The sequence below is a fragment of the Pelobates fuscus genome, chromosome 7, assembly GCF_036172605.1.
Source record: "Pelobates fuscus isolate aPelFus1 chromosome 7, aPelFus1.pri, whole genome shotgun sequence".
NCBI classification, from domain to species: domain Eukaryota; kingdom Metazoa; phylum Chordata; class Amphibia; order Anura; family Pelobatidae; genus Pelobates; species Pelobates fuscus.
In genome coordinates this window covers 77,041,871-77,173,059 of record NC_086323.1, presented here as the reverse complement: position 1 = coordinate 77,173,059, position 131,189 = coordinate 77,041,871, and the positions used below count along the sequence as shown (strand labels likewise).

General features: G+C 41.1%; 3 protein-coding genes across 5 annotated transcripts; 1 reads left to right on the top strand and 2 right to left on the bottom strand.

The window, feature by feature from the left end:
- The first annotated feature begins 14,770 nt into the window (after positions 1-14,770).
- On the top strand, positions 14,771-50,870 carry EEIG2 (EEIG family member 2). 3 transcript variants are annotated; one of them, XM_063426091.1, is made up of 12 exons: positions 14,771-15,172; positions 16,255-16,406; positions 28,510-28,630; positions 29,207-29,236; positions 31,100-31,216; positions 38,132-38,178; positions 43,648-43,751; positions 43,920-44,015; positions 44,291-44,477; positions 44,684-44,811; positions 46,968-47,037; positions 49,266-50,870. In XM_063426091.1, the coding sequence occupies exons 1-12, from the start codon at positions 15,170-15,172 to the stop codon at positions 49,306-49,308; spliced, it is 1,098 nt and encodes a 365-aa protein (XP_063282161.1). In that variant the 5' UTR covers positions 14,771-15,169; the 3' UTR covers positions 49,309-50,870. The 3 variants fall into 3 exon arrangements, with proteins under 3 accessions (XP_063282161.1, XP_063282162.1, XP_063282163.1); XM_063426092.1 differs by having other exon boundaries at positions 14,771-15,246; XM_063426093.1 differs by lacking the exon at positions 14,771-15,172 and adding an exon at positions 15,574-15,653.
- A 9,318-nt stretch (positions 50,871-60,188) lies between these two features.
- ASPM (assembly factor for spindle microtubules) lies at positions 60,189-103,510 on the bottom strand. Its single transcript, XM_063428065.1, has 30 exons — positions 103,220-103,510; positions 101,664-101,807; positions 99,656-101,096; positions 98,920-99,021; positions 90,318-90,425; positions 89,805-89,951; positions 89,273-89,515; positions 86,585-86,652; positions 85,802-85,943; positions 84,707-84,837; positions 84,339-84,514; positions 84,121-84,266; positions 82,838-82,923; positions 81,906-82,124; positions 80,852-81,056; positions 80,563-80,708; positions 79,731-79,859; positions 79,233-79,415; positions 74,175-78,527; positions 72,690-72,839; positions 72,040-72,206; positions 71,569-71,728; positions 70,816-71,025; positions 68,892-69,041; positions 68,618-68,809; positions 64,507-64,699; positions 63,977-64,131; positions 61,517-61,693; positions 60,640-60,815; positions 60,189-60,443 (listed from the first exon to the last, which is right to left on the bottom strand). The coding sequence occupies exons 1-30, from the start codon at positions 103,466-103,468 to the stop codon at positions 60,341-60,343; spliced, it is 10,251 nt and encodes a 3,416-aa protein (XP_063284135.1). The 5' UTR covers positions 103,469-103,510; the 3' UTR covers positions 60,189-60,340.
- An 11,138-nt stretch (positions 103,511-114,648) lies between these two features.
- On the bottom strand, positions 114,649-128,124 carry ZBTB41 (zinc finger and BTB domain containing 41). The gene is made up of 11 exons (XM_063426088.1): positions 128,058-128,124; positions 124,992-126,178; positions 124,653-124,860; positions 123,835-123,904; positions 123,134-123,281; positions 121,174-121,303; positions 120,939-121,034; positions 120,396-120,502; positions 119,227-119,332; positions 117,468-117,556; positions 114,649-115,859 (listed from the first exon to the last, which is right to left on the bottom strand). Exons 2-11 carry the CDS (start codon positions 126,058-126,060, stop codon positions 115,333-115,335), a joined length of 2,550 nt encoding a protein of 849 aa, XP_063282158.1. The 5' UTR covers positions 126,061-126,178; positions 128,058-128,124; the 3' UTR covers positions 114,649-115,332.
- Between the last annotated feature and the right edge of the window lie 3,065 nt (positions 128,125-131,189).

Below are 131,189 nucleotides of genomic sequence, written 5' to 3'. Positions count from 1 at the left end.
GTACCAGTGGGAAAGCAGCTTGAAGTTGACCTCCTGGTAGTTGGTGCTGATGGAGCTCTTGTGCTGCAGAATCAATATCTGTTCCCATTGTGTGTCAGTGAACGTCCTATCCGTCAGCTCTTCCCATCTTCTTTTGAACGCCGTGTTCCTGGAGCGTTCTCCCGTTATTAGTCGTTGATATATGACTGAGACTCTGCCATCGGCATCCGAGTCAGTCGTGCAGAAATGTTCAAACCACGTTTGTTCCCTATGTATTGCTACCCTGTTGGGAAGGTTATAGTAAAAATGTCGTAGTTGCGCATAATGAAATCTATGCATGAGTGTTGGATGTGGTATTCCACTCCAGTCTCGAAGGTTCTGTATACCCGCGTTACTGAGGACTTCGGATATCGGGACAAAGTCTTCATTTCCTACAACTGGCCAGGAAGAGCGGGGAAGTCCTCCTCCTATATCAGAATTGAAGGTGATCGGTATCAGGGGGCTCGGCTGCGGGGAGATGTGTTGGTTACGTCTCAGGTGGGACCATGTCTTCAATGTTTGAGCGACGGGTGATTCAACACCTAGCATTGACGTTGCGTCCACCGAAGTATGCCACGTGAGTCTGTGGAGGGCTTTGTTACTACCCTCTCTATTCAGCGCCACCCACAGTTTGGTGTCAGGTGCCACATGCCAATCCCTAATCCGCTGCAGTACCGTGGCATGATAGTATTTGCGAATATCTGGCAAAGCCAGGCCTCCCCAATTCTTGGGTAGGCATAGCTTGTCAAAGCTGAGCCGAGCCCTTTCTCCCTTCCAGACGTATTGTATCACCGCTGACTTAAGAGATGCAAAAAATCCCGTCGGGATGTGCCAGGGGATGGTGTGAAAGTAGTAAAGGAGCCGCGGGAGGACGTTCATCTTTATTACCGATATACGTCCCTGCCAGGAGATGTGGTCGTAGTTCCATCTTTTGAGATCATTTAGGATTGTGCGCAAAAGGGGGATGTAATTCGTGGCATACATTTCTTTCGGGTTCCTGGGTATCCAGATTCCTAGGTATCGCATCTGGTCCCGACACCAATGAAAGGGGTATTCACGTTGAATTTGCTCTCCTACGTCCATCGGGGTCGAGAGAAAAGGCAGAAATGTTAAATAACTTGCATATAACTTGCGATTGGATGACTTGAGACAAGGTGCTACAGCAGTTAAAGAAAATTAATGTAAATAAAGCTCCGGGGCCTGACGGTATTCACCCACGAGTACTTAAGGAGCTAAGTGGGGAAATAAGTGAACCTCTGTATTTAATCTTTCAAGATTCTTTTTGTTTCAGGTATTGTACCGGAATATTGGAGGAAGGCAGATGTCGTTCCTATATTTAAAAAGGGCTCAAAATCCTTGCCTGGAAATTATAGACCTGTGAGCTTAACTTCTGTGACTGGGAAAATATTTGAAGGGCTATTAAGGGATAATATTCAGGAATTCATTGGGAAGAACTTTGTTATTAGCAATAATCTGCATGGTTTTATGAAACATAGGTCATGTCAAACTAACCTAATTGCATTCTACAAAGAAGTAAGTAGAAGTATAGATCAGGGTGTTACAGTGGATGTGATCTACTTGGATTTTGCCAAGGCATTTGATATACGGTTCCTCACAATAGGTTAGCCTTCAAACTAAAAGAAATTGGTCTAGATGAATATTCTTGTTCTTGGGTAGAACATTGGCTTAAGGATAGAGTACAACGAGTTGTCATTAATGGTAAATTTTCAAGCTGGACAAAAGTGGTAAGTGGTGTCCCTCAGGGTTCTGTTTTGGGTCCGCTTCTGTTTAACATATTTATAAATGATCTTGCAATAGGCATTGAAAGCCATGTTTCAGTGTTTGCAGATGACACAAAACTTTGTAAAGTAATAAAATGTGAGCAGGATATTGCTTTTCTGCAGAGGGATATAGATAGATTGGGGGCCTAGGCACTAAAATGGCAGATGAATGGGGCGGGGCCTAATCACTGAGCTGAGAGGACGCTTGCCTCACCAGCTACTACTACTTGGGGCAAAAAAAAGCGGATTCCAGACACCAAAACGGCACTAAAATGACACACAAAGGCCACCAAGTGACAGGTGATACTGGGGCACACGCACAGACACCACCCAATCGACGATGTAACGCAGGCGCACCCAAAATTACAGGAAGGCCTACCAGCATGGCGGGCGCGGGGAAGTCGGCCGCTTTCCTGCTGCCTCGACCAGCCAGATACATGACTCAGGTCCCTCTTTTTTACCCCCCCTGGACCGGCAGGGGTTATCCCGGTCTACCCCCACTTGATCCCCCTGCTAGGTGGCGAGACCGCAACACAGACACAATGTCCTGTGGATCCTGGTGAGGCATATAAACTGCAGAGGCCTCCCACGCCTCAACCCTGTGCAGCGCCAGGACAGAAACAGAGCTCAGACTAGCTGTAATTTTCAGCTCCTTCTGGGTGAAACTAGAGGCCTGTATGCGACCTTCCGACCAGGACATCCAGCCAGAGGGTCACACGGCGGGAAGCAGACACTCCCACAGGCTCCACACATGTGAAAGGCCGGCGCTGTAGAGGTGCCATCTCAAGACCAGGCTCCTGGAGTCTCATCAACAGCGGCGGCAGCCAGAAATCGTCTCTCAGGGCCACAGGAGCGACCAAGACAAAGTGCCCAAGACTACATCACCGGCAAGCAGTGACTCAGAACGGGCCCTGTAAGAGCACAGCGTCACCGAATCATGTGAGGAGATGGAGGGGCGCGAGGGCCAAAATGGCGGCAACACCCGGTCAAACCAGCAACAGCCCACAACTTAAAGCTGCTGATAGACTTAAGCATCCACCTGCTATTAGCCTCCCATCCCTGGGTATAGGCTGAACTTTCCTACACGTGGACTGCATTTAAGCTTCAGGTTTTATAGACCAACAGCTTATATATATTCTCTCATATTACAGATGGCAATGCAAACCTATTATTTTGGCTTATGTCTTAGTTTAACCTTATATTTGCTCTGCTAGGCTAAAGCAGGGCTTACTCATCCAGTTCTTAGCATGTGTTATCCCATCTGTTAGCATACCTTACTGCCACACCTGCCTGGCGATTGATTCAACTCACCCAGTGGTATAACCTCTTGCCCTCATTCACAGCTCTCTTATCACTATCACTGCTAGGCTTTTCCATAACATAGTAGCTGTGGTTTTATACAAGCCTGTAACCTAATCTTAACTGATCTATCCTACTTCGACAGGTATACTGAATATAGCTCTGTTATATCAAGTGCAGGATTCTGTCTTATGGTCACTATCCTATATACAGGGCTCGAGTCCTGCAGGAACGCATGGGAACGGCGTTCCTGCACTTTTTCCAAAGCAGGAACGCCGTTCCCGTTCCTGCAGGACCTGCCCTGCTACCTGCACACAGGGGCCATCACACGCTGTGTTTCCTCTCCAGCTCTAACTCTCGCGAGACCCGCGGCTGTCAGAGCATTGCCACAGCAACGCTCCGCACAGGCGAGTCTCGCGAGAGTTAGAGCTGGAGAGGAAACACAGCGTGTGATGGGCCCTGTGTGCAGCGGCTGGCTGCCCCCACCGGACCACCAGGCGATCTCCCCCCTCCCTGACAAGGTAAGAAGCTGGGAGGGGGGAATAATACAAAAAAAAAAAATGTAGACACATAAAGTTTTTTAAAAAAATGCTTCTTCCCTATCATCCTGCACACACACATCATCCAGCACACACACAAACACACACACATCATCCAGCACACACACACACACATCATCCAGCAAACACACACACATCATCCAGCACACACACACACATCACCCAGCACATACACACACACACACACATCATCCAGCACACACACACACACACACACACATCATCCAGCACACACACACACACACATCATCCAGCACACACACACACACATCACCCAGCACATACACACACACACACATCATCCAGCACACACACACACATCATCCAGCACACACACACACACATCATCCAGCGCACACACACAAACACACACACATCATCCAGCAAACACACACACATCATCCAGCACACACACACATCATCCAGCGCACACACAAACACACACACACATCATCCAGCAAACACACACACACACACATCATCCAGCGCACACACACAAACACACACACATCATCCAGCAAACACACACACACACATCATCCAGCGCACACACACAAACACACACACATCATCCAGCAAACACACACACACACACATCATCCAGCGCACACACACAAACACACACAGATCATCCAGCACACACACAAACACACACACATCATCAAGCAAACACACACACAACATCCAACACACACACACACATCATCCAGCACACACACACACACATCATCCAGCACACACACACACATCATCCAGCGCACACACATCATCCAGCACACACACAAACATCATCCAGCACACACACAAACATCATCCAGCACACACACACACATATCATCCAGCACACACACAAACACACACACACACATCATCCAGCACACACACACACCTCATCCATCACACACACACACACATCATCCAGCGCACACACACACCTCATCCATCACACACACACACACACATCATCCAGCACACACACACACACCATTCAACACACACACACACATCATCCAGCGAGCACACACACACACACACACACATCATCCAACACACACACACACACATCATCCAACACACACAAATCATCCAACACACACACATCATCCAACACACACACACACACACACAATCCAACACACACACACATCATCCAACACACACACACACACACACACACATCATCCAACACAAACACACACACACACACACACATCATCCAACACAAACACACACACACATCATCCAACACTCACACACTGCATTCATTATACACAATCTGCACTCATTACAAACACACTACATTCACTATACACACTCTGCACTCACTACAAACACACTACATTCATTATACACACTCTGCACTCACTACAAACGCACTACATTCACTATACACACTCCACTCACTACACACACTGAATTCATTATACACACTCTTCACTCATTACAAATACACTGCATTCATTATACACACTCTGCACTCACTACAAACACACCACATTCATTATACACACTCTGCACTCACTACAAACACACTGCATTCATTATACACACTCTGCACTCACTACAAACACACTACATTCATTATACTTACTCTGCACTTACTACAAACACACTACATTCATTATACACACTCTGCACTTACTACAAACACACTACATTCAGTATACACACTTTGCACTCACTACAAACACACTACATTCATTATACACATTGCACCTACTACACACACTACATTCATTATACACATTCTGCACTCACTACAAAAACACTGCACTCACTACAAATACACTACATTCATTATACACACTCTGCACTCACTACAAACACACTACATTTATTATACACAATCTGCACTCACTACAAACACACTGTATTCATTATACACAATCTGCACTCACTACAAACACACTGCATTCATTATACACAATGCACTCACTACAAACACACTGCATTCATTATCCACACTCTGCACTCACTACAAACACACTGCATTAATTATACACACACTGCACTCACAACAAACACACTACATTCATTATACACACTCTGCACTCACTACAAACACACTACATTCATTATACACACTCTGCACTCACTACAAACACACTACATTCACTATACACACTGCACTCACTACACACACTGAATTCACTATACACACTCTGCATTCATTATACACACTCTGCACTCACTACAAACACACTACATTCATTATACACACTCTGCATTCACTACAAACACACTACATTCATTATACACACTCTGCACTCACTACAAACACACTACATTCATTATACACACTCTGCACTCACTACAAACACATTACATTCATTATACACACTCTGCACTCACTACAAACACACTACATTAATTATACACACTCTGCACTCACTACAAACACACTACATTCATTATACACACTCTGCACTTACTACAAACACACTACATTAACTTTACACACTTTGCACTCACTACAAACACACTACATTCATTATACACACTGCACTTACTACACACACACTACATTAACTTTACACACTTTGCACTCACTACAAACACACTACATTCATTATACACACTGCACTTACTACACACACTACATTCATTATACACATTCTGCACTCACTACAAAAACACTGCACTCACTAAAAATACACTACATTCATTATACACATTCTGCACTCACTACAAATACACTACATTCATTATACACATTCTGCACTCACTACAAACACACTACATTTATTATACACAATCTGCACTCACTACAAACACACTGCATTCATTATACACAATCTGCACTCACTACAAACACACTGCATTCATTATACACACTGCACTCACTACAAACACACTGCATTCATTATACACACACTGCACTCATTATACACACACTGCATTCATTATCCACACTCTGCACTCGTTACAAACACACTGCATTCATTATACACACACTGCACTCATTATACACACACTGCATTCATTATCCACACTCTGCACTCACTACAAACACACTGCATTCATTATACACACACTGCATTCATTATACACACACTGCATTCATTATCCACACTCTGCACTCGTTACAAACACACTGCATTCATTATACACACACTGCACTCACAACAAACACACTACATTCATTATCCACACTCTGCACTCACTACAAACACACTGCATTCATTATACACACACTGCATTAATTATACACACACTGCACTCATTATACACACACTGCATTCATTATACACACACTGCATTCATTACCCACACTCTGCACTCGTTACAAACACACTGCATTCATTATACACACACTGCACTCATTATACACACACTGCATTCATTATCCACACTCTACACTCACTACAAACACACTGCACTCATTATACACACACTGCACTCATTATACACACACTGCATTCATTATACACACTCTGCACTCGTTACAAACACACTGCACTCACAACAAACACACTACATTCATTATACACACACTGCACTCACTACAAACACACTACATTTATTACACACAGCACTCACTACAAACACACTACATTCATTATACACACCCTGTACTGCACTATATGCATAGGAGTGTAAAAACATTTTTTTAAGGGGGAGGGGTGGGAATCTTGGGTGAGTTCCCACACTTTTTTCCCCAGGACTTGACCCCTGCCTATATACTAATAATCAATGCCTGTTCGTGCTTAGCCAACAGAGTATTCGAGTTTGTCTTCAAGCTACTTTTAGGCCTGTCTGACACTTCTTGTTTACCTATCATTTATTTTACATTTTAGACTCTGTCTGACACTTCTTGTTTAACAATTAAGCATTCCTGACAAACCAATCATGTCCACCAAACCCTCCACACCTAAAATAGCTAAACTCACACAATACATTTCTAACCCTTAACCCTCCTAAGCACACCTACAATTCTCACAGCTCTTAAAACACAGCATCTATTCTGCTACTAATGTTCTCACTTCTATTTTTCACTTTCTTTCTCATTTCCCTCATTATTGAAATCTCTCTATTGTTTTACTTACCTGTTCCTGCTGACACCGTCTTCATTGCTCCCTCTCTGGTTCCCTCATCTCTGTATTCATTTCTGTAAATGCAAACTCTCATCCCCAACATTTAAATCTTACTCCCACCTTCCCTTCCATCCTACTGCTACTAGCAGCTGGTGATGTCTCTCCAAACCCTGGTCCCTCTGATACTAAGCCACCTGGTACTAACACCTGAAACCACAACAACCTAATACCCATTCCATGTAATTCTCACTATAATTCCTCCTTTAAAGCAAGCTCTGTGTGCAGCACCTTTAAATCAACTTCCATGACCTATTTACCTCACACTCCCTAAACCTACTTTCACTAACGGAAACATGGCTCTCTCCCTCTGATACTGCTACCCATGCCTCACTATCCTTTGGTGGTCTTCACTTTACCCACAATCCAAGACAAGCAGGTGGCGGTGTAAGTTTTCTCCTTTCACCCCACTGCTCCTTTAAAACTCTGCCCACCCCCCTTCCCTCTCTTTCCCATCATTTGAAATTCATTCAACTCGCCTTTTCAAATCCTTCTCTGCTAACATAGCTATTATCTATCATCCCCCTGATTCCCCTCTCCTCTTCCTTGATCACTTTGCTGCCTGGCTAACCTACTTCCTCTCTTCTAATATTCCATTCCTAATTCTTGGAGACTCCAATATTCCCATTAACCCACCTTTGACTTCAGCAGCCTCTAAACTACTTTCAATAACTTCCTCCCTCCGACTATCACAGTGGGCTAATTTTCCCACCCACGTAGCTGGCAATAGCCTCAACCTTATTTTCTCTTATGCATGTACAGTATCTAATATCTGCAACACTCCATTTCCTCTCTCTGATCACCACCTCTTATCGTTTGCTCTCGAGTACCCCCTCACCCAACAACCTCAGCCTGACCCCTCTCAACTCAAGAGGAACATTAATTCTATTGACTTCCAGCAGCTGTCAGCTGAAATTGATTCACAACTACTATCCATCCCTTCCCTCTCCTGTCCCTCACTGGCCATCTCCACATATAACACTACCCTCACCTCTGCCTTAACGCTGCAGCCCTGCTGCAAACATGCACCTCGAGGAGGACACGCCTCCAACCTTGGCATACTAAATCAACACGCTATCTGCAGAGCTGCTCCCGGTGTGCTGAACTTTCCTGGAGGAAGTCCCGCACCCAGGCAAACTATCTTCATTATAGATTCATATTGTGTTCATACAGCGCAGCCCTTGCCCTCGCCAAACAGTCATACTTTCCTCTCTCATTAGTTAATGCTCCCGCAATCCCAGACATCTCTATGACACCTTTAACTGTCTTCTCTGTCCTGCTGTGGCCACCCCCCCAAACTAACCTTAAAGTCGATAGCTTTGCATGCTACTTTACCGACAAGATTGAACAGCTAAGGAAAGAATTCTCCCCTCCATGCCATTCTCTTTTTCAACCACACAAAGATCATGCCTTTCCTACCCTTCAGACTTTCTCCCCGGATACCGGACAAGAGGTGGCTGTGCTTCTCCTTTCCTCTCGCTCCACCACTTGCCCACTCGATCCTGTCCCGTCTCACCTCATCAGATCTCTCTCCCCTTGTCTTGTGCCTTCCTTAACACACATCTTCAACTGCTCTCTCTCTTCTGGCGTTATCCCTGCGGACCTTAAACATGCCACTGTAGTACCTATCGTGAAAAATACATCTCTTGACCCATCCTCACCTTCTAACTATCATCCCATATCCCTGCTTCCTTTTTTCCTCCTTTTACCTGTGTGTCTCGCTTCCTCAATTCCATCTTTCTCCTTGACCCTCTTCAGTCTGGCTTCCGCCTTCTCCACTCTACTGAGACTGCTCTTATCAAAGTTACTAATGACCTAATCACAGCTAAATCCAAAGACCATTACGCCATATTAATTCTTCTTGACCTCTCTGCTGCCTTTGATCCGTTGATCATGCTCTCCTCCTTCAAACTCTTCAATCGCTTGGTCTCTGTGACTCTGTCCTCTCGTGGTTTTCCTCTTACCTCTCCCAACGCTCATTCAGTGTCTCCTTTTCCAAGGATACCTCCTACCCTTGTCCTGTCTCGGTTGGAGTTCCCCAAGGCTCTGTCCTTGGTCCCCTTCTATTTTCTCTTCATACTGCCTCTCTTGGCAAACTTGTTGCCTCTTTTGGATTCCACTACCACCTGGAAATATTTTGATGACACCCAAATATATCTCTCCTCCCCGGACCTCTCCCCTGCCATCCTGCAACGTGTCACTGCTTGCCTTTCTTCCATCTCTGACTGGATGTCCTCCCACTTTCTGAAACTCAGTCTCTCTAAAACTGAACTCCTTGTCTTTCTTCCTAATAATGATCCTTCTCTCTCATTCTCCCTTCAAGTCAGTGGTATCCACATAAGTCCATCCTTGCAAGCGCGCTGTCTTGGCGTCATACTTGACTCTAACCTCACCTTTGAACCTCACATCCAGTTTGATGCCAAATCCTGTAGATTCCAACTTAAAAACATAGCCCGCATCTGCCCCTTTCTTACAAAAGATGCTACCAAGGAGCTTGTCCATGCTCTAGTAATTTCCTGCATGGATTATTGTAACCCTCTCCTGAGTGGTCTTCCCAAAAGCCATATCGCCACGCTACAGTCTGTAATAAATGCCGCCACCAGACTGATTTACCTCTCTAGTCGGTCCTCTCACACCTCACCCCTCTGTCAGTCCTTACATTGGCTTCCTGTATCCTATAGGAGTCAATTCACAGAGCTAACCCATACATTTAAAGCACTGAACAATTCTAGCCCCACTTATATCTCTTCACAGATCCATAGGTATGCCCCTTCTCGTTTTCTCTGCTCTGCCCTTAACCACCACCCGTACAGCCAACTTGCGCTTGCAGGACTTCTCGCGGGCGGCTCCCTTCCTATGGAATAGCCTGCCTACCCCCATCAGACTCTCCCCTAGTCTTCAATACTGTAAGAAGTGCCTTAAACCCCATCTCTTTAGGAAAGCTTTTGGCCTCCCAGAGTAACCTCTACCTTACACACCTGTCTCTTGCTCTCTCCTATAGGGCAGCACTTTACTATCTCCTCCAGCTCTGCTTCACTCCCACCTTATTTAATTGATATTTCCAGACCTAATGTGTTTTATACCCCACCTCCTATAGACTGTCAGCTCGTTTGAGAAGGGTCCTCTTCAACCTATTGTTCCTGTAAGTTTTCTTGTATATTGTCCAATTTATAGTTACATCCCCCCTCTCACAATATTGTAAAGCTCTACGGAATCTGCTGGCGGTATATAAATTGCAATAATAATAATAATAATCTTACCTTACAAAAAAAAAAAAAGTGCAAAGTATTTACATGCCATGCTAATGTACCAATATGTATGATACTGAATGCTTGTAAATGCTGTCATGGCACCACAAGCCTGTTTGTAATTACCTGCACTACAAAAATAAAGAAAACGGCAGATGAAATTTAATGTAGAGAAATGCAAAGTTATGTACTTCGGGGTCAAGAATGCACAATCGACTTACACCCTAAATGGTAGTGAATTAAGAATAACCACACATGAGAAGGATCTGAGAATTGCTATATACATCAAATTAGGCAGCAATATGCAATGTCAATCTGCAGTTGCAAAGGCCATTATGGTTTTGTCAAGTATAAATAGGGGCATAAATTCTCGGGATGGAAATATCATTTTGCCTCTTTATAAATCGCTGGTAAGACCACACCTTGAATATGCTGTGCAGTTTTGGGTACCTGTTCTAAAGAAGGATATCATGGCACCAGAAAAAGTGCATAGACGAGCTACAAAATTGATAAAAGGAATGGAGCATTTTAGTTACAAAGAAAGGTTAAAAAGTTTAAATCTCTTTAGTTTGGAAAAACGGTGCCTCAGAGAGAATATGATAACATTATACAATTATATTTGTGGGCCAGTACATAAACAGGGCTATACATAGAACACGAGGTCACGCATTTAGGCTGGAAGAAAGGAGATTTCATCTAAGGCAAAGAAAATGTTTTTTGTTTTTTTTTACAGTAAGAGCAAAAAAGGATATGGAATTCTCTGCCTGAAGAGGTGGTTTTATCAGAGTCCATACAGATGTTTAAACAGCAATTGGGTATATACTTGCAAAACAGGGATATAATTTCTAAATAGTGGGTTAATAGCCCCTTGATGCAAGGAGAAATCTGACTGCTATTTTGGGGTCAAGAAGAAATATTTTCCTAGTTTGTTGCAAAATTGGAAGCACTTCAGACTGGGTTTTTTGCCTTCTTTTGGATCAACAGCAAAAACAGATGTGAAGAAGGCTGAACTTGATGAACACGAGTCTCTTTTCAGCTATGTGACTATGTAACAACTACATTAAGCCAGGGCTTGACAAATTATTTGGGAATCTAATATTCTGAGCATCCTGCACCTCCCTTTGCAGAAAAGGAAAAAAATACTTTTGAGATGTAGCTCACTTACTCAGTTCTTATCTATATTGGGGGGAGGGGGTGATGGCAATGGGGGAACTTTCGCTCCTTTGCAAAACAAACTGTTTTAACATTCTCATTCTGTTAGCATTTAAATCCTTCTTTTGACCATTAACTCTCAACCTGCGGTAATAGAATCTTCAACATCACATACAGTTTTCCAGTAACATTTAAACATTCTTTACCAATTAGTCTTGTTAGCGTTATAATTCACATGTTATCACCCTCCTCTTTTAACTCTACCCCGGAGGACATTTCAGAGAGATAATCTAATCTGAAGAGGGGAGGAAATGGTTTATTTTCAAATCTTTGTTTTGCAACCAATGGACATTTATTACTCAAAAACAACGCATTGTTGTTTATTTGCTCATTTTGTTTTAGCGTTCATTATGCATGCATCTGTCAGTACCTTAAATGAAGCATTCAACCAAATATTGAACAACGTAAAGTCAAGTTCCCTTTTCTCCTTAATTCTTAGTAACTGCCAGAGAGCCAAAATGTCATGTGCTTGGTGGCCAGCCAGAACAACGTATGACCAGAACATTGCTTTACCTGCAGTGAAAACTAAACATGAACCCCTTTCCTAACCTGAAAGAGTTTCCGTACAAATATAATGCATACCCCTTCTTTTACCTGGAAGAGTTCCTACAGGAGCCCCCCTTCCTGAAGAGTTCCTGCACAAGCATAACTTGTAGCTCTTCATTTACCTGGAAGAGTTGCCGCACAGGTCCAACTTGAACCCCTTTCTGAAGAGTTACCGCACAAGCACAACTTGTATCTCTTCATTTACCTCGAAGAGTTGCAGCGCAGGTCCAACTTGTACCCGTTCCGGAAGAGTTCAAGCATAAGCACAACCTTCTCTTAGCTGGAAGAGTCTCCGTACAAGCCCAAGCTGTACCCCTTCGTGAAGAGTTATTGCATAATCATATTTGTATCCCTTCTTTATATAATAACTCAATATAATAAAAAATAGTTCATATTAGCTGTAGTCTTGAGCACAGGTCAGTCTGATCCTATTTCCACTGATCTGAACAAAACCCGTCACTTGAGTTTGTGGATTCCGTTCAAGATCGGTGTATGTAAACTACAAGGTTGGACACAATGGACCACAAGCTGGCATTCTTGTTTGTGTGTGTGTGTGTGAATGACTGCCTGTGACTGACTATGTAGCTGTCTGCCTGTAACTGTGTTGTGTGACTGTCTGCCTGTAACTGTATGTGTGACTGTCTACCTGTAACTGTATATGTGACTGTCTGCCTGTACGTGTGTGTGTGTGTGACTGTCTGCGTGTGACTGTCTGCGTGTAACTGTGACTGTCTGCCTGTAACTGTGAATATGACTGTCTGTGACTGTCTGTAACTCTGTGTGTGACTGTCACAGTTTCACAGTTAGCTGTGTGTGACTGTCACACACACTGGGTGACTATGTGTCTTGGACTGTGTGCACATTGCTGTTTTTGACAGTATATGTGCATAACCATATGCATCTGACTGTGGGTCTGCGTGCATGTGGGACTGCAAAAATACACACATTTTTTAAAATCTGAATGAAATACCCATAACAAATATCACACACAATCAATACACCCATAACAAATATCACACACGGAGGCAGAGGTACAAACCAGATTACCACCTGCAGACTGGACCACCAGAGATAAGAACAGCGAAGGGGGGATTTATTTATATATATATATATATATATATATATATATATATCCTTCTTTAATACCTATTGATTTCATAATGCCCCTATAAACACTATACATGGATGAGCGAGTGTTACCAGGGAGGGGTGCTGTGAACATTTTTTGACACAGGGCACCTAGAGGCCTAAGGCCAGCTCTGGGTTGGACACCAGGAAACAAAATCCAGATGACACAACCAGCACTTGAAATCGGGATAGTTCCACCCAAATCAGGACAACTGGGGGACATGCAATTTGAGTGTTATAAGTATCAAGTTTATATGGGAGTGTTCTTTGCCAGGTGTACCCAATGAACTTCTCTAAAACACCCAGCACACGTTCACTCATCAAAGGGCATCATGTCTGCACAGGACATCTTGAGAAACATCAATAAAAATGCCTGCTGTCAAACAGACCTAGTAGCAGGAAGTAGACCTAGTAGAATGCTGCACAGTCTGGGCTCCTAACATAATAAGCTAGCCAGTTTGGGAATCAATTATATTTCCAGTTTGGCTATCTTGACCTGATTTTTTAAATTTACTTTGAACCCATTGTGCAGTGCTTCGGAATCTGATGGCGCTATATAAATAATAAAATAATAATAATAATTCCAACAAATCACACTTGATGGAATAATCAATAACATAACCCTGACTGGTATCAATATTCCTTACACTACCGGCTTTGTCCACTAGGTGCCTCCATCTCACCCTGACCAACCCAATGCCATTTACATACCATTATACTCAATGTCTCCGGTTGTGTGCTATGCCAGTCTTTTCCGCTGGGTGTCACTGCACCTAAGTATTACCGCTTGCCTGCGTTAACCAACGTTCTCTCCCATCCATCCCATGCCAAAAGCTGAGATCACTCCTCCCAGCTTACTCAGTGCGAAGTACGGAAGCCCCGAGGTGTCAGAAAGAGAGCAATCCGGGCGGGACGCGAAAAGAGAGAGAGCGAGAGAGAGCTGGGCATGTATTGGGGACGGAGATACATAACAGCTGGCAGCATATAATCAGCAAGAGACCGCTCCTGGACTGTCCATAACCGGAGAGACTGCTGTAGGATTGAGAGCAGAGTTCTGGAGGACATCCCCAGGGACTATGGACATCTGAGACCCTCTGTAGGGGAGACCACAGCTTATTATATACACAGACCCCATAGACTGCTGTAACATGACATCTATAATTCTATATTAATTCACACTACAGGAGAGACATTATTACCCTGCAGCATCCCCAGATGGGCTCTGTGTCATCACATCCAAAATAAACCATAAGAGGATAACATGAGGTCGCATGCACTAGTTAATAATGGTAATTGAAGGAATTTGGAGTGATTAAAGCCTTAATCATATTGTGACATTCAGCAGAAAATTGGCAGCATTAGTGTAAGTGCAGAGTAATTGCATTAATTGATATGTATCATGAGAATCATCTATAAATGCAGAATAGAGAGGATTGGAAAATGAAATATCTGAGGGCTGATTGCACAGCCTTCACATTAATATTTCAACTGTGAGGAATGTTTTATGTACAGTAAGATTTATTTTATATCGCGTTTGGACATTAGATTTTATGGTGCCTTTATGTGAACAGAAATGCAAGTTCTAAAATTGCAGTGACTGGATACAAAATAGAGAGTAGCATTCTTCTAAGCTGAGCAACAGGATAAATAAACTGTTTTGTGTTATGTGAAACATCAGAAGAGGGGGAACAGTTATGGAGGGTATCTGAAGTCTGCACTGAAGACCTTACACCATGCTGATTTTAGACATTTCATGACTTATCTGCAGTGGTAGGTATTACATTTCCACCCTACCTGGAATATTGCAGAGGATTTAAAAATGAGTGCTCCCCCAACATGCTACAGTAGGAAGGTTGGGTAATGGTAAATTCAGGAAATCGAGACAGATTGGTATCACCCAATGTACAGCGCTACGGAATGTGATGGCGCTATATAAATAATAAAATTAATGATAATAATCCATGTATTGCTGGACAATCTACTTGTGGGAGTAGCTGGTGGGTGAGGCCTAAGCTTATTGGCACAGCTCTTTCAGAGTGATGTCATTTAATAATGTTTTTTGTCTGATAACAATCTGGTTATTTTTCAGACATGTTTTTCTATATCTGCAGCAGGCCCTGATAATTTTCTACTTGGATTTCTTTTTTAAACCACATCCATTTGGTACAATATACCAGGATCTTTTTTAGCTTTACTATTTGTTATCACACTAAATGTCCAGTGATTCATAGTTGCTCCATCACACTACACCCAGTATCCAGTAGCAACCACAATCTCTCTTAAATCTTAGTATTGTGCACTTTCTCTGCCCATCTTTTCTACCTTTTGATAGTAGTAACCCTTTTAATACCCTGTTGCCTCCTGACTTCAGTTTATGGCGTTCATCATGATGAAAAAAAAGAAGTTTAAGTTTCGGGTGGACTTTGAGTTGGATGAATTGTCATCTGTCCCTTTCGTTAATGGAATACTGTTCTGTAAAATTCGTCTGTTGGATGGTGGAAGTTTCAGCGTGGAAACATCAAGGTAAGAGATAAAAAAACAAAAACACATGAGAAATAAAATTATATATATTTATTCTATCACCATATGAACTCATTATTTGAAGAAGAAAAAAAATGTTGTTTTCTGTGTTTGTTTAATGTGACCACACATAAGGGGTAACAAAATAAATACAATAGAATTGCCTCTTTTTGTAATAAAATATACTGATGTCTTTTAATTGCCACCAGCAGAAAATTGATTTCTTTCAGTGCCCCTCGCATTAAACAATTTTGTTATGGTTAACCGTAAATCAAGTGTTTTGTGTGCTGTTTAAAGTAGAAATCAGACTGTTTCCACTTTGTTATATTTTCATATAAGACATTAAAGCATATCATTTCAATGAACGATTAAAACAATTTGACCTAAAAGGGCGAGTATCAGATGATGACAAATATCCACAGATTGATATATACAAAAATCTAAAATATGTATGTAGAAATGAAGGATAGTGTGTGCCACCCAATACACACTGCATTCCTTTAAATCCTGAACTATGTTATACATGGTTCTAGTCTGTTTAATGGGAGGCAGTGTGTGCGTGGGGGTGGTAGGTTGCAGGCAGTTTAGCTATATGTTCCCACTCCGCAGTTGTAGAAATGTTTCACTGCCAACAGTACCGACATAAAACCATTAAATGCAGTCTTATTATTTTATTGCAAGATGCCAGAAATTGCCAAATAGATCTAGCACTAGAACACCTTACCCCCTGCTCCCCCTCTTCGAACAAGAATAAAGATTTGTATATACAGTTCGTTTCACAAAACAACTGAATGTACAAGTACGCGTGTACTTCTGTGTCCTTTACTTGAGTAGACATTAGTTGTTTTTTTTTTTAAAGGAAATTTAGGCATTTCAAGGAATTTTGGTTAAAGTGGCCCTACTGGTTTTTGGCTTATCTTTAGACAAATATTAGAAATTTAGTGTAAGAATGTGTGCCATTCCACACCCACTCACGAGCAGCTAAATGGGATTGCCAGTGTAGCCCAGCCTGTTTCTGAATGCTGTAAAGCGATCAGAAGGTATTGCAGAAATCGGGAAAGACTGCAAAAGGGAAATATTCTGAGAAAAGTGTATACTTGAAATTATCCTTTTTCATGCAAATTTTAAAACACTATTAAGATGTATTAACTACAATGACCCCTATAAGCTGTGGCTTTAGCTTTAAAGACCTATACTTATAAAACCCTAGGTGTCCATATAGTATATAATCTCTAAGCTACAAGTTTCATAGTTAGTCTTTTGATTTCTAGGGAACATCAAGTCACATGCATGACTTGGTATTTTTAACCCCTTAAGGACACGTGACATGTCATGATTCCCTTTTATTCCAGAAGTTTGGTCCTTAAGGGGTTAAATTGGCATTCCACGACTGGTTTACCACATTATTCTCGTATCCTTATTGTTCTTTTATCCCCTTACATACCTCACGCAAGTCATGTATTTGCTTCTGTCAACTGACTATGGAAATTGTTCCTTACCCTGACCTAGTCACATTCCAGGCTTCATGGTTCACTCCTCTTCACCTTACCCATAATGACAATGATAAGCCAGTCCTTACGCTTCAAAACCTGACACACCAGTCTTACTTAAAAAGGTTTTAGGTTGTATCTACTTTCCCTCGTCTCTTTTGTCATATACCCACTTGCGTTAGAGGGACACTATAGTGTTGGGAACACAAACCTGTATTGCTAATACTATAGTTCCATTGAAGGCTTAACCACACTTAATTCACTTACCTGAATCCAGTTTTTCACTTACTTGACGCCTCACCGCTGGATTGCCGCTCTGTCTCCTCCGACGTCATCCGACAGGGGAAAATGCGTGGCGAGCACCTCAAGCATATTAGGTCTTCCCCATAGGAATGAATTGAATCAATGCTTTCCTATGCAGTTTTTACTGAAGCTGGGCCTCCTTGTGCAAAGTGTGAGGACGTCTGGTGACCAAAATCCCGGATGTGCCTCTAGTGGCCACTAGAGGCTGACTTAGTGATGCAATGTAAAAAGTGCAATTTAGGACTAAGGGGGACAGGGACACTTTACCCAGGCCACTTCCATTAACTGAAGTAGTCTGGGTGACTGTAGTGTCCCTTTAAGTGTAATAAAAGGCAGGCTTCGTTTGTAAGGACAACTTCTAATTAAGCAGGGAATTCTGATAATTTGACAAAAGAATTGTAGAACTTTGCAAGATACCTACAATAATTCTCCAACTCATACGTTTTCATAGTTCTTCTCTATCCTAAATGTTGCAGTTCGGTCATTAATTGAGCTTGGTTTAGTGAGACACACTGTTAACATTTAGGAGTATTAATACTTTTTATATAAATTCTTGTTCATAGACCGATGGCGATGTGAGATCCTGTCTCTTGGTTATGACCTGACTGGCCTTTTGTCTATGCAGCCTTTTATATATTTATATCCTGCTCTGCTGTAATAAGATCTTTCTTTTATGGGTTTGATTTCATTTCCTGCAGAGCTATCATTGTGAAACTTGTTCTCAGGCCCAGAACGGGTATCTCTTGTCTCTGCATTTTAACCAAAATGATGATGGAAGATTTTATACCAAAATGTTTTTTGTTGTTGTTTGTTTTTAAGGGAAACTATAGTGCTAGGGATACAAAGTTGCATTCGTAGCACTATAGTACCTTATAGTGCCCCTCGCTCGTGCCCCCCATAGTGATGAAAGGGTTAGAAACCCTTTTGTCAATTACCTGATTCCAGCGACGATGGCTGAGGCTCTGCCTCTGTACCTCCTCTGCCGGCGGGGACAACTTAAAGCGCATATGGTATGTGCGCTGCGCTCACATTAGAACTACCCAATAAGAAAGCATTTTATCAATGCTTTCCTATAGGGTTTTAGAGGACTGTGGATGTCCTCATGAATAGCGTGAGGAAGTCCAGCACAGGTGACCAAAAGTCGTCTAAGCACCCGGAAGCACCTCTAGTGGCTGACTGGTAGGCAGCCCCTAGAGGTGGAGTTAATCCTGCAATGTAATTATTGCATTGTATCAATAACTGCAATAATTACATTTGCAGGGTTAAACTGACAGGGGTACTACACCCAGACAACGTCAATGAGCTGAAGTGGTCTTGATGTCTATAGTGTCACTGTATTGTTGGGCCCAGGGCTGGTGCAAGGATTTTTGCTGCCCAAGGCAAGCAAAAATTTGCCGCCCCCCCATATGTTCTGCCCACCATGTGACATCACAATGCCCCACCCATATGATCTGCCATATGGGCCAACGCCAGTTCTGCACACAGTGTCTTTTATCTGAAAAGGGTGTGTGTTTACATTAAAAGGCCTGCAGGGACAGGCTATAGACACCAGAACCACTACATTAAGCTGCAGTGGTTCTGGTAACTATAGTGGCCCTTTAATGTGAGGTAAATTAGAGATTAGTGCCACTGATAATATACTGGATTGCCTACTTACCACCAGAGGAGGACAAGAGGATGATGATGCCCTCAGGCTGCAGTCTGGCTCCACTGATCTGGTGTAGAAGAGGCTCTCTGGAGATTTTTGTGAGCACTGTTACAAACAAACAGGAAGCAGCTCCATTTTTTGGAGCCCCTTACACAGCTCAAGGTCTGGGCCTCCAGGGCCTGACTGTGAGAGTGCCTACAAGGGCCGCCCATAAGTCCACCTACATGGTCCACCCATGAGTTTGCTCACAGGGAGTGGAGTGTATGTGTATAGGTGATGTGTTATTGTAGCGGATGTAATGTGTGTTTGTTCTTATAGAATGTAGTGTATAGGGGTACCAACTTGTGTATGGGATGTAGCACGTGTATAGGGGATGCAGTGTGTGTTTGTGTGTAAGGAATGCATTGTGTGAATCTGTGTTTGTACGTGTAAGGAATGCAAGGTGTGTTTCTGTGTATGTAATGTAATGCAGTGTGTGTCTGTAAAGGGTACATTGAGTGTTTGTAAGAGATGCATTTTGTTTCTGTGTGTGTGTGCGTAAGGGATGCATTGTGTGTTTCTGTGTGTGTGCGCGCGTAAGGCATCCAATGTGTGTTTCGGGGTGTGTGTGTGTGTGTGTGTGTGTGTGTGAGTAGGGATGCATTGTATGGTTCTGTGTATGTGTAAGGATGCATTGTGTATATGTGTAGTTTGAAAGAGAGGATTTGTGGGGTAGGATAGGGGCTAAGAGGGGGAGCAGCTCTTTATTTATTTTTTTATCGTGCTCTCCCCTCCCCGCCTGCCTTTTAGGGCTGTCCCCTCCTGTTCCTTAGTGCTCTCCCTTTCCCTTAGTGATTTCCCCTCCAGTCCATTAGTGATTTCCCCTCCAGTCCATTAGTGCTCTCCCCACCTGTCCCTTAGTGCTCTCCCTTGCCTCCCTCTCCGTTAGTGATATCCCCTCCAGTCCATTAGTGCTCTCTCCACCCGTCTCTCAGAGCTCCCCACTCCTGTCCCTTAGTGATCTCCCCTGTTCCTTAGTGATCTCTCCTACCCCTCTGTCCCTTAGGCCCTCTCATAGAGATGCCCCCTCCATCCTTGGTGCTCTCCTTTGCCCCCTGTCCCTTAGTGGTTTCTCCCCTCTCCTTCCTGTCCCTGAGTATACCACTCCCCTCCCTGTCCCTTAGTAGTTCTCTCCACTCCTCCCTCTCCCCCTTAGTGGTCTTCTCTCCCCCACCCCTCTTAGTGGGTCCTCCATCTCCCCCATTCCCTTAGTGGTCCTCCCTCCCCCTCCCTCTCCACCACCATCTTGGTAATCCTCCCCTCCCTCTCCCCTTGTGGTCCTCTTCCCCCCCCCCCCCCATCCTCCCTCTTAGTGATCCTCCCTGTCCTACTTCTCCTCCTCCCCCATTGGTGTTTTTTCCTCTCCCCCTTTAGTGTTATCCCCCACTCCCTTCAGAAGTTCCTGTACCACGGTCCTCACCGCCCGGCCACGCTACATTGAGTGACTGGCAGGAGGGAGCGCTGTGCCCTCCCTCTTAGTAATCCTTCCCCTCCCCCGCCCTTAGTGGTCCTCCTTCTCCTCCTCTCCCCCCTCCACCCCCCTTTGGTGGTCTTTTGTTCTCCCCCTTAGTGTTATTCCCCCCCCCCCCCCCGTTGTGCCTTCTACCTAGCTTTGTAGCGTGGCCAGGTGGCGCGGACCGCGGTACAGCAGCTTCTGTTTTCTGTTTCTGGCTGGCCAGTTACAGAAAACAAAAGTTCCTGTACCACGGTCTGCAGCCGCACGGCCACACTTCACCTGTGCGCTTCCGTTCTGCCAGGTCACCCAGATCTGGTGCACCCTAGATGACAGCCTAAGTCGCCTATAGGACGTGCCAGCCCTGGTTGGGCCATTGGTAGTTCAGTTGTATGTCAAGCGTCTGTTACACTAGAATTAATAGGTCTTTTTATTTAACAAATTTACATTTAAAACCATTTATCTATAGTGGAAAGATTAAAAAAAGAAAAAATCTCTCCCTAGAGTTTTAGAGTTGTAACTACACGCTGTACTGTAAGTACGCTGACCCACGCTGATTACAGTCTGCCACTATAATGAGCTTGGTCACAGACTAACATATACATTAGATGCAAAGTGCAGTGATGGCACCAATAATTTAGCCACACCCACACGAGTGTTTTAGAGCTGCTTTTATCACCACTAAACAATCTGAAAAGTGCCAAAGGACACTTTGTTTAATAATTTATGCAGTTTGTCTGTAGGGCAAGTGATTTTGTGAGGCCATCAGCTATTTTGGGCACATAGACCACAAAAGCTCCTGATTACTAGCCTAAAAAAAAACATACTACCCCCACGTGCTGTTTTTCCATGTGGCATTTTTTGCATTTTTTTATGGTATACAGTGTATTGCAAACATTTTCACGTCTGTTTAAGCTTTTTTTTTTTTTTTTTTTAAATGAATTGCCATAGTCCCTTTCCGAAAATTCCAGCATTTAACACAATTTATTTTATGACGAAGTGTTCTATTCTTACTATTTTTTTCCTAGCTCTGTTATTCAGAACGTCTTTCTTAAATTACAACTCACAATGTGTACTCCCTGTTTATTTGCAAGATGTGAAGTGGGAAAATGTACAAATGTTATCGGTTACCACAATTGGATTTTGTTTAGAATTGAAAAGAAACAAATACGCATTATACTAGTCATTTGTTTGTGTACTTACATTTTGTTCTGTAATTTACTTATCCCAGCATTGACAATCTAGAGACAGTTTATTTAATTAAAATGTTTTGTACTTTTTAAATGAGGAAAAAAAAAAATGTCTTTTTGAAAGGGCTTGTCCCTCGTTGTACAAATATTTACCAGAGGCAGCAAGATTATTGGGTCAATCCTTCCAAAAAAATGTTGCTGGTTTTAACTGTTTTTCTGCAGTGTTTACTCAATGTGAAGGGAGTTGTGATGAAAAACACATTATGGTGTACATGGAAAAAAAAGCCTATAAGGAACATATTTATATAAGAAGGGATAATCTATGTAGAGGTGATCTAGTTAGTGGATACAAATACTCTTACAAACTCTTGGAGAGTGTATAAATCTGTCTTAAAGAACATATACGGTAATTATTGAAGGTCTGGACAGATGTTTTTTCCGAACTGTATTTGCATCACTTGATATTCCGTGAATTCGAGTTTGACATGTCCTATTTACATAGCGCCTTTTCAGCTGCCTCCATTTACAAATGTTGCTGTGTCTAGGAAATTTCTGCTTAATATTCACTGTTACGTGGCAAAGTTTGATGCAGCAAACTCCACTTAACACCACCATTTTTTGTAAATACTTGTTGCACATCAGTAACCGTTAAAATTCAGGATACTGACTATTTGATAGATATCTTCTTAACCCTTGGGGAATCATAACCTAATCGGATTAATTGCATATAAATTCGCACACTGAACATATGATATGATTACAAAAACTATAATAAGATTTCAGTGACGCCCCCCCCCTTTTTATCCTTTGTTGTTAAAGCAGTTACAGAGTCCGTCTAAATGTGCTTTTATTCAAAATTCCAGATGCTTTGAAATTGCACCCTGCCTGAAACCTTCACTAATCAGCATCATCTTCCAATTCAATTAACGTCTGCGCCGTATTGTCTGCCCAACATTTGGAATAATTGTTTTCGAGTTCCAGAATAAATATCCAGCTGAATTTAAAGGAGCAGCACAACTTTAAAAAAATAAATAAAATGATTACTGGTCCTTTAACATCTTATAGTTGCACAAATTCAGAACTTATGAGTTCCTTGTGATGAGGCGTGATAGCAAACAGTTAAGTACGTCTCGTTGGAAAGGCTGGATTTTTATTTCAATTTTATTGCAGTAAAGTAGTTTTAGTTTTTTATTTTATTTTTTTAGAAAATTGGACCTTCTTAATTTGAGGATGAAACTATACTGGATGGTTTTAATATTTAAAACAGACTCTAAATTCATACTGAATTAAACATTTTTTGAGGATTTGTCATCTCTAGCTGAAAGCAGAAAAAATACTTTTACTGCTGGGTAGATTTGTGGTAGAACCAGTTTTGTGCTTTACTTCCCTGTGGGCAAATGTGAATCAATTACTGTAATGTTGAACCGTGTAGTAAAAGTACAAACTGTGATTTCTTCAACAAACACAGATATTCGGACAAAGTAGCCAATTTGGAAAAATTCTCCAGCTTGGCTACAGTGACAGCTGGCCTCTTTGTCTAGATTTTGCCATTTTCCTTTCCAGTTTATTACAATTTGGTGAATTCCCCCTATTGTGAGTAGGTGGTACTTTACTGAAGACCTTCCCCCAGTACATGGTGCAGTGGACCAGTGGCAGACAAGCTATGCTGTGAAACCACTAGATAGGGCTGGAATTATTAATTGCCGTCTGCTGAATAGCCTTTATATGTTTCACACATGTATTGTTTTCAGTATTAAAGACCTGTATATCCTACTGTTGTAAAAACACCATGTTTGTATTCCGCCACGTCCACAAGAAAAACCCCAAAAGGGGTTTAGACAAACAAGATGGGTCCAGGCACTGAGCGTGTTAAGGCTAGACAGCCATTTTAATGCAGGATAACACAAGGCTTGGAGCAACATGTGCATATTGCGAGCTACCTCTTAAGAAAATGCACTTTATGAAAGCAGTGCTTTCTTGGCAAACCACTGAGGATTTAAACCTATTCAGGACATTATAGGGTTATACGCTAAAGTGAGAATTCAAATTTAAGATCAAAGTAGCCGAACTGGAAGCATTGATGACTTACTCTTTTTTTCGATTTCGCTTATTTTAAAGGGACACACTGTAGGCACCCAGACCACTTCTGGGTCTGGGTGCCAACTCCCACTACTCTTAACCCTGCAAGTGTAATTATTGCAGTTTTTTATAAAATGCAATAATTACCTTGCAGGGTTAACTCCACCTCTAGTGGCTGTCTACTAGACAGCCACTAGAGGGCACTTCCTGCATCATAGCACAGAAAACTTGTGCTAGAGCGTCGCTGGACGTCCTCATGCTGTGTGAGGACCTCAAGCGTCGCTCAATTCCCCATAGGAAAGCATTGCAAAGCATTTTCAATGCTTTCCTATGCGGAGCTCTAATGCTCGTGCGCGGCATTTCGCATTAGGTCTACCCGGCCGTTGGGCGGGATCAGTCTCGCCCACCGGCCGACGTAATATAGAGGAGGAGCGGCGGCGGAGGAAGAAGCAGCGATGTGGGACATGTCGCTGCCTCTGGTAAGTTACTGAAGGGGTTTTCACCCCTTCAGCAACCGGGGGTTGGGAGGTGGGAGGAAGAGGGTCCTGCAGTGCCAGGAAAACAGATTGTTTTCTTGGCACTGGAGTTTCCCTTTTAAGTGGACACTATAGACACCCAGACCATTTAATTTCAGTAAAGTGACCTGGGCACAATGTCCCTGTCCCCATTAGTCCTGCAATGTAAAACAGAAACAACAGTATAGTGTTAGGAATACAGATTTGTATAAAATCCCTTTATCTTGAATTCAACATTCAGTATGAATTCTCGCTTTAGTTAATAACACTGTTAAATGTTTGTCTCTAGGGGGCTTGCATCATTGAGTCAATGTAATGGTGGATCTAAGGATGAATAGAATTTCAACACTTACAATTTTGCTTTAAGGGGCACTCGGAGGTGGATTCAACAACTGTTCATTAGCAAATAGAGCTAATAATTTATAATCTAACTATCAGTATATGTACGGGTGACAATTACATAAATGTTTGTGTGTGTGTCTTGGATGTAACAAAGAAGGCTGTGGCGTTAATGTGCAAGAGGGTTTGGGAAACAACCTTGCATCTGGGATCAGTTTAAAGAAGCATTCCAGAACCCTAGAGCACTTTAGCTTGCTGAAAAGCTTTGTGTGAAGAGAGAGAATCAACACATATAAGGCCAGGGACTAATTAAACTATTTAGAAAAATTGGACAGACTAGATGGGTCGAATGGTTCTTATCTGCCGTCACATTCTATGTTTCTATGAGAGTGTCCTATTTTTTTAATTTTGCAAAAAGTGCAGATTTTAATAGAAATTTACACTTTTTTATAAATTAAATCTGATTACAACCTGGCTTTCAAGCAAACAACAGGTCCTGTTACTTCCTGTTTGGTTTTCTCATTTATCAAAACGTGCAGATTTCAATAGAAACTGACAGTTGCATACATTGAAATAGTCACACCAGGTTCTGTTACTTCCTGGTTTGGTTAGCTCAGTGAGCTAAATTTAAGAGGCAGCCATTGTTTAGAGCACCTGCATTTGCAAAAAACATCTCAATGAGCTGCTTTGGGAAGTCTGATTGGACAGCCACAGAAAGATTACAAAATGAGCAGACAAGAGAGGCAGATTTTGCAAGCTGTTTTTAGATCTACACAAATGAAAAAATATATAATTAAATGCATTTTAGTTTTTATTTAGAGTATATCTGCTTAACAGTTATTTTGTATTTGGGATGTGGCGTGTCCCTTTAATGGTAAAAAAAAATAAATCAAAGGAATTTTGTAAGATGCTCATATTTGTGAACATTCTTCATGGAGTGTGCCTCTTTAAGGTTAAAAGTGAACAGTGTATCATCATTTCTTAACCCTTTTGTGTATGGAGTGCACAATGATGATTGTTTTGGATTCTTGCCTTGGAGTTAACTGAACATATTGACAGCGTTTCCTTCTATGACTCAGTCATGGAAGTTATGAGTCAAAATGGCATGGTTTGTGGCATTGTGCTGTGTCCTGTAGTTCCACATAGTAAAATATTTATATTGACTGGTTACTAAGGCCACCACAAGCAGTTAGAATTACATCTGCATCCAGAAAGTAGAAGTGCATAAGGGAAGTGACCCGTGATCAAATTAATCATACAAATGAACTATAAAACTTCAAATAGAACAGGCAACCATTTCACCCACCACTGACTCGGTATGAGCTTAAAGGGAAACTATAGTGCTAGTAAAACAGTCTTTTTTTTCATAGCACAATAGCTCCCTATAGTGCCCCCCTCCATCGCACCCCCCACGTCAGGGGGAGACCTAATACGCATGCACGGTGATGGCCACGCTCACATTAGTGTTCCCCCCCATATTAAAGCTAGTATAATGCTTCCCTATGGGGTTTTTCATGAAGTAGTCTGGGTGCCTATAACGTCCCTTTAAAAAAACACAGTGTGCTATAAATTATCGGAGGAACCAAGTCTGCTCGAAAAACTAGTTTAGTGAATTTAGTATCTCTCTTACCCCAATCACCATAACCCACTATGTTTTGAAGTGGTGACTGTGCTTGGAATCTTGCAGAGTATGAAACACTGAACATACACATATACTTAATTCTGCTGCTGGGAGGTGTAACTCCACTTCATGGTACACGTGTTTTTCCATTTAAAATTAATCTATACATTATGGTAGGAAAGACTGCAAGCAAAAAATATATATGATTTTTTTTATTTTATTTATGTGTGTTCTTACTGGTTAACCCCATATATCGCCATATAGCTCCACATTTTTATCAACGCAGTTTCTAGTGCGTAGTATGGTTGCGCATCTTCTTTGCCATTAATTAAAGGAAACAACAACACATTATAAAATGTATAACTTTTACAGCCCTATTTAACACAGGAGAAGTAGGTTAAACCCTGGATTATGTCTGGAGGCAGGCAAGAAAGGACTTTCTAATATATAAACACAGTTGCATAATGTCCGCAAACGGCACACCAATACAAATCTACACACCTTCCTGATTATTCTTTATTGTTCCTTGATTTAATACGTGTTCCAAATTATTCAATACGGTTAAATAATTAGTGATGTGCTTTTTTTTTTTTTTTTAATCTACGGTAGTTACCTTTAAAGTCTATAGTAGTTTTTGAAGGTAAATTGTTGGTCAGAAGCACCACTTATTTGCAAAGACTGCACAGTTTGAATGGCTGAAACCTTTTGCGTCGTGACATGAACACACAGTGTGCAATTTTTGGGGGATATGCTGGAATTGTGACCAAAAGACTGCTTATAGGTTTTTGCCTCAAACGAACAAGGGGGAGATGGGGTGAAAAGATTTTATAAACACCCATAATAATAGTAGTGATAAGGCTGTAGCTGTGTGCACAATGACCCACTGGCTGTGGCTCATTCTATTCCCTCTCGAGTGTGTGAGTGAATGAAACGCGGCAACATTTTTTTTCATATAGGAAAAACAGCCAGTGGATGATTGCACGCGTCCTCAGTGCTCTACGTTATGTGATAGAACTCTTACGGGTGTGATAGGTTTCCCAGAATCCACTGTATGAAAAGGTGGAAAACAAGAGAATGGAGATATGGTACTAATGGCGGTTTATTTTTTCACTAAAAACATATACAAATATTTTTTTTCTACTTATGTTTATTTTATAACCACTAAAATGTGTGATGTTTAGTAACATGTCTGTAGGATGATTGCTAATTTAATGCAAAACAGACTGTAATAGTGTACTTTGCTGCTTGTTACCTAATTACTTTGATCTGTGAAATGAACATCTGGTTCCATAAACAAAATGTCTCATCCATGATTGCAAATCTTTAAATGAAGTACCAAGTGCATATATTGGTAACTGCATTATGTTGTCCATAAGTAATAAAGTTCCTTGTGTATATTTTATTGTAACAGTTTCCTCTCTTCATACAGGGAGGTTGTTCAAGCAAACTGCGTCCATTGGAAGAAGAAATTCTCCTTCATGTGCAAGATGAGCGCTAGTGCAGCGTCAGGGATCCTAGATCCATGTGTTTGCCGAGTTTCTGTGCGCAAGGTGAGAGAATGCCATATATGAGTTGGTTCATCCAAACTCCATTTTGTCACATTTCTGGCTTGACGTAAAAGCGTAAATAAAATGGTATCTTGCTGGAATCTGTAGGAAACCTGTACACATTTTACTTTATTTAAAAAAAAAAAAAAAAAATGGCAGCACAATGAAAAACATTTGACTGTGTGTGCACATTTCCTCCCTAACTTCCATTTGTTGCAGTCCATCATGGATGCAATCCAGGAGACCTATAAGCCGTGAGCTATGTAGGCTCCGGTACATGTATTACCTGTGCAGGGCCGAAGGTGTGCTGGAGCTCTGGCTAATTTGTTCATTTGCTGGGTTGAAGACAAACTATGTTGATACAATATTTTGTGATATTTTGCAAAACAAAATGAATGATGTGTATACACATTGATATTGACGATGCTAATAAAAGGGGGAACCTAGCATGCATCGTCCTGTGTTCAGAACCATTTAGACTCCACTCTTGAGTTCATTGCATTCTGTACATTCTTTCTTTTAATAGGTAAAATGTAACAAAGTCTCTCTCTCTCTCTTTTTTTTCTTTTCCCTTTTTAGGAGTTAAAAGGAGGAAAAGCGTATGCCAAGGTAAAGATCACTGCAAAAAAGAAAAACAGCTGTCTTTATTTTTATGTTGTTCCCCCGTCCCTTAATTTTACAAAATGGACATCCATAATCCTACCCATCTTATCAGGAAAACCTAATAATAAAAAAAAAGTGTCTAGAAGAAAATACAACTCTTCAGATAAAAAGGCTAGATTTGCTAGATGTTTGCTGATGTTGCACACTTTTTATGTACATTGTTTTTTTTTTTTTTTTTTTTGGTCACCCTTTAGCTTTTAACGGTTGTTGAGGGGTTTCTGAATGGAGTTAATGAAATCATTTTAACAGCAGAGTATTTTTGTTCTACGATTTCAGTATATCCCTGGCAAAGAATGGGGAGAGGGGGGGGGGGGGGGGATTTTAACAATTCAAGGGTCCAAGAAGTCTGTTTTATCACTCTAATCTAGTCATTAAAGACACCATGGTAATCTAGAATGTCTTGGTGCTATGTAGTGCAGCAGATTCTGAATTAGCAGTGTTCCCAGTTGGCATAGGGTCTATAAAGAGAAGATTATCCTCTCCACAAAAATGTCATTGGTCATTGAGGGGCTAATTAGTCTCCTTAAGAGCAGGCTCATGTCATTCCTTCTCAACAAAAATCAATTAGAACAGATAACTGTTAGAATTCAGGATACTGAAACTTTCTGTACTCCTGGGATTAGCAATGGACAGCATGATAAACCTTTGTGACTACAGGTCCCATAATCCTATGTATATATGGCATAGAGCCTGGTAGAAAATGACAGGAGGGTTGCATGTTGCCTGGCCCTACCCACTGTGACTACAGCCACTGTCAGTGTCACTTTCTGGTGGCATGTTTGTTATGACACTGAAATGTATCTTCAGATGGAATCTGTCTTGCAAGCCGAAGACTAACAAGATGGTTCAGTATTGTTGAGGATAGACAGAGTTTATATGGGTTTCAGCAAAGTCTGTGTTGGTAAACATCTGCATCTGACATATGACTCAGCATGCTCTGGGTCAGAAGCCAGGATATATCTTTTTGACCCAGACAACTCCTGCTGTACTGCCTTTTAGTCATCTGTCTGCCAATTTTCTCTTATCATGATTAATTGTAAGAAGCTATTTTTAACTAGCAAGGTTCTCATTCCAAAGTGACTGAATATGGCTTTTACCCCTCCTCGTAACATCTGCATGTGTATATATATATATATATATATATATATATATATATATATATATATATATATATATATATATATTGATAGATAGATACAGCTACCCAGGCTTCAGTACACCTTTAATTACTTTACTATCTTTGCAAAAAATCTTTATAAAGAACTTTATATTTATAGTATTCTATTAGGAAATGTGTTATTGCTTTGTATGTAAATCCATTTTGTGGCAGGGCCGCCCCATGCATTGTAATTACTCTGTAAGATTGCCTGGATGCTCTGCTCCTTTGTAGCTGGCTACTTTGCTTGCATACCGGCTTTATTCCCTGAACAGCAAAGTCATTCAGCTGCCGACACAGGACTTACCTGTGATATATCATTATTTTGCATGGAATATAAAAATGTATAAATTGCATATGCATACACTGAGATTTTGTTTAAGGTTTCCCTTTTTACATCTAATCATGTATGTAGGCATAGCAGCACCACGCCCCCCTTCCAGTGAGTTTAATACATCAATATGCCAACACGTTGCACAATTTGCAGCACCATAATGCATTCTGACTGCAGATAAGTGTGTTAGGTGTGCCTACATTTGTCTACTATTCACAAAAACAATTGGCACGTGATGTCCTTTGACTGGATAAATGATCTCTTTTGACAGTCCTTGTTTAGAAGTAATGAAGTAGTGACCTAATGTTTGTATTCTCAGCTGGGTTTTGCAGACTTGAACCTTGCAGAGTTTGCTGGCTCTGGTAACACCATCAGACGCTGCCTTCTGGAGGGGTACGACACAAAAAACACCAGGCAGGATAACTCAATACTTAAGGTAACTTGCTTCTTATACACCCAACCCTTGCTTTATCACTATAGTTAGTTTTTCAGTTTAAAAATGCTTCATCAGGTTTTCAGCTACAAGTTTGGAAAGAAGTTATATTTGTCTTTTCTTAACCCCTTAAGGACCAAACTTCTGGAATAAAAGAGAATCATGACATATCACACATGTCATGTGTCCTTAAGGGGTTAAAGGATCACCGTAGGGTCAGTATTACAAGCCTGTATTCCTGACCCTATAGTGTTAAAAACACTATTTAGGTGGCTGGCCCCCACTTGCTTAAATAGAGTAAAAACTTTATTCCAGCACCACGCGGGCCCGCCAAAGCTGGCCCCGCCCTGACCTGCCTCCTTGACTGAGATCATCAGAATTGACAATCTCATCCAATCCATAGGAAAGCTTTGGATTGGATGAGAATGTCAATTCCGATGATCTCAGCCAAGGTGTGGTTGTGTGGGGGGGCAGAGCCAAATGCCGCCCTGGCAATCAACATCTCCTCATAGAGATGTATTGAATCAACGCAGAGCGTGGATAGGCGGAACGTCAGTGCTGCATGTTGTGCAGCATTTACATGAAAATGCCTGCAAGGACATATTATGCTCACCAGAACAACTACATCAAGGTGTCCCTTTCAGCATATCCTTGATCTTGCAATGTCTTGTGAATATCAAATCTATGTGATTTTATGCCGTATTTTAGTGACCTACTCCCAATTCTTTATTTTATTATGATTTTAGTAGTAGTTTGATATTGACTTCCAAGTTTTCTTCCAATGTTTTTGTCTAACTACCTGTTCTGTTTTTGTCTGATATGCAATTAGGGGGGTGTTGTAGTTCAAAAACTGCCCCTGGATCTGTAATCTAGAAAAAAAACAAAACCTTATCACTTCAGTAGCACTTGTATATCTTGGCTTTGCTGGCTTCTGAAGCATGTTTTTTTTATTTGTCAATCTTTCTTTTATTGAGGCAGGAGTTCAATGGGGTACAGAATGAAGAAGAGGGGATGCATGGTATTTGTACAGGATGGGATCACGTTAACACAGTAGTACATCTCCTACGAATGGCAGCCTCATTTTATATTAAGCAAGCTTTCCAGAAAATTAATAACACGTATAATAATATTTGTTGCAAGCCATGAATCATAGAGCTATACAGACTTAGGGAATATGCAACACTAGGCTATTGGTTAAGTAGAGTTGAAATGTTAGACCGTTGCATCTTGGTTACCTAAAGGCGGATAGTATTGATAATAAAACATAAAAAGTACAATTGAATTGCTAAGGCAAGCTGGCAATGTAGTATACATCTATCTTGTAGGCGGCATTCATAGATCAGCAAGGGCATGTTGACTAGCCTGTCAATCTAATAAAAGGTCTGTCTAGTGGCATATGCTAGATCGTTGTTAATCTATGTTCTCAAGACCGGAAATATGTCCACAGTGAAGGCTAAGCTTTTCTCCAAGAGTGTTATACATGCTAAACCAGCTAATCGGGTCAATATACGTAGCACATACATGCTAAGGCTGGCCTGAGGGGACTGGGTGGTGTTTTATTGGGATCTATGTAAGGCTGTCTGTGATGGTGCCTTCCGTCAATAATACCTGTAGAGGCGTTGTAATTAAGTCGAATAACCCAGACTGCTAGATAGGTGCCGTTAGCAATAAAAAGCATGTAAGTTGAACAATGCAAGTTTTGGCTGGTTATGAGTCTCTAATTAAGATTAACCACAGACTATTGTCGGCCCCGCCATCCAATTAGCTATACCAGTATTAACTGCAGAAAACATTACGGTGCATGTGAAAGAAACCTTATGGGTAAAACCCTCCGGGTATGACAGTGTCTCTCTCTCGGCTACTTGGAGCAGTCCAAAGCACCGAGTGCAGCAAGCGTCCATGCATTTATTCAGCCCACCCCACATGGAGGAATCGTACTGTAGTATGCGGGGTCTAGTCCACTTGGTTGTGGGGGGCTGCCTCCTTGGTCCGTCGCTCTATTACGGTTTGGGCCTGTTTCTCTAGGGTGTATGTTTTGACCCGCCGGGTGCTTGGCCCTCTGAGTTGTGGTTCCCTTGGTGCACCTCCCAGTTCCTTTTCGCTTGAGTGTCCTGTGTCTTCGACCCGAGGCCTTAGCGGGGGCCCTTTCCACAAGTCCATTAACCCCATCTTCAGGGTCGTGGGCCCAAGGTTTCGCCGAATTCCGGTTGTTCCCCTGGGTGTATGGGTGGCGGTGAGGAGTAACCCTCTGGTGGGCTCCCTGCTCGGAAGAAGAGTGGGGAGAGCTCTTGGGAGCACAAGGGGTCCTCAGCACTCTGTGGCTGTGCTCCGGTGCTTGAATTCCTCCTATGAGTTTGCCTGCAGGCAGGGGATCTCTCCTCCTGCGGCGCCATCTTGGGGCCCTGTGCCATTTAGGAGTAATGCGTTGGCAGCTGTGTTGCTTAAATTGCTCTTTGCTCCGGCATGTGCTCTGTTTATTTAGCCATGCCCGGTGCTCCAGCCGTGCCCAGAAGGCGTTGAAGATAGCGGTGAGTTTGGCTTCGAAGTCTGGCATGGCTGTGTGGCGTTCAGATATTTCGCCTGGTGCGCTTACTGTCGCCATTTTAGTTGCTCGCCTGTCTCGTTGTTGTGTTGCACCATGTTGTAGGCTCGGCCTGTAGCCGCTTCTCCAGTCGCTTGTTATGGTCTGAGATGACCCCCATCGGTCCAGGGAGGGGGGTAGGAGGTGATTCCCCCAAGGTATGCCCGACCAGGTCAGTCAGCACGGGAAGCGGCCGTCTCCCCGGCGCTCGATCTCCGGTAGGCCTCAGGGTTTCTTGTCGGGTTCCCGGTGTGGTAGAATCTTGAGTTTGGTGTCGGGCTATTCTCCCGGGTATCCCGACATGATTTCTTGTCTCTGGTGTGCGACTGTGCTGTGTTTTTGGGGGTTTACCCCCTCGAGGTACAATAAGTAGCAGGAGCTGAAGTGTAGCACAGTGCCAGGCTCCGCCCCCCTGAAGCATGTTTAATTGCCAAATCCAGCAATCTTTTTTTCTGGTCTATCCTTTCTATGACAAATAGCAAGCATTTGGCAAGTTGCCTTAATAATCAAATTCTGAGAAAAATTAACAGCAGCTCTGCAATGTGATTACACCATAGTCAGGAAACCAGTTGTACAACTACAGAGTGTTACAAAACTGAATTATTCCCCATCCTTTTATCTATATTCAAATCTTGGGGGCATGCAAAACTGAAGCTTTTTTGGAAGCGATTCATGGAAAAAACCCTATTGGTGTATCATTTCCATCTACATTAGCTCGGATTGAGTTCTAATAATAATGGTCTTAAAATGGTATAAAATGCAGTCTCAACCAGTAAACCATTTAGAACTGTTTATATTGTTGCGGTTCTGAGACCTATGTTCCATTTGACCACTAGGTGAGCGCCTGCCTGCTCTGTCACCTTTGGGGGATCTCTGCACATTTTACAAAGATCTGGATGATGACATTCCTGCTTGAATTGCACGTCAGTGTTGTACTCTTGCTTGTGCACTAGAGTACAACACTGATGTCTGTGGAGGATCCTGGAAGCTAACATAAATTAATTCTTGCGATGAGGTAATTGGCAAAACGTGACAGTGGATGCTTCACCTTTTGTCATGTTTTGGCAGCTTAGGTATTAACTGGAAGACAATATATTCCCTACTTTGCCTTATGATATCTTTAGACTGTGTTCATATTCTTGTGAAATTCCAGCGCAGTCAATGAGAACATTTGCTTGGGAAATGCCATAAGAACACATGCATGCTGCGACTCTTCACCATAATGCTGTATAGCCCTCACGATGCCCACACAAAGCACTATGAGGGTCATATTTATCTGGAGGGCCCGGCATACAATGCTAATGAAATAATAAAGATGTGTTATTTAAAAAAAAAAGGAAATATCTCAATCTAGTTAGCGGTTTGGTGATATGCAAAGTGATCATTCCACTTTAATATAGATAACAATCACAAATAATACCAATGTGCTTTCTCTAGCAAAACAGAAAAAAGATCAAATCATTGTTTAAAGTTTTTGTTACAGTAAATGTATAAAACTATAGTTATCTGCACGAACTATGAAGAAAGGTTAACAAATTTAAACCTATTTAGTTTAGAAAAACGTTGCCTGAGAGGGGATATGATAACATTATACAAATATATTCGGGGCCAATACAAACCATTGTGTGGAAATCTATTCACAAACCGTACTTTACATAGGACACAAGGCCATGCGTTTAGACTGGAAGAAAGAAGATTTTGTCTAAGGCAAAGGAAAGGTTTTTTTACTGTAAGAACAATCAGGATGTGGAATTCTCTGCCTGAAGAAGTGGTTTTATCAGAGTCCATACAGATGTTCAAACAGCTACTAGATGCATACTTGCAAAACCAGAATATTCAAGGATATAATCTTTCAATGTAGGGTAATAACTGCTTGATCCAAGGATAAATCTGGCTGCCATTCTGGGGTCAAGAAGGAATTTTGTTCCTAGCTTGTTGCAAAATTGTGCTTCAAACTGGGTTTTTTTTGCCTTCTTTTGGATCAACCGCAAAAAACAAATGTGAGGAAGGCTGAACTTGGACGCAAGTCTCTTTTCAGCTATGTAACTATGTAAAACCGTCACAGTATGAGAACATAGTCTCCAAAATATGCCCCTTGTTGTTCTCGTGTATAAAACCCATTCATACAGTCACCCTGCATAGAAGACATTATGGCATTACTGGAAGAATAATCAGGGCCCATTTAGGTAGAGCACTAGTGAATTATTAAATCTGTTTCTTCCTGGCAAACATTTTCAAGTGCTTTGGGATATGAACACATCTGAGCTCCCGCTCCTAATGTCTAATTTATTTCATTCCCATTACAGATCACATGCGTGGCCGAGCTCGAGTGCAAAGAATATTTATCTAGGGTGGGATTTGCTTAGAAAAAGATGATATTATTTCCCATTGTTTAATTATCTTTTGACTGTTTGAGGAAGTGGAAATAGAGTGTTTTTTTTTTTTTTTATGAATTGGGCTTGGCAGGTTCTCGGGGTTGTGCATAAAATAGCTTTTACATTTATTTTGATTCTTAGAACATTTATATGGATCAGATGCAGCATAGAAACCTGTTTGAGTGTAAACATTACACTGCAGAATTAAAAATATATTATGCTGCCAGCAAAAAAAAAAAAAAAAAAGTTTATTTGAAAACCAGGTTTTTAGTGCAGATGCTACAGAAGTAATCCTAATCTGTCGGCCTTAATCAATGGATGTGCTATAAGGTTGCAGTAGGTGTGGTGTGATCCATAATGAGACATTCTATAAGTCATTAAGAAGACATGCAGATAGTCCGTATGTGGAGTACGGTATATGATGAAAAACTATTTTGCATAAGATGAAGTTATGACTAAGGCAGAAATAGAAGATCACAAAAAATGTTATGGGGAGAAATTACGCAGCATTAGTTCGCAATATTCCTGCCTTTCTCCACTTTCCCATCTTTCCAAGCAGAAAAGCTTGTATCCTCTCTCTTTCTTGCAAGGTTCTCTTCTTTAATATGTTTAAAAACACTCACCTCTCTACTCCTCCTCCTGTATTTCTCCTGCAACCTTTGCAGTTTTTTTTTGGGGGGGGGGGGGGGTTGAGGTGGGGTTCTTTTCCTCTTCAGCCTTTCTATTCTTTCCATTCATGAAGTGCTACAGAGCCTTTATCTCTCTAGGCCCCCAGTCTCATGCCCCCATCTTCTCCCCCTTCTAGTCCCTTATCTGTAGGTGATATTGGTCTCTCTCTTCAGACCATTTCCTCCCGTTTTGCTCTCACTCTGTCCCAGCAACATAAAATGTGAACCCAACTTTTAAAGGGTCTTGCTTGTCGCTTAATCAAGGTAGCTTGAGATCTTGTCATTTTCCTTTTGAAAGCTGCGTTATTACCAGTCCTACTGTGATATAACATTGTATCCAAGCATTTTCTAACCCGAGGCCTAGTGCAATGTATAGAACAGGTAACATATGGATTCAGACTGACAGTCATTAGTATAGGGGAAAAGACCCTCTCATTTTTAATAGACTACATAGATAATGCTTAAAAAGTGCAAAATAATAATGAAAAGGGAACATGCTGGTTTAGTCTGTGGGTCTCTTCTAATCCAGTAAATCTTTGGACAGCAGTTTATTGGTTATAGAGTTTATCCACAATTCCAACCACCACTTAATAATTGATCTGTGAAGTCATAGCAGCCATACCCATATCCACAGCCTGTCTCTTTGTAATATGGAAAAAAGCTTAACCCCTTAAGGACACATGACGTGTGTGACACGTCATGATTCCCTATTATTCCAGAAGTTTGGTCCTTAAGGGGTTAATATACATTGTGCAAAATAGAAATTAGCTTTTCAGCTGCATTGATTATTAACTCGGGGGGTCTGGCTCAGAGCTGCAACACATTTTTTTGCAGTTCTAACCCGCTCTCTGCACCTTCCAACTGTCCGGGTGGTCAGTGACCTATTCAATCTTAGATTCTGTTCACTACACAGACTGTGAAAGAACATCTTGCTAACAATGGCATTTGCTTATTAGGCCTGGGTTTTAATTCCCTTGTCAATCAACAACAATTCTGTGTTTTGTGTATGAGCCGGGTACGAAACTCAGATATTCTCATATGTAATATTCTATAATGCAGGAGTATAAATGACTTATGATATAGTTAAATATAGAAACTCCTCAATGTCGACTGTTATTTTACAGTAGCAGAGGTAACCATCTTGTTTCATGTTGACTCCTGTCCAGGTCTCTTGATGCTCAGGTTAGCAGTCTTGTATGGAATTTTTTTCAGACGTAAAGAGTTCTTATTTGCAATGCTATGTGCAATCTGTAAGTTTATTCTCGTGTAATTGTTGTATTTTTCTGTTTGAAAGGTTGGGATCAGCATGCAACTCATGTCCGGAGACCCCTGCTTTAAAACGTAAGTTTATGTAGTGTCAAGGAGACCCTTGTAGGACACAAAGAGAAATTAACATTTATTCCTGATTTAAAATCCCAGTTACAGGGATTTTTGCACCACAACTTATGCAAGGTGCATGAGTGCCTATGGTGCTTAGTGTCCCTTTAATCTATCCATTTGATTGATAGTTTCATCAACCCTAATTAACAAATCCTTGGTGTCTGGATACATACCCAAACTTTGGAAGACTGCAAGAGTAGTGCCTATCCATAAAAGTGGTGACACTACTTTGGTTTCTAACTATCGCCTGATATGATTGCTCCCAGTATTGTCAAAAATCTTAGAAAAATTTGTCCATATGCAACTATGTGAGTATTACCAACAATCAAACTCTCTGACCCCTGATCAATCGGGTTTTCGCCCGAATCACTCCACTACAACTGCCGTCTTGAAAGTTTGCAATGACATCCAAACTGGCCTGGAACAAGTAGACCTAACTAGAGCTATTTTCCTTGATTTTACAAAGGCCTTTGACACAGTAGACCACGACATTCTACTGCACAAGCTCAAAAACTCAGGTATTGGTGATTGTCCGCTAACCTTGTTTCGATCGTATGTATCGGATCACTCGCAATATGTGTAAATTTCTGACAGCGACTCCCTCCACGTGTGGTGTTCCCCAAGGTTCCATTCTCGGGCCCCCTACTATTTACATTATTTATAAATGATCTGCCTAATGTCTGCAAATCCTCAAATGTACACATGTACGCAGACAACACAGTGATCTATGTGAGCAAATCTGATCTACCGCAGCTTGAGGCTGTGCTCCAAGACCAGTTTACAGAAGTAGAAAAGTGGATTGCAAAAAACAAACTCTTCCTAAACACTGACAAAACTGTCACAATGATCTTTGGAACAGTACCTAAATTACACAAATTACACAATTCCCACCTATCAATCAAAACAAATTCAAATAGCACACAGACCGCAGTCCACTCTTTTAAATACTTGGGTATGTTGTTAGACCCCAATACATCTTTTGGCCTCCACATAGAAAAACTTGCATCTAAACTTTATCCAAAACTAGGTGCCCTGTACAGAAACACATCCTGCCTAAGCCCTACAGTAAAAGAAAAGATTGTACAGCAAATGCTGATGCCAATCATTGCATCGCAATCCCACATTAATAAACTCAATACATTGTATAACTCGTTCTGCCGATTTGTGCTACAATGAAATTACAGGACCCACCATTGTGACATGCTAAAAGAACTAAACTGGCTGTCGCTGGAATCCAGACGCACCCTTCATCTTTCCAGCCTTGTGTTTAAGAGCTTTTCTGGAAAACTCCCACCCTACCTGAGCAGAATGCTCTCCCTGGTCCTATAGCTTCCGATCCAGTACCGGCACTTTAGTCTACCTCAATACAAAAAGAAAGCGGCCCTACAGAGTGCTGCAATTATGGAATGACCTTCCGCACACTTTCAAATCCTCCCCAAGCTTAAAGTCCTTTAAGAGATCCCTCTACATACCTCAAAACAGAATGCACCTGTCATGGTTGATAATATATTTCCTACCTGTTCTATGTTAAATTTTGTATTTATTGTGTATTAATATTGTTTTTGTATTTTATTGTACCCTAATGTAACAATGCAATGATTTGTAGACCCAGGACATATTTGAAAATGAGAGAAATCTCAATGTATCTTTCCTGGTAAAATATTTTATAAATAAATAAATAATTTTTACTTTGCTATTCAAATGAGTATTTTCATGGCCTTACCGCAGGGCTAACTCTGTGCTGCTCGTATAGAACGTCAACAGTGCGTTTAAGGAAACAAAAATAGAAAATGCAAATAGCGATTCAATAAAAAAAGTATGCTCCAGAAAAAAAAGTATATAACACCTACATGCCCTTAGTACCGTATATAAAATGATTAATGAAGAATTCTTTGCTGGAAATCCACAGGTTTAGCATGCTTTTCAGTGAGCCCTGCTCACAAACAGAAAGTGTTTTAGCCATTCACGATACTCTCTTAAAGGGACAATATATGTACCATAATGATTTCATCTTACTGAAGTGGTTATTTCCTGGAGTCCACTGATGCCAGCTCATAGTCCAGCGTCAAACCATTTTTAAATGGTTTAATTAAACACTGAATGAGGGTCCCTGAGCACCCACAGCTCTGCAACAATGGGCGGCACTAATTTCCATCACTGGTATGAGTTTGTATGGCTAAGGCAGAGTGTAACTCCATCTTAGCCATACCCTCAGTGGAGGACATGACTGTGGTGGCTTTGGACCCTCATTTAATGTTAAACTCAGTAAGAACAGCAGCAGGGGACTCCTGGCACCATCACAGTTTTAGTGAGATGAAGTGGATTTGGTGCCTAGACAGTCCCATTAGTGTTTTTTTTTTTTTTTTTTATGATAATGTTGAGCTTATCTTATAAATCCCAGAACAGTGGTTTCTGGGTGTTATCCATTTTTAGTTATGCACCCCAACCGCTAGTATATGTAAGGACAGATGGGACCATAGCTCTCTTTTTCGGACATATTTAAGTAAAGGGGGGGGGGGGGGGAAGATAGCAGCAGTGGGGTTTGCAGATTGTTGCTGTTATAAGACGCTGTGTGCAGAGAAACCATATTAAATATTTACTAAAGTTGTGTTCAGAACAAATACACGCTCTCATTAATTAATTGGAAAAGGATCTGTGATGAGCAGTGTGAGAGCGCATTGGGCAGCACATGTAACCTGTATGTACGGTTTGCTGTACGCCTTTTACAATGACCTTGTAGAACAGCACAGAAAAGCTGACATCCTTAAACAGTGCATCGCAGATTTCTATTTTGCTGCTTACTTCAAATGTCAAACTTGCGGCCCAAAATGACTATATTTGTGGCCCAGCAGAGGCAGCATTCTAATTAGGCGATTCAGGCAACCACCAAGGGCCTTGCAGCCATCTAAATCGACTTAGGACAGACAAACATGTCGGGTCCTTGGTCTATGATCGGGGGCCCAACGTAGGGCAGTTTGCCTATTATGCCGCCGGGTGCGAGGCCCTTCCTTCAGTCTGCCCTGAGAGAGAGCCAGCACTGCAGTCAGTCTGCAGCTCCACTGGGTGCACCCATCACCCCCTCCTGCTCCACACTATAGCACCCCCCCCCGCTCCACACTGTATCACTTTCCCCCGCTCCACACTGTATCACTCCCCCCGCTCCACACTGTATCACTCCCCCCGCTCCACACTGTATCACTGCCCCCGCTCCACACTGTATCACTCCCCCCGCTCCACACTGTATCACTCCCCCCGCTCCACACTGTATCACTCCCCCCGCTCCACACTGTATCACTCCCCCCGCTCCACACTGTATCACTCCCCCCGCTCCACACTGTATCACTCCCCCCGCTCCACACTGTATCACTCCCCCCGCTCCACACTGTATCACTCCCCCCGCTCCACACTGTATCACTCCCCCCGCTCCACACTGTATCACTCCCCCCGCTCCACACTGTATCACTCCCCCCCGCTCCACACTGTATCACTCCCCCCGCTCCACACTGTATCACTCCCCCCGCTCCACACTGTATCACTCCCCCCGCTCCACACTGTATCACTCCCCCCGCTCCACACTGTATCACTCCCCCCGCTCCACACTGTATCACTCCCCCCGCTCCACACCGTATCTCTCCCAGCCCCACACCGTATCCCTCCCCCAGCCCCACACCGTATCCCTCCCCCAGCCCCACACCGTATCCCTCCCCCAGCCCCACACCGTATCCCTCCCCCAGCCCCACACCGTATCCCTCCCCCAGCCCCACACCGTATCCCTCCCCCAGCCCCACACCGTATCCCTCCCCCAGCCCCACACCGTATCCCTCCCCCAGCCCCACACCGTATCCCTCCCCAGCCCCACACCGTATCCCTCCCCCAGCCCCACACCGTATCCCTCCCCCAGCCCCACACTCTGTCACCCCTCCACAATGTCACCCCATTCACCCCCTGTAACCCTGCTTCACCTAACCACCTTAACATTAACACCTCCTGATCCTGTCACACTAACCCCCTCCAAAAATGCCGAACTCACCTGTCATCCAACAATACCGCACTCAGCCTATCACATAAACTTCCCTAATCCTGTCACTCTCACCTTTTCTCACACTATCACACTAATCCTCTTTCACCCTGTTACTCATCCTGCCTCTGACATGTCACATTGACCCTGACAAATAACCCCCCCCATTCTGTCACGCTCGCCTCCCCTTGTCCTGTAACACTCCCTCCTCCAATTTTGCCACACTCATCCCCGACCCTGCCACACTCACCCTGTGAATTAACCACCCCTTAATCATGTCACATTCACCTCCCCTTGTCTTGTTACACTCACTCCTCCAATCATACTACATTCACCCCAACCCTGTTATACTGACTCTCCAACAATGCCACATTCACCCTGTCACATTAACCTGCCCTTCATCCCCAAAACACATTGGATATACAGCATATACAGCACTCTTGTTATATACAGTCTAGTGCTGTCATATTATTTCTTTAGCTGCTACCTAAGGGTAAAATGAGAACAGTGCTTTCTTAGTCTAGGTTTCTGTGTGACCACACAAGGCAGGCTAGCACTTTGCATTGCTCACGGTAGAACGATGAGAACCATCCTCCCAACTCCATTCAACCACATTCAAAATCCATCCACTATTTATTTACTCCATAGTTGTCTCCCTCCCTCTGGCACACTTGTTGTATTGTTCTCTCTGTCTTTGAGTAGTTTCTTCTGGAAGGAACATGTACTAAAGTGAAATTCTTTGCAGCGTCCTTGGCTGGGCAGATCATTATACCTGCATAGTGCTGACTGTCTTATTAGTGGGTGCCCAACATTTTACCAATCACTTTCTCCATCTGTTATTTTACTGCTTTTAACACATTGAGTGCCATTTAAATGGGCAGCACTGAGGGTAAAACTTGTATTTTTACATCCTATATGTAGTGGGTGGTGTAGTGTTCCCCAATTCCCATGCTTCCTTTTCACAAGGATTGGAAGGGTTTCCTGGCTGCCATATTGCACGTGTGTCACATGTTATCACTGTACAGCTAGGAAACATGCCATTGGAATGCCCTATATGTAAAATAAAGAGATTTGATTGAATTATATACACATATGTGATATATGAAGCATGAAGATAATTTTCCATTTGTTTTTCGCTGCTAATGAATCTTAGGTGCTGCTGTGTGACAGCTGCGCTGAAAATGGCTTGTCTGTCCCTATATTGCGATTAACCCCTTTATAAGGGGTATTAATAGTTTGTTGTTGCATGTAACCTTGTATTAATGATGGTACTGTATTCGTCTCTTGTTATTATATGCGTAGCAATGTATTTATACCTGTTTTCCAGATTGTAAGTTAGACGGATATTTAAATGTTAATAGTGGCTCCCCTGTGTTACATAGTTACATTGTTGCATCATGTTCTGGTTTCAGGGCAACTTCCACTGGCACATCAATTGCAACTCCCGGAGACACTGACTCTTTGCAGGAAGACCGAAAAGGCCGGGAGACCATGAAACTGCATCTGGGAGTTTCAGGTACAGGGACTGTGCATGGCTACTGTAGATTTAGATACGCGGGTCAGTCAGTGGGATTTATGTGTGCATACATTTTGACGCATGGCCATACGCACACGCAGGCACAAGGTATTGTTAAGTGCCCTTTTATGTTGTTTAGATCTGTAAATATATAATGTGCATTTTTAGACCTGTCATCTAAGAGTGCGTCGGTGCCTGATGAGCTGGGAGCGTGTGGACATTCCAGGACTTCAAGCTATGCCAGTCAGCAATCCAAGGCTTCAGGTAAACTAAAAGAATCCACACACACTAATGCAGTGGGAGTGTGGCATGCTGCTTAACAAGCAGGACAAGAAAATGAACTGGACAACAGGATTTGTTTGTCTGCTCACAAGACATTTTTGCATTTTAGGGCCATCTTTTTCTCTTCAAACTGGTACAGAGGGCAAAGGACATACTTTAGATAAGTGTAGAAAATGCCTTTAGCATAGTATATAATAAAACATTACAGCATATATGTGTCCTTATAATTAATACTTGTTGGATATCTTTCTGCTCAGGATACAGCACTGGCCACTCACGGTCTTCCAGTCTGTCTGAGTTGGGCCACCGAAGGAACACATCCGTGGGCAGCGCCTCGACAGGAATTGGAAGTATCCCAGAGCCAAGTGACGAGGACAATAACAAAGTGTCTTCATTTAGCCCAGAAATCACAGAAGAGGGCTCATCCTCTGAAAAGTTGAGCAGGTGAGGATAAAATATGGACTTTTTTATTTTTACAAAAGAAGACATGAGGGAAAAATATCACGGTGAAACAGTATTCATTGTAGGAATGATGACAGTGAAGATTAACCAAAAAAGTTACCTTTTGCATTCAGATAAAGTAAACATCCAGAAGGCCCTTCTGTTCTGATTCTTTAGTGTAACATGCACAATGTATATTCTCCTTATAGGCTCCCTGTGAAACAGGACTCTGTTGAATCACAGTTGAAACGAGTGGATGCCACCAGAGTGGACGCAGATGACATTGTTGAGAAAATTCTCCAAAGTCAGGACTTTAGTCTGGATTCCAGTGCTGAGGGTAAACATTTGTACTTCTCTTTTTTTTATGCACAGATCAACACTTCTACTAAGGACTTAATAAGAAGGGCTGCATTGTGTATCTATATTAGCCTAAACGTTCTTGTTGTTTACAGCTCATTATTCTGATAAGATATCATGAAGATTAAAATACCCAATGCAATACATAATGGCATTAGATACAGTAGTGCTCAAACGTTTGCATATCCTTGGCAAAAATTGTGAAATTTTGGCATTGATTTTGAAAATGACTGATCATGAAAAAAAAAAAATGTATTAAAGGATATTGATCAGATGAAGCCATTTATTATCACATAGTTCTTTGGCTCCTTTTTAAAATCATAATGATAACAGAAATCACCCAAATGGCTCAGATCAAAAGTTGACATACCCTTGATTCTGTAAACTTTTAAAAAGGTAGACACACAAGGTGACACACACCGGTTAAAATGGCAATTAAAGGTTCATTTCCCACACCTGTGGCTTTTTGAAATTGCAATGACTTTGTTAGCTCTCACATGGATGCACTGAGCAGGCTAGATACTGAGCCATGGAGAGCATAAAAGAACTTTCAAAAGACCTGCGTAACAAGTTAATGCAACTTTATAAAGGAGCACAATACGACGATACTTGAACCAAAATGAGCTGCATAGTTGAGTTGCTAAAAAGCGCCAATTCCACAAAAAAGCCCAGTTAGAGCGTACCCGACAACACCTTAGAGCTTCTGGCACACTGTAATTTGGAGTGGTGAGACCAAAATAGAGCTTTATGGTCACAACCATATGCGTTATGTTTGGAGTGGGGTTTATAGTGAAAATAATACCATCCCCACTGTAAAGCATGGTGGTAGCTCACTGATGGTTTAGGGGGGTGTGAGCGCTAAAGGCACGGGGAATCTTGTGAAAATTAATGGCAAGATGAATGCAGCATGTTATCAGAAAATACTGGCAGACAATTTGCAATCTTCTGCACGAAGGCTGCGCATGGGACGCTCTTGGACTTGCCAGCATGACAATGACCTTAGGCACAAGGCCAAGATGACCCTCCAGTGGTTACTGCAGAAAAAGGTGAAGGTTCTTGAGTGTCCATCACAGTCACCTGTCCTTATACCATCGTGCCACTCTGGGGAGATCAGAAATGTGTGGTTCATGCAAGACGACCAAAGACTTTGCATGACCTGGAGGCATTTTGTCAAGACGAATGGGCAGCTATGCCACCTGCAAGAATTAGGGGCCTCATAGACTATTACAAAAGACTGTGCGCTGTCATTGATGCTTTAGGGTGCAATACACCGTATTAAGAAGTAAGGGTATGTAGGCTTTTGAACGGGGTCACTTAATTTTTTTTCTTTGTTGCCATGTTTTGTTTTATGACCGTGCCATTCTGTTATAACCTACAGTTGAATATGAATCCGATTAGAAATACAAGAAATGTGTTTTGCCTGCTCACTCATGTTTTCTTTTAAAAATGGTACATAGATTACCAATTCTCCAAGGGTATGCAAACTTTTGAGCACAACTGTAACAGCTGAGTGACCTACTCAGTCATTTATTTTGTTACTCCAAAATCAGTTGTATGACCAACATTTCTACTGGAAAAACTGCTCAAGGCTCCTACTACACCAAATGTAAAGTAAGACTTTTGCAATTTACCTTTCTAAAATAATAAATTTTACTATAAGAGTACGTGAAATAAGTCTGATGTTTGTTTATTAAATATGTGAGATCATTTCTTTAAATTTTTTCCATGGTATTCAAATTCCACTTTATTGTATAAGTTTGTGTTTCTGGAATGCTCGATTTCCTTTTGTCATTATGCGGTCCTGAGCAATTATCTTGGGCGACATTCATTTAGTCATGAAGTGTAAAAATGTTTGATCCCAACTCGATATTGAGCGAGGAACTCCCAGCTGGCCAAGGCAGCAATCTCCCCCTCCAATTCCTAGCCAGGTCACTGTCACCTGGTGACTGAATTAAAGGCATGTAAAGTAAGCTGAGGCCTGGAGTTACTGTATTTTATTAAAATGCTTGATACAGATGTGTAATGTGACTGAGATACTTGCTCTTTGTGTGTACACTTGCCAAAGTCATTGAATTCCCTCTGTGGAAGGAGGTGGGAATTAGTGTTGGGATATTCATTTAAGTTTTTCTGTTGCAGAGGAAGGTCTTAGGCTTTTTGTCGGCCCGGGAGGAAGCACAGCACTTGGAGGTCATCACCTTCCTAACAGGTACCGTGTATAGGAGGTTCAATCAAAGCCCGGTCTGGGACACCAGGGATATTAACCATACCAGAGAAAAATATCTAATTTCACATAGAGACCTTTACCTCAGTCTAGCAGACATATCTTCCTACAGAAAGTTTCACCCATAGTAAGGATTACCTGTAGAATAGCTGATTCATTAAGCAACCTATAGATATTGTGAGTCTAAAAAGAAAAATGTCCAGCACACATCAGTAGGTGAAAAAGCACTCCAAATGTATTGAAGCCCCCACAACAAGTGTACAACATTTCAACTTAAAAGTAGGTTTTATATATATATTTATAAATAGGCACTGGTGGCTCTTTTTCGTATTTCCTCTGGATATTATGAGAATTGTACTTGAGAACCCGTCAGGATGCTGGAATCAAACTCAGCAACACCATTGACAGCCTCTAAAGATAGTATTGTCTGTATGGTATAAATGTAACACTTAGCGGGATATACTTCTAGTGTGATTTGTCTTCTTGCAATGTATCATATATGTAAGTTTACATCAGGAATTTAACCTTAACCACTGACTGGTGAAGTGAAAACATTGATATCACTGATCAGCCACAATATTAAAACCACTGCCTAATTTCATGTAGAGGACCCCTTGTGCTGCCAAAACAGCTCTAATACATTGAGTCATTGACTCCACAAAACCGCTGAATGTGTCCTGTTGTATCTGGCGTCAAGGAGTTAGCAGCAGATTCTTTGTCTTGCAATTTGCAAGGTGGGACCTCCATGAATAGGATTTGTTGTTCTAGCACGTTACATAGCTGAAAAGAGACTTGCGTCCATCAAGTTCAGCATTCCTCACATTTGTTTTTTGCTGTTGATCCAAAAGAAGGCAAACAAACCCCAGTTTGAAGCACTTCCAATTTTGCAACAAACTAGGAAAAAAATTCCTTCTTGACCAGAATGGCAGTCAGATTTATCCTTGGATCAAGCAGCTATTACCATACAATGAAAAATTATATCCTTGGATATTTTGTTTTTGAAAGTATGCATCTAGTTGCTGTTTGAACATCTCTATAGACTCTGATAAAACTACTTCTTCAGGCAGAGAATTCCACATCCTTATTGTTCTTACAGTAAAAAAAAAACAAAAAACTTTCATTTGCCTTAGACGAAATCTTCTTTCTTCCAGTCTAAGCGCATGACCTCGTGTCCCATGTAAAGTCTGGTTTGTGAATAGATTTACTCTGATTGAGATCTAGGTAATTTGGAGGCCTGGAGGCCAGGAGACCAAGGTAATGATAGAATCAATGTTATTCACTTCCTGCCAGTGGTTTTAATGTTGTGACCAATCAGTGTATATCGTTACAGTGGCACCTGTCGAAAGGTGGGTTATGCTAGGCAGCAAGTGAACAGTCAGTTCTTGAATTTCATGTGTTGGAAGCAGGAAAAATGGTCAAGCAAAAAGATCTAATTGCTTTTAACAATGGCTAGAGGACTGGTTCAGGTGGATTCAGTGTTTGCTCTAAGCAATGTTCTGCTGAGAAACCTTGGGTCCTTGCTTTCATGTGAATGTTCCTTTGACACATACCACCTACTTAGAGATTGTTGCAGGTCACATGCACTTCTTCATGGCAATGTGTTCCCTGATTGCAGTGGCCTATTTCAACAGGATAATGTACCCTGCCACATTGCAAGATTTATTCAAGAATGGTTTGAGGAACATGACAATGAGTTCAAGATGTTGACTTGGCCTCCAAATCCCCCAGATTTCAATCCAATTGAGCATGGGATGTGCTGGAGCATCAAATCCAATCCATGGAGGCTTCACCTCACAATGTGCAGGAATTAAAGGATCTGCTGCTAATGTTTTGGTACCAAATATCGCAGGACACATTCAGAAGTCTTGTTGAGTCCATGCCTTGATGCATCAGAGCTATTTAGGCAGCACAAGGGGAACCTACACAAGATTAGGCAGGTGGTTTTAATGGTGTGGCTGATCAGTGTATGAGAAGTATTTGCTTGGAGATACCATGTTGTGTTTGATTACAACAAATGTGAAGTCCTTTGAAACTGCATGATGTAAGGTGGAAACTTCTCCAGTGGCTGGTTGGCTAACCGCTACTGGAGGCGTCATTTTTATCTAAATATGAACATCTGAAGAAAAAATGGGCAAAATAATGATCTAGGTAACAGTACATTAATAATTATTTTACTGATATTTAACATTATATTTGTTTATATTTCATGTCAGGGTTGGAGCAGGAGCATATGAACAAGTTGTTATCAAGCGCTAAGGAGCATAGCTTGGAGCAAACATGGACTCTGTCAAGAATATTCCATCCTAGGATGCCTTCTGGATATTCAAACTCTCTGTAGCAATTTCTAACCGAACTGAATGAGGCTGAGGTTTTGTCGTGATCAGACAATCTGAAACGCTTTGTTAAATGGTTTGATTTTAATTTCCTTTCTTTTTTTTTTTTTTTTTGGAACAGTGGAGTTAACCATTGTGCTGCCAAAGGAGCGGCCCTGTAGCACAAAGGTAACAATTGCAGCTGAAAAAAACATGGAATTTGTTCTGGAAATATATGCTTTAACATTTCTGCTAGCAGGTTAGGTCATAGGACATTTTGTTTTCCTTGTTACTAGTTGCTAACAAAATACTGTCTTATTATATCCACATCAGTACTCTGGTTCTTCCCCCCCCCCCCCCCTCCCCCATGTGCCGATATATTTGGGATGATCATAGGAGAATATAAGCAACACTAATTTAATACAATATTTTAATATTCTTCTACGGATTGTTAGAACTGTAAGATTCATTAAATACTGTGCCTATTGATCAGGCATAATAAGAATTCAGTGTGAAGCTGCAACCGTTTTTTTTTTGTTTTTTTTTAAATATCCTATTTTTTTAAATCCTATTTGTTTGCTGCAATATGTACACAATAAATTCTTTTTTTTTTTTTTATATATGTATGTATATATAGATATGTTTTTTTAATCAAGTCTTACCCACAGTAGCTTAGTTTAACATGGTTCTTGATGGTCACTTCCTAGCACCACGTTTTTGGCTTTTGCCATATGACATGTAAGACCTGAGGACCCTCATTGACGTTTTAATCAGGGAGGCCTATAAAAATAAATGTCAGGGACGCATCAGGGGTAAATGAACACCGCCATCTATATTGTACTTATTATGGAGCGGTACTTGAGAACAGGTGCATAGTAACTTAAGTAAACAGACTACGTGATCTCTGCTTATTGTGAACAATCTGTGCCTGTGAAACATGCAGTAACTGATTTATGACCATGTAGTAGATGATTTACAAATAGCGCACGCCTCAAAAGTACTCACCCAGTGCCAGATGGTCAGGAGTACCATCTCTAATTGTCAGCATATACAAAAGGGCCAGGCACTCAGTCTGAACATATTTACTTTTCTTCCTCATCATCAAAAGGCAATTTTTAGGCTCGCCAGTATCAATCTGGTCATGTATGTAGCAGATGATGTCCATGGCTGAAGTACATAAGACAGGGTTATTTACGAAGGTGTGATGTGTTTGGAATTCAAAGTGAATTTCAACTTTTAGGCCATAACCGCTGAATTGGAAAAATATCACTCATGTCTTCTGTGCAGCTATTCCAACCTACATTTTGATATTCAATTTGAATTCCTGACAAATTACATATTAATAAATAACCAAGTGAACCGATGGATAGCTTGGAATATTTTAAAGTGTGGTAACATATATTCTCGCAAGCTAGTCTATTCCTGAATGATAAAATAAACTAAATGTTACTTATAGGGACAGGTCAGGCATACAAGAAGAAAAAGAATCACGCAAGGTGCAGTCCTGAATTTTATTCTCTCTCTCTCTCTCTCTCTCTCTCTCTCTCTCTCTCTCTCTCTCTCTCGTAAAGTTAGTTGTAGACGGGTATGAAAGCAATATAGATTGCAAAATGTATGGTGATGTCAATTTGGCCAATACAATTTTTTTCATTTGCAACGAGCAGTGGACCAACTTTAGTCATTTTAAGGCTAATTCACCCTAAACTGGAAATATGTTGAGTTGATGAGAGGTAATGAACGGGCCAAAATAACAGACACCGAAAAAAAAAACCTGCTGTTTTCGCCAACATATGTAATGTGTCAACAAACCTCAATGGATAAGAGTGAATGCATAGATTTAACAGCTTTAAGGACCAATATTACACTTTGCCATTAACAAAATCGGATTTTCTGCACAGTTGTGCTCCTTGCAACATTGTCACTTGTAGATTTCAGGGAATTTTAAAAGTTATCACAAGATGGCTACTTTGTCTTATGGACAAATCTGTTTTTGGAAAAATGTGGCAAAAGATAGAGCACTAAACAGCTTCCACCTACCGTGTCTTGTCCTTTCCCAGCAGTCATCCCTCATCACGACAGATAGCACCATAGTTGCAAGATAATTTGTGGAGGATCTCTACAGATCTTCCATAAACTCTTGTTCACACATACAAATATACCACTGACATGGCTCCTAGCAGATAAAGTCATCGGGAGCAGAATACACAGCTAAGCTGTTAGTTGGTAGAACCAATGAGGGAGAAATTCAAAAGGTATATCATCCCTTATTATTCTTTCCTAGTGCCACCATGCATGTGGAAGACCTCACCGGTAACATCGTTACTTTAAATGAGAGGAAATCGAAGTTAGAAAATAGGATCCTTTATAAAGAGAATTTTGTGATGATATAAGCTATTAGTACTTAAGGGTTAATGCTATGACAAAGTTTTGAATTTTGTATCACTACTTAATAATAATCTCTCTGCCAATGCGTTGCCTGTGTTACTCTCACAGAGTTATTCACTATAGTAAGATTTGCTGGGAATACATTGTGATTTTCAAATTGAAGTCCAAAATAGCCAAATTGAAAACAGGTTTTTATTTTAATTCATTTTTTTGGACTAAATTTCGAAATTCCACCAATTCTTACTTTAATGTTAAGATTTGTAAGTCTGCTAATTTGTCTATGTTTACAATAAGTTAGAAATCTGCAGGTTGCTGAACCTTTAACTGGGCATATATAAAACATAAAGCGTTTAAAAATGTTTTACATGGCAACGTATAACATTATTTTATATGCATTGTATTTATTTCATGTACAGTGAGAATTCTATAAATGTAGAGGGGGAAAAAAACCATTTAGCATCGTATATGGGAAAATTACATATTTAAGGTACAAAAAAAAAGTATAAAGATTTCATTGATGGTGCATTTAGACTTTGGTTTGTAAAGTGATTTATTTTTTTTAATACAGTTTGATTATTTTAGTGTTTTCGTTGTTTTTTTTTAAATGTATTGTTTCAAGAATCTAGTGAAATGGATATACTTTTTTTTTCTTTTAATATCTAATGGAGTTTTGTTTTTATTTTGGACACAACTTTCTTTAGCGCTAAAGTTCAATAACTTGTATGTATTCATTTTGAGATGGCATTGTATTGTAATAATGAACTCTGAGTGTTAGAGGTGTGCACAATGCATTGTTTTTACTATGTCAATGCAAAGGTGAATTCTGAACCACTGTAATTTATTATATTCATATGAATGAATGCCTTTACAATAAATGTTAACATTGGAACACAGAAAAGCGGTAGTCATAGAGCAATGTTGCTTTGCACATTGATAAATTCCCGGTACAAATAGTCTGCGATCATTCGGTCCTTTAGTATGTATAGGAATTTGAAGAAATTCTAGCAAGGGCAAAAAAAAAAAAAAAAAAAAAAAATCAAATGCAGAACAGGCGGCTGGCTAGTAAATGCTGGCTCTTAAATAGCGAAGAGAAAAAAAAAATAACAAAATAGCCCAACGGGAAATATAGCTGCTTTGGAACATTTGTAAACTATTTGTACAACAATTTGCAGATTCCTCCCCCCCATTAACTGCATCTTAGAAGACCATCTAGCTTCTAAAACTGTGAATTTAACACTTTACATACTTTGACTACGAGTTTTCTTATAATCAAAGTGTCGAATAGCCTTTTCTTTTAAAAGTGCTGATGCACTTACTGTGTTGAGTAACTCAATCTAATAACACGATCCTATGTAAATTTGAATTTTGATCCTTGTTTTGCTTTGAATTCTTTGTTTTGTAGATAAAGATTTAAAAATGAACAGGATTTTTTTTTTCCATTTTTTAATGTCTAATGTCTTAATTTCAATACCTATGCATGGCGTCCTCTGGCACTATCCTACCATTTAGCATTAGACATGTTTTAATACTAAACGAGGGTCCCCAGCAGCTCATTGCCCCTGCTGCTTGGGCTAATAAGTAAGCATTATTATGAACTGCTATGATATGCTGAAAGCTGTCATCTGACATTTGCAGGTATGAATCCGAGTGGCTATAAGGAAGTGTGTAATTTCTGCCTTCGTCACACTTACGTTAGGGGCAGAGCTGGCGGTGTGTAGCGACTCTTATTTAAAATGAACTGCTTGAAAATGCTTCATCATTGAATGGAGTGACAGTGCCAGAGGACTCCAGGCACTATTACCAATTCAATGAGATGAAATGATAATGCCTACATTGTCCCTTTAAAAGTTACTTCCACTGTAAAACTGGAGAGTGCATATCACACTTATCATGGGGGAAATTCTACTTACCAGTAACACGTTCATTCACCAAGGCTAGTGGAATTTTCAAAGGATTCCTCCAACCCTATGAATTTAATTTTAAATAATAAATGTCATACTAGGCATTATTCTGTTGGTCCCCTCCTCCTACTTATCACTTGAAAGGTTTTATTTTCAAAAAATAAGTTTAACTTGCTTTTATCCAACTTATCTTTCAACCCCTCCATCTGAAATCATGGCAGGCTTCTCATAGAGAAATATGTGAATGAACGTTTTAGCCAGCTTAGAGTGCATGCATGCGCTCTGAGCTGGCAAGAGGAGGGGAGAGTAAAAATGTGGTAGAGGATTGAGCTGTAGGGAAGAAAAGGGAGGTCTCGTCACATACAGGCAGAGCCTGCAAGGGGGGTTGTGTAAGAGGATAATCACATTTATTTTTCTCTCACCAGAGTGCATTGATGACAGACACAAAATATGCACAGAATTGCCATTGTCAACACAGAACAGAGTTCCGTCATGTGTGCTGGGGTACATCTTGCCCACGGCCAAAATGTGCCAATTACTCTGGATATGCAGTATTTCAAGCTAAAACACTGCACATCCAGACTCCTACCACCATGGCCACTTTAAAAAGCACAAATAGTCATGGTAGTTGGGGTAACCCTTTAAGCTTGGTCTCCAGTTGAGCCATTATACCAGGTTGAATAGTTTTGCATAAAACTTGAGATTCGATTCATTCACAGTGATTCACAGTTTTTGTAATTTAATGATGGGTAATAGTTTTAGTATTTTCTTTCTGAATCTTTTCAAAGATACAGTAGATAATTTATAGGTACTTGACTGCTGATATGCTGATTATGAACCATGTTTTCTCAAATGCTCAACCAAATAGGTTTGATCAACCTGGGATATCAAACTCGCAAGACTGTATGTTAGCCATTCCTTCAATAGTGAGTTCTATATTTCACCTCACTGCCTATTCCTCTGAATATATACAGCCTATAAACATGTAGAACTTTTTTTCCAGTAGCGATACAGTACAAGTTGTAAACTGACTTATTTACACAACATTTTTTCCTGTAGAATAAAGTATGGTATTTGTCGATGTGATGTCTTCCTTTTTAATACTGCATACAAATAAAGTCTTATCTTAAATATAGCTGTTTGTTTTTTTCCATTTCTGATGCAGCCAACGCTGAATTTGTATCCGTCATATTTAGACGAGTAACCGAACTGGTGATTGTTCCAGCCAGTAAGATGTTTGATAAGGTTTCTCTATATTGTTACAAGGCAAGTCTTGCAAATAGTATTTAATTCTGCATTTTTATAAAAAGTAAACATTTTAAAGCGAAACAGCTATTTAAAATTGCATTATACTTGAGGGAAAATTGAAGGTCAGTGGAGAGAGAGAATCAGAAAGCAGTCTATAAACTAGTCTAAAGTGTCCAGGCATAGATTAAAACAATTTGTATAGAAAATAACCCATTACATGTTACAATATTAGATTACTCTACTTTCAGAGCGTTATAGGTCATTATTAGTGGATCTAGAGAATCTTACTGGAGAGTGTCTGGAAGAGGTAGAAAAATGGTGGAAGTTTAATTTCAGAAACCTCTTTCCTGATGAGCCTATGCAATAGGAAGTAACATACAAATTAAGATGGGGTGAATCATTGGTGCAGAGTTTGGTTACTGATTTGACAGTGGACTGTACATATAGCCAGGGGCGGACTCATAGGTCGGGCAGTTCGGTCATTGACCGAGGGCCCGAGTCAGTCAGGGGGCCCGGCCGCACAGCCATGCTTCTGCTGTGGGGATCTCCACAGCCGAAGTTGTGCAAAAAAAAAGTGCTGTAAGAAGGTTGCAGGGGCCATAATGAATCAAACCCATCACACTGCTAATAACCCCCCCATATATTCAGTGTGAGACCTGGCAGCATATCAGCTCTCAATGCCAGGTCTCTCCTCTCTCTCTCTCTCCCTGCTCAGTGTACAGTGCTCTGTGTGAGGATGGGAGGCGGGGCAGGAAGTGACATCACACCCCCTGCTACCCTCTCACACGGAGCACACTGACGGCGTGGATGGAGGGTGAAAAGGAGCCTGTCTACCCCACAGCTGCTGGAGGAAGATGGAGGGAGAAAACCATCACATTGTACAGGTAAGCAGGCCCATATACACACTGCCCCCTCTCCCCCCCCCCCCAATATACATATATACACTGCCCACCCATATACATACACTGCCCATAAATATATATATATATATATATTGCCCCACATACACATTCACTCACTACACCCCCTCCCACCACCACCGCTCCTATGCCCTACTACATCCTCATGTCCCAGCAGACCCCAGGTAAGTTGTCAAACTGTTCTCAAAGGGTTTGACTACTTACTTTAAGGACTAAGTAAATGTTAAAAATAATTTTAAAGGACCACTATAGGCACCCAGACCACTTCAGCTCAATGAAGTGGTCTGGGTGCCAGGTCCCTCTAGTTTTAACCCTGCAGCTGTAACTGCTAAGTTTCACTAAGGGTTAATCCAGCTTCTAGTGGCGGTCTCACTGACAGCCGTTAGAGGTGCTTCCGCGATTCTCACTGTGAAAATCACAGCGAGAAGACAAGCTGGACGTCCATAGGAAAGCATTTAGTAATGCTTTTCTATGGGCGGTTTGAATGCTTGCGCGGCTCTTGCGCATTCGAATCTGACGTCAGCAGAGGGAGGAGAATTCCCCAGAGCCGAGGGAGCCCGGGGCTGGAGAAAGGTAAGTTGCTGAAGGGGTTTTAACCCCTTCAGCCCAGTAGGAGGGGGGGCCCTGAGGGTGGGGGCGGGGACATAATGACCCTATAGTGCCAGTAAAACGAGTTTGTTTTCCTGGCACTATAGTGCTCCTTTAATATTTTGTCTTCAAAGGGCCCTGGATCTAATTTTTTCCGGGGGCCCAGAAGGCTGTCAGTCCATCCCTGCATATAGCTACAGCCTGTAATTGAGTAAATATTGATGACGTTTGAAGATTAGAATTGGATGATTTGTAAAGCAGGGCTCAACAAATCCCAGGTCGCCATGGCGACCAGGAAATTTGTCAGCCTGTTCAGCCCCCAAGGTGACTGGCTTACTGAGGAGGGCGGCTGGGTGAGGGAGAGGCAGGCAGCTGACTTAGTGCGGCAGCGTGGGAGGGAGTTCTAATCTCCCTGCTTTGCCCCCAACTCTCCTTGATGCCGAGAGAGGGAGTATGTCACTCAGGCCCTGCATCATTAACCCCTTAAGGACACATGACATGTGTGACATGTCATGATTCCCTTTTATTCCAGAAGTTTGGTCCTTAAGGGGTTAAACGGTGAGAGTGAGCTGAGCAGGGAGATGACGGCAGCAGCACCACTGGACCCCAGGAAAAGCCTATCCACTCCAGTTCTCCAATGCTAGGGAGACTGGATGGATTTAAATTATATATAATTATTTGTGTGTGTGTGTATGTTTAAGTGATCGGTCACCCTCCAATCACATGGTAAAGGTGTTTTTACTCTCCCTTTTCCCCACACCGCGCTAGTGATGCCGCAGCTCCATGGCGGAGATCAATCTTGACGACCTCAGCCAATCCAATGCTTCCCCATAGGAAAGCATTGGGAGACTATTGCGCATGCATGGCAAAATGCCACTGCACCAATCAACTTCTCCTTGGAGATGCTTTAAAAAAAAAAACTGGCTTCTTACAGGACAAACCTTTGCAAATACTCTTGGAAAATAATTATTCGGGAAAAAAAAAAAACTTGGCTCCTAGATTCCAAGCAAATTTGTCAAGCCCAGTTGTAAAGTATTTTAAAGCTGCCCTACATGGCTCGCTAACTAGTCTATATAAGCAGCTGCCTAACTCACCAAAATGGAGAACAGGGCATGGATTATGCAGCAGAGGGCTGCCATAAGATGGATAGACAGTAACTACGCATTGCCACAGATTCAGGGGTGTGGGAAAGGAAGCACCAGCATATGTCCCACATCAGATAATATTGGAGACCGTCCACAAGGGTTAGGGGATTACCTGCACTAAATTGTTGAAAGCCTGGGTGAAGGTTGTAGCTGTGAAGGAGCGGATTTCTACTTGCTCCTTTACCCTGCAATACACCAGAAAGCTACTGCGGGAGCAGGAAATTACATTTTAAGTCCCTCCCTCAAAGCTTCACCACACCGCATGCGAGTTGCCATCTTTTTCTAAAGGGAAGAAGAAGGTAAAGCACTGGAACACCAGGGTAAGGGACACAATTTATTGTCCTGGGGACAGAAGAAAATGGAGATTTGAAGGGAGATGGAGCTGGGACAGGAGAGAAGTTAATGAACCGGGGACGAAAGCGAGGGAGATGGCACCGAGGGGTAAGCATAAGATGGAGCTAAGGTGGATGTAGGGGAGAGGGAAGTGCTGCCTGTAAGCAGAGGCTCCCAGGGCAGCAGGGCTACTATCAGAAGGTTACAGCCAAAAATCTGTTAAGCGGACCAGCCATGCTTTGGGGTCTGCAATGGGCCCTGTTGGGCACCAGACCACATTGCATAATCTGTTGAGGACACGGAACCCTTACATGGAGTAGCCTCCCGACATACATGGCAGGAGGCGGGAAGATAAAAACTGCCCACAATAGGTCCAGGTCCTGTTGTGGGCAGTTTTTATCTCTCAGCACCCTGGAGTAGGCTGGACATTGCTTACTCCCAGTACTAGACACCATGAAGCCAGGCCAGTTAATTTTATTATAGCATGCATTTCCCCCCCCATTATGAGTGTTTGTGAAGCAATAGGTGAAACTTTAACATGAGGGTCCCCCCTCTATGTCTAGAATCACTTCTGCTGCTACTCATCCTGAAGGTTAGAAAAAGAGAGACCTTTAGACAAAACAGGGTAATCCAGAAATCCTGGACTGGTAGGGAGTACTTGAGGATTGGGTTGGGAACCCCTGCTCTAGTCCATAATTTTAGTAGTGATTTACACCAAGGAAGCATGGCACCTATTCTGTGTAAGTGTATTCAAGTGTATTTGTTGTGTTTTTTTGTTTAATAAAATAAATTAAAACATAATAGAAATTCTTTATTAGCTTTACAAGTGTATAACAATGGCTGCTCACTATAGGCTCGTAAAAACATAGCCCGCATCCACCCCTTTCTTGCACCAGATACTACCAAGGAGCTTGTCCATGCTCTAGTCATTTCCTGCATGGATTATTGTAACCCTCTCCTGATTGGTCTTCCCAAAAGCCGTACTGCACCGCTACAGTCCGTAATGAACGCCGCTACCACTGATTTTCCTCTCTGGTTGTTTCTCTCACACCTCACCCCTCTGCCAGTCCTTACATTGGCTTCCTGTATGCTATAGGAGTCAATTCAAGGTACTAATTCACACCTATAAAGCAATGAACAACTCTAGCCCCTCTTATATCTCCTCACAGATCCATAGGTATGTGCCTTCTCGGTCTCTCCGCTCTGCCCGTGACCACCTCCTGTCCGTTGTCCGCACCCGTACGGCCAACTCGCGCTTTCAGGACTTCTCACGGGCGCTCCCTTCCTATGGAATAGCCTACCTACCGCCATCAGACTCTCCCCTAGTCTTGCATCCTTTAAGAAGTGCCTTAAAACCCATCTCTTTTAGGAAAGCTTATGGCCTCCAAGACTAACCTCTACCTCACATACCTGTCTCTTGCTCTCTCCTAAATGGCAGCCCACCTTATTTGACTGCAAATTCCTGTCCTAATGTGTTTTACACCGCACCTCCTATAGAATGTAAGCTCGATTGAGCAGGGTCCTCTTCAACCTATTGTTCCCGTAAGTTAATTTGTAATTGTCCTATTTATAGTTAAATCCCCTCTCATAATATTGTAAAGCGCTACGGAATCTGTTGGCGCTATGTAAATGGCAATAATAATAATAATAATAAGTCACATGTGCACTGTGATTAAGTGTATAGCACCATCTAGTGGGCCAAACTGGTACAGTTTAAAAACACGGGACTGTCTATAGAGTTTTAAGTGAAAGATTTACATTACCAAAATAAATATTTTTTTCCATGAGTTTAATACATTATGTTCTAACTTTCTATTTGAGATCCAGTAATATAGTTGTACTATACATAGGAGTTACAGGAAAGACACGGCTAAATTGTGTGTATGTTAAAGAATTTCCTTAAATTTTTTATTTTTCATATGCAAGGCTCCGTTTGTTCTTACCCCAGATACCCACCTGTCCCATCCAGTAACTCGCATGCAGAATAAAAATAAAAAAAAAAAAAAAAAAAACACACACAACACATGCACCAAACTACATTAAATTTGTGGGTAAGGTCCATCAGTTACATGCATGGAGGTATAATGCTCTGGTAGGTTTTGTCTGTAAAATGGCTCTCACTGCAATGTAACAAACCTTGTGTAATGTGCTCTGTATTATAAACGTTTAAAAAAAAAAAAAAAAAAAAATAATAATTTTGAAGCCTCCTGTAGAAAAGCATACATTAATTTCAGATTTATCATGTCTTTATAAAAGACTGCGCTAGTAGTGATTGTGGATGAATAGAACAGACTCTGGTCAAAATTACAAAACATTCACATTTACTTTATTGTACAATTATAGCAAAGAAAAATGTGCTGTACAAAAAGCTATTTACTTCATGAATATTTATAAAACACTGTTCTTTGTATTAGTAGATCAGGTACATAAAATTTGCTAATATGTGTGGACTCCCTTTACTTCGGTACACTGAGCGTGTCCATTACCATCCTGATTGCTTTCAAAGGATCCACAATTTCTCGCATGTTATCTTTTCTCAACACCCAGTCAGGCCTAATTCTACAAAGGAGGGACAATAAATAAATACATGTTAGTTAGCATTCATTATAAATAAATAAAAAAAAAAAAAAAAGTGTCCAGGCACCAAGTTAGCTAGAAACATACCATATGTTTGTTTCTGAAAATTAATTGATGGTTGTAATGAACATAGGGACTGTGCAAGTTATTGTATGGCTTCAAACCACAGGCGACTTACCGTGAGACAACCTTTGTTCTGACTGGGGTAGCCAGAATGGGCATATTACAGCTGTAAGCCAAAGTGCTCATACGCCGCTTGCCGAGATTGCGTTCTGTGTCCATCATGTGTTTGCGGCATGTCAGCTTGTATATGCTACGAATACGGTCCAAAGCTTTGGGGAGGGAACAGATTTCCTAGTGTTGGAGAAAAATTTATTTAAATCATAAAAAACACAAAACAAAGCACATTACTGTGCATACATTATAGATACGTTTAGTATAATGTACAAAATTGTTCTGTGGGTATCATTCTAAGAGTAACAATTTAGTACACAAATCAGTCTACAAATCCATTGTACAGCGATACGGAATCTGATGGCGCTATATAAATAAAATAATGATACAATAATGCATGAGTTCATTATATAGATGGTACATGCCGTTTTACTTTCTATAAAAGGTACTTTCCTTATGGTCACTACCCACCCCCACATATATGGCCAGGGCTTTAGAATAAAACAAACATCCCCCTCTATTGTGTATTTAAAGATGCCTGGCCTACCGCCCTAGGTTGGGGTGGTAAGACTCACTATGCCAGGTCTCCCACGATATTTTACAGGCCTCATGGGGCCTTTCTCAGCTGCTAGTTTTTAAAATACAGCGAGCAGTCATGGGCTGTTTAGCAGAAATGCTACACAAGAGACATGGCTGGTGGGGACTTAAGACAGGTATAAACCTCCCCTTATGCCAACATATAGGTCAGATTTTTCTTTTAATGTTTAACATTTTAATGTGGTGACTGGCCACATTAAAGCTGCCTTATGATTAACTCTTGTGCAGCAATCTAGGCTTCATTCCAACCTTCAGGCAGGTTCCCCACACAAAGTGTCACTTACCTGAGCTCTTTGAGAGTTTTGTGCAAAAATGGCAAGGAGACAGCAGGTCTTTGTGAAGATGCTCCCACCTTTGTCTGATACTTTGTCTCCGGCTTTCTCCCTATATATCTGCATCAAATCCAGCAGAACTTCCACAGATTTCTCCACCTCATACACCACCTGGACTGTGCCTTCGTACTGGAACCAAAATGGAAGAACATTTTATTATTTCAGTTTACAGTGGATTGAAACAAAAATAAACATTTGGCAAGAGTTGCCTGGACTCACTTTAAAAAAAAAAAAAAGTAGCGCATTAACAGCTAGCTTTCTTGTATTTAAATATAAGGGAACTAGAGCAGTTCCACTCAATACTAGTCTGCAGAGATTACTAACAGTTTATACATACACGGATATTCCCTGGTTAATCAAATCCTGTACCACTGTTGGTTCCTTTTGCTTGACAAGTTTTGGAAACAGTGCTTCAATCAGAATAAATAGGTTTCATTATCTGTGTATATGCTGTCCTGGTTAACAACACTGCTGCTCAGGCACATTTTTATCCGGATTCAATAAATACACGGTAGGTGCATATACAGTACACTGATCAGCCACAACATTAAAACCACCTGCCTAATATTGTGTTCGTTCCCTTTGTGCAGCCAAAACAGCTCTCGAATCATGGACTCGACAAGACATCTGAATGTGTCCTGTGGTATCTGGCACCAAGATATTGGCTGCAAATCCTTTAAGTCCTGCAAGTCGGTGGTGGGATCTCCATGGGATTTGTTGTTCCAGCACATCACACAGATATTTAATCAGATTGGTATCGAGGGAAATTGGAGGGCAAGGCAACACCTTGAACTCTCGTGTTTTTCAAACCATTCCTGAACATTTTTTGCAGTGTGGCAGGATGCATTATGCAGCTGGAAGAAGCCACTGCCATCAGGGAACACCACTGGCATAAATGAGTATACGTGGTCTGCAACAATCTCTAAGTAGGTGATGTGTCAAAGTAACATCCACCTGAATGCCAGGACTCAGGGTTTCCCAGCAGAACATTGCCCTGAGCTTATCACGGCCTCTGCTGTTCTGCCTTCTTCCCATAGTTTATCCTGTTGCCATCTCTTCCCCAGGTAAACAATACATACAGTTTTTACTGTATGTATTGGGGCTGATGTGTACTATGGTCGTTGGTGCCGCTCAAGAGTAGTGGGAGTTTGAGCGACTGACTTATTTTTGTGTATTTGTAAACTATGCACACGCACCCGGCCCTCCACTTGATATAAAACAAAACTTGATTAATTAAACCAGGCAATCTTTTTCCATTGCTTCATGGTCCAGTCCGGACACTCTTGTCCCCATTGAAGACGCTTCGGCGATGGACAGGGGTCGTTATGGGTTCTGACTGGTCTGTGGCTATGCAGCCCCATATGCAGCAAACTGTGATGCACTTTGTGTTCTGACACCTTTCTATTAAAGCCAGCATCAAGTTTTTCAGCAAATTAAACTACAGTAGATCTTCTGTTCAATTGTACCAGAGAGGCTAGCTTTCACTCCTCATATGCCACATGCATACCGGAAACATCCTACAAGACTTGTCTTGTAAATGCTCTGACCCAGTTGTCTATCCATTATTATTTGGCCCTTGTCAAAGCTTCCCCTTTTTTCTGCTTCCAACATATGAAATTCAAGAGCTGATTGTTCACTTGCTGCCTAATATATCCCACCCCTGGTTAAGTGCCATTGTAACGATTTAAGATCTTAGATCACTTGTTTTGGTTTATGCAGTCTTAGCCACACCTCCACTGGCTATGCCTCACATGGCCTGCATGAAAAAAAATGGTGTCATTTTTAATCAGATCATGTTAACTTCACACATTTTATCTCTTGCTTTGTAAATGTAATTTTAATCATATAAAAGGAGGCTCCAGCAAGGTCTAGCAAGTCATTAATAGAGTAGAAGATAAGATATTCTAAAGTAAATAGAATTGGCAATACAGGTAGTGTAAACATTAGATGACTCTTTACAGCAGAGGTCCTCAAACTCCGGCCCCTCCAGATGTTGCTGAACTACAACTCCCATGATTCATTGGCTATGTAATTAAAAGAATCATGGGAGTTGTAGTTCAGCAACATCTGGTGTGCCAGAGTTTGAGGACCCCTGCTTTACAGGAAGTGTATAGAAAGGCTGTGCAAGTCTCATGCATGGAGGTGTGGCGAGGGCTGCATAAACAAAGTGATTTAACTATTAAATGGCAGAGAATTGAGCCTTGAGACTGTATAATCTATACACTAAATCAGCTTAATTAAACTATTTATTTTAGGGGTGGGGGGGAGGGGCAGAAACTATAACATTCTTTTAAGTTGTTTTCAATGCAGACCTACTTTGGTGCATTTTTAATTTTATTTGTAAAACAAATTAAATGGAAGCAAGCATGTAAAATCTCTTTTTGTTTTGAACTGCCCTTCCTCATAGCTTACCTTGGAAAGGTTGAGCAGTACCTGGACGGCTAGTTTGATAACCTCCATACAGGGAATGCTCCGGTTACAACTGCGAATCAGTGTGAAAATAATCCTCACTGCACCGCTTTTCGCCATGTTCTCACAGCAGAGTGCAGACAATCTTGTAGCAACCTCTACAAAGGAAGAGCAAGGCATTTAAAAATTGAGAATGTATTTAGTTTAGAAAATGTGAACCTTCAAAAGGAGCAAACTAGTACTTAAGCCATATATGTTGAGGGTAGGGACAGCGCTAGGGAAGTTTAAGTACTACAACTACTTCATTAAGATAGGGTGGTTAAACAATATACAAAGACCCCAGCCAAAATGGTCAACAACAATAAGCCAATTAGTGCTGCTTGTAGCAGTTTACAGACACACGTTTATGCACCATCAGTAGTTGATAATGGCATTTGGGATTTTGAAATTCTTTTATAAAAACCACTATAGAATGAAAAGATCTACATTCTCAAGATGACAAAAACTACAGAGTGGTACTAAGCAATATTTACCAAGGTGCTGGAGGGCAGCAAGGATATAGGAGAGGTGTTTATATGACAGGAGGTACCCTACTGCTACAGATGTCCTGTGGTACAGTTTATTCTCTTCTTTGATCTCCTGATTAACATTTTGTAGGCGCTTCCTTAAGGCACATAATGCTTTTGTGTCATTAATCTTCCTCCAGGTATAGCCCCTCCAAAGAGCCTGAAGAAAGAAAAAAAAATTTTTTACAGAAAGATGATGCCAAAAAAAATAAAAAAAAAATCAATAATAGGATCCCTCTTTTAACAATCTGTTTATCTATAAAGTATTTTCCCATAATGGAAACATTAGGATAAAGTTGTATTCTGGGTATATAGACCATATAACACCAGGTCAATGGTAAATCTAAGCTACAGCGGAAATGGAAAGCTGCATCACCTACTAACGTGTACATTCTCGGTGGCTGAATATGATAAATGACATTTTCCGGCCCCTGTGTTCACAACAATCATCGCCTATCCATCCATTATCAGTATAACGTACAGTGTATAAGCCTCATCCTCCAGGTAGACAGCATTTTGCAGGAGTATTGTTTAACACCAACGATACACAAGGTACAAAAAGCATCCATTCCACTAATCCAGAATGGTAAGACACCACGGATGGAGGTGAGCGGACAAACTGATGTTCACCAAAAATGAAGGTCTGAGTGGATGGGTGCAGCCACAATTTGGGACTTATAAACAATTAAAAACCTGTTTAACCCCTTAAGGACCAAACTTCTGTAATAAAAGGGAATCATGACATGTCACACATGTCATGTGTCATTAAGGGGTTAATCACATCATGTAAGATGACGTCAAGGACATCTTGTGATTGAGATGAAGTCAATATGTCCGTGCTGGGACGGAAACAATTACTGGGTTACTGGAGTCTGTATCAGTAGAGATGTACCATATATGCCAGTAGATAAGTCAATCCAGCATAAAAGTAGACCTCCAAAAAATTTGAGGTGCAATATAGGTTTAGGTCTATATTCAGCAAGTAAGTCATTATTCACTAGCATATAGTTATTTGTAAAATAATTATACAGTACATCATACAATGAGTCAAAGGTATCATAAAGAGTTTGAGTCTAAGGATTTGTGTACCAACCCCAAAACCCCGAATTCGGTGCCCTGAGAGATCCTTTAAAGGGGTAGTTTAAGCACCACAATCACAATAGTTTGTACCTGGTAACCAGGAAAGTGTTAAAACCATCTGGAAACTAAAACCTGCCTTAATGCACGACAGGTCACCAACTCTGTCCCATTTTCCTACCATAACTGCAGCGTGTTCCGTGTGAAAGTATAACCAACCAGCACTGCAATGCCGCAACAGCAATGGACTTACTAGCCACCCACCTCACCCATTGAAAACGAGGGAAATGGTATGCAACTTACACGCAGAATAGATGCTATCCTGCCTCTTATTTTCGTTACGTGTGTTATCGACATTCAGTTTAGTCAGCAGGCGTGGATATACATCTCTTATAACAATTACAGTACATGTACCTTTAGTATGTTGCTAGCCGATGTTTTTCATGCCCCCTTGCCTAACCACCTACAGCATAAAGTTTCTAGGCATAGTTATGTAAATTTAAGGATATAACTGTTCAAGCCTGTTTATAGCTTAACTATTGACGACAATGCTTAAATGACATACCTACTAATACTGATGCTTGCATGTCATATAACTAGATAGTCTTACTACGTTTAAAAAAGGTAAAAAAAAATGTGCTTTCATCTCACTGCCACATATGTATAAATCTGTGATATCACTGTGATTATATTTGCTGTTGTGGCAGCGTATATCACTTTGTCAAACCATGCACAACAACAACAACATTTTTTTTAAAAATATATAAATAAAAACATCTGGAAACTTTGCGAAGGTGCCAGAGTTTTACTACAGATATCAAATATCAGTTTTAAAAGACCTTGCTGAAGTCGGTTTGCGATTCTTGTAAATTATCTTTAAAAAACATGTTTCACTAGAGCAGTGGTAGTCAACCTTTTTCTACCTACCGCCCACTAATGCATCTTTTTGGTTGAAAAAATTTCCTTACCGCCCACCAGTTTTCGCGCAAATGCAGAATATTTTTAAGAAAGGAGGGTGTTTTTAAAAAAAATAAATGTACGTACATTTATCTTTTTATTTCTACTTAATGCAGGTTTATAAGGTTTTTAACTTTATAACGTTTAATGAGAAAACAATAAAGTAAATTGAAATTACCTTTACTAGTGATTAATGAGATCCATGAGGTTGATGCTGCGAGACTAAATATTTGATTTCTGGTTCGATTTTCGTAAGGAACAAACGAAGGTCTCTTTCAGTGATATTCAGACGACTTCTCTGTTTGCGCATAATATGATTTCTCATTTGTGCGTCAGCTCATCTCCTCTCCCTCCTCAATTCCCCTCCCCACCTTTTTTTCCCCTTTTTTCTATTTTTTAACCGTCCTTATAGCAATGCCCAGTAGGAAGGCTGAGCTAGGTAGCCCACTTACTATAGTCCACTATAACATACAGACACACAAAAAAGACACACACACATACAAAGACACAGACAGGCACACATACAAAGACACAGACAGGCACACATACACACACACACACACACGTATGTGTGCCTGTCTGTGTCTTTGTATGTGTGCCTGTCTGTGTCTTTGTATGTGTGTCCTGTGTGTGTGTCCTGTGTGTGTGTCCTGTGTGTTATAGTGGACTATAGTAAGTGGGCTACCTAGCTCAGCCTTCCTACTGGGCATTGCTATAAGGACGGTTAAAAAATAGAAAAAAGGGGGAAAAAAGGTGGGGAGGGGAATTGAGGAGGGAGAGGAGATGAGCTGACGCACAAATGAGAAATCATATTATGCGCAAACAGAGAAGTCGTCTGAATATCACTGAAAGAGACCTTCGTTTGTTCCTTACGAAAATCGAACCAGATATCAAATATTTAGTCTTGCAGCATATACATACAAACAGACAGGCACACATACAAACAGACATGCACACACACATAAGACATACATAGACACACACAAATGCAGACACACATACAATGAGACATACATACAAAGACAAGACACGCATACATACAGACAGACACATACACACACACAAGACACATACGACACACACAAGACATACATACAGACAGGCACACACACATACAGACACACAAGACACATACATACAAACAGACACACACAGACATGCACACACACATGCAGACATACATAGACACACACACATGCAGACACAAGACACACATACAATGACACATACATACAAAGACAAGACACACATACATACAGACAGACATACACACACACACACACAAGACATACATACAGACACACACACATATATACACAGACAGACACATACACACACAGAAGACATACATACAAAGACACATACAGACAGACAGACACACACACGACATACCTACAAAGACACACACACACATTATATTTAAGTCACCCTCCTGTTTCCTACCTTTAAGGTGCAGGAGGGTGACTTTCCCTGGGGTCCAGTGGTGGCTCAGGTGGATGGGAGTCAGAGTTCCCACTCTGACTCCCTGGTGTTCCTCCCGCGCGGCTCTCAGTTTTAGCTGGGAGGAGTGACCGGGGAATCACTTCCTCCCAGCTCTGATGTCATCACAGGGGGCCCGGTCGCGCTGTTAAAGCGCCCAGCGCTGACCGGGCCCCCTTACAATCCGCATCCATCGGGTGGCCCTGACAGCATGGGCCACCCGATGGACACTTTGGAAGGCGGCCCCGGCGGTTTACCGGGCGGGCCGGAGCCGCAAATGGTCACGGCGGTACCCAGTCGCACGGGTACCGCCGGCTCGCACCCGCCCGCCCGATCAACCTGGAAATCCCTACCGCCCACCTGGAATCCTGGAACGCCCACTAGTGGGCGGTAGGGACCAGGTTGACGAACCATGCACTAGAGGCATACAGGAAAGTAAATTACAATTTAGCCCGGTTACTAGGATCATCATGTCTGGTGTGACTGAGAAAAAACCCTGCAGTGAGAGATTGAGAACTGTTCCTTGTTTTTGCCTTGTGTTTTAACAAAGTGAAATGTCAGTCACCTGAAATTTGACTATTCCGTTCTTCACTTTGGCCTGTTTCCGGTGGAGTAAGAAATCCTGCACACATCTCTGGATTTTACGTGCTGCCTCATTCCTGCGGTGTAACCAAGTGCGCACTGCATGTTGCAAAAGGACTACCTTACCACGGGTGATGAGGAAGTTCCTGCGCTGCAGTTTGCTGCGGAACCACCTCTGCAAGAACAAAGGAAAAGTTTGGCATGTGCTGGGGTTTAGAAATTGTAGATATAGAATGGGATAAACAGCAATGTTTTACCTGAATGCAAATCACATGACTAATTTGTTTTTGTGCCCTCTTCAGAGCAAGATAGATGCGGAAACGCCTCTGAATTTTCATAGCGCAGAGGTGGTGGCGAGCTACCGTGCTGAACATCAGGAGATTAGCTTCTCTCTTTAGACGTGTAATCTGTAAATAATGGCATAATACATAATGGAGAATGATTAAACACACACACACAAAACAAAAAACACAAACACTAGTATTTTATTAATTTTGTAATGCCAAGAAGGGAATGTCCAATTGATCGTGCTACTACTAGTAATCTATTAGACAGTCTAACAGGGCAGATCCAATCAATGATCAGGCTAGAAAGAGTTTCACACCCAGATTTAACCTCCGTTACAGTGGTGCAATTCATTAAGTGTTTGATAAACACTTATGATTTAAAGAGACTTCAAGCACTTAAACTGCAAGAATGCATTTGGCAGATAATTATGCAAACAGCCATCCTGCATTTTTGTGTGTGATCCCAAATGAACTTGCATCATCAAATCACACCTGCAGCCTCCAAGTTCCAAAAACACACAGTTTAAAAAAAAAAGTATTTGAACACCAAAAAAAACTGGGAAAAAAGGGAAGATAGTAAAAAAAAGTTATTTTTTTTTAATTTATTAAAGAAAGCAACCCATGGATAAAACTGAACTTTGATTAGAGTCAGTTAAAATGTGAAATATAAATATTAGTATAAAAAGGTCCTAGTGTGTAAGTCAAAAGTAAAGAATTAGAACTTAAGAAATTAGTCTCAGTAAGCATATCCAGAGAATACAGACCAACATTAAAAATCATAGTAAACCTGCCTGTCTCGTCCAAAAAAAGAAAAAAACACGCCCCCCCCCCCCCCCCCCAAAAAAAAAAACATATGCGAGAGCCATCTTAACACAATGTGATAGCCTCCTAGAAAGGATTGTAACTTAACGAAAAAAAGAAGAATATAAAAGAGAATCTCAGAGGTTAAGAGGGGGATAATCAGCTATCCTTGATATACCTGGTGCAATATGTTATTATAGCAAAAAGACTTTAAAAGTATACCTGAGAGAGAGGTAAGGGGAGAGAGTATAAAGAAATAGAGAAACATGTGAAAACTATACACTATCCCTATGGTGCCTTCAAGGGGCACCCATTCAAACAAAGCTAGCCCCCAACCTATCAATAATAGCCTATTCATGCTAGGACCTTTTCATACTAATACTTATATTTCACTTTTTAAGTTTTATCCATGGGTTGCTTTCTTTAATAAGGGTTTTTTGCTACTATCTTCCATTTTTTTTCCAGTTTCTTGGTGTTCAAATAATAATAATAATAATACTAGTGTGACATGCACATAATTCTCATTAATAGCAGGAGGGGATTGGAAAGGAGCAGTTTGTAAGCAAATAGAAATGATGCTATGCTTCTTGGTTGTATTGGTATTTTTGTGCACATTATACAAATATGTGCATACCCATAACAGCAGTGACTTATGACATAATTGCAGGACTCAATGGGAAGGTTATGTGAGACCTCATCCACTTTCAGCAGACAGTAATAGTAACAATCACCACGATCTTTACTTTGGAGTGAATGAGAGACATTCAAAGGTGAATTTATGTTGAGATATAACCCGATTGCTGAACTTCAAATATTGGCCTTAATGTAATATTGTTGGATACGCCTTTCAAATTATTTAATATTTTTGGATACAATGTAAAACCGTTTTTCAAAATATAAAAATATAAATAATATATAATATATATATATATATATAACCTTAAGATATTTATCTAAATATTAATTCATTTGAAATGCTTATACAATAATATTCAAAAAATTGAGGCCATTATCATTATCAACATTATCACGTTTGTTTCCATGTAATAGAATGGGGAACCTAATCGCATTAGCTTAATAAAAACAACATTACCTCTTTTCTGACAAGCCATCCTCGTGTGAAGGCTTGCAATCTTACAACATAATTTTTTGCTTGTTTGAAATGAAGTCGATCGTGCCTCCCATTTAGAACAGCTCTGAAATAAGTCTGCAAAGTTACGGTCGCTGCCTTTAATCTGATGAAGTTCCTGCGGTCCAGAAAGCCTTTGTAGGAAGCTTGTATAATGCAAGCTGCATTCTGTCTCTGTATGTAATCAGAAAGATAAATTAACAAATTTAAAACAATATTTTTTTCAAAAGATGTATGCAATTTTTATTTATTTTAACTTTTTATAACATAAAATATTTTATCAACACATGCAAGTTTATCTATAAATTCTGCAATTTTTCAGTTTGGAAGATTGGGTGCATCCATTTTGAATTCAGAACTGCAAAAAACAGTTTTTGCTCAAAAAGTGTGTTTAAATATTTAGTGCTTAATACTTCAAAATCCCAGAATTTGGGGCTCATTTATGATATTTAATTTCCTTTAAACTTCACAATTCATTTACCAAGATAAAAAGGTATGACAGTTCTTCAGAATCAATAGTTTCCGAAAGCTCAAAATCTATCACACAGGCAAAACTGTATGGATGTAGTGGTTATATTGTATAGAGTGTCCCATTAAGGAATTACAGTTCCAAAAATGATAAGTTATAGGAGAATGTCACACGGACAGCTAAGACACTACAACCAGCATATATTGTCTCTATAAATACAACTGAGAAACTTGCAAAATAAAACAAACCTCTAGCATGTCCCTCCTAACAATGTGTCCTCTGAATGCAGACTGAAGTCTCAGAGCTACTGCTCGTTTTCTGAGGAACATCTGACGAACCGTTTTAGCAGCAATAGTCTCCCTCCATCTCCTCTGGATGCAAACAGTGGCTCTTTGAATTTTCAGAAACCTGAATCAATAGAAAGGCATAAAAGAATAATTCCCAACAAATCTGGTCTGCAGCTAAAACTGCATTTTGTCCCCCAAGCTGCTGAACTCTGAGCTATATCCCTAAGAAGTGCAAAATAACAGACAAGAGGCCATTCCACTGGCACACCAGTAAAAAATTGATTTTGACTTGTTCAGCTCTAGCCGACTACAGATTTACGTTGATCAAGTAATAGCCAAAGCACCTTACCAAACAGCCCCTAAAGGAGTGTGTGTGGGGAGGGGAGACATTGTCCAACACAAACACAAAAGCATATAGAGGAATAAATGTACCTGACTCGCTCTTGTTTCATTCGGATATAGCTCTGAATAGTCCTTACTGTTGTGACCATTGCGATATAATCTCTCCGAACCAAGTAGCATTTGTAGAATCTCTGAATAACACAAGCTGCACACTCTCTTCGTACCAGTTTTCTAGCTTGAGAACCCCTGTATATGGCCTACAAACCAGAAACAGATTGAGACTAAATTAGCACACACTCAATTGAACATAAGGACTCATATTACATAAGTAGGCTAATAGTTCAAGAAAATCAAGGTGAGAGGTTAAATCAGACTAGACAGCATTATAAAACCAAATATGCTTTATCAAAAGGTCAATTAACAATATCTTATTTGAATGGAAATATCTAGCACTGCATTAAAAATGTGGTTTTAATCACATTAATGTTACTTTTTGTGTGCAATACACTTCTAATGTAATTCTGTTCTATTGAATTTTTCCTTGTACATTTTATGGTTCTATTGTATGAAAACAATTCCTATAGTTGGATATACAAATACTACATAAAAAAAAAAAAAAACACAATTTTTTTTTTGGAAAGGTTTGAACTTGTAGTAGAGGGGTCATTGGAACAGCGTTCATGCTTGGGGACTGTTCATACAGTCGCTACAAATCATAGAAAATGAAAATGTTTCTGCACCTGTAGTTTAATGGCTGCTGCTCTTAGTTTAAGGTAATTATCACGTTGTGCTCTCTGAAGGCACATAGCACGGTATCTCTGTTGTATAATCAGTGCCGAAGTTTTATACTGTAAGAATAGTCTTCGGTTCATAAAACCACGCCAAAAAACCTGTAAAGACAGACATAAAAAAAGAGGGGGAGGGGTGAAGGAAATAAAATAAACGACACCTATACAAAAAGTACCATCCATTTCAATAGCATTGGAGACATATACCAATTCAATGACTTAAACAACTTACCTAGATCTACAAGTCAGCCCCTTCCCATAAAAAATAAAAATGTTTAAAAAATTTACACACATTGTACTTGGCACCTTCAGTTTGCCAAAATCTCAAACCTTTTATAATGAGCATCAAATTTAGAATATTGTACCATAGCATACCAAAGTGGTTTGGTGCTTAGAGTGCCAGTTAATTTCTGACAATTTTTTTTTATTTGAACGCTTAACAATGAAGCCGTGAGGATACCATCCTTTCTAAAGAACAAAAGCTTGCTAAACATGTATCAATCGTATTTGAATAGTCAAAACATATGCCCATTATGTGCCAAGGCTCACTCCTGGTGTAACATACATGTCAGCTTAAAGGGAAACTATAGTGCCGGGAAAAGAAACTTGTTTTCCAGGCACTATATCTCCCATCCTCCCTCGTGGTGCAGAAGGGGTTAAACACCCCCTCTGTCACTTACCTGGGTCCAGCACTGATGTCCCTCAATGCTTGCTCGGGTCCTCCTTCGCTCCTCCCCCTCAGATGTTAGCAGGTGGGGGAGATCTAATTCGCATGAGCGGCAGCATTAAATGTGACATTAAGTATTAGTATTGGATTTTAGAGGACGCTGAACGTCCCCATGCATAGCGTGAGGACATCCAGCGTCAGTTAGGAAACCAAAAGCTAACATCCCGGAAGTCCCTCTAGTGGCTGCCTGGTAGACAGCCACTGGAGGTAGAGTTACCACTGAAAGGTAATTATTGCAGGATCCTAAAAAATTCCAATAATTAGCTTTGCAGGGTTAATGAACCTAGGACTACACACTTCGACCACTTCAATGAGCTAAAGTGGTCTGGGTGCCTATAGTGTCTCTTTAAAATGGTTCACTCAATCCAAAAGAAAGCCACCACTAGTGGATGACTAGTGCCTCAATTCACAAGCCACCCATGGCCCATTTGCTATAATATATGCAGTTCCAGAACACTTTCAGCTACTAAATGACTCCAAAACCAACAGGTTGACTAGGAGGTATTATTATTGACATTTATATAGCGCCAGATTCCGTAGTGCTTTATAGTAATTGTACAAAAAACATGTTACATCAATGATTTACACTCAATAACTAAGGAGTGCCTGACCTTCCATAAGACTAACATTACAAAGACAGAAGTACAATAGACTGTCCATTTTAAGTTACAAGAGTAAATGTGTTTGCAAGTATATGAAACCTCACTCACCTGAATTATTACTGCACTAGTCACTATTTTTGTAAATTTCTGCCTCTCTCGGTAGCCTCTGACAGCAGCTTGCAAACAGACAACACTCCTTCGCAACTCCAGGTAGGTTTCTCTCTGGTGTTTCATTCTACCACATGATCTATACCATCGCTGTATGAGCAAGGCTGCATCCCTCTTCATCCTATACATACGCCAAGTTCTGTACATCCGGTAATAGGACTGCAACATGATCGCTGCTTCTCTGAGTTTTAGAAATCTTTTCCGACATACAACCATGCGAAAGACAGACTGCAATTTTCTTGCGGCACTTTCTCTTTGTGCAAGCTGTCTCGCAACTATTCTTCTGAAAGCTGACTGAATTGCAAGGGCAGCTTGCCTCATGGACGTGTATTTAGCTCTTTGTAAACGAGCCACATGGTTGGTTCTGTACCACCTCTGTATGTAACAAGCAGCTCTTTGCCTTTCTTTCTGTATTGTTCTAGCCTTATAGCCCCTAAAGGCTGCTTGTATTGTGATGACGGCAGCCTTCGTCTTTACAAATTCTCTTCTAGCCCTGTACATCTTCCATTTTGACTGGATCATGGTGGCTGCAGTGGTCAGTCTAGTCTCTTTTGCTTGCTTTCTTGCACGGAAGGCTGACTGGATGCGCTGAACAATATTTCTAACTGCTCTGTATTTTCGCATTGCATCATACCTTTCACGATTTGCTCTGAACCGTTGCTGAATGGTTCTAGCAGCCCTCCGTAATTCTAAGAAGCATCTTCTGTGAACATGCATTCGATAAGAAGCCTGGATTTTGGCAGCTGCATTAAACATATGTTTTAAGTTCTTCCGGGTTCTGGTGGCTCTGTATGCTGCTTGTATAACAATGGCTGCCTTACGAAGTTGCACGTATTGATCTCGCTCATGCCTGGCAGTAACAGAAAGTCTGTAATAGCTTTGTATGGAAATGGCAGCTAATTTAATGGCTTGATATTTGACATACAATATATGCATCCTAAACACAGACTGGATTTTAGTTGCTGCTTTATGCTGCTGCTTAAGTTCCTTACGCTCTTTAAATCCCCTGTACGCAGCCTGAATACACACCGTAGCCTTATGATAAGCAAGGAATTCCCGACGCACAGATCTGCCGAGGAGGATGGATTTGTACTTTCTTTGAATGCAAACTACAGCACACTTAACCTCCATATAGGACTTTTTCTGTATGTAAGCTCTAAAGCATCTCTGGATGATTATAGATGACCGATGCATATTTTGAATCCTCTTTCTTGCTTTCATGCCACGGAAAGCAGCTTGCAACAAAATTGTTGCTTTTTTGGTGTTCTGGTACAGTTGCAGTTGTGAATTTCTAATTTTTGTCTCTCTAAATCGTTTTTGTATCATTCTCGTGGCTTCTAACACACGCTTGTAGTAATTGCATTGAATTTGCATTCGGTAGTAGGACTGAATTATAGTTGCTGCCCTGTGCATGGTTTTTATATTATTGCGGATTCGCAATCCTCTATAAGCCGCTTGTAAACGTATTGTTGACCAACGAAGTTCCAGATAGGATGCCCGTGTTTGTCTACATAATACAACAGATCTGTACCATGTCTGAACAACAGTGGCCGCGCACTGCGTTTCTTGATACAACTTGCGTGATCTGTACATGCGGAATGTAGACTGTATTTTAGTGGCCATTCTTTGATTTAATAAGAGTTCCTTTCTTACTTTAAATCCTCGGTAGAAAGCTTGGATGCAGACAGTGGCCCTGAGCATAGTTTTGAAGTTTTTCCGATGTTCCCGAGCCAACACAGCAGCTCTGTACCATCTCTGTAGAACAACTGCAGCTGCTTTTACAGAGATAAATCGTTTGTGTTCTACGTATGTTTTCAGAAGTCTCTGGATTACAATGGCTGCTGCATTCATTTTTTTCTCTTGCTTTCTTGCCTTCCAAGATCGATAAGCAGCCTGTATGCATAGCGCAGATTCCTTTATGAAAGTGTAACGCATTACTTCAAAGTCTCGCATCTTGTTTGCCCTATACCTCTGTTGAATTACACATACTGCCCACTGAAGTTCTTGGTACCGATCTCTACACAGAAGCATCCTGACATAGGCCTGAATTTTGGAAGCTGCTTTGTTCATTCTACGCAGCCTCTGCCTCTCTATTGCCCCTCTGTATGCTGCTTGAATAAGCACGACTGACTGACGCTGCATCAAAAAACGCTTTCTTTCATAGACAGCCAGCCTGCATGTCCTATACCATCTCTGTATAATAATGGATGCATGTTTCATTGCATGATACGCAGCTTTGGTCTTGTGCATGCGAAACGCAGCTTGGATGACTACAGCAGATGCATGCATCTGTCTAATCTTTCTTCTCACATTACAGCCCCTATACACAGCCTGAACAACAACAGCAGCTTTCCGAAGTTGGATATACATCAGTCTCTGTTTGTTTGCATTCACCTTCATTCTATATCTTTGCTGAATTATTATAGCGGCTCTTCGAAGAGCAAGGAATCTTCGTTTTTCCAAATAGGCTTTAAAACTGCTTTGAATTACGGTAGCTGCCTTGTGTTTATTCTTGTGTTCCTGTCTGGCTTTCATTCCTCGGAAGGCTGCTTGGATGCGGAGTACGGAGTTCCTGATGCGCTTGTACTGATCCACTTGGTTATTCCTTTCTATAGACGAACGGTAGCGCCGCTGCATTGCAACAGTTGCCACTTTCAGTTTTTGATAGTAACTGTGTTCTTTGTACATCCTACACCATGACTGAATAACGGTTGCAGCTTTGTGCATGTGTTTCATTTGCTCCCTGACTTTTCTACCTCTCCACGCAGCCTGCATAACACAGGTTGCTTTCTTCAGCCACAGATAATGTTTCTGTACCTCCTTTCTCTTTTGTACAGCTCTATACCACACTTGAATGTGTACAGCTGCCATCTTTATCTTCTGATACCTGACACATGTTTGATGCATTCTAAACCAAGATTGGATTATAACTGCAGATCTGTTCATCTGGATGATTTTTCGCCTGACTTTTATACCTCGGTAACTAGACTGCAATTTAATAGTGGCTGTTCGCAAACGCATATACTCTGCCTGCTGCAACCTGGCACAAATAGTGGCACGGTAATATCTCTGAATGGAGAGAGCTGCAGCCCTCATGCCAACATACTCCTTTCGGAACTTATAAGATCGATAGGAAGCCTGGATAATTGAAGCAGATTTATGGAGATTCAGAACTTGCCTTCTTGTATTCCATCCTCTATAAGCAGCCTGAAGAACAACTGCAGCGGCTTTTATTGACAGGTACAATGAGCGTTGAGATGTTCCTACTATATATGCTCTGTACTGCTGCTGAATCAGTGTGCAGGCTTGTTTCTTAGTACTATACATGGCCCGACAGGCATGCATTCTGTAATAGGACTGAATCAAGGTTGCTGCTTTGCATCGTCTCTCATTCACTTGCATAACTCTGCTCCTCCACAGAGCTTGAACTTTTCGAACAGTCAAACAGAGTTTGAGGTAATGCTGCCTCTCCTTCCTGCCGGCAAGCAATGCATGGTAATACTGCTGTATTTTAACTGCAGCATTCTTCTTAGCTCTTAGTTTTTTCTGACAGACAAATCGTCTAAATTCAGACTGAATACATATCGCAGCCAAATGATGCTTTCGGATTCGCTTTCTTACAGTCCAACCACGGTAGCCAGCTTGAAGACAAACAACAGCTCTTTTGGTCCTTAAGAACATCTCTTTATCACTTCTTGCTTGTCTTCTGCTGCGGAACCATCTCTGAATAGAAATCGCCGCTGATCGTCTAACCAGGAAGAGCTGTCTCTCTGCCTTTCCTTGCCTGTATGCCCGGTAGTAGATCTGTAGCATTAGGACGGATTTCTGTTTGTTTAAAAATGCTTTTCTTTGCATCATACCCCTGAACCAAGACTGAATCTTTATTACTTTGTATCCGAGTTGTAGATAGTTTTGCCTTTCCCTGTGCATGCGATACATTGATTGAATAGTAACAGCAGCAGTATTTAGTGCTCTTTGTTTTCGTGCTCTCCACCTTCTGTATGCATTTTGAAGCACTAAGGCTGCTTCTGTTACTCTTCTTAAATGTTTCCTTTTCCATCTTCGGAAAGCAGACTGGATGACCACAGTGGCAGATTTTAGCTGGATATATTTTTCATGGTTCCTTTTTGTCAATAGCCAAGAACGTAGATGGCGTTGGATAATAACAGTGGCCACTAACACCCTGTTGTAGGAAGCAACAGCAATTCTCGTCCGTACTTTTGCTTGTAGGAGGATAATGTAATGCCTGGCTTTAATGTAACGCTTTCTTGCCAAGTAACCTCTCCAAAACCTCTGCAAAAGTAAAAGTACAAAAGTTAGATATGTTTAGTGTTACCAGAATTCAAAAATCATCTCAAAACATTGAACTGACTTCATCTGTCAAGTACTATGTATAGAAACAGTTTCAATCTTTTAACGTGTTTAAAGAGAACTCTAAACGGACAATATGCATTTTAAAGTCTGCTCATGTCAGTTAATGATAAAAGCACATTAGACAACCTGCATGTATGTTGAGAGTGTTACAATCTAAACATTTGACAAGTACAGACAGACTTATTTAAGATGTCCTCTAATTAAATCACTAAGGCAGAGAGTGTGGTTTGTTGAAAATCAAAAATAAATTTAGCAATGACATTTCAAAAAAAATAAAAAAATGAAATGCTAAAATCCATATTGTCTATTTTTACTTGGCGACAGATTGTCAGTACTACATCTTGAAGAGCAAAAGAACTCTGGTGCCTTGGCACTGTACCTAAGCAGAGAAGACACAAAAACACGCACTATAAATGTAAAATATATAGATGTCATCCTAACATTTGATTGATACTTTAGACATTTTAAGCATACATGTATTTAGGTGGCTTAATGTGTTTTTTTTTGTTTGTTTTTTTTAAAGGATGCAATGCAATCCCAAATGAATTATCTACATGAAATGAAGGCTGTCACTTTAAAGCACGTGTGATGGTATCTGAGACAATTTGAAATCTGTATTCCAACCTGGATGATGACTGCTTGAGATTCCATCCGCAGGTGTTCTTTTAACCTTTCAAGTTGCTTCCGTGCTAGATGTCTTCTCCAACACTTTTGAAAGACAACTGCGGCAAGATTCTTCTTTAATTGGCATCTCTTGATATATCGAACTATTGCAGCTTTGATAATGCAGGCTGCTTTGTGCTTCCTCTGTAAAGCAGAATTTATTGGAATTGTATTTTATATAAGACTTTTAAATATATTTTCACATATACAGAGTTTGGATACAATATAGCTACTTTGTAGAGGGTTTTTTCTTTTTTAGAAGACCCTTTAGTGCAGTCAATCAGAAGTCTCTCCTCCTTACATACATATATATACACACACACACACACACACACACACACACACTATAAAAATGAAATCAGCCTGTTTACTAATGAAAGGGGTACGCAAAATACAGTCTGTATAATTACAGAGTTTTTACAAAGCTTCACTCCCAGACGATTCAAAAAGAACAGTAACCTGCTGAAGTTGCTCCTCTGCTTTCAGTCTGTACTTCCTCCATGCTGCCTGAATCACTCTTGCTGCTCTTGCTTCCTTGCACAAATCCAAAAGCCGCACACACAGAAATGATAGGTAAATGATCACAACCTATGCCAGAAAGCCCAGACAATGATGGCACATGATTAGCAAGCAGTAGTGGCAGGCGCATGATCGTTTTACAATTAATGTTATTGTGTGATATATATACCACACATGTATTTATGGCATACTTCATGCTGGCCCATTTATTGCTCCTTATGAGGGAGCATTAGACTAGCAGTTTTTTTCAAGTATTCTTTAACTAAAATCCACCAGGAGTCATCATTTAAAAGAGGCACTGTAAATTCCAATGCATGTATTGTGTTTATGTAAAGTTATAGAAGAACAACATGTATATAATGGTTTTGTACAATATATGATTCTCAGTACATCAGTAAGAAATTATGTATTGAGAAACAGCTGTAATATATTTCAAATACAAACTATAATGGATATCGTGTAGCTATGCATATGGTGGCAATTGCAGATCCAGTCAGAATAAAAATAAATAAAATATTACTAGAGAAATGGTGACTTCAAGGGGAAGCACATACTATTTGAGTACTAAAGGTTAGTGTTTTGGTTGTATGTTCATTTTTAACACATTTTGGTGTGTCTGCAAATCATAGGAAGATGGCGGAAACAATCACAGTAAGGGCGTTCCTACTAAATGCACTTTAGTTCCAGGATATGTGTCAATATCACAAGGGAATACAAATAAATACAAAAATCTGACACATAAAAGTTGTAATGTGCAATAAGCATTCCTTACCTTCTCATCTGGGATTGTATTGGACATATCTGAATGATGGATCATGGTTGGAATCCCTCCAAGATTGGACACAGCTGTATGTATTAAGCTATAATTCTTCCTCTCATTCTCCAGCAGTTCCTTATAGACAGCTGAAGTGGTAAAGCCTTCAAAGACAATTATTTTTACATGCATAAATATCCCTATAATATACATATATACACACACACATATATAAATGTTGAAGCAAGAGAAGCTTCAACATTTTTAAAAACCTAGTGACCCACATTTATGAAAACAATTAAGATACCTTGTTCACCCATCCCAGGCCAAAGATCCAATGAACTGTCAGAGTCAGAGGAGCAATTCAGCACCACAGTTCCAGTTTCTGTACATTCAATAGTCTGAGTGGTTCGCTGGCATATATCATGTAGTGGCAAGTAACTGGGGTGATAGTGATTAATCAAATAACAGAGAATGCGCCCGTCTGAAAAGCAGACTGTAAAGTTTTCAACCTGGAAAAAAGAAAGAGTTAAATATTATTAAAATATTAAAAACAACAAAGTTATTAAATCTTCTTAAGACTAATACTCTAAAATCAGGCCCAGACATAATGTAGAAATATAAACTGGTAAAGACATTCGTAAAGTAATTGAAACAAACAAAAAGTGAATGGTTCTTATATATTCAGGTTCATCTAGCTGTCCCATGTTCCAAAGTAAGACCTTGAAATTCTTCTTATAAAAAAAAAAAAAAAAAGAGTAGGACCAGGCACTCCAGTATGTGAGCAACTGGAATTTTATTCCACACAAGCGACATGCAAGATTTAGATTCAGAGCAGCCATTATCAAATTGACTTGGTAAAGGTTCAGTATGTCAAAGCCTTGTCTATATCACTTGTGTGGAATGAAACTCATATTACTCCCCTTTTGGAGTGCCTAGTCCTGCTGTTTTATTTAATTACCAGAGGAATAATGTGAATCAACAATTTCTATGGCTTCTTTCGGTCAGGATCTGGATTGTATACATATAATAGTTGAACACCTGTACCACATTTATATACATACAATGTAAAGTGAAAATATTAACGTGTGTGGGGAATATTTATCAAAATGTTCATTAGACAAAACAATGGGTAGTCATTGGACAGCTAGGTGACCATAGGTGGTTAAAAATATACCACCAGTTTTATACTAGATCTATCATAGTCTATTAATTTCCAATTCCTGCAAACATACAAGTGTCGACAAATAAAGCAATATATCACATGACCACACATATGGACAGACTAAAAAGTGGCACCAGTACTCATGTGCCAATTGGATATGAAACAGACATTGCTATAAACTTTAGGAGTTCCTTACTTTACTGCTGTAAAAGGCACACACTGCATTAACCCACTCCATGAGAAGCAACATTCGTTCATTGTAATTCTCAGGGGCAAAAGTGTCACTGTCCCTTTTCTTTGCCGTTTCAGTGCTTGTGAAAGTCCTCAGAGCAGCGAGCTTCTTCTGAACATTGTATCTTTCTTTCAAAAATCGTATTTCCTCCTTTATTTGCTCAATGCTCAGCAGTACATCCACCTGCAAGGGTGGCAAAAACATTAGATCAATCCTGGAAGAAGACTAACATACACAAATTGTACTTTTTCAGGGTTAGTTACTAAAGTAAGAATTGTTGGGAATTCATAATTTACAGCCAAAATAGCTGAAAATAACTGTTCAAGTCAGCTATGCTTCCAGTTGGTCTACTGTGGCCTTAAATTTGAAATTCACTTTAATTTCCAGACAATTCTGACTTTTGTGAATAACCCCTATTGGTATTTCTAAAAGACTGCAAGTAAGCAACATTAGAAATGTGTCTAAAAGGATGAATTAAAATATACCGTTTGAATGGTTTGATGAAAGTTATGGGTCCCACCATGCACATGTGTAAAAATAAAATCAATCAATCTACGGATGATCCCGAGACTGTGATATTTTCCAAACACTCCAGTTTTGTAGACACACACAAGTCCTACAACCACTACACTACCATTTAAGCAGATCAGACATCTTTGCAAAAGCATCTCAGAAGTGACAGTCCCACATAAGTATCTATACATTTGCCTGCCTTGAAAAAAAATTGACAGAAAGAAATCCAGTAGGTTTGTCATAAATAATCTTTATAAAAACATTAGTGACAAATAACTGAGCAAACAAAAAATAAGTTTTTTTGGTTGCCCGCCCCCCCCCCCCCCCCCCCTTCTTTAAAAAAAAAAAAAAATTAAAAAAAAGAAAAGAAAATGGATATATACCTGAAATGTAAACACTATCCTCCAAAGCAGTGCTAATGTGCGCTCACGGTGTCTGTCTACAATGTCTTTGGAGGTAATTGAGACTCCTACAAAAGAGAATACAGAAAGGTTAAAATTGTAACGAAATCAAAAGATTAATACATGTGATATAGTTCAAAGAACCTAATTCTTGCCTCTTTTTTAAAGTCCCTACCAACAGTTTAAAGAAACAGAAAAAAAAGTGATGAGAAACAGTCATGTTAAAAATAGGTTTATATATTAAAAAAAAAAAGGAATATTCCTGCATGTCCTTCAGGGACTTTTCCGCAGCTCACTTAGAGCAAAATAATTCTCCTATTTTAACATTTTCCAAAACTCTGGTAATACAGATCTAGCATGATTTTGTAGGCCCAATAGAGGTGCAAATGTGAGTACTGCAAGAGCATTGAAGAGTCTCTGCCCTGTCTATAATCCTTCCTTTCTTAAAGCAATGTTTTTACACTCAAATCTGTAACTTGTTTACAGAATAACCAAAAATGATACATAAGTCCCAACTGGTAGGATACCATCTACAAATGGTATCAGAACTACTTTTGGAAGCAGATTCCTTAAAAACGCACTGTGACCACCCCCAAATCAGTATTTTACAAAGATAGAAATCGTTAAGAAATCATATTGACAGTGATGAATTCCACTGAAATTCCTGCCCAGTCAAAATATATATGGAGACAAGGTAGGAACTACTTTGTCTCAGTATTTTTCCTACGCTTGACACAAAAAAAAAAGTTTGTTTTTAAATAAAGTGTGGAGCTACCAACATCTAGAATGGTCAAAACCTCAGCCAGTAATGGCTGCATCTATGGAGAATCCCACGGTCTCGCAGGTCTCCTTTCCATAGACCACAAGACTATTAAGTACCAGGAGCAGAAAAGGACCAGCCAGAAGAAGATGGCAGCGCCTGCGAGGGGCTGATTCGGGTAAGTTAAGTTCACCTTTGTCTGCACCCCCAGCGGCAATATCACAGTCAGGGTCTTTACATATTTTAGCAAAGAAACCCAGACGTGACAGTGCCAATTTAAAACGCATGTAGATCAGAAAAGGAATTAAGTGTGGAGATTTAGTTTCACTGGCACTGTTCTAAGTAAAATAGTTCCCAACTTAAAAAAGAAATTAAAAAAAAAAACATGTCTCTCGAAAACAAGCTGTGATTGAGAAACAAAATAAAAAGTTAGAGATGTACTTGCTAAACCGAGAAATAGGACAGGAGGAAATGAGATACCAATTAAAATTTTTGTATTTATAACCTTTTTCATCTTTAATTTGGACTCCTCGCTCCATCAAGACTTGTAAGGCCACTTCAACATTATGCATCTTCTGAAGACGACTAATGGCCGGAACTCGCAACTTTTTAGACAAATCCCAGTTCTGGGTGAGCAGTTCCATCATCCTTCTGTATAGATAACAGTGTTAATGAACTGTCCCAGATGAAAAGAGAAATAAGGACATCAGAAAAACTACTCACACAAGGCGAACACCACAATGCAGATCCATAGCCAGGTTTGTCACGGCAAAGTCAAACTCATCAAGGGGAGTCTGAGAATGGCTGACTGGCAAACCCAAATAATAGAGGTGACGTGAGAGATCCCCTTCTCCACTGAGGAAATCTCGTGAGAATGCCAGCAACAGATCTTTACTTGTCTGAAGGGATAAAAAAAAAAAAAAAAAGATTACAAAATAAAAAATATATAAATTTACTTCAGAACTAGAAAATCATAATTAATAATGTGACATTTAAAGCACATTTTCAATGCTATATGGTGAAACTCAATAAATATAATCACAAGCAATCGTTTTAGGTTTAAAGAAATATATAAAGAAATATAAATGCACCTTAAATTCTGCGTCTTTCCAAAACAAGCAAGGATCATGATCAATAAGCCTGGACTGTTTAGCATGATCAAGGAAGAAAACGAGGAGCAACAATTTCTTCAAAGTAAATTTGGAGAGGGCTTCTTCATGACCTGGGTTGATAACGGTACATAAGATATAGTTTCCAGTAAACAATTTAAAAGTGTATGTATTGGAAAAATGCAAAGTTATTAGATTAGTGAAATATTAGTTTCTGCAGTGTGGATTTCTTGCAATCCACACCAGAACAGAGATCTGAAAACAAGCAATACTTCACTATAGAGCGAGTGCAAATGGACAAGGAGCTTGTATGGTGAACCTCAACAGCACAAAAAAAAAAAAAAAAAAAAAAAAGTATAACCAAACACTCATACAAAGTATAAGAACAAGCTCCAGAATATGAAAATCACACAAATAAGAGGGGAGGAAAAAAGGGAGGGGAGAAAGAGTGAGAGCACTCATGAGACGTAGAAGCATGCAGGCATGTCTCCCCAAAAGGAGTGAAATCCGTATGTGCTGTGCTTCAGTCTGTAGCTCATGAAGAGAAGATCCAATAGCGTGATACCATTAAAAAACACTTTTAATGATTAACAATGCACTTACAAGAAGGCAGTCAATCCAAGAAGGCAGAAGACATGCTTGGATTTTTAATCATTAAAAGAGTTTAATGGTTTCACGCTATTGGCTCTTCTCTTCATGACTTTCATGACTGAAGCACAGCCCATACGGATTTCGCCCATTTTGGGGGAGACAAGTCTGCATACTTCTACGTCTCGTGTGTGCCCAAACTCCCCCTCTCCCCCAATTTTTACTCTATTGCACTATTTACAGTTTTTGTTTTTCAGATCTGTGATATCGGAACATAGATCTATCTGGGATTTGCCTGTGGAATCCTATTCATTGAATCAGACACCCCAGGTCAATCCCAGATAGACTGACTCGTTTAGGAAGAACCACTTAGATTAATCTCTGCACAAATTTAAAAAGAGAACAGCAGTTCTAGAATACAATTGATATAAAAGACTGTAGCAATACCAATTAAGATTACAAACAGTTCCTAGTAGTGAGACTACTTACCATCACGGTATAAGTTTGGTACTGACGGATGTCTATATTCTGCTGCTATATCTGGATTCCATAGCAAACGGTTCAAGATGAACAGAGCGAGACCTGTGATGTCACTGTTACTTTCCAGAGATATTAATTCTCCGAAAACAGTCTTAAAAAACAAAACAAAAAAGAAAAGTTTTATCTGGCATAAAATACCAACACCAGTAGAACCTAGGTTTAGGACATCACTGATCTGTAAATGCCAACACCTAACCAGACAATTGGGGGCAATAGTAACTTAAAGACTATCTACATCTAAAGGCCAGGAACAGCATCATCTATAGTTCTTATTAAGCCAGTTCTATGGCACAAACTCCAATATTTAGGAATTATTAAGCAAATTTGCTTCAATAGGATAGTAACAAGACATACGTCTTCAAGGACTGTTTTGACAAGCTGGGGTCTACTAGAACATAATGTAATGCATTCAATATAACTAAAAGAAGAGTAAATAAACCCCTACATATTGAAATCGAAATTCACAACATTGCCTAATGGTTGTAATGTGGGCGTTTTGACTGCATTCATCCTGGACAGCCAGATACATATTTTTTTTACCTCTTGAAAATGGCCTGTAGTTCTACATGTATTTTACCTCTCTGGTTCATACTACAGATAGACCGTAGTATGAAACAGAGAGGCAAAGAACATCTAGAACTACAGGCCATTTTCAAGAGGTAAAAAGAAAAAAAATACTCATTACTCCCATTAGGAGTATTTGCAATACACAACTAAATGAATGATAATTACCTCCAATCCTACACGAAGCCACAATGGATTATAGGACAGAAGCCAATTCAAAATTTTTTGACGTTCACCTACAAAACAAATACACAGTATTTTACTTAATCACATATTATTGGCATTTATATAGCGCTAACATATTCTGTAACGCTTTACAATATTATGGGACGGGGAGATTTTACAATAAACAAGATAGTTACAAAAACTTAAAAGGAGAGGGGGCGTGGCCTGAACCTGCACCGGAGCGGACGCCATTCCTGCCTGCTCCTAACAAGCCTGAAACGAATCCGCAGACATCCGCAAACGGAACCGACCAAGTGCCTGACCCATACTGAAACCGGCATAAGGGTGACAAACCGCACACATTGATGCCTTTTTTCCAACCCCAGCGATCGGGAAAGGTAAAGCGGAGGCTAAAGGCCTACACCTCGCCGACAGCCGCCGGGCTTGAGTATTTCCTCGATGGAGTATACAGCCGAGGTGAGCCCCCACCCCTTAACGACCCTCTGTCAACCTACAACAATACCCCAACGAACATGGGGAGAAGAACACAGAAGGTACTAACCGGCCACCAGGCGGAGCAGACCGACATAGGGGCTCTGCTGCAGAGGCAAGCACAATCAAAGATGGCCGCGGAGGCCCCACAAACTCCGACAACGGCCCGGACAGAGTCCCACACACCTGCTCAAGCAGAGAACGAATGTGAGTACACCCTGACACCAACACAGGCACCACTTGACAATACACTGGCCACTAAACAAGACCTCCGTAACTGGGTCCAAGACATTAAGGAGACACTGGCCGCGGACGTGGGCCTGCTTAAAGGGGAAGTACAGAAAGTAACTGAGAGAGTAAGGGTGACTGAGGAGAGCATTATGTCCTTCCACACAGAAATGACAGCAGTAAAGGAAGAAATAAAACAATTGCAGTCCAACCAACAGGGTCTCTCCCTACAACTAGCAACACACGAAGACCGAGCTCGCCGCAACCATGTCAAAATCCGCGGAGTACCCTCTGATATAACACCTGAAGAACTACCTCACTATGTGAGACGGCTCCTGGCCACTATCTTGCCGCCACCGACAGCACGGAAGATGCTCCTCGACGGGCTGTACAGACTCCCACCCTCCGCCACAATGCCTAGCACAACCCCCAGGGATGTTATTCTGCGCTGTGCCACCACACAGGACAAAGCCACCATTATGGCGGCAATACGGGACAAAAACCCCTTGGCCTTTGAGAATACACAGCTGCTTTTCTTTCAAGATCTGACCAGAGCCACACTTCAATGGCGCCGGACACTATCCCACTTTACGAGCTTACTACGCTCCGCGAAGTTGCCATACCGTTGGGGGACGCCTCGATCCCTGCTAATTACCCAAAACGGGACCACACACACAGGGTCTCCGCGACCACAGAAATACCTGCAGTGCTCGCTAAATTGGGATTACAAGACGAAAATGACGCAACAGAGACCGCTGCTCAGAGATGGGACCCAAACAACACGGTGCCATTCATCCCGAGAAACAAGGGACCGACAAATCAGGACACTTGAAAAACAAGGACTGAAACAATTCCCACACGTCATACACAGTCCCTAGAATCACGGCGGACTTAAAACTTTCTTTTAAAACTTTCTTTTAGACTGACTGCCGCCCTTCTTCGTAATTTTTCCTTTTGTTATGTTTCTTTTTAACATTACTATTGTGGATTCCTTGAATGCTGATACCCTGCTTGACACATGTCTAAATGCTACCTATACGTGACAGCACGCATAGACACACTAACTCACAGTAGACCGCACACGCTGAGAGCCTCACGCAACAGTTGGAGAGGCAGGAACTATAGGAGCTCCCTCTCCACCCCCCCCCCGCCACCCCCTAGGTTAGGGGTACAAAGCCTCCCTCCGGGACACCCTAGACACACGGGCGTATAACCCGATGAAACCTGAACACAAGTTAGCCTACAGCCTGACTGAGACGCCCTGACAAAGGACTCTCCCCGCACGAAGCATGCTAAGCGATATTGCCACAGACGATCATTAAAGAGAATAGGGTCACACAGCACCATAAAAAGCCACGTACCCGGAGACACACACCTGACCACGACAAACATAAACTTATCTAGTCTACCTGAATAGTGGACACCCTGACATGACACCACGTGAATGCCTGTACTAACAAAACTGTAACCATGAAGACTACCACCACTACCACTACCAGTCGCCACTACTGTAATCACACTTGCTACCACTCACTATCATACGCCACACTCGATTTGTGCGAAAGCACAATATAGAAATGTCCTGGTTCTTAATATAATGATACTGTTATGTTTTATCCTGTCTTATTGTTTATATATTTCCACCTTGTGAAATACCGTGTTGTTCTCCACGATTAAAAAAAAAAAAAAAAATGTGCAGCATACCTGGACTATGTCCGCCCCAACATTGTCAATATACCTTGTGTTAAGAAACCAAAATGTAAACTGTACTAATCACTGCACACCCAAAATAAAGAATTAAAAAAAAAAAACAAAAAAAAAAAAAACTTAAAAGGAACAATAGGTTAAAGTCACACAAATAGATTTCGGTTTTAAATTATATCCCTTATGAAGAAGAAAACCGTGGACACACCATGTCTCACTGCAGTCTGTTTCCCCAAATGATATATCTAGAACACATAGTATGTTTACCAATATCCTTCCATAAATGTCGGTCTTTTCTCACAAGCAGTCTCCGAGCCTCAATCTCCACCTCTAGTCTTCTTATTGCTTTCACCACAGGCTCAGATGTAAAGAGACGGCACGCCGACCTCCTAAGTCTATTTAACCTGCATCGCGCTGTATAGGCCTTGAGAGAAACCTCATCCTTGGTAGGGGCTTTTGGTACACTTATCTTATGGGAACTTTCTTCTAAGATCAGGGCTGCTGCATTAACTACAGAGAAGAAGAAAAAAAATGTATAATTATATTATAAGTAAATATTAAAAGGGTTCCACACAATGTATAAAGAAACAAGTTACTAGCCAAGAGAACATTCAATTCCCTGTATTTGTGAGGTTAACATCCATGTATTGGACCACAGTGTTTTGTTTTCTTAAGATACTGTTTCAGTTGGGAAATAATTTCCCCCCTTTTTTTCTTATCGAGTAACAGGGTTACAATATTTTGCAATCTAGATTGAATTGTTCACAACCCAAAAGTGGAAAAGATTTCTCGATGTTACCTTTTGTAGTATCTCGTTTAACGGCAAAGTCATCAGGGGTCAGTGTGAAGTTTAGCCACCAAGTAAAACCTCGTTCTTGCTTTGCCATCCAACGTTCATCATAAAACATGTTTTTGGCAGCAAAAGGCATTGGGTGTCGTGGAATAACTAGAAGAATGAGGAATATATATATATTTAACGGTCTATAAATCTGAATAAAGAAATAGAAAAACAAACAAACAAAAAAAAAAAAAACAGTTTCATGGCCAACATATTAGAATGACTATGCTGTTACAGATTACCAGAACTGACAACGTACACTAAAACTGAATTTGCATAAATATAGTAGTTTTATTGGCATTTACATAGCGCTAACATACTCCACAGTACTTTACAATATCATGGGAAAAATGTTAAATAAATGTTACAAAAACAATAGGTTGATGAGGAACTCAATCAAAAGAACTTGAATCTGGATCTCAAGAAGAGGTGGGGTACAAACACAATGGGAAGAGAATATTTTCTTTACCTTACCTGTTTTTGATGGCTTCATGAAGTTTAGTCGTGACTGAGCAACAGCTACAACATGCTTGATATTCTTTAGTTTTCCATCTGACTGCAGTGGAGGTGGTAGCACTACATCTGAAATAAAATTATGTATTATTAACCTTGATAATTTATAGTTAACATGTCGCTCACTTCAATAGGGCAGGTCATGTATATAAAAAAAAAAAAAAAAAAAAAAAAAAAAAAAAAAGCTCAATTACTGCATCTACTGAAACAAGTTTTCCCCTGTGCTATAAAAACTGCCAAAGATAGGTTAAAAACAATTTTCATGGGTAGCCTAACCACCAATGGAGACCGACGCGTGAATCCTGTGCTCTCCCTCCTTGGAGATATAATCTGCCAACATCAGCAAGTTTTACCAGGCATCCAGTCCTACCAAGATATCATCCGATACCCACAACACTACCCACCCGGTGTAACCATGGGGGGCAACAAGAAAAGTAAGGATTAACCACCTCCAGTGGCCAGAATGTTCCAGATCCCAAAAGGGCAAGGGCGGCTACCTTTGAGTCAGGGTCCGCCGAACTCTGGCTCAGAATCCGACAGCAGCGAGGCCTCTGAAGGATTATAACCTCAAAGATCTTAATAATCGATCCCGCAGGAACAATATCCGGATAAGAGGCCTGCCGGAAACAGTGGGGGCGGATGACAGCTTGCCTACACCCCAGGAGCTGTTCCACTCCCTCCTGCCAGACACCACACCACGACCAGGAGATATAGAGGGCTCACAGAGCATTTCGCCCCTGTGGTGCTCAACCCTGCAGTCCCAAGGGACATGATCGTTCGAATGCTCCACTTTGCCACTAAAGAAAAGCTTATGGCAGCCACTAGAAATAGCCGAAATTCCAGACTCACACTCAGGCCTTCTTCCTAAATACTGGACTGCGACAGTCCACTGTGCAGTCAGCGCAGGAGCATAGCCTAAAGATGGGTGTTCTCCAGGCCCACCAGAAGATTGCTAGTGCCCCATCAGTATACGGGGGTCACGCAGATATAGAAGACGCCCATTGATTAACTACCGCCATATTTTCCACCCAGGGTAGCCACACCGATTTTCACCCAGGCTACGAAAGATACCGATGCCATCAGGTTTTGAAGATATAAGCAATGATGCCGGGGACTTATAAGGTAGCATAACCCTAGACACCCATGTGGCCCACCTAGCCCATTATGCTGGGCGTTACAGACTCATGGGGAGGGAGAAAATTACTCTCTAATCCATAGACACGGAAACACCCCTGTACTACCCACCAGTCTTCACCCAAAACGCCCAACGACAACCTGTACCACCCCTGTATATCCCCCCCTCAACCTTCGCCCCCACATACCCTGGCAACCAAGGTTAAAAGACTAGGAGAACTCCCTTGTATTCCATCCCTCTACATCCCTGGGGGAGTCTTCCCAACCCCCTCTACCACCCAGTTTTGCTCTGACTCCCTCTCTTCTCCTCTCTCCCCACCCTCCTCTCAACTATCAAATTCACTAACCACTACAACCCCCTCCCACGCTACCCCCTCCCCCCTTCATACCCTTTTCTATCACATATAGGTGCAGTAACGCAGTCTTTGGTGTTTTCTCTAATGTTACTGCTCCTATCTTATTAGTTCGAACGTTAAGTCCCATAATGGGATAATTCTAGGACAGCTCCACCAGATATGTAATATTGAGCCGTCTATATGTGAGCATCTCCAACAATTAGGAGGATTGCTTGATGAGATTTTGTTAAGTCTTATTGGTACTAAGTACCATCTAAAAGATAGTTTTAGAAAAGTTTCCAAAATGTTTAAACAATGGATATATTTTTTAAGTCTATTAAATACCTGACACCATAAATCATACTGTATATCCAAGGATAGATCAACTTCCCATTTCATAAACGTTGTAGGGGTATTAGGACAGGTAGCGTTTTTTATTGCTTCCATTGCTTTAGCATAAACATGTTTAGATGATTTAGCCGATAGGATATCTTTAATTAAACCTCCCAATTTATCATCTCTATTCATAATATGTTCTTTAAAAAAACTTTTTAATCTTAAATAATTAAATATTTCTTTTGAGGGCAAATCAAGTAGAGTGGGTAGTTCAGCATAGTTTTTCAGCTGTCCATCATTGAATAAAACATTAATCCGATCGTTGTTATTATACCAATTTGTGTCATAATCTCTTCCAAAGATTGCAATGATAAAGTGTAGGGAATTAGATTCTCAATATTAAATTTAATTTTTAAATTATTCCATTCTTTTAAAGTTTGGAATAATATTATAGACTCCTCTTCTGTTATACTCTTTATATCTTTATTCTTATTGAGGTTATTCCATAACAATGGTTCTAAATTATTTATCTTAATTCTATGGGTTTCTAATTTATACCAAGGTTGGTCCCTCAGTTCAGTCCTTTGAAGGTTGGTGGCATGTATTATCATATTAGCCTGATATGATAACTTTATTAGTGGATAACCAATTCCTCCATCCCTTCCATTTTTTTGATAGGGAAGTTGTATTAATCCTTGGTCTTTTCCCTCTCCATATAAAATTTGTAAAGCTATTTTGGACCATATTGAGCCAGTGTGGGGATATCTGCAAAGGAATCATACGGAACATATAGGTCCATTTTGGTATTAAATAAGCTTAAGACAGACTATTGCACTCTCAATACACCCTCGGTATCCTCAGAGAATACTGTGGGCAGCTCACAAGGCTGTAATGAGGGGGAAACTGATCAGTCTCACATCCACACACAAAAAAAAAAAAAAAAAACACTCAGCTGGCAGAACTCGCAGAATCTCTCACAAACCTTCGGGTTCTTGAAACCAGCCATAAACAAAACCCATCCCCAGACGTGCTAACACAATTGACTGACTGACGCAACAAAATAAAAGGACTTTATGGCCAGGGACTCAGCGAGAGCGCTCCAATGGTCAAAACAGACATATTAGGAAAAGTCCAACAAGGCTCATACCCTACTGGCAAGCAAACAAGTGCAGAATCGACCAGAAACACATTCACAAAATACAGGCCACGAACAGACAAATCCACACTCGAAAAAAAAAAAAATCTGTGAAATTTTCCAGAACTACTTCGCCACCCTATATGACCATAGTCCCACCTCTAGACAACAACCAGTAACGAAACTACAATCCATAGAGGAATATTTTGATGCCATCCCCTACCAGCCCTAAAGCTGGAGGCAATCTCACCTCGATAGAAGAAATAGCTAAAACTATCAAAACCCAACAAGAGCCCGGGACCGGATGGATTCACAGGGCTTATTACAAAACCTTTCCCGCACTTACTCCCCCACCTTTGCAATCTTTTAATTCCATGCTTCAGGCGAACCCTTTGCCAGCAGACATGCTTCGAGCGAACATCTGCCTCCTCCCAAAAACTAATAAACCCCACACAGAGCCGAACCATTACCAACCAATTTCCCTACTGAACGTTGACATTAAAAACTCTTCACAAAACTGCTCGCGGACAGATTAAACCCCTACTTACCCAAACTCATTCATCCAGACCAAGTAGGTTTCATCCCATCCAGACAGGCATATGACAATACGAGACATACCTTTGACCTACTCTAGGTAGAGACACACAGACAGATACCCACACTTTTCCTGCCCCTGGACACCGAGACACCGCCTTTTATGGCCCTTCCTGTTTCCAACCCTCCGCAAACTTCGAATTCCTAACGCCTTCCTCAACGCGCTTAGGACTTTCTACTCCACTCTGGTGGCTAGCCTCCTAATCTCTATTGCACACCCACCCTTATTCTGCACTTTTTACGGTATGCGACAGGGATGTCCCCTCCTGTTCGCACTATCATTTGAAACCGTCCTCCAGACCCCAAGAATAGACACAGTCACATTGCGGGAGTGCAAGAGGAGGGAAGAATACAAGATAGCAGGCTACGCCGAAGACCTTCTCCAAACCCTCACGGCTCTAAGGTCTCAGGCTACCGCCTAAACCTGGGCAAAACCAAAACATTACCGGTCCAAATCCCAGAGGGCACGATGTCCGCACTTCAAGCCACCTACCCATTCCATTACAACCCAACACACATCCACTATCCACTATCTTGGCACTAACCTCCCAGCAGATGTCTCTAAAACATCGAAATCGAAATATGGAACAAACTCTCCCTAAAACACGTCCTCATGACGGATCCATCACCCCTCACGCCAATTCTGAGGAACGAGCAGTTCATTACGGGCATAAGTCCGCGAGACTTTACCCACTACGAGGACAATAATCTCCACCAAGTACACAATTTTTTCTGACAAAAAACAGGAGCAAAGATGCTACTGGTCTCAGTGCAAACAGCCCTGAGATCAGGTACATCACCTGGATATATATCGCAATGTAGAATCAAGGTAACAATGTACTGGCTAATATATCGAAAAATAATATCTAAATAGTGAGACCATAAAATAAGTGAAAAATAAAGTATATACACAAGTGTAATTAATGCAACCAGGATATGAGCCAGGTAAGGGCAACTCACATATGTATAGGGATGTGATCCAAGGTACTAAAAGATATATCTTTATTGAAAAATTAACTTAAAGGATAAAAATCAATCCCAATGCATTACCCCTATCCCTGGTTTATCAAGGACACTCCTCTTAGTGACACTGTACCCTATAAGGTGGAATCTCAGAATCTGTTCTCACAGGTTGAAAAAAATATATATATAGTTTGAGGAATCCAAAGTGTCTCTGTAGTAGTTATAATATAGTTACAGTGGATGACTCAGTCAGTCTGTAGCTAGTGATGATTACAGCAAAATAATCTAAGTATGTCTAGAAAGGGTTACAGTGCTAGATTTCAGAGGAGAGATACTGTCAGACAGCCAGTGTGGAGAGAAGGTTATGTTAGATCAATAGGTCAGTTTCAAATAAACTGACAGTAAAATTTTATAAAGCCTCTCTCCTTGGTAAACTTGCTAGACAACTAATCCCATTCGCGGACTTGCCTCAAACCACACCACTCACTACATATGACCACTTACGATACCTCCAAATAAGAAATTTCCTAGATACCACAGAATATTAAAAAAGTAGGACAAACCTCCCTCTCATCTTTTGAACAGACATGCATCCAAAGCCACGTACAGAAGAGTCAGATCTCTACGATATACTCCTTACTGGTCAAAGCGACCCATATCATCCCATTGTCATATCACGGCTTGGGAGAGGGACTTGGGCTTTCCAAACCGTTGAAAGACAAACCTAGCGTACACAAGTTACTGGCCAAACTAGCCTTAGTGACCAGGAGATCCATTGCCACACACTAGGGCGTTGTCACAGTCCAGACCATAGACGTTTAAAATAAATAAATATGAAAAAAAAAAAGACAAAGCTAGTAAAATGGATGGCATGATAACTCTTATTCATGACACAAAAACAAGATATGGGACCCTAGGCTCATTGAATTCCTACCAAATACCAGATAGGCCACGGGAGCGTGCACCCCCAACGAACCCAAAACCACCTGTCCTACTCTCCCAACTCCCCCTCCCATTATCCTACCTACACCGCATACACTTAACTCCACTAGTTTTCCCCCCATGCCACATCTATGAACGACGAGTGGGAATCCTCCTCCCTCGGGCAGTACCCAATGAATTACATTCTCGACAACACCTCACCCCATTCCCGGATGTGCCACCCAGCCGCCATGACCCCGACAGGTCACCAACTCAAACCATTACCCTTCGGGATAAAGAATGAGCACCTCAATACGGGACACTGTGGGCTCGCCAAGAGTCTTCAGTGAAACCCTACAGCAGATAACACAAGCACCAGGTGAATGGAACTCAATATGCCCTAAACTGAGACAGGAGTTTCTGTGTGTGTCATGCAACCACACTTTTGACGACCTTCACAATACCCTACAATAGTGGGTACCCAAGCCATGCCAACAACTGTTGTAATTTACTAGTCCTGTACTCGCATAATTTAACTATCAGTTTACTGCTTATGGTAATATGTACACATAATGCAACTACCCTGTTAGGTAACTCTACTAATATCTTAATTCTGTATTACCCCAGTTTCCCCTTTATTTTTCCTGTACTGAACTATTTTCACAGCGTGTTCCCACCGTCTACAAGTAATCTATGCAAAAAAAAATATGAAAATATATATATATATATATATATATATATATATATATATATATATATATATATTATATATACACACACACACGATTGATGTGCACACAGCTGCTCACATTGCAGCTTGGTGGGGCAGAGATCTTTGTATTGCTTTAGATCATGAAAATGTATGTATGTGTGGATGGCATACAGTGGTACAATCCCCACTTTTGGGATATGTGAAGTTTTGTAGTAGATGGATCTCTTGTTGGTATAAATGCCTTTAATAAAAACCAGCAATTAAAATACCACAGAGGGCCGGGTAATAGTATGGAAGTGGAGGACGGATGAGTCAGTATCTCCCCCCCCCCCCTTCCCCCTTCTCTCTTTTTCCCCTATTCTTTCCCCTTCCAAATCAAGGGAATTCTATACCTACACAAAAACCCTCGGAGGGAGGTAAGGGCACTAACTTACACATATGCATACTCTGGCGTATCTTTCCATGTGTTTTCATGCATACTTATGTACTGAATCGACCGCACCAATCTGCGCAATATGAAAGTGGCTTCTGCGTAAGCCAGAATGTTGTTGACATGCTCTTTCCTCCCAACCGAATGAAAAATAAAGAATAAAAAACAAACAAAAAAAAAAAAAAACACTATGCGTTTCTCCCCATTTTACTCTTATTTATTTTTACCTGGCAACAGAGTTTTTATTGTTCCAGTGAGAATTTACTCCAAAGAATCCTTGGTGGAGATTATACCACTCAAGCTTTATCCATTGAGCAGTCTGCCTGCTCAATAAAATGTGAGTAACCACTTGGTATTGTATTATTTCACCTCTGGCTTTTATACAATAACAACTACTATTGTTTCTGTTATATTTCATATGGTTCTTATACCAACAAGATATCTATCTACTACAAAACTTCATGTATGCCATAAGTGGGGGTTGTACCACTGTATGCCATCCACACTAGAGCTAGTCTTTTAGCTCTGAAAAACATGCGTAGGACCATATAGACCTCTTAAAAATAGTACCTGTTGGGATATACTGCACCATTATTTGCTGTCTTTTTCATACGGATTTCATGAATATGCCATGCCCATACCTTACTAAGGAATACTTCTAACAAGAGTGCAATTGACTTCGTATGCAAGGTTTTATTTTGACTTTTTGCTGTATTTATCAGACAGACTCCTTTGGACTTACTTTTTGGACTCTTGACTATTATTCATATTTCAAACTCTTTATTTTTATGTATTTGCTCTCTTTTTTTTTTTTCCTTCTTCTTCACCTGTGGCGCCGCCTCCCCCTTCACCTTTTTTAGTTTTGTCTACTCTACAGGGCCTGTGAGGGAGCCCTATTTTACAGGTGTGCTGCCTTATAATTATGTAGCGGAGAGGTAGTATAATCCACAGTATCTCTGCTGGGTAACAGGAACAACATAAAATAATCCAGGTAATCAATACAGCAGACAATAATCCCGGTAGCGTTGCAAGAATCCTTCCTTCCCAAGAACTAGACACATAGGCTGGGAGTTAACTGAGGTTTGTATTCACAGTTCCAGTATTTATGAAAGTCCCCATGCAAGGGGTTTCCATACTGACATAACAGGGGCATTCTGCACATTTCTCCCATAAGGCACTTCTGGACGAGAGGGATACTCCTACTAAAATATACAGTTAAGTGGATTATCCGTCCATGCAGCAGAACCGGCATTTTACATTAAAATATATAACACTTACATTATTCACCTTATTATAACGAATGGACTTTCGGTAGATAGCTGGGGTCTGAGCGTACATTTCGTGAAAGTACCGCTCAGATCCCAGCAAAAATAACCATACGCCACACGAAACAAGTATTATATTCAAGTTCCCTTCAAACTACCGATTGACTGTAGGGAACCACTTTACCGAAGGACCGGGGCTCCCGAACGGCTTGGAAGTCCAGCGGTATTCGTGCCATCGAGTAGCCAATTTTAGTTCCAGGCGCTCAACGACAAAATACCGCTGGCCTAACAAAGGATCCAAGATGGCCGACCGCCGCGTGGTCGGTAGCTGAACGGCGGCCACCCTGAATCTCTCTAATTACCGATTGCAACAATGTTGCAATCCTTAATGGGAGCCACACGACCTCCTGTGTGTGGTCTCCCTTCGGTAGTTTGGTTCGTTTCACGAACAGTGTTGAAATTCACTGTTCGTGAAACAATTGTATGAATGCTGGCAGTTTTTCATACACATACTTGGTTCTTAAAAGGTATATACACAGCTTTATAACAACACAATAAACAGTGGCTAATCCGCCACAATTTATCTCTGTAAGATCTAGTATATTAGCGCTGATTCTTTGTACATATTTTTCCCAAATGAAGATATACTTGTGTTGGTGATTTGAGAATCCGTTTAAAAAAAACAAAAACAAAAAACAGATAGGACCATATACATGTTGCAGCGAAACATTCACATACCTTTCCTACTCGTTTTTATCACGGTAGATTTTGCTTTCAAAGCTCCACGTTTTCCAGGAGACTTTTTTACTAGTTTAAGAAAGAAAAAAAAAAAGGAAAATTCTCAATATGATCCATGATGCACATTTCAAACCGAACAGAAGTAGCAATATAGATATATGCCAAACTGAGTAAAATGAATGGTAGATGGGCACCAATTCAATTGCAGAGCAAGCAGAATTCAACAAACATCTAATCAAATGGGTGAAGGCAGCATTTTGTACTTACTCAATAGTTGTTTTCAATACTGCTCTCCCTCAAAATCTCATGTCATAAAAAGATATAAAGGTATATCGGAATTTATGATTTTACATTACAAGGAACACTACGGCGTACGTCAATTGTATTCATTCCCATTACTGTAAGTGATGGTGAAATATTTAGACAACTTTTAGTATTGCAAATAAATTGCCATTTTCCATGGGTATGCAAACAAAAGTTAGGGAGCCAAGGTTGGTTACTTCTGATCAAGATGAACGGTCAGAGAAACAAATAAAAAAAAGACAGCCGGGACAGAGGGAATTTATTTTACATGGACGTAGGAAACATGCAAACTACCACAAAGACCAACATTGCTTTCAGAAAGATTAAAGAATATATAGCATATTAAAGAGAGGTCGAAAGAATGTCGTACTTCATCTAGTTTTAAAACTGACACATGTGCGGTATAATAATGTGGTTTTCTCTACATTTGTACTAGAAGTCTTACCTGCTCTTTTGTGTTGGCTTGGCTTCTCTTTGATGCCTACGTGTGCGACGGTAGGTTTAGAGAGGTTAATCTTCTTGGCATGTGGTAACACCTCCGTAAATTGTTTCTTAGCTTCATTAATAGTTGTGGTAAAGTCATCACTTTTTCTTTTTTGGCCAAGAACAATAGATGTGGGCGCAGTTACATTATAAGCTTCTCCAGACTCATTTTGATTGGTGGATATAATAGGCAAGCTTTGGCAAACACGAGAATTTAACTTTTTATCAGTTTCCAATTCTATGTCCTCAAGTCTCCTGCGGGACTTCCGTATGGGCTTATTGGAGTTGTCATTGCAATCACTGGCTTTTGTTTTGATAACAGTTGCACAGTCAATTGGGGGCTTTTTAGGTTCATTGTGACAGGTTTCTTCCACTGGCTTTAGCTCACTTCGCTTCTTTTTAACGCAATAAGTCAACCTGGAAGTTGCTGAATCAACATTACAGGAAGATTTGAAGTCCACATGTTCACTAACCAACTGCCATGTCTTAGCTTCTTCCTCTGTGAAAGAGGACATTGAGTCTTTGGAAGGAGTTAAGGAATGCAATGACAATTCAAACGGTGATACAGACTGCAAAGTAATACAATTCTCTTTAACAAACTGATCTGGTGAAAGATATGGTGTGTGCTGGACTTCATTACGAAAATAACCATTGCTCGCTAAAGAATCTGGGCTGGAAATGGTTCTTTGAGAAGTCAGAATCACAGCGGATGGTGAATTTGTTCGAGAGCTGGTAATACTGACACCATCTTGAGTGGACTCCTTATAAGAACTTGTATCTTCTACATGAAGATCAATATGTGCTGATGCATCAGTCTGAATAGTCTTGGGATTATAAAATTCAGTGGGAGAGAGCCCAGGATATGTAGGAGACAACATAGTTGCAACAGGAGTGCATGTAACATTGAGTGGTCGGTTTATTGCTGGATTTATCGGCGACATAGAACTTTTTCTTGGTTTTTGGTCATTAAAAGTCCAATCCTCATCAATATGAAGTTGTCTCAGCGTCCTAGACATAGTTGTCGTCTCCTCTAAAGTATCACTGCACTCTGTTAGGCACAAGACAGAATAGGTTTTTGATCTTCTTAAGGAACTGTCAGTGAAAACATGCTTATCTTCAGCAAGTAGACTTGGATGGAAAACGGGTGTTCTGTTTTCAACATCAGGTTGCACACATTGTGGAGAAGCAATTTTTACTGTACGAGTATAGTTTTCACAGGAGAGTAAAGGACTCCGCACCCTCACGATTTTTCCATACTTCCTTTCCTGGCTTTTATGATCAGTTTTGCTGATGCCTTTGACAGCAAGTTCTGTCCTCTTTGTTACAGGAACTTTTGATCCCAAAAGCACCTCTCTTTTTTTCATGGTGTTCCTTAGTTTTCCATGCACATTCTAAAAGCAACCAAATTTAAACATCAACATAAAAAAATTAATATATATACACATACATACACACACACACACACACACACACACGATAATACAGTTAGAGAACAAAAAAGGCAAACTTCCTAAGATCACAACAATATTGTGGACGACATTTTGCTACAAACAAAGCTCAAGGTCATAACCAGGCTCTCCCGTCCTAGTGCCCCACTAGCATTCCCACTGTGTAAAATGACTCAAAGCACTATGTAAGATTTGTGACAATTTACTGTTCAAGTTTCAGTATTAAGCACCTAGATGATTTAACATGAATGTTCCCCCATAAATAGACCAATGGAACGCAGGGGAGTGGGAGCATTAGGGAGTAGATGGTGGAATCAGTGCAAGATACAAAAGAAATAATTGAATTGATACAGAGCACATGTATGTAAATAGCTGTATGTAAATGAAGATAATTAAAAGTAACATTTGCAATGGTTTGAATAAGAATACAAGTAATGGCACAATGCAGAGGACTGCAATGTGATTTATGATAAAATACGAGCCTATGGATAATAATTTTTACAATCTTACTTTTTTCTTGGTGGGTGCCTCGGATCGTCCCAACAGAACAGCCTGATGCTTTACTACATCATTTACAACAAAAGTAATAAGCTCGCGAATGGCCCCTTCCTCTAATGGAGTCCATGTTACGGTCAATGGAATCGTTTCAGAAGCCTGGATTTATAATAAAATAAAAACAATAAAAGAAAAGTTGATTTAGACAGCATCATTGGCATTCAGCAGTATTAAAACTATACAATCACCATAACCACTACAGCATGCTATTTGTTTTGGTTCCAGGAGTGCCCTGTCAAACTCTTTGACAACATATCTGGGCTGCCAGACACTGGTCATTTTTCTCCGGAACCTCATGCATAAGAGCTTACATCAGCTACCCTAAGCTTAGCCTTGCAATTGAGGGATATCACATGTTATGCACATTGCCTTGCTGAGAGCAGAAAGCAACCCAGGAGGCGTCCTCTTGCCTTGCACAACTGAAATCAAAAAAGGTGTCAAGGAGGCAGCATGTATCCCTGTCCATAAAATTGCTGCAAACCCCAGGAGGTGATGTGTCGGCTTGGCCAGTTGAGCACAGAGAGAGCCACTGAGAAAGTGTCACTGTGCCATCCTGATTGCAGCTATATGCCCAACAAGCAGTGTGCACTCTGACCAGTTGAACACCACAAGTCACTTGGTATCTGGTGCATCACCCAACCCAGTGCAAAAATGATCACCAAGCAAGAGGCATCATTATTGACCCTGCCAGATGGCAGCAGGTCACCAGGAAATTCAGTCACGAGAGACATGGTGTGTCACCCTGCCCAGCTCAATGAGTAGCAGTGTGTCACCTTGCTCAGCTACGTGCATCAAGACGCTAGAGACACCACTTGTTGCCCTGCCCAGCTAAGCACAATTGAGGTAATGTGTCACCCTGCCCAAATAAACATACAGCAAGCCCCCCAGGATGTAGTGTGTTACCCTCCCCAACTGAGCAGAGTAAGCCGCCCAGCAGGCAGCATGTCACTATGCCCTCCTCTATGCTCAGCACAGAAAGTGTCACCATGCCCGACACAGATAATGTCACCACCATACACAGTACAGAAAATGCCAGAATGTCACTGTCACTGCTCCCGGCTCTGTACCCAGCAGCTACAAGGTCAGTGTACCCAGCAGCTACAATGTCTGCTGGGTACACTGACATTGTAGCTGCTGGGTACAGCAGCTACAATGTCAGTGTACCCAGCAGCTACAATGTCAGTGTACCCAGCAGCTACAATGTCAGTGTACCCAGCAGCTACAATGTCAGTGTACCCAGCAGCTACAATGTCAGTATACCCAGCAGCTACAATGTCAGTATACCCAGCAGCTACAATGTCAGTATACCCAGCAGCTACAATGTCAGTATACCCAGCAGCTAGAATGTCAGTATACCCAGCAGCTAGAATGTCAGTATACCCAGTAGCTATAATGTCAGTATACCCAGTAGCTATAATGTCAGTATACTCGGCCGGCTCTATACCCGAGTATTATAGTGTCAGTACAGTCTCCCTCCGCCCAGCTCCCCCGGCCTCCCTCCCCGCACTGACCGCTATGAGGATGTCGGTGTGGGACACGGTGAAGCCGCGCTGTTCGGGCAGTCTGTGCACGGTGACCCGGACTGGCTCCGGGTTGGGGTTCTGCAGCAGGAGCCGGGAGCTGCGAGCCGTGCCGGTCCGGACACAGCCGAAACTGACAAAGGGCGGCCGGGAGAAATGTGTGAGAGAGAGGACCGGGGGGTCCTCCGAGGGACGGCCGCTCGGTGCAGCCGCAGGTCTCGGTGTGGAGACAGTCAGCATGGCCGCTCTATCTCCGCTCTGCACTCCGGGCTTGCTCTATTCACACAGCGGGTCCGACCGGCTGATTCAAACTCTGTGAGAGCTAGTACAGCATCCAACGGCGCCGTGTGATTCGCCGTGCGTGTCGCCCTCATACAATAACAGCCAATGAGAGACAGCGAGCGGAGCTAGAGTGCTGCGCGAGCGGCCAATCAAAAACGGGAGATTTATTTAAAAATGCATCGTTCAGCGCGTGGCCTGGGTGACGTCTAGTCTGTCTGGCAACGCCAAGGAAACAGACTGTGTAACCCCTTCACTGCCAGCATTCCAAGCCATGCACTAAACAGGCTGTGTAACCCCTTCACTGCCAGGGTGACAACCAGCATTCCAAGCCATGCACTAAACAGGCTGTGTAACCCCTTCACTGCCGGGTGACAGCCAGCATTCCAAGCCATGCACTAAACAGGCTGTGTAACCCCTTCACTGCCGGGTGACAGCCAGCATTCCAAGCCATGCACTAAACAGGCTGTGTAACCCCTTCACTGCCGGGGTGACAGCCAGCATTCCATCCATGCACTGAACAGGCTGTGTAACCCCTTCACTGCCGGGTGACAGCCAGCATTCCAAGCTATGCACTAAACAGGCTGTGTAACCCCTTCACTGCCGGCTGACAGCCAGCATTCCAAGCCATGCACTAGACAGGCTGTGTAACCCCTTCACTGCCGGGTGACAGCCAGCATTCCAAGCCATGCACTAAACAAGCTGTGTAACCCCTTTACTGCCGGGTGTAACCCCTTCACTGCCGGGTGACAGCCAGCATTCCATCCATGCACTAAACAGGCTGTGTAACCCCTTCACTGCCGGGTGACAGCCAGCATTCCATCCATGCACTAAACAGGCTGTGTAACCCCTTCACTGCCGGGTGACAGCCAGCATTCCAAGCCATGCACTAAACAGGCTGTGTAACCCCTTCACTGCCGGGTGACAGCCAGCATCCCAAGCCATGCACTAAACAGGCTGTGTAACCCCTTCACTGCCGGGTGACAGCCAGCATTCCATCCATGCACTAAACAGGCTGTGTAACCCCTTCACTGCCAGGGTGACAGCCAGCATTCCAAGCCATGCACTAAACAAGCTGTGTAACCCCTTTACTGCCGGGTGTAACCCCTTCACTGCCGGGTGACAGCCAGCATTCCATCCATGCACTAAACAGGCTGTGTAACCCCTTCACTGCCGGGTGACAGCCAGCATCCCAAGCCATGCACTAAACAGGCTGTGTAACCCCTTCACTGCCGGGTGACAGCCAGCATTCCATCCATGCACTAAACAGGCTGTGTAACCCCTTCACTGCCAGGGTGACAGCCAGCATTCCAAGCCATGCACTAAACAGGCCGTTTAACCCCTTCACTGCCGGGTAACAGCCAGCATTCCCTCCATGCACTAAACAGGCTGTGTAACCCCTTCACTGCCGGCTGACAGCCAGCATTCCAAGCCATGCACTGCCTGCTGCAGGCCCAGTCACTAAAGGCCCCCCTAAATTTGGCTACTTTCCTGCTTTCCATTACAATTTCCACTTTTAGTGTAGTTGGAGAATGTCTACAAACCAGATATATTTGCCTTAGTTTTGCAATTCAGATTTCAATTTGCTGCAATTTACAGTTTGGTAATAATTTGTCAGTTTGCCCCTCTTTATCAGGGAACAGTGTCAGAATATTCTTGGCATTTTATAAAGTTATAGTATATGGCAGTGGTTCCAAAACATTTTAGGTTTAAAGGAACACTATAGTCGCCTAAATTACTTTAGCTAAATAAAGCAGTTTTAGTTTATAGATCATTCCCCTGCAATTTCACTGCTCAATTCACTGCCATTTAGGAGTTAAATCACTTTGTTTCTGTTTATGCAGCCCTAGCCACACCTCCCCTGGCTATGATTGACACAGCCTGCACGAAAAAAAAAACTGGTTTCACTTTCAAACAGCTGTAATTTACCTTAAATAATTGTATATCAATCTCTAAATTGGACTTTAATCACATACAGGAGCCTCTTGCAGTTCTAGCAAGCTATTAACATAGCAGGAGATAAGACAATCTTAATTAAACAGAACGTGCAATAAAGAAAGCCTAAATAGGGCTCTCTTTACAGGAAGTGTTTATGGAAGGCTGTGCAAGTCACATGCAGGGAGGTGTTACTAGGGTTCATAAACAAAGGGATTTGACATGTTCAATACACCAAAACTGCTTCATTAAGCTAAAGTTGTTCAGGTGACTATAGTGTCCCTTTAAGACACCCTTAAAGGACCACTATAGGCACCCAGACCACTTCAGCTTAATGAAGTGGTCTGGGTGCCAGGTCCATCTAGGTTTAACCATTTTTGCTGTAAACATAGCAGTTTCAGAGAAAAAACACACGTTAGGTTCACTGATGATATCACTGTCATTATACATTTTACTGTTTTAAAACACAGTCTGTGTTCAGCAATGTTTCATGAGTACAACAGTACCCGTTATCTGCAGGTTTTATTGGAAATTTACAGGATTAAAAATAGGGTTTGCAAACCCTATTTTTAGGTAAAATGTAGGTAATATAAATGGGAAAATTACTATATGTGCATATTATTCAGTGTGGGCTTTTTTCCGTGTGGGCATTTTTCTTGTGGGCATTTTTGAGAGGGTTTTTTTTTTTTGCAATTTTAATGTGGGCTTTTTCCATAGAACCGTACCAAACGTATCACAATCCTACAATGTATGAAATACCTCATGCGATTCTAAGAATAAGTTTAAAAAAACCATCACAAAAACAACCTGCTACAGTATAAAATGAAATGAAGCAGCATGTAGCAGCCTAGAATGAGAGGTATTTTTAAAAAGGGGTATATTGGGGCGGGGCCGGACCGCCGAGCTGGACGGTCGCACTCGACACCAGCTCCTGCAAACTAGGCCCGAAAAGGCACCAAAACTGCAACTTTGGGCAAAAAACAACGTCCAGCACTGGTGGCCCTCAGCGGGTTAAGAGCCCTGGATCTAGGGAGAGGCTGGCCAAACGGGCTTCAGTCCCCAGGAGGAGGGTTCCTCATCGGCACCTTACGGCCTACTCAGGCGGTGCGAGGGGTGGACGGCCGCTGCCCCACTGCCCGCCGAACAGCGCTTAGCCGGGAGTCGGACCTGCGGGGAACTGGCCCCTAACCCCCCCCCTGGACCGGGGGGTGATCCCAGTCCTCACCCTCAGGACCCGAGCAACACGATGCGCAGTAACTGGGCCGTCAAGATCCGCAACCCAAGCAAAATGGCGGAGGCCACATGCGATGGCACAAAGAACACAAGCAGACCGAAACCACCTGCATACACCAGCGAACCCAAACATGCTACTCACCTCCGCAAAGGCTGGAAACTCGGTGGCCTTCTTCTTCTTCTTGGCAAAATACAGGAAGACTTACTGATCCGCCGGCTGCCCGCAACCGCTACCACGCCACGGGGCCTACCGACACGTGGTGAAGCAGCAGTCAGGCAATCACCCAAACCCCTGCTGCCAAGGAGTGTATCACAGGCTGCTAACACCCAGCAGACTACCAGCATAGAGAACGGCACCCAGCGACTGGAAGCAGACCGGGCACCCTGGTGCGCCAAACCGATGGCTGACAGAGATCTACTCACCACAGGCTCCAAACGGCACCGGCTACAGGTGGCACCTCTTGAACAGAGACTTTCCATCAGCAGTGGACTCTAAATCGCGAGAAGCGCACATCTACCCCCAAAAAAGCATTGGATGTGTCAACTCAAGAAGGGGACTTAATGTCTGTTTCTCTCTCCTTGTTTTTATAGGACTCAAACCTGTGTATTATAAATCGCATTGGGGGTCTCCCATAAGTCCGCACAGTCTCTACTCACAATTCAGTGCTACTATAGGTACCAACCATAAGCTAACTAAAGGCTAAAGCATGTTATAATCCACTCACAGGAGTCTGACATATATGGTTTACTTGAATATGACACATACACATAGTTAAGCGGGGAACCTGCATATAACGACATCTTTATCAGTAGCCAACACTGTACACCCTGTCATACCCTGAAGTAAAGTGACCTAGACATAGCCTGAATATAGCGTTATGCATTAGAAGCACTAGCCTGTTACTATAACTAGCGATGCGTTCCTGCTCCATTATGTTTTTTTTTTATTGTCTATTTGCAAAGCTTTAGTTTACCTTCCTGATGTATATGTTGCACCAGCATAATTTAGAGCATTTAAAGCTAAGTCATCGCATTGACCCAGCCTGAATTTACTATGTAGCTGCATTTACAATCGATTGTTTATACCGGTTATTGATTTTAAAAAATGTGCTTCAACTGTCACGTTGATTTCACCCCTGATGAAACTACGCTTTGTAAGTTTACAAAATGTGCACTGTTTAGTTTTGATCACTAATTTCTATATGCATGCTTTGTCCTTAAGCTTGCTCTTTATATACAGTACAGCTTTGCTAGCATAATGTCTCGTTCGCTTGTTAATCCTCGGGATATGATGGATGTACAACTGTTATTACTACTATGCGACCGTACTATATAGCAACATAACAACCCACTAGTTTTGTTTAACGCGAAAATGTCTAGTCAGTTATGTTTTAATCTATACATACACTCACGCCACTATTAAGCATGCATACGCATATAGGGACGCATCTATGGCGTAAGGATAAGCCTGTACCTAAAAATCTAAAAATGCGCATGTATCGCTGCCACTGTTTAATTTGTTAATATGCACATATATGCTGTTGTGGCGTTCGTCAATAATTCTGTACCCACCTGCGCAACAAAAATAAAGAATAAAAAAAAAAGTGTAGTTCTACAATATCTGGGGATCTGCCTTTTGGGCACCCCTGTCTGAAACTGTTACTCCAGTCAAAAAACTTTTTTTAATAGAACCACCTTTTGGTTAGAGTATTAGTGACCTCTCCAAAAATGAAAAGCTCATGTTAGATCCCGTGTCGGTGTCAAGCTCTTCTGACAGCCTGATCCTTCTCCACTGATGTCACCCCCAGAGGCACAGCAAGTAGGGGGGCAAAGGGGAGCAATCGCCACCGGGCATCTGTCTGATTGTCGACCCTCTTTTCTGTGTTAAAATGTAAAGGAGCTCTCCACACCCTATGTGTGTACTTCCCCCCCCCTCCCCCCTTTATTGTACAAAAAGTGCAGATTTAATTAGAAATTGACACTTTTATAAATTATCCTTGTTAGCCCCCCTCCCCCTCCCCCTCCCGCCATTCCAGTATTTAATTCTAAACTTTACCATGTCAATGAAAAATGTATTTTTACAATCTGGGTAATGTGGCGAACCACCAGAGTATCGCCGTGCCCAAATAGCACTCGGAGCCATTTGGTATAATAAAATCACCACCGGGGGAAAAGTTCAGACCGGCCGGTCATGAGGTAAAAGCCCCAAATAGTTCCATGGAAATGGGCGCCACGGCCAGTCTCTGTTCAGGGGTTCCTGTGCGAACACCGTGCAAAATATTCCCTAGCTTTCAGGGAGTGACTGCTCCCCCCAGCCAGTAGTTCATATCTCCCAAACGTCGTTTGAATAGCTGGTCGGGAAGTAGGAAGGACAGTGGTACAATCTTTACCGGGGTTCGTGCAAGTGCATACTCGGAAAGAGTTCTAGGCACTCAACGACCAAGTATCGCTGCCTGAGTTCTAGAGAAAAGATGGCCACCGTCCTTTTGTCGACCACGTGCGTTCAGGTACACGAAATGGCGGCCACCCAGGGGAAGCACTCATTAATTACTTCCCTTGCGGTTTCGAACATATGTTAATGGTTTCTTGGGTTCTAATGAGATACTGGGGGTGATCTTCGTTCGGGAGTCGAACCAACTGGGTTCGGACACAATAACTCCCGAACAGGCGAAAACGAAACGTTTTAAAGTTTCCTACAAGTGATGGGGTATTTTGTGCAGTGCCATTTTCCTGGCACTGCAGGTTCCCTCTCCCTCCCACCCCCCAATCCCCGGTTGCTGAAGGGGTGAAAACCCCTTCAGTAACTTACCTGAGGAAGCAACGATGTCCCTCGTCGCTGCTTCCTCCTACGCGCCGCTCCTCCTGACTGCATCGGCCGTTGGGTGAGACTGATCCCGCCCACCGGCCGGGGAGACCTAATGCGCATGCATTATTTCAATGCTTTCCTATGGGGAAATGAGCAACGCTGGAGGTCCTCACACAGCATGAGGACGTCCATCGACGCTCTAGCACAGGTTTCCTGTGCCAAGAACCAGGGAGTGCCCTCTAGTGGCTGTCTAGTAGACAGCCACTAGAGGTGGAGTTAACCCTGCAAGGTAATTATTGCAGTTTATAAAAAAAACTGCAATAATTACACTTGCAGGGTTAAGAGTAGAGGGAGTTGGCACTTAGACCACTCCAATGGGCATAAGTGGTCTGGGTGCCTGTAGTGTCCCTTTAAAGGGACACTATAGTCAGCAGAACAACTACAGCTTATTGAATTTGTTCTGGTGAGTAGAATCATTCCCTTCAGGTTTTTTGCTGTAAACACTGTCTTTTCAGATAAAATGCAGTGTTTATATTACAGCCTAGTGATAACTTCACTGGCCACTCCTCAGATAGCTGTTAGAGATCCTTCCTGGGTCATGGCTGCCTAAAATGCATCCAAACAATCAGTGTCTCCTCCCTCTGCATGGAGACACTGAACTTTCCTCCTAGAGATTCATTTATTCAATTCATCTCTCTGAGGAGATGCCGATTGGCCAGGGCTGTGTTTGAATTGTGCTGGCTCTGACCGTGATCTGCCTCCTTGTCAGTCTCAGCCAATCCTACGGACAACCACTGTGATTGGATCAGACTACCACTTCTGATGTCAGCAGACTGCTTGTTTTTTTCTGAGACAAACAGCATGCAGATCTACAGCTTCAGGCTTGAATACAGTAAGATTTTGCTATCTTTATGGAGGCATTAGGGGCCCAGGGGAGCTAGATGGTGGTGTTAACACTATAGGGTCAGTAATAAGTTTGTGTTCCTGACCCTATAGTGACCCTTTAACAACTTTACCCCATTACTTTTTGTATCTTGTACTATGCCATACTTTGACAATTCAAGAGTGTAATATTAAAATGTTAATCTCAATAAAAAAAAGTTTTAATTGAAAATATACACATCAATATAGATATAGGCCTAACCTCCAATGCACAGTGTGGGCACAAATTCTGAGTAGGGTTTAAGGAGTCAATAACTTTTTTTTATTATGAACTACATACAATAGCTTAGCATATGGAGATTTGTTTGACTGGGTACTGAATTTCTCTGACCCAAGGTAGAGTTTAGGTCCGCTCCACTCCCTGTTTCAAGGAGAATGGTGAGAATAGTACTTTTTCTGACACAGGAAATGGAGTGGACTTAAAGCTCCTCCTTTGATCAAAGAAAGTCAAGTGTAGGAAAAATACATATGACAAAGTAATCCCTTTTTTGTCTTATGTTTTAAAGAAAACTAGATCAGAAAAGAATAAAAGAAGAACAGGTTCTGTGAGAGGAAGGTAAGAGGAAACAATAGGAGGAAGGCAAGTTTAACGTGACCGTGCCGCTTTAATGTTTGAGGCACTAGCACTCGCATTTCTGCAGGGATATTCTCATCAAGCTGCTCAAGTGTGCACAGTTTGTTCATGTATATCCACACCTTCGGATATCACCACCGGAAGTAATTGTGAACTGAAAGGTTGGGTGAACCTAGTGGCCAATTAATCTGGGAATTCCACTATTTTTACTCTTTGTTCCTTTGTGAAATAACCCATGATGAATCTCCCAAGACTCCATTATAAGATGTTCCCATAAAACAAAACAAATAAGCAATTTACCTGTAAAATCCTATTCTGGAAATTGTCCCAAGCTGTAAAACATCAAAAGGAAAGGGCTGAAGAAGTTTTTACTTTAAAGGGACACTATAGTCACCCAGACCACTTCAGCTCAATGAAGCGGTCTGGGTGCCAGGTCCCTCAGGTTTTAACCCTTCAGATGCAAACATAGCAGTTTCAGAGAAACTATGTTTACATTTGGGGTTAATCCAGCCTCTAGTGGCTGTCTTCCGGACAGCCACTAGAAGCTTATCTGCAACGCTGGAGGCACATTTCGCCTCCATAGGAAAGCATTACGGCACTTTCTATGCTGACGTCGGTGGCGGAGGAGAGGTCACCAGCGCCGAGGGGGCCCGGCACGGGAATAAGGTAAGCTGCTGAAGGGGTTTTAACCCCTCCAGCGCCACAGGAGGGGGACACTGAGGGTGGGGGCACCCTCAGGGCACTATAGTGTCAGGAAAACCGCTTTGTTTTTCTGACACTATAGTGATCCTTTAAACTCATAGTTCCATGTGAGAGTCTGTATTTCATTCATAAAAACTCAAGCTCTGTTTACTTGCTGAGGTGTGTATATCCTCAAATAAACCAGCACTCACAGCATATAATTTCTGTCTAAAGATTTACAGTTATAGCCAAAGCACATTTCTGCATTTCCGGAACCGTAGCAGTAACTATGGAGATATGCAGACAAACTTTTCTTTATCCCCTTACATAAAAACAGACATATATGTCTGCTGTATAAACAGTGAACTGTAATTCGTCAATTCTACCCAATCATTACATTGCAATTATCATCATTTTGAATTTAATATTAGTCTTAAAACTATTTAAATGTCTACTTGGGTTATAATAAAACATTCATAAAAAGTGGATTACATCTTTACACAACGCATCAAATTGATAGTCTGAATCAATTAACATTTAATTTTCAAAAATCTAACGAGAGACAAATAATTAAAATTTCCATCTACCAAGGCAACAAAACAAAAACAAAAAAAAATAATCAAACAAAAATCACAGTGGACTAAACAAAAGGCAAAACATGTTTTGTTTTTTAAAAACACAAACAAAAAAAACCCAATAAGTTTTCCCATGAGAAATGACAAATACAGATGTAGTTTTGCTAGGCAGTTATGTAGATCTGTGCCTATCAGTTGGTGAGCTTTTAAATGTGATACAAACTCACAGGGCAGCAGCAGAGGACGCTTTAAAAAAAAAAAAAAAACACATATTTTAAAGAATTGTTTCAGACATCATTAATAGTAGATTAAATGTTGCTGCAGTATAAAGGCATTCCTAAAACATACCTATATTGACCATTCACCAAAGCCACAACTTGTATTAACCAAATTAGACAGTTAAGCTTGGGGTGATTAAGGTTTAGCCTCACAGCATTATTCACTAAAGTGAAAATGAAAAGTGTATCACAAGTTTAACCCCTTAAGGACCAAACTTCTGGAATAAAAGGGAATCATGACGTGTCACACACGTCATGTGTCCTTAAGGGGTTAAAGGGACACTATAGTCACCAAAACAACTTTAGCTTAATGAAGCAGTTTTGTTGAATAGATCGTGCTCCTGCAGTTTCGCTGCTCAAATCTCTGCCATTTAGGAGTTAAATCACTTTGTTTATGCAGCTATATTGACAGTTCCCTGCATGTGACCTACCCACCCTTCCTAAACACTTCCTATGAAGAGTCATCTAATGTTTATACTTCCTTTATTGCAAATTATGTTTAATTTAGAATTTCTTATCTCCTGCCCTGTTAATAACTTGGTAGACCCTGCAGGAGTCTAATGTGTCTGATTAAAGTTACATATACAAAGGAGGGGATAAACATTTTTAAAGTAAGTTATATCGGATTAAAAGTGAAATCATTTTTTTCATGCAGGCCGTGTTTGTCACAGTCAGGGGAGCTGTGGCTAGGAATTTATGGGCGAGAAAAAAAAAAATAAAAAGTGATTTAACTCCTAATTGGCAGAGAATTGAGCAGTTAAACTTCAGAGGCATAATCTAAACACCAAAACTGTTTTATTAAGTTGAAGTTTATTTGGTGACTATAGTGTCCCTTTAAAGGGACGTTCCACTGGCCAAATAATTTTTTTTTTTTTTTTAAACCACAATCAATATTCAGTAGATATATCCCCAGTGAATACTTGCAAGCATTTAATTATGCATTTTTTTTCATTGGGGATATATGTAAAAACAGCTTATTTTGTCTCCTGCCTTTGCAAGCCCTCCTCTTTTAACCCCACCCAGACTTTCCAATGCAGCTCTCTGATAAGTCTTTGCTTGGCAGGTGCTCTGAGCAATTGCTGCCTCGAGTTAAGTGCAAATAAACCAACCAAAGCAGGAAGTAATAAGACCTTGTCTGCTTGAAAAGACAGGGGATGCAACCAATATAATTTATAAAAGTGTCAATTTCTATTGAAATCTGCAATATTTCCAAAATGAAAAAAGAAGACACACTTCACACATAAAGCTTTTGAGCAAGGTAAAGTGCTTTAAGGGTCTGGAGTGCTTTTCAATGCCAACATAGTCGAAACGGAAATCATACTAATATTTAAGTTCAGCTATTCTGTCCTTAACCCCTTAAGGACACATGACATGTGCGACATGTCATGATTCCCTTTTATACCAGAAGTTTGGTCCTTAAGGGGTTAATTAAAGGACTACTCCACACCCCAAAAGCATTTCATCTTCTGTAATATCTTTTAGACTATACTCCCAATGAAAATATGCATGCATGTATTCATTGGGGGTATAGCTACTAAACTGGGTTTGGACCTGTGGAGTGCTCCTTTAAAATTAAAACTTGCACTCCACATTAAAGCATTTGATAATGAACAAAAAAAAAAAAAAATCAAATACCTTACTGTATCGTCCTGCAGTAGCAGATGATGTGAAAAGCTGAACTACATAATAAGTACAACAAATATTTGGGTTGGAGCAGAAGGGGGAAAAAAAGGAAATACATGTAGTTTATTTTATGATACAATTCAAAAGAACGAATTTCCTATTAGAAGATCTGTTCTGATATCCTATATGGAAATACCACTGGGGGTAGTGGTATGCTCCTCTACCCAAATAATTATACTATAATGCATTGAAAGAGTCTCTAGGGGCAGCAGTCCTGTGTAGGATAAGGCCTTGAAGGGAAACTATAGTGCCAGGAAAACAAACTTATTTTGGACACTTTATGTCAAACTGATGTTATCTCACTCTTTATTTGAGAAGAGCTCTCTGCAAGAAGAAAATCTGAGGATGTTCAGCAAATTGGTGGATGTTAACGGTATACTTTTTAATGTATATAGTTTTACTTACTTTCGTAAAGGACTAAAATAAAAGGGGTCAGCTCCAGTTTGGAGTGTTACTTTAACATTTAATTTGCCAAAAAAAAAAAAAAAAGACAAAAATTACAAATTCAGTGACAGCTTAAAGAGCAATGATTCCCTAAATAACAACAGGAGAGTTAATATCATTAAAATGTACCTGTCTCACCATCATTTTTCTGTATGCAGTTTTAATCTTCCTGAAAACGTTCCTTAAGCACTGACATAGGCGGCCATTTTGCTTTTATAGCAGAACTGGTCAACGGACAATTTCTTGTAATAGTGCCAGAAAGCTACTTGTAAAGTAGAAGATTATGAATAAATTGATTATTTTAACATTATTGCCTATATATACACATTGCAAAGATAAATATCAGCCTGTCATCTTACCAAAGTAAAAAAAAATTAGTACCATTGGTTGGTAATAATGTAAACTTCCCAGGACATATCTCAAAGGATTCTTTCTGTTCAGATAATTACATCTGAATACTGCCACCACGTACATAACAATAATCATCAGTCTTTTAAAAAGGTAGTTTCTGTTCATTTATCTTTAGAAATTAGCGTTTACTCTATAGCTGCTTGAAGATAGACCCAACAATCATAAATAAAGCAATCTAGAGAAATCTGGTCCTTTACAGGTCTAAAAAGGGGGTACCTGCCCTTAAGCCTTCTACAATAAGGTTTGCAGATTGATCCCCCAGATTAGTGATGTTCACCTGTCACAATACTTGGCACAGGATGCTGGGAATCCAGCCCAAGCAAAGACCCCAGGTAAGAGTGTTCTCTACTCTCCAGAATCTGTTCTGGTCTCACTGGGTGCAAAAGTGTGGCTGGTTGAGGGGTTAGTGTGTATTTTTCAAGGAAGGCCAAGTCAGGTGTCCGTTGGTATGCTGCTTGTGAGGCTAGCACAGAAGATTCTGTATGCCGTTCTAGTTCTCCTTCTGACTCTGCTAGATCAACAGTCACTAGGGTAAGTGGCACACAGATATCTGCATCAGTGCTTTCTGGGACAACTGGGAAGTTTTTTGGTTCTTCGCATGTTTCCTCCTCCACTTTAGACCCATGGACATGGTCAATGTGATACTTTAGTTTGTCCTTGCGTTTAAATGTGGCGTTGCAATGTTGACAGTTAAAGGGACGGGCATCCGAGTGTATGACAAGATGCTTTGTCAAAGTTTTCTTGATGCGGAAGGATTGGTTGCATATCTGGCATTTATACGGCTTTTCACCTGAAGACAAAATTGAAAGTTATATATACGGCTTCCTTCAAAGCTTTAAGTCACACAATTTTTTTATTTTTTTTTACATCTGAATTTAGTTAGTACCCCCAAATATATATATATATATATATATATATATATATATATATATATATTTTTTTTTTTTTTTAAAAAGAGCGACTGCCACTAGAGGGGTCTCTAGGCAGCAATATAAACACTGCCCTTGTTCTTTGAAAAGACAGCATTTACAGTGCTCAGCCTGCAGGGACAGGCTATAGACAGCAGAACCACTACAATAAGCTGTAGTGGTTCTGGTGATTAAAGTGTCCCTTAAATGAAGCATTTGACATTTTACTGAGGGAATTAATGTGTGTTATTAATCCTTGTGACTTAAAAGGGATAGTTTATAGATCATGCTCCTACAGTCTCACTGGTCCATTCTCTGCCATTTAGGACTTAAATCACTTTGTTTATACAGTCCTAGTCACACACCCCTGCATGTGACTCACACACCCTTCCTACGCACTTCCTGTAAAGAGAAATCTAATTTTTAACTTCTTTTATTGCTGTTTATAGTCTGTTTAATTTAGAATTTCTTATTTCCTGCTCTGTTAATAGCCTGTTAGAGCATGTATGTGATTAAAGTGTAATTTATAAAATACAAAAAATATAAAATGAACAACTTCTAAAGTAAGTGAGATCTGAGATTTTTTTTAAATGCAGGCTGTGTCAGTCACAGACAGTGGATGTGTGGCTATGGCAGCATAAACAGCAAAAAAAAAAAAAAAAAAAAAAAAAAAGGTATTTAACTCCAAAAAAGGAAGAGAATTAAGCAGTGAGACTGCAGCGGAATGATATATATGCCTAAGCTGCAGGCAGTTGTTTTGATGCATATATGATTCCTTTAAGAGGACAAAACGCATTCACAATAGTGTCTCCTGTTACTATGCTGCCATTATTATACAGCAATATTCCTGGCTCTGTCAATCCCTCAAGGATGTTTTAAAGGGTGACTGCCACTTATTAAGATTGCTAATAGGTGTATCATCTATATTTACCAAATATATATCTGCAAGGTTTGAAATATAAAATATATTGTAGAAAACTACACCTCCATTTTAGCTCCCTGTCAATCACTGTCATATGTTGCCCCTTTTCTGTTCTCCTTGTTTGCATTGTGTGAACTGAACTGTAATGTGATGTCATTTAATAATCTTTCAGGTATATTTTAAAAGAAAACAGCATGACATGAAAACGAAAAAAAAATTAAATAATAGGTTAATACATGGTATAGGTCATTTTGAATAAAAGGTTTTATTCACATGTGTGATTTTACAAGAAGTGATAGTTCCATTAACCCCTTGAGGACCAAACTTCTGGAATAAAAGGGAATCATGACATGTCACACATGTCATGTGTCCTTAAGGGGTTAAAGGTAACACATTTACCTCAGTGTTTTAATTAAAAACATCTATCTCAATATTGTTTTTTTTTTTTTTTTACCAAACACAAAATGGAAAAGATGTGCAAAGAAATTCTAGCTGAAAGAGATGATGCCTCATGACTTATCTCTACGTGAAGGTTCGAAGGCAGCATAGAAAGTGAAGACTTGCTTACCAGAATGTGTACGGAAATGCATGTCTAAACTGGATTTCCCTTTGAAAACCTTTTTGCAGACTTCACACTGATGAAATGTGGCTTTGTACCTGGGCAATAAAACAGGAAATTATATTAGATTATATAATACAATGGTGGTGTGAGGTATGCTGTGTGTATATTAGAACATGTATATGTTCTAATCCTGCTGGATTAAAGTCAAGAAATTTCCGTTCTGACAGTTATTAGCTAGTAGTGCAGCTTGAAATGATGTACACACAGCAAAAGTGGTTTCACCAGCAATATTAATGTTTTGACAATGCACTCCACAGGTCCAACCCCTCCCCCCCCAAAATCCAAACACCAGTATAAAATATACAAAAGCATGTCCTGCACTACAAACTCCCACAACTCCTGGGCGGCAGCAACGACCAAAGTACACATCAGCCGCAGCACATACAGTAAAAACCAAAGAGAAAAGTTACCTGTGCAGTGGCAGCAACGACCATAGACAACAGCGCCGATAATTTTTATTACCATATGTATTGGGGCTAACGTGTGCTGTGGTTATTACTGCCGCCCAGGAGTAGTGGGAGTTTGAGCGCAGAACTTATTTTGTGTATTTGTATTCACTTTTGTATCACACAGCTATGTTACAATGCTGCCGCCCACCCCATGTGTTCCCTATTATTTAGAAAAATACCCCTCTCTGTCAGAGATTTATTTGCCTGTAGTTCAAGGAAGCAAGGTGAATAGTCAGTGTAGGACACACCTAAGAGGTTTGCCTTGACGTGGCAGGTGGGCTTGCATCTAATGGCCATTGGAGTAACTAAATAACCTCCATTTATTTAAATATGCATAGGGATTTGGAAAGAGCACAGGCAGCTTTTTTTCCCACCAGTATAAAATATATTAATAAAGATTTTTTTTATATTTACATTGTCAGAATCATTACCGAGTTAATCCAGCCCTCTTTAGTGGTTAATGGCATCATTCCATTTTTACAATGGTTTGCACTCGTACCTGGTCTCCTCTGTAAGCCGATTTACAACATCCAGCTTCTGTAGAGCTGCAGGAGCCGTACGTTGATCCTGACGCTTGTTCATTGGCGGAGAACGTCAACTGTCTACTCTTAGCCAACGTGCATCAAGATTTGCACACAACTAGCCAACTCGGAACCCTTGTTTGCTGACGTCCCATAATGCTGCCAGAGGTGGAGTAACATCTCTGGCAGCAAACAGGTTAAAACTTGGTATGTGTAGCAATTCACAGCTGATCATCACTAAAGTGGCCATGGTGCTTGGAGTAAACCTTTAACATGTGTCTTGAGAGCAACAAAAACATAGAATATGAGAACTCTGAGAATGGACAAACGCTTAGGGAAACCCAGAAGCTTGCCCTTCGGCTAATCCACACTCAGGTCTCAAAGATGTTTTTGTTCACTTGTACCATTACAAAGGGAACCTATAACATTGTATATCAGACTGATCCCACACATAATGGCAGTACAGAACCAAAATGCTATCCAGTTGCCTTTGTTAGCAACAACCCATTTTGGATGATCAATGCCGGAGCCAACGTCCAGCAGCAAATAATTTGCCCTAATAATTTGCCAAACATGTACAGATCTGCTAAGCAGCCCGATGCAGCCGAGAGTGGGATGCACTAGAGTGCAAGAAATTTGAGAAAGATCGGCTGCACAGTGTGTGGTTAAAATGGATTTAATTTAATCTGTAATTTAAGTGTAATACAGTATTCAAAACATTTAAAGTGCACTTACTTCTGCCAAACCTTTTCTCCCAGATGAACACTCTTATAATGAACAGTCAGATGGTCTCGACGCCCAAAACATTTTCCACATTCTTCGCACTGATGAGCTTTCTCACCTTAGAAATAGTAATGCATCATTAGGTTCTAAACATAAGCCATGACTTAATATTTTTGGATATTTAAAGGAACACTATAGTGTCAGGAATACAAACATATATTCCTGACACTATAGGTCTAAATAACTATTTAGTCTCACTTTGTCCCCAGTGAAAAAGGTAATTTACTCACACTTATCTAGCACCAACGGTGTCTGTTGCAGCTGGCCCCACCCCCTTGGCCAAAATAAAACTTTATGATCGCATCCAATCCTTTCTATAGGAAAGCGTAGGGAGGCTATTGCACATGCACCAATCAGCATCTCCTCATAGAGATACATTGATTCAATGGGGAAAGTTCAGTGCCACCATGCAGAACTTGGAAACGCTGAACATCAGTGCTGCACAACACAGGACGCATCTTTAGTGGCTGTCTGAGGAGTGGCCACGGGAGATGTTCCTAGGTAGTAATGTTTACTGGAAAAAGCCTTCAGGGACCGACTATACTCACCAGAACAATTAGGCTGTAGTTATTCTGGTAACTATAGTGTCCCTTTAATATTGTTGGATGCATTTGAGAATCATTTAATATTATTTTGATATATTTATATTGTGAAGGAAAAAAATCCCAAAAATAATATATTCAAAGCACAAATTGTAAGGAATGTCATTATACATAATGTTGTCCTAAAGTGAATTTTATTTAAAATTCATGTTATGTATAATAAGGAGCTAAGCCTGGAGCAATAGCCATGGAAACCTTACTCTTGACTTTAGAGACTCTACCCTCAAAATTGTTCTTTATAAATAGCCTCCCTCTGTGGGTTTTAATTTTTTAATACAGCAGATCTAGACAGACATTGGCTAAGCACTTTAAATGCTGCTGTGCAAGAAGAGAATAGGGTTCCTACAACAACAAAAATTTGAGCAGAAATACAGAGGTACGGCATTGGATATTCTGCTGGTCTACGAGTCCTATAATTTGCTTACGGAGGCCAATGAATTATGGGAGTTATCGACCAACATCCTTTTAAAGGATATCCATGCTGTAGAGATTCTTAAAGTAACTGACTAGTCATCATACCAGAATGTATCTTTTTATGTTTTGTGAGATGGTCATGGCGTATGAAGGTCTTCCCACACTCATCACATTCGTAACGCTTGTCATCGTGATGCACACGAAGGTGAAGCCTGAAAAGTAAAAGATATAAAGAAGAATGCTAAGTGAAGAGTGGACAGTCAGATCAACAACACAAGTGAATGAAACCATTTATCCCGGGACCAAAAGTGTCCCATGTGTAGGAGCTGCCATGTGGGCAACGCCACACAGCTTGCAAAAACCAGTAGAATGTTATTTGCTGTATATTGCAGGACAGATCATTGTGGCAGCATAACAAGCACAAAAATTATTGTAATAGAGAAATTTACTATATATTATTACAGTTAAATGGACACTATAGTCACCAGAGCAACTACAGCGTATTGTATTTGTTCTGGTGAATAGAATCATTCCCTTCAAGCCTTTTGCAGTAAATATGTTTTTTTCAGAGAAAATGCAGTGTTTACATTACAGCCTAGGGATAACTCCACTGGCCACTCCTCAGGTGGCTACAAAAGTCTCTCTTACCTGTAAGAACTTCCATGGCGAAAACTCTGTCCACAAATACTGCAAAGGTGTGGCTTCTCCCCACTGTGAATTCTCAAGTGTTCTTTCAAGGTTGTTCTGGAAGACAAAGAGAATCAATGAGTCTGACAATTACTTACATTGTATTAGAAAGTCTAATAGTCCATGCACATGTGTGGAAACTAGAATCTGCCCTCATCAATGTTATATAAACACAGTTCCCACCAGACGTCCTTACCTTTCCCTTACCGATTTTCCACATATGAAGCAGGTCCACTTCCTCTTCCCTCCATGAGTGTAATCAATGTGACGCTTTAGATTTCCAGAGTCATTAAATTGACGACCACAGATGTCACAAGGAAAAGGCCCTAGTGTGTTAAAATTAGGAAGCGGTTTAGAATAGTTTTGTCATGGTTCAAATGTTAGGACCAACACCTAAAGTCTCTTCAGAGATTTATTGAATTCTCTTGTCAAACTTAGAACTTTTCATGGACTTACTGTAAGCTGCCTGATGCTTTCATTCAACCATCAAAGGTTCAGTTTTTGTGTCATTAAGATAAAAAAAAAAAAAAGGCTTCCTTGTCAGTACAGATACCAGTCGTACATCATGTATTTTATTCAACCAATTTGATTTGGCAGGAATTTAACACAGAATTTTGAAATAAATAGTCATGATCAAAATCCCAAGGTTTTCAGAGAAAATTGCTTACATTGCTGCCTAGGGGCACCTACAGTGGCAGTCACTCAGACGGCCACTGGAGGGGCTTCCTGGGTCAGTGCTGCACAGTGTGCATCATTGATGTTCAGAGTCTCCAGATATTGGGCAAAGAGGGGCTGTGAGTGGAGCATCCAAGCAGCAGGCAGGATTAATTGGTCAGTCAGCCGATGGCTAGTGATGGAGAGTTCCAGCTTTTGTCTCCACCCAAAAACCCCTATGGAGTTCTTCCACCTAGCCCAAGGGCTCAGACAAACAAGCAAGAGCTTCATCAAGATGATGGCACGAATATCAGCTGGAACTCATGTCAACTGACCGCAAATCTTGTTCCGCCAGCTACATGGATAATAGGTCTCCGGGAAAGGTAGGCTGTGTCGCTTCTTTCGCTGTCTCCTCAGAACACGTAGAGACACTGGTTCAGGCAATGCCGGTCCACAGCAATGGAGACAGGCCCCCGTGCACATATCTTCGCCCAGAAGGCTGCACAAACACGATCAAAAGTTCAGGAGAAGCGAATCCACCACTATGGGTGTTTGTGGGACATTTAGCCCCAGTGGGGACCAGGATAACCCCCACCGGTCCAGAGGAGAAGGGGCGGGTAAATGGGTCAGCTAGTTTCGGCATCGAGTAGCAGTCCCAGCGACGGGAGATCAGCTGTATCTCCACTTCACATAGCACAGCAGGCTCGATAGACAGGATCGCTGCTCAGCAAGAAGCCCCAGATCGGTCCTAAGAAGATGCACTAGACGGTGCTCTGTCTTTCCACAGCTTAGAATCCTCTGGCTGCCGGATTAGTAGCTTTAAAACGTGTCAATTTGGCCCGGGTAAGCAGGCGCTACAGATGGACACCTCCGGTGATCTTGGTTGTCAGGCCCCACCCCCAGTTTTATAACTTTTTAAAGGGTGGCAAAATAATGTGTTATTAACACTATAGGGTCATAAATATATACTTGTGTTCCTTATAGTGTTCCTTTAACCCCTTAAGGACCGAACGTCTGGAATAAAAGGGAATCATGACATGTCACACATTTCATGTGTCCTTAAGGGGTTAAAGAAGAAGAAAAAAAAATATTTTCTTTGAAGGGATTATTCAATATTAGATGATTAAGCCATTTTTTAATTTTCAAAATTGCTCGTAAATCAAATACTAATGGAAACAATGGAAACAAAATAAGAAATAAAATATTTTTTCCCCCAATGCTGGAGACTTAAATTTGGGGAATGCCCCCACCCTCAGTGTCCTCAAACATACATTACGGGCTAATCCCTTACTGACCAATGACTAATCAATTCGTTCATAACAAACCAGCTTTTGTAAATCAAATGATTTAAATGGAATCCCCCACTCAGGTAATTGTGGAAATGCTAACTAACCAAGACATTCTAGATTAGCTACAAATTCATTGGATTTAAAAGTTTAATCTAAAATACAACACTTTTACATAATATGCAGATAAATACAGTTTAAAGAAATAGTAAATACCTAGATGAAACTTTTCGTGATGCTTCAACCTTTTGAAGCGGGATTTGAACTTTTCATCGCAGTAGGTGCATTTGAAGGGCTTGTCTTGAGTGTGGAGAATCATATGTTCTTTAAGATGAGGCCTTCGGGTGAAGGATTTATTGCAGATCTAAAACAAGTACCACAATCTTATTATACAGAAACAGGCATACAGCATTAACATTTATTGCCAATCAGCATCTGGTTTTATAAAAGGTTTACAAGGTTCACAAACCTTTATACAAACAGAATAATTGCTTAATTTTTAAAACTTCCCATCTGAATGATTGCATGTTTTGACCAGGTTATCTTGCAAGAGAAATTTCAACTCAACTTCTACAACATGTTTGACAGTTTGTAAGTGGCCAAAAGAAATAAGCAAATAGTTACAACTCATTTAGAACTACATGAATGGGTAGTGCCAAGACTGGCTATTAGACATGTGCATTAAATGACTAAATGAATCCATTCATCTGATAAAGAATCTATTCAACGTGATCAGTTTAAAGCGGCTCTCTCACCATTTGAGGCATTTGCATAATTTGTAAAGACCCCTGGGGGTCAGGTAGGTAGGTTTTTATATACTGGCCTGGTCTTTATGTGCTAAGTCATAGATTGTGTTAGCCAGCATAAGATATCAGGTATTAGATTGCCAGAACACAGGTTATTAGAAAAGGTCTTACATCACATTTCCACCCTTCACTCTTGAGTCTTTTAATGGCTAGAAATTCTTGTGCATTCTCTGGGTGGAACCTGGAAGGAAAAAACAATATTTAAAAATCAGTACATTGGCAGTTTTGATCAACTTGCTTTGTAGAGACTAGCAGCATCCAACTAGCGTATTTGCTACTGCATGCCAGATGAGAGAAATAATAACCTAATAAGGAGCATGAGTTCTAAATAAACTACGCTAACACTTTAAACACAACCCAACACCCCCAAAATTATTTTTTTTTAAAAAACACAATCAACAAAACAAGCATTAGGCTAACTGAAACATAAATATAATATAGTGCAGAGGTCAGTCTTAATGGCACACAAGCCTGTATGTCAGACCCAAAAGCGACAGCTGGGGAGATCACAGTATTTCTCCAGTCAACCAGGAGCACCCCGCTGTGAGTGCAAGGGAGCCTGTGTCAGCGTCTCCATACTCAATACCTGTTGCAGTTACAAAACAGCTGAAGCCACATTCAAATACATTGGAAACTATGTTAGAAATGTGCAAAATGTGGTGGTTTGTGGCATAACTAATTGCTGTCTGAAATTGTGAGAAAGGTTGGATCTCACATGATCACTTCTTAATTTTGAAAGTTCCATTAATAGCGAGCTTCAAACTGTGAAGATCCAAAAAACTAAGAATTTACTCAACAGCTCACGAGGTTTTATTTATCTGCACAAAACAGGATTAATGTGAAATGCAATGTGACCTTTCAAACGTGAATGTTTCAGTTTATAGTTAAATATGTGGCACCTACACATTAGCAGTGACAGTAACACTTGCCTTCTGACATGCTTAACAAGGGTCTTCCTGCTTGCATGCAGTTTGCTGCAAAACGGACACTTGTGCTCTTTGCTGTGAATTACTGTCTCACTACTGTGCCTCTTCCTGTGCACTGTAAGGTTGGATTTGGTAGAATATCGTTGCTGGCAAATATCACACTCAAAAAGCTTCTCTCCTGTATGTACACGAGTGTGACTCTCATACTTCCCTGGAGAAAAAAGAAAGAAAAACAAATCTTAAGCTTCATTTAACAGCCATTTGTAAGCACTTCCTTAATATAAGTCTGTGTCCAAGTAAACATTTAAGCAAAACAAAATGCTACAAGATTATAATTCTTACCCACTCTGTCAAAGACCTTGCCACACTTCGGACATTTTAACTCTTTTTTGCTACTCTTCTGTAACACAATGGGGGCAAGTCCTTCTGGGTAATTACCCAAGGTATCCGAATTGACATTTCCATCTTCATTTTCACCAAGCTCCCCACCGCTTTGCCCTCCATCTCCTCCAGATGTTTCTTCTCCATTCTCTTGATTCCCAGTTTCGTCTTTCACCTGCAGTCCACTTCCCTCCTCGTTCATTTCACTTTCAGACTCTTCAGAGTCAGTCCTTTCTTGGCCATTATTGCATGAACCACCACTTGATGCGCTTTCATTATCCCGCACTTTACCATTTTCAAATTTTGCTGGGCATTTCCTTTTTCGTGTTGACTTTCTGGTTGAGGGATCACTGTGAAGAGCATCAATTGCCTTGGCAGAACCGTGGGCTTTGTCTACATGGTTTTCCAAAGTCTTTTTGTAGCAAAAACCTCTCCCACAGAATGGACACTTATGAGGGGATTCTAACTTACTAATAGATTTGTCTATGGTTGGAGGTGATTGTATTACAGATGCAGAATTACCATCATTCTCTGCAGCCAACAACTTTACAGCATCTATTATGTCAAGAAACCTAGCTGCCTCCAGAACCAAACTTATTTCATAGTCCCACACCGACAACTCAGAAGTGTAGAGAAAATTAAGCAAGTGTTGGAAAACAGAGCTGCTGACATGGTCTAAGGTCACAACTTCTGTCGTAGGGTTTTTACTCAAGCAAGCATAAAAGTAACTGCTCCCCACAGCCACTACCACTTTGTGCACCTTGAACTTTTGCCCTTCAACTATAATAAGGAGATCGCAAAAGGATGTTGAGCGCTGGCGGTCATCATTCAAATACTTTAGCAAGTTCTTATTGTAATGCAAAGAGCTTAAAAGCTTTCTCTGATCTGGACTTGGAGAAACAACAGTGCTATCAACAAATGATTTTTTTTTGTCACTCGGTACAAAGGCAGAGTCTGTGGGAGTTTTTTTACCGTTCACATTTGTTGATCGATGTTGGACTTTTGGAACAATTTTTCTTTTTTTCTTCATGGTGTAAAAAAAATAAATAAAATAAATTCTTAAAATCAAAGTTCAATAATTGACTTTGTCAAAGGAGTGTACTCCATAAAATCAGATATTGGTAACCCGGCATACATAGATGCACCACCTGTTGGAAAAGCAAAAGGAACTTGTTATATACTACACCATATAAGCACAACATTTATTAGTGGGTTTTATGTGAGTCTATTTATGAAAGAACCACTATTGTGCCAGGAAAACAAACTCGTCCCACTCCTTCAGTCACTTACCTTTCTCCAGCGCCGGGCGCATTCAAACCGCCCATAGGAAAGCATTTCTCAATGCTTTCCGATGGACGTCCAGCATCTTCTCACTGTGATTTTCACAGTGAAAAGCGCGGAAGCGCCTCTAGCAGCTGTCAGTGAGACAGCCACTAGAGGCTGGTTTAACCCTCAGTGAAACATAGTTTCTCTGAAACTGCTATGTTTTCAGCTGCAGGGTTAACACTAGAGGGACCTGGCACCCAAACCACTTCATTGAGCTGAAGTGGTCTGGGTTCCTAAAGTGGTCCTTTAAACAATTTCACTCATCCAAAGTAATGATTGAAAGCATTCCTGAGGAGAAACTACTTATCCCGTGACCTCCTGCTGTGCATCACAAATATGAATAAAACTACAAGGCTAGATAATGAAAAAAAGTCACACAACTAACTTTCCAATAACCTCTTCTTCCTAAATGTAGCACCCTGTAGCCATGAATGAACAACAGAAACTACAAATGTACTTTCAAAAAGCTTATGAGTGAATCTGTACAAGTAGGTTTTGAGCCTCTGCATGCAAACACTTTATAAGATATTGTATGGATCCGGAGAAAGAATATAATGTTGCATTTTTTTCACTCATATTTAGTGGGAAAAATAGTAAAGTTCATGATCTCATAAAGTGAAGGATCCTTGATGGATGTCTGCTGGCTGATTGCTGCTCTTATCACTTTGCTCAAGGTATTCAGGCTTTTGCAGTAGGTCACTGCTGTTGAGCTCCCTTATTCTTAAAAACAAATATTTTGAACTTTTAGAGACCAGAGAACTTTTAGAGTCCAGAGAAGGAAAATAGTAGCAAGTAAGAACGTTCATGTCGTGTTATTGGTGGTAGTTATTCAGTTTTTTTTATAGCCTCACCATGCTGTGTACCATAGGCATGAATTCTAGTGAAAATGATCAAAAATAGCTTTTCCTTGTCGGATTTAAAGAGCGAACATCTGAGACATCAATACTAATAGTGATGGAAAAAAACAAGGAAGCCTATTAAATGGCCCATGTTATTTGCTTAACCCCTTAAGGACCAAACTTCTGGAATAAAAGGGAATCATGACGTGTCAGACACGTCATGTGTCCTTAAGGGGTTAAAGGACCACTATAGGCACCCAGACCACTTCAGCTCAATGAAGTGGTCTGGGTGCCAGGTCCCTCTAGTGTTAACCCTGCCGCTGAAAACATAGCAGTTTCAGAGAAACGATGTTTCACTGAGGATTAATCCAGCCTCTAGTAGCTGTCTTACTGACAGCCGCTAGAGGCGCTTCCGCGATTCGCACTGTGAAAATCACAGTGAGAAGACGCTGGACGTCCATAGGAAAGTCGGTTTGAATGCGCCCATGCGCATTCGGCACTGACGTCAGCAGAGGGAGGAGAGTTCCCCAGCGCCGAGGGAGACCGGAGCGGGAGAAAGGCAAGTGGCTGATGGGGCACTATAGTGCTCCTTTAACTTTAAAATGAATATATAATAAACACTATGTAAATAACAGCCCCCATTCCCCATGGCTACAACCCAGCAGCAGTTTCCTAGGTCAAGCAGGAAGGTCAGAAGGTAAATATCCTGACTTCTAGCTGCCAAAGCATCATGGGAGTTGTAGTTCTGCAGGAGCTAGACATCAATCACCCATTCCCCGCCAGTGACAGGAATCCAACAAGCTCTGTAAAACCACAGATCCCTCAACTTTATCCCATCGGCTTCAAAATGCCGAATCCTCACCTAGAACTGGTATTATTGCTCCCCAGGCCATCCATTGCCTCTTGTGACTGCCTTTCCAAAGAGACGTCCCCCCCCTCTGCAGCTCTAGTCCTGCAACAGCATACATCCGGGTGACGTCACTTCCACCCCTTAGACAAGCGCCTATTGGCTGCGGAGTTCGCCCACAGTGCGGCAGGTGAGCTGCCAGTATGTACAGATCGGGCTCTGATTGGCTGGAGCGTCTGTCACTGGAAGTGACTACGTGACGTAATCTATCCAGGGTCACTTATTAACCTCTTACTGCCCAGAAAGTTAAGCAATGTACATGCTTGACAAAGAATTATACAAAGAAACCTTATTGTAGTGGAATTTATTATTTCTGGTGTAAAATAAATTGTTTAGTATGGTCTTCATGCTACATAAATAAATAAATTGTATTATTCTAAACTGAAACACTAAGTTTAAATTATTTACAAAAGTGCCATCATAATCACTAGTATCACATATTATTTGGTGACTAATAAGGATTTATTCACAAAAACTCCACCTTGTAGTAAATTGTGGCAAAAAAGAAAAAGAAAACAATAGTCACCAAAACAACTTGAGCTTTAAGGATACTATAGTGCTAGGAATGCAATGCTGTATTCCTAGCACCATAGCTCCCTCGCCCCCCCTTTCGCCCACCCTTGATATAGTAAGGGTTAAAATACCATTACGGTTCTTAACCCCTTTCAGGACGGAGTCAATAGTGCAAGTTCTGATCAAAACAATATGTAAACAAAAACTAGAATTTGCGCTATATGTCTGTTCACCCGTAGTTCCCCTCTTTCAAATTATATGCACCCACACTTATTATATATCATTTTGTTCAGGAGAAACAGGGCTTTAATCTATCATGAACTATTCATATACGGAACATAATTTATTATGAATAAAATGTTAAAAATGTGAGAAAATAAGATTTTTTTTAAAATTTGCATTTCCGTCTGACATTTTAACTGTGAATGTCATAACACTGTTAGGTTTTACTGCAAAAAAAAATGCACATATTTGTAATCAGCGATGTCTCACGAGTACAACAGTACCCCCCATTAACAGGTTTTATGGTGTTTTGGAAAGTTACAGGGTCAAATATAGAACATTCCATTTTTAAATTGAAATTTTCCAGATTAGTAATGTTACCTTTGAGACGGTGTGGTAGCCCAGGAATGAGAATTACCCCCATGATGGCATACCATTTGAAAAAGTAGACAAGCCAAGGTATTGAAAGTGGGGTATGTTTAGTCTTTTTTTAGTAGCCAGTTAGTCACAAACACTGGCCAAAGTTAGCGTTCATATTTGTTTTTGTGTGAAAAAAGCAAAAAACGTATTTGGCCAGTGTTTGTGACTAAGTGGCTACTAAGAAAGACTGGACATACCCCACTTGCAATACCTCGGGTTGTCTACTTTTGCAAATGGTATGCCATCATGGGGGTAATTCTCATTCCTGGGCTACCATATGCTCTCAAAGGCAACATAACCAATCTGGCAAATTTCAATGTGAAGAAAATGAAATGCAAGCCTTATATGTGACTCTCTAACTTTCCAAAACACCATAAAACCTGTACATGGGGGGTACTGTTATTCTCGGGAGACTTCACTAAACACAAATATTAGTGTTTTAAAACAGTAAAACATATTACAACAATAATATAGACCATAAAAGTGCAGTTCGCTTGTAAAAAATGCGAAAAACGTCACTTTTACTTAAAATATCATCGTTGTAATACAATTTACCAGTTTGAAACACTAATATTTGAGTTCAGTGAAGTCTCCCGAGTAAAACAGTACCCCCTATGTACAGGTTTTATGGTGTCTTGGAGAGTTACAGGGTCAAATATAGTGCTTGCAAATTAAATTCTCTGCACTTTCTCCCTGTGTTGTCAGGCATGTCAATCAAATTTTAATTAATCAAATCACATAATTACGTTAAAAGATTATTTAAATATGCACGTAGAATTTTAATATATATGCATTTAAAGGTATTTAAATTCTACGTGTATACTAATGTAATCTTTTATGTAATTATATGTATTTATCTATATATATATATACATTTGCGGTTATTTGTATTTTATATATAGATAGATATATATAGAATGTAGAGGGAGGAAATTTGAGTGGGTGGGGGGAGAGGGAGGAAATTTGAGTGAGGGGGGGAGGGAGGAAATTTGAGTGAGTGGGGGGTGAGAGGGAGGAAATTTGAGTAAGTGGGGGGGAGAGGGAGGAAATTTGAGTGAGTGGGGGGAGGGTGGAAACTTGAGTGAGTGGGGGGGGGGAGAGGGAGGAAATTTGAGTGAGTGGGGGTGGGGGGGGAGAGGGAGGAAATTTGAGTGAGTGGGGGTGGGGGGAGAGGGAGGGAGGAAATTTGAATGAGTGGGGGGGAGAGGGAGGGAAGGGAGGAAATTTGAGGGGGGGAGAGGGAGGGAGGAAATTTGAGGGAGTGAGGGTGTCAGGATCGGGACAGGGATCCAACACGCAGAGTACAAAGAGTAGTAGGTACGTATACCGGACCTTAGAATGGCCGGACTAACGTAAGGACTAAGTAGAGAATGGTCAGAGACAAGCCGAGGTCGAGGGAACGAGAAGACAGGTAAGCGAGAGACAAGCCGAGTCAAAGGGTAACAGAGAGAAGCAGGGTAATACAAACAAGCCGGATCAGAACCAAAGAGACAATCAGAATACAAGAGCACTGGGTGACTAGACTGGCTAGAACCACGACAGGGCAATGAGCAAATGCGGGAAGCTCTATTAAATACCCCGGTTCTAGGAGGTAATCACACCCCTGACGAATCCTGATTAGTGTTCAGGACTTGACTGACAGGTCGGGGTGGATTAGCGTCATGACGTCGTTTACTAAGCGTCGCGTCATAAAAGGACGTGGATCCCTCGCGGCCGGCGTGTAAGTGACCGGAGGAACCGCGAGGAACGGGAGAAACAGACCTTCTGGAAGGAAAAACGTCTAAGTCTCTCCTCTTATCAGAGGTAGAGACTACAGGTACCCTGACAGTACCCCCCCTCTCAGAAACGCCCACCGGGCGGAAGTAACCGGGACGAGATGGAAAGCGGGAGTGAAAAGCCCTGCGGAGACGAGGAGCATGTACATCCTCCTGA

Excerpts from the sequence above, each read along its gene's own strand:
- EEIG2 (XM_063426091.1), top strand. Across the intron at positions 43,752-43,919 it reads ACTGCATCTGGGAGTTTCAG|ACCTGTCATCTAAGAGTGCG; the intron begins GTACAGGGACTG and ends GTGCATTTTTAG. Across the intron at positions 47,038-49,265 it reads GGTCATCACCTTCCTAACAG|GGTTGGAGCAGGAGCATATG; the intron begins GTACCGTGTATA and ends ATTTCATGTCAG.
- ASPM (XM_063428065.1), bottom strand. The coding sequence starts at position 103,468 with ATGCTGACTGTCTCCACACCGAGACCTGCGGCTGCACCGAGCGGCCGT. Across the intron at positions 101,097-101,663 it reads AGGCACCCACCAAGAAAAAA|AATGTGCATGGAAAACTAAG; the intron begins GTAAGATTGTAA and ends GGTTGCTTTTAG. Across the intron at positions 82,125-82,837 it reads GGATAGTGTTTACATTTCAG|GTGGATGTACTGCTGAGCAT; the intron begins GTATATATCCAT and ends CCACCCTTGCAG.
- ZBTB41 (XM_063426088.1), bottom strand. The coding sequence starts at position 126,060 with ATGAAGAAAAAAAGAAAAATTGTTCCAAAAGTCCAACATCGATCAACA. Across the intron at positions 124,861-124,991 it reads CAAGGTCTTTGACAGAGTGG|GGAAGTATGAGAGTCACACT; the intron begins GTAAGAATTATA and ends TTTTTTCTCCAG. Across the intron at positions 123,905-124,652 it reads CTTGTTAAGCATGTCAGAAG|GTTCCACCCAGAGAATGCAC; the intron begins GCAAGTGTTACT and ends TTTTCCTTCCAG.